Source organism: Rhinoraja longicauda, chromosome 40, assembly GCF_053455715.1.
Source record: "Rhinoraja longicauda isolate Sanriku21f chromosome 40, sRhiLon1.1, whole genome shotgun sequence".
Lineage (NCBI taxonomy): Eukaryota > Metazoa > Chordata > Chondrichthyes > Rajiformes > Arhynchobatidae > Rhinoraja > Rhinoraja longicauda.
Genome location: NC_135992.1, coordinates 11,255,230 through 11,398,920, shown reverse-complemented (window position 1 = coordinate 11,398,920; position 143,691 = coordinate 11,255,230). Strand labels below are relative to the sequence as shown.

The window sequence follows — 143,691 nt, the reverse complement described above, 5'->3', positions numbered from 1 at the left end:
TGTTGTAGCATTTCAAGTGCCCATCCAAATGGCTCTTAAACGTTGTGAGTGCTCCCGCCTCCACCACCACCCCAGGCAGGGAATTCCAGACTCCAACTACCCTCTGGGTGAAAAAGTTATTTCTCACATCCCCCCGAAACCTCCCTCCCCTTACCCTGTATCTACGTCCCCTCATTGTTGAACCTTCCACCAGTGGAAGAAGTTCCCCGCCATCTACCTTATCTATGCCCCTCATGATCTTGTACACCTCGATCATGTCCCCTCTCAGCCTTCTCTGCTCCAGGGAAAACAACCCCAGTCTGCTCAGTCTCTCCTCATAGCCGAGGCCCTTCATCCCTGGCAGCATCCTGGTGATCTCCTCTGCACCCTCTCCAAAGCTATCACATCCTTTCTATAATGTGGTGACCAGAACTGTACACAATACTCCAGCTGTGGCCTCACCAGTGTTCTGTACAATTCCATCATTACCGCCCTACTTTTATATTCGATGCCCCGGCTAATGAAGGCCAGTAACCCATATGCCTTTTTGACCACCCTGTCCACCTGTCCTGCTGCCTTCAAGGACTTGTGTACCTGTACTCCAAGGTCCCTCTGTACCCCTGTCTTCCCTAGGGTCCTTCCATTCATGGTGTACTCCCTCTCCAAGTTATTCCTGCCAAAGTGCATCACCTCGCACTTTTCAGGATTAAATTCCATCTGCCACTGCTCCGCCCATCTGACCATCTGATCTATATCTTCCTGCAGCTTGCAGATCCCTTCCTCGCTATTCACCACCCCCCCTAACTTTGTGTCATCTGCAAACTTGCTGATCATGCCCTGTACGTTGCCGCTTAGATCCCTGCGGCACCCCACTGGACACCGGCCTCCAGTCACAGAAGCAACCTTCTACCATCACCCTCTGCCTTCTGTCACTAAGCCAGTTTTTTATCCATTTTGCCAAGGTGCCCTGGATCCCATGGGCTCTTACCTTCTTGACTAGTCTCCTGTGTGGGACCTTGTCAAAAGCCTTACTGAAACCCATGTATACCACATCCACTACACTACCCCCATCTACCTCCTTGGTCACCCCTTCAAAAAATTCAATCAAGTTAGTCAGACACGACCTTCCCTTAACAAAGCCATGTTGACTATCCTTCATTAACCCTCGATCCTCCAAGTGAAGACTGATTCTGTCCCTCAGAATCTTTTCTAGCAGCTTCCCCACCACCGATGTCAGACTCACCGGCCTGTAGTTCCCAGGTTTATCCCTACTGCCCTTTTTAAATAATGGCACCACATTAGCTGTCCTCCGGTACATCCCCTGTTGCAAGAGAGGCTCTGAAAATTTGTGCCAGAGCCCCCGCAATCTCCTCCCTTGCCTCTCTCAGCATCCTGGGATACATCTCGTCAGGGCCCGGAGACTTATCCACTTTTAAGCCTGCCAGAGCCTCCAGCACCGCCTCCCTGTCAATAGCAATATGCTCAAGAACATCACAACCCTCCTGCTCCATTTCTAAGTCCGCATCGCCCTCCTCCCTCGTAAAAACAGATGCAAAAAATTCATTTAAAACATCTCCTACATCCTCTGGCTCCACACACAGCTTTCCACTATGATCCCTGATGGGCCCCACTCTTTCCCTCGTTATCCTCTTACCCGTGATATACTTATAGAACACTTTGGGATTTTCTTTTATTTTGCCCGCTAGTGCTATCTCATGGCCCCTTTTTGCTCTCCTAATTTATTTTTTAAGAACCGCCCTACACCTTCTGTATTCCTCTAATGATGCCTGTGCCTTAAGTTCTTTATGCCTTCCAAAAGCCCCCCTTTTTTTTCGAATCAATCCTACTATATCGTTTGACATCCAAGGTTCTTTGGACTTGTTTGTCCCACCCTTAAACTTTAGGGGAACATGCTTCCTCTGTACTTTTTCAATTATTCCTTTGAATGACTCCCACTGTTCTGATGCGGTCCTCCCCACGAGAAGCTGATCCCACTCCACCAGGGCCAACTTCTGCCTTATCAGATTAAAATCGGCCTTGCCCCAATTTAGAAATTTTCCCTCTGGTCCCTCTTTATCCTTTTCCATTACCACCTTAAATATCACTGAATTGTGATCACTGTCACCAAAGCGCTCTGCTACTGACACTTCAGCCACCTGTCCGGCCTCATTTCCCAAGATTAAGTCCAATACCGCCCCCTCCCTTGTTGGACTTTCAACATATTGGCTCAAAATGCCCTCCTGGATGACCCTTAGGAACTCTGCACCCTCTGGGCCCTTGACACTTTGGCTGTCGCAATCAATATTCGGGAAGTTGTAAACCCCAACTATTACTACCCTGTTGTTTTCAACCTCCCCCCCCAGATTTGCCTACAAATATGTTCTTCTATTTCCCTCTGACTGTTTGGGGGTCTGTAGTATACACCCAGTAAGGTGCATGCCCCTTTTCTATTTCTCAATTCCACCCAAATAGCCTCATTTGAGGAACCCGCAAATATGTCATCCCTTCTTACAGCAGAAATAGATTATTTGATTAATACTGCAACACCCCCTCCCCTTTTCCCCTGCTCTCTGTCTCTCCTGAAGATTCTATATCCTGGAATATTGAGCTGCCAGTCCTGCCCTTCCTTCAACCATGTTTCCGTAATGGCAACAATGTCGTACTCCCATGTGTTCAGTAACACCTTCAATTCATCCCCTTGCTTCCAATACTCCTTGCATTAAAATAAATGCCGTTCAGACTTGCCCTACCCCATTGTGCTGGGGCATTCTTGTTCTGCCTCCCAATCTGACCAGTTTTTTCCTCTATATTTTCCTTCTCACCCCCTATACTAGCTCCATGCTGTACCCCAACCCCCTGCCAAATTAGTTTAAACCCTCCCCAACAGTGCTAGCAAACCTCCCCGCCATCTTTCATTTAAATTCAGAGTTGGTGGTTTTATTAAAAAAATATGGAAAAGAGTGGCACATCTAGGATTATCACAGCCTCACAGCACCAGGGACCCAGGTTCAATCCTGACCTCAGATGCCATCTGTGTGGACTTCATACTTTTTTCCTCCGTGATTGGGTTTCTTCCAGATGTTCTGGTTTCCTCTCATTTATTGGTTGCTGTAAATTGCCCCAGCATGTAGTCAGGTAAAAAAATCATACGGTCATAAGTGACAGGAGCAGAATTATGCCATTCGGCCCATCAATTCAACCATGGCTGATCTATCTCTTCCTCCTAACCCCGTTCTTCTGCCTTCTCCCCATAACCTCTGACACCCGTACTAATCAATCAGAAATAGTTGATGAAATGTGGGGAGAGTAATAAATGGGATTAAAGTAGAATTAGTGTAAATGAGAATTAGTGTAAATGGCCCTAGCAGCTGCGGCTCGCCTGCAGTCCGTTTGTATTTTGTGTTTTTTTGTTGTTTTTTGTCTTAATTGTAGTGTTTAGATGTGATATAGTGTATTTTTGTGGTTGTGTGTTATGTGTGGGGGGGGGGGGGGGGGGGGGGACTGTAAAACTGTCTCTTCCGAACAGAGACCCGACTTTTGTTTTCTGGGTCGTGTCTCCGTTCCCGCTGCGGCCTACCATCGGCCTAACAACAGGAGCTGGCGGCCTCCTGCTGGGACCACCTGGGCTCTGGTTCGCAGAGTCCGCGGACCGGACTTACCATCTGCGGAGCTGGCTGCCTTCGGAGGCTGTGGTGGCGCTGCAGGAGGCTCGAAGGGCCGAATGGCCTACTCCTGCACCTATTTTCTATGTCTATGACCCGTTGTCTTGTCAAATACATTTGATTATATCATTGACCCTGTGCCAACCTACATATGACAACAATTTTTTTAAATTATTATTATTAAATTGGCTTGGTAAATGTAAACATTGCCCCTAGTGTGAGTAGAGTAGTGTTAGTGTGCGGGGCGTCGCTGGTCGGCACGGACCCGGTGGGCCGAAGGGCCTGTTTCCCTGTGTCTGATGGTTGGAGGGTCACCAGTCTCCGTGGAGTGTTGGGGCCGGGGGGGAGGGGAGGTGGGGGGAGTGGTGACTGAGCTCACCTCGATATCCTGCAGCTGGACCCGACCCTCCCGCTGGGTCTGGAGGTCGATGAGTTTGTCCGCCTGCCGCCGCTCGGCCACGGACTCCTCGCGGAAAGACTTGGCGAAGTTCTCCAGCCCCACGTCGTCCCGCTCGAAGTAGAACGACTGCAAAAACACAACAACATATCTTCCCTTTCAGGAGCGGCGGACCCCTTCAACCCGAACCTGGGAAAGGACAGGCAGCAGAGACCAACGAACCGCAGACGCTGGGTTACAAACAAAGGCACAAAGTGCTGGAGGAACTCGGAGGGTCGGGCAGGATCTCCGTAAATGCACACACTGGCGCAGCGGTAGAGTTGCTGCCTCACAACACCCTGTCCACCCACACAACAGTACATTAAACAAAACTATTAACACGCACACACCCACGTGCACACGCACCCACGCACACATGCAACCACATGCACACACACCCGCATGCACATGCACGCACACACACGCACGCATGTACACGCACACACATGCACACACCTACACCATCCACACACATTCACACGCACACACATAAACACATGCACACACACAAACACACGCACTTGCACGCATGCACACACACACACACACACCTACACCCATCCACACATTCACACGCACACACACACACACACACAAACACACGCACACACAAGCACTCATAGAAATTGGAAGGAACTGCAGATGCTGATTTACACCGAAGATAGACACGAAATGCTGGAGTAACTCAGCGGGTCAGGCATCTCTGGAGAGTAGGAATGGGTGACGTTTCGGGTTGAGACCCTTCTTCAGACTGTTGGTCTTGGTTCATTCAGACAATAGAAAAACCTTCCCTCAGTAGCAAATTCCCGGCAGACTTGCACTGAGCCCAAAACAGACACAGCCTTCTCCTGAAAGAAAATTGTACATTAGCAGCTATACTCTACAACGGGCAACCACAGATTTTAAAGCCATCACTGGACAATTTCACACTTTAAATTGAAACTGTAGTCAGGTTTAGCTTAGTTTAGTTTAGAGGTAAAACACGGAAACAGGCCCTTCGGCCCACCGAGTCCACACCGACCAGCGATCCCCGCACACTAACACCATCCCACACACAGTAGGGACAATTTACATTTAAACCAAGCCAATTAACCTACAAACCTGTACGTCTTTGGAGTGTGGGAGGAAACCCATATTACTGATATTCCGATCGCTCAACACTCTTAAACCTCTATTCCTACGGCAACATTTCTTACTTTAACTACGCTGGCTTTACCTTGCACTAACCGTTATTCCCTTATCACCTGTCTGTACACTGTAAATGGTTCGGTTGCAACCACGTATTGTCTTTCTGCTGACTGGATAGCACTCAGCGTAACAAGCAGCATCTCTGGAGAGAATTTATTCACAAAATGCTGGAGTAACTCAGTAGGTCAGGCAGCATCTCTGGAGAGAAGGAATGGGTGACAGTCCGTAGAAGAGTCTCGACCTGAAACGTCACCCATTCCTTCTTCCCCAGAGATGCTGCCTGTCCCACTGAGTTGCTCCAGCTTTTTGTGTCCAGCACATAACAAAAAGCTTTTCGCTGTACCTCGGCACACGTGACAATAGTAAACTAAACCCGAACACCCCGAACTGAGCATCTGCAGTTCCTTCCCATTTCTATATGAGTGCTTGTGTGTGCATGTGTTTATGTGTGTGTGTGTGGATGGGTGTTGGTGTGTGCGTGTGTGTGTGCATGCGTGCTTGCATGTGTGTGCATGCATGTGTGAGTGTGTTTGTGTATGCGTGCAAGTGGGTGCGTGTGCATGTGCGTGTTAATAGTTGTGTTTAATGTACTGTTGTGTGGGTGGACAGGGTGTTGTGAGGCAGCAACTCTACCGCTGCGCCAGTGCGTGCATTTGCGGAGATGCTGCCTGACCCTCCGAGTTCCTCCAGCACTTTGTGTCTTTGTTTGTAAACCAGCGTCTGCGGTTCCTTGGTCTCTGCTGCCTGGCCTTTCTTTCCCAGGTTCGGGTTGAAGGGGTCCGCCGCTCCTGAAAGGGAAGATGTATTGTTGTGTTTTTGCAGTCGTTCTACTTCGAGCGACACGACGTGGGACTGGAGAACTTCGCCAAGTCTTTCCGCGAGGCGTCCGCAGCCGACAAATTACCTGAACCCTAGAGAGAGCATTCACCGTCGATGGGCTATCTGGTCTAGACCGTACAATGATCAGTCTGAAGGGCTAACGGAATCAAGGCATATGGGGAGAATGCAGGAACAGGGTACTGATTCTAAATGATCAGCCATGATCATATTGATTGCTGGTGGTGGCTCGAAGGGCCGAATGGCCTACTCCTGCACCTATTTTGTTTCTAGAGCGTTATAATATCTCTTAAGGGGGAATGAATACGGTACAACAGGAAAACCATGCTTCAGTTTCAATGGACATTGGTGAGACCTTATTTGGAGTAGTCTACAATATAGGCCTCTTTTTTTAAAAGAAAGGATGTTAATGCATTGGAAACATTTCAAAGAAGATTTATTAGACCAATATCTGGAATGTCCAATGTCTTGTCATGAAAAAATGTTGAATAGCCTAAGCTAAGTTTAGTTTAGAGACACAGTGCGGAAACAGGCCCATCGAGTCCACACTGACCAGCGATCCCCGCACTCTAACGCTATCCGACACACTGGAGACCATTTTACATTTATACCAAGTCAATTAACCTCCAAACCTGGACGTCTTTGGAGAGCGGGAGGAAACTGGAGATCTCGGAGAAAACCCACGCGGTCACTGGGAAGAACGTACAAACTCCGTACAGACAGCGTCCGTAGTCGGGATCGAACCCGGGTCTCTGGCGCTGTAAGGCAGGAGCTCTACGGCTGCGCCACCGTGCCGCCATGCATGGGAGTACAAAGATGTCCCATGCAGACAGGAATGCAGAGTTGCAGTTACTCTCAGATCAGCCATGATCTTATTGAATGACAGGGCAGGCTAGGTGGGCTGAATGGCCTACTCCTGTTATGTATCTAACAGATGCACCACTGATCTGTTGACCTTCGCAGATACTGCTCATATGATAGGAGCAGAATTAGGCCATTCGGCCCATCAAGTGTATACCGCCATTCAATCGTGGCTGATCTATCTCTCCCTCCCAACCCCATTCTCCTGCCATTCTCCCCATAACATCCGCACTAACGAAGAATCTATCTATCTCTGACGTAAAAATATCCATTGACTTGGCCTCCACACCTTCTGTGGCAATGAATTCCACAGATTCACCACCCTCTGACTAAAGAAATCCCCTCATCTCCTTCCTGGAGAAACGTCCTTTTATTCTGAGGCTGTGCCCTCTGGTCCTCGACTCTCTCCCACTGGTGGAAACACCCTCCAAAGAGCAGTCCACATCACCTGGTAATTTTGTTGCATGAAGTGAATCCTATTTTTTTTCCCAGCTGTGCAATTTCCTGGAGTCCAATTTCTTGAACATCAATGTGGAATTCATGAAGACACTGGGAGACCACATCACGAGCCTGAAGGGACTGAGTGCGGACCAGACCGGTGGAATGGGCGAGTACCTGTTTGACCAGCACAGCCTTGAATGAAGGGTCTTGACTGTGGAAAGCAAGCCATCACCTTCCACACCTCTCACCACCACCCCAACATGCTGTCTGTAAAATACCAAAGTATCTCACACTGAATGTTAAGACGTCTGTCTCAGAAAACAAGGCTACTTTTATTGATGTAATAAATGTTTCCAGAAAAACAAAATGGCCAATTGATGGTGTTTGATAAGGTCAACATCTCCGAACACCTTGACTAAGAACATCAATAACTATGATAGATCTCCCCACTTCACCAGTTTCTTTTCCATATACATAAGTTCGTAAGCTCATTAGCACGGTGGTGCAGCGGTGGAGTTGCTGCCTTTCAAGTGCGAGGGACCCGGGTTCGATTCTGACCACTTTTTTTTTTTTTTTCAATTCCACTTTTTAATATTCCCACTTTTTGCAAAGACAATTTCGTACAAAACATGTGTGTGTTCAGCTTTCAAAACAAGTTGCCCAAAATTAAAGGAGCCCCCCTCCCACCCCGCGCCCGAATTTTCAGCATCAGGAGACCCTGCAGGATCACGCGCCCACCCAACCCGCACCACCCCACCCCCACCGGCCTCCACCCGCTCGATCCAAAGTAAGGGGGTTCGATTCTGACCACTTTTTTTTTTCTTTCAATTCCACTTTTTAATATTCCCACTTTTTGCAGACATTTTCGTACAAAACATGTGTGTTGGGGGGGGGGGGGGGGGGGCGGGACGAGGGAGGGGGAGGCGGGCGGTCGCCGCAGTGGACAGTCCGTCAGAGGGAGGGAGGCCTTTATCTAACAGACCTCGTGGACCGGGACTCTGCGCCTCCCCGCTCCCCCTGCAGGGGAATGACTAGGGAGAGGAAATGGGGCCTCGGAGACGAGGCCGGGCACAGTCACAGCTTCGGTCATTGGTACGTGTTGCGGCCTTGGTAGCCGCCGCCGCCTCGGGACTGAGAGTAGCCGCCGCCTCTGCCCCGGTCGTAGTCCCGCCGGTAGCCGCCGCCTCCGCCCTGAGAGTAGCCGCCGCCTCCGCCCTGAGAGTAGCCGCCGCCTCCGCCGCCGCCCGTTTTCCTGTCGGCGTGATCCACGCGGATGTCGCGGCCGTCCAGGGACTTGCCGTTCATGGCCTCCATGGCGCCGCGGGCATCGCGCGGGTTCTCGAAGGTGATGAAGCCGAAACCTCGGGACATGTTGGTATCTCGGTCCTTGATGACGCGGACCTCGGAGATCTGCCCGTACTTGCAGAACGCCTGTTCCAGGGTCTGCTCGTCCGTCTCAAAATTGAGGCCGCCGACGAATAACTTTCCTTCATCCGACATCTTAGATGTTCGCGGCCTGTCTTCCCTCTGCTGTTAACTCGGCGGCTGCTGCTCGATTCTGACCACGTGTGCCGTCTGTACGCCGTTTGTACGTGACCAGCGTGGGTTGTTTCCGGTTACCTCCCACACTCCAAAGACGTGCAGGTTTATTGGTTAATTTTTTTCCAATATAATTGTAAATTGTCGCTGGGTGTGTGCAGGATAGTGTTACCGTGCGGGGATCGCTGGATTGCGCGGACTCGATGGGCCGAAGGGCCTGTTTCCGCGCTGTATCTCTAAACTAAACTAAAATTTGTTCGAGCAACAGAATTGGGCCATTTGACCCATCAGGTCTACACCGCCACAAAAAATCTCCTAAACTCAGCAATACAGGCTGAAAAAGTTACCCTCAGATTCCTATTACATCTTTTCCCCTTCACCTTGAACCTATGTCCTCTGGTCCTCGATTCCCCTGCTCTGGGCAAGAGCCTTGAATGAAGGGTCTTGACTGTGGAAAGCAAGCATCACCTTCCACACCTCTCACCACCACCCCAACATGCTGTCTGTAAAATACCAAAGTATCTCACACTGAATGTTAAGACGTCTGTCTCAGAAAACAAGGCTACTTTTATTGATGTAATAAATGTTCCCAGAAAAAGAAAATGACCAAAAGAGGGGAGGAAAAAGAGTGGAAGGGCTATAATGATTGGGGATTCAATTGTAAGGGGAATAGATAGGCGTTTCTGCGGCCGCAAACGAGATTCCAGGATGGTATGTTGCCTCCCTGGTTCAAGGGTCAGGGATATCTCTGAGCGGCTGCAGGACATTCTGGAGGGGGAGGGTGAGCTGCCAGTTGTCGTGGTGCACATTGGCACCAACGATTTAGGTAAAAAACGGGATGAGGTCCTACAAGGTGAATTTAGAGAGCTAGGAGATAAACTTAAAAGTAGGACCTCAAAGGTAATAATCTCTGGATTACTACCAGTGCCACGTGCTAGTCAGAGTAGGAATAGGAGGATATTTCAGATGAATACGTGGCTTGAAAAATGGTGCAAGGGGGAGGGATTCAAATTTTTAGGACATTGGAACCAGTTCTGGGAGAGGTGGGACCAGTACAAACAGGACGGTCTGCACCTGAGCTGGAATGGAACCAATGTCCTAGGGGGAGTGTTTGCTAGTGCTGTCGGGGAGGATTTAAACTAATGTGGCAGGGGGATGGGAGGAGGAGCAGAGAGACAGAGGGGTAGAAAATGAGGGTAGAAGCAACAGATAGCAAGGTGAAAAGTAAAAGTGGCAGGCAGACAAATCCAGGGCAAAAATCAAAAAGGGACACTTTTCAACATAATTGTATAAGGGGTAAGAGAGTTGTAAAAACAAGCCTGAAGGCTTTGTGTCTCAATGCAAGGAGTATACGTAATAAGGTGGATGAATTAAATGTGGAGATAGTTATTAATGATTATGATATAGTTGGGATTACGGAGACATGGCTCCAGGGTGACCAAGGCTGGGAGCTCAACATCCAGGGATATTCTATATTCAGGCGGGATAGACAGAAAGGAAAAGGAGGTGGGGTAGCGTTACTGGTTAGAGAGGAGATTAAAGCAGTGGAAAGGAAGGACATTAGCTTGGAGGAAGTGGAATCGATATGGGTAGAGCTACGAAACACTATGGGGCAGAAAACGCTAGTGGGAGTTGTGTACAGGCCACCTAACAGCAGTAGTGAGGTTGGGGTTGGCATCAAGCAGGAAATTAGAAATGCATGCACTAAAGGTGCAGCAGTTATAATGGGTGACTTCAATCTACATATAGATTGGGTGAACCAAACTGGCAGGGGTGCTGAGGAAGAGGATTTCTTGGAATGTTTGAGAGATGGTTTTCTAAACCAACATGTCGAGGAACCAACGAGAGAACAGGCCATTCTAGACTGGGTATTGAGTAATGAGGAAGGGTTAGTTAGCAGTCTTGTTGTGCGAGGCCCCTTGGGCAAGAGTGATCATAATATGGCAGAGTTCTTCATTAGGATGGAGAGTGACAAAGTCAATACAGAAACAAGTGTTCTGAACTTAAAGAAAGGTAACTTTGAGGGTATGAGGCGTGAATTGTCCAAGATAGACTGGCGATTGATGCTGAAAGGGTTGACGGTGGACATGCAATGGAAGGCATTTAAAGGTCGCATGGATGAACTACAACAAGTGTTCATCCCAGTTTGGCAAAAGAACAAACCAGGAAAGGTAGTGCATCCGTGGCTAACAAGGGAAATCAAGGATAGTATTAAAACAAAAGATGAAGCATACAGATTAGCCAGAAAAAGTAGCATATCAGAGGACTGGGAGAAATTCAGAGTCCAGCAGAGGAGGACAAAGGGCTTAATTAGGAAAGGGAAAATAGATTATGAAGGAAAACTGGCAAGGAACATAAAAACTGACTGCAAAAGCTTTTATAGATATGTCAAGAGAAAAAGATTAGTTAAGACAAATGAAGGTCCCTTGCAGTCGGAAACAGGTGAATTGATCATAGGGAACAAGGAGATGGCAGACCAATTGAACAAATACTTTGGTTCTGCCTTCACTAAGGAAGACATAAACCGTCTGCAGGAAATAGCGGGGGACCGGGGGTCTAATGAGATGGAGGAACTGAGGGAAATCCAGGTTAGTCGGGAAGTGGTGTTAGGTAAATTAAATGGATTAAAGGCAGATAAATCCCCAGGGCCAGATAGGCTGCATCCCAGAGTGCTTAAGGAAGTAGCCTCAGAAATAGTGGATGCATTAGTGATAATTTTTCAAAACTCTTTAGATTCTGGAGTAGTTCCTGAGGACTGGAGGGTAGGTAATGTAACCCCACTTTTTAAAAAGGGAGGGAGAGAGAAAACGGGGAATTATAGACCAGTTAGCCTAACATCGGTAGTGGGGACAATGCTAGAGTCAGTTATTAAAGATGTGATAGCATCACATTTGGAAAGTGGTGAAATCATCGGACAAAGTCAGCATGGATTTACCAAAGGCAAATCATGTCTGACGAATCTTATAGAATTTTTCGAGGATGTAACTAGTAGAGTGGATAAGGGAGAACCAGTCGATGTGTTATATCTGGACTTTCAGAAGGCCTTCGACAAGGTCCCACATAGGAGATTGGTGTACAAACTTAAAGCACATGGTATTGAGGGTTCAGTGTTGAGGTGGATAGAAAATTGGTTGGCGGACAGGAAGCAAAGAGTAGGAATAAACGGGTCCTTTTCGGAATGGCAGGCAGTGACTAGTGGGGTACCGCAAAGGCTGTGCTGGGACCCCAGTTATTTACAGTGTATATTAATGATTTGGACGAGGGAATTGAATGCAACATCTCTAAGTTTGCGGATGACACGAAGCTGGGTGGCAGTGTTAGCTGCGAGGAGGATGCTAGGAGGCTGCAGAGTGACTTGGATAGATTAGGCGAGTGGGCAAATGCATGGCAGATGCAATATAATGTGGATAAATGTGAGGTTATCCACTTTGGCGGCAAGAACAGGAAAGCAGAGTATTACCTGAATGGTGACCGATTGGGAGAAGGGGAGAAGCAACGTGACCTGGGTGTCATGGTGCACCAGTCATTGAAAGCAAGCATGCAGGTGCAGCAGGCAGTGAAGAAAGCGAATGGTATGTTGGCATTCATAGCAAGAGGATTTGAGTTTAGGAGCAGGGAGGTTCTGCTGCAGTTGTACAGGGCCTTGGTGAGACCGCACCTGGAGTATTGTGTGCAGTTTTGGTCTCCTAACCTGAGGAAAGACGTTCTTGCCTTAGAGGGAGTACAGAGAAAGTTCACCAGATTGATCCTTGGGATGGCGGGACTTTCATATGAGGAAAGACTGGATAGACTGGGTTGTACTCCCTGGAATTTAGAAGACTGAGGGGGGATCTTATAGAAACATATAAAATTCTTAAGGGGTTGGAGAGGCTAGATGCAGGAAGATTGTTCCCGATGTTGGGGGAGTCCAGAACCAGGGGTCACAGCTTAAGGATAAGGGGGAAGTCTTTTAGGACAGAGATGAGAAAAAAATTCTTCACAGAGTGGTGAGTCTGTGGAATTCTCTGCCACAGAAGGTAGTTGAGGCCAGTTCATTGGCTATATTTAAGAGGGAGTTAGATGTGGCTCTTTTTGCTAAAGGGACCAGGGGGTATGGAGAGAAGGCAGGTACAGGCTACTGAGCTGGATGATCAGCCATGATCATATTGAATGGCGGTGCAGGCTCGAAGGGCCGAATGGCCTACTATTGCACCTATTTTTTATGTTTCTATGACCAATTGATGGCGTTTGATAAGATCAACATCACCGAACACCTTGACTAAGAACATCAATAACTATGATACATTCAGAATAGCTTTATTTGTCATTCGTTTTACTGAACGATCACCCCACTTCACCAGTTTCTTTTCCATATACATAAGTTCGTAAGCTCATTAGCACGGTGGCGCAGCGGTGGAGTTGCTGCCTTTCAGTGCCAGGGACCCGGGTTCGATTCTGACCACTTTTTTTTCCCAATTCCACTTTTTAATATTCCCACTTTTTGCAAAGACAGTTTCGTACAAAACATGAGTGTGTTCAGCTTTCCGTCAAAACAAGTTGCCCAAAATTAAAGGAGACGCCCTCCCACCCCGCGCCCGAATTTTCAGCATCGGGAGAGACCCCGCAGGATCACTGCGCCCACCCAACCCACCCCCCAACCCACCGCCGGCCGGCGGCCTCCACCCGCTCGATCCAAAGTAAGGGGGTTCGATTCTGACCACTTTTTTTTTTCAATTCCACTTTTTAATATTCCCACTTTTTGCAGACAGTTTCGTACAAAACATGTGTGTTGGGGGGGGGGGGGGAGGGAGGGGGCGGTCGCCGCCGGGGACAGTCCGTCAGAGGGAGGGAGGGAGGCCTTTATCTAACAGACCTCGTGGACCGGGTCTCTGCGCCTCCCCGCTCCCCCTGCAGGGCAATGACTAGGGAGAGGAAATGGGGCCTCGGAGACGAGGCCGGGCACAGTCACAGCTTCGGTCATTGGTACGTGTTGCGGCCTTGGTAGCCGCCGCCGCCTCGGGACTGAGAGTAGCCGCCGCCTCTGCCCCGGTCGTAGTCCCGCCGGTAGCCGCCGCCTCCGCCCTGAGAGTAGCCGCCGCCTCCGCCCTGAGAGTAGCCGCCGCCTCCGCCCTGAGAGTAGCCGCCGCCTCCGCCGCCGCCGCCCGTTTTCCTGTCGGCGTGATCCACGCGGATGTCGCGGCCGTCCAGGGACTTGCCGTTCATGGCTTTCATGGCGCCGCGGGCATCGCCCGTGTTCTCGAAGGTGATGAAGCCGAAACCTCGGGACATGTTGGTATCTCGGTCCTTGATGACGCGGACCTCGGAGATCTGCCCGTACTTGCAGAACGCCTCTTCCAGGGTCTGCTCGTCCGTCTCAAAATTGAGGCCGCCGACGAATAACTTTCCTTCATCAGACATCTTAGATGTTCGCGGCCTGTCTTCCCTCTGCTGTTAACTCGGCGGCTGCTGATCGATTCTGACCACGTGTGCCGTCTGTACGCCGTTTGTACGTGACCAGCGTGGGTTGTTTCCGGTTACCTCCCACATTCCAAAGACGTGCGGGTTTATTGGTTAATTTTTTTTCACTATAATTGTAAATTGTCGCTGGATGTGTGCAGGATAGTGTTACCGTGCGGGGATCGCTGGATAGCGCAGACTCGATGGGCCGAAGGGCCTGTTTCCGCGCTGTATCTCTAAACTAAACTAAAAGTTCATATGTTCGAGCAACAGAATTGGGCCATTTAACCAGAACAAGGGGCCACAGTTTAAGAATAAGGGGTAGGCCATTTAGAACTGAGATGAGGAAAAACTTTTTCAGTCAGAGAGTTGTGAATCTGTGGAATTCTCTGTCTCAGAAGGCAGTGGAGGCCAATTCTCTGAATGCATTCAAGAGAGAGCTAGATAGAGCTCTTAAGGATAGCGGAGTCAGGGGGTATGGGCAGGGCCGTCTTTACAGCATTATGGGCCCCGGGCAAAGCAGTGTACTGGGGCCCCTACGACAACTACTCACAGGAATAAAAATGTAAATGGTCGATGAAATTAAACATATATTTATTTTATTGGCACTTCCAACAAAATCGGTGTTGAAACATTAAAAACATGCTGTACAGCAACAACTAATCAACATGATAAACATTTGAACAATACACGAGGCTTGAAAAACACCATAATACTCAGTAAGCCATACAGATTAGATGTCACAGTATGAAATTACTACGAATTTCTTATTATAACAAGCATTTGAGGCATTTCTTTGCAGAGAATTGCTTTATTAGTGGCTTGAAGTCAATGGTCTTTAGGATGTCATTTTCCATGCACATGAGTGAAAGCCAGTTCAAACGATGCTGCCCCATTGTGCTACGAAGCTGATTTTTTACGTTTCAGTCTTGAAAAAGAACGTTCTCCTGTACAGTTGGTCACCATCATGCACATGAACACTCTGAGTGCAATTTCAACATTCGGGAATACAGATCTCAAATTGTCGGAAATTATTTTTCTGTACAATGCAGGTAGAGTCTCACAATTTTCATCAAGAGCCATGTAGTGCTTGAGATGCTCACATTCATTTAAAAGGTCATCATAATTAAGGTCTTTGTGATACATATTAGCCAGATGTTCACACTTTTTCTTTAGTGCATTAGAAGCAATAGTTTTCAATTCACTGAAGAAAGAAAACAGATTTCCAATCTGTGAATAAGCTTCTGCCCGTTTTGTCAGTTCAAAGATTAGAGTGTCCAGAATAGGGAGGAAAGTTTCTACCTTGAACTTTCCGCTTTTACTGAGAAGTACCTCTGCTGATGATAATAATAATAATAATAATACATTTATTTTATATAGCGCCTTATCACATGCTCAAAGCGCTTTACAAAAACAATTAACATAGAAACAAACAGACAAACTATCCTGACGGAAAAGCGGCGAATACTCAACGCCAGCGTCCTCTCACGTCAGGGTCCGGCAGTATAAAAAGCACAAGACACACAGATATAATTTTTTACACAAACAGCCATCACAGTGATTGCTCTAGGCATACCCTCACTGTGATGGAAGGCAAAGTCTTATCTCCTCCTCATTCTTCTCCCGTGGTGCCACGAGGTGATCGAGGCTCCCAACTTTTTGAAGCCCCCACCGGGCGATGGAAAGTCCCAGGACCGAGCCGAGCAGGCCGATGAAAGTCCTGAGCCCCCACCGGGCGATGGAAAGTCCCAGAGCCGAGTCGAGCAGGCCGATGAAAGTCCTGAGCCCCCACCGGGCGATGGAAAGTGCTGCGGCCGAGCCACGCAGGGCGATGAAGGGCCTGCGGGCGGGTTGATCAAACCTCGCGCTTCAGGGCGGTCGAAGCTGCTACGGCTGGAGCTCCCAAAAGCCGGTCACCAGCCAGGGACCTGCGAACTCCCGATGTTGCGGTCTGCAGGGCCCACGGCCGAAGCCTCCGAGATGGTAAGTCCAGGCCCTGCGACCGGAGTCTTTGAGGTCGATCCCAGCTGGAGGCCGCCGACTCCACGATGTTAGGCCGTTGCGCGAACGGAGATACGACACGGTAAAGGTCGCATCTCCGTTGAGGAGGAGATTTGAAAAAAAGGTTTCCCCCAACCCCCCCACCACCCCCCTACATACACAGAATTAAAAATAAAACAAAACGTACATTTAACAACGACAATGACAAAAAAAACAACAAAAAAACAGAGAGACTGCCGGTGAGCCGCAGCTGCAGAACACAGCTATCATATCTAGTAAGACGCACACTTCGTTTTCGTTCCCGTTTTTTCTCATCACTGTAATCTGTATCTGGGCACATACTCCTGACTTTGAATTCATATTCACTAAATTTATCTCTAGTTTCCTGAAGATAGGTTTTCATAGACTCAAGAAGATTTGTGGGAACAAGGATGTTCACATCCTTTGACTGCAGGACCTTGCTTGTTTTGTTCATTCTTTCTAGCATGTCATTCCAAAGAATTATGAGAAAGATTGTTTCCAGGTTTTCCATTTTCTTGCTCAATCCTTCTGCCTCTCGCCTTGTATTCACTTCCTGTTCATTGTCAGCTGATACAGAATCCAGCGCATGTTTTATTTTCTCGAAACCCCCATACAGAGCATGAACAGCATCAAAATGTGCTGACCATCGTGTGTCAGATAGACGCTTGACCACAAAATCTTTTCCTAAAGATGATGGGAATGGAGTGCATGAGTGGGGCTCTGAAGAAAAATCCTAAACACAATTTCATGACCCCTGTTGTCCCCCTCCAGTGTCCATTCTCAGACCCCCCATTCTCTCTCCCCCAGACCAACTGTTACTCTCCGCCACTCCCCTTTCCCCAGCACCCCCATTTCCCCCACTCTCTTCCCCCCACCACCAACCCCCACCCTTGCTGTCCCCCTCCCCAGTCCCACTCTCTCCTCCTCCCACCCTCCCCGTCTCCCCCACCTCCCTTTCCCTACCAGCCCCCCCCCTGTCGTGCCGGCGAAAAGCACTTAGCGATGGACTTAGGGTGCTACATTGTTGCGAAAAGCACTTACAGATCGCTGTGAGAAGCACTTAGGGATGGAAAAGCAAAGCACTTAGGGGGCTAATTGTTGCGAAACAGATCGCTGTGAGAAGCACTTAGGGATGGAAAATGTTGCGAAAAAAGCACTTATTGAACCTACAATTTTAAAATAGTATTTATTTATTGCAAGTCACTTAACAGACACAGATCAGCATGGGGCCCCAGGCAAGTGCCCATCAGGCCCATGCGTTAAGACGGCCCTGGGTATGGGGAGAAGGCAGGAACGGGGTACTGATTGAGAATGATCAGCCATGATCACATTGAATGGTGGTGCTGGCTCGAAGGGCCTCCTGCACCTATTGTGGTCTTGTGTTCAGTTTTTGTTGTCTTGTGTTGTGTGAAGAATGTTGTTAAACTGGGAAAAGCACACACACAAGATTTTTGAGGATGTTGCCAGGACCTGAGAGGTTATATAGATAGAAAATAGGTGCAGGAGGAGGCCATTCGGCCCTTCGAGCCTGCATGCACCGCCATTCACTGTGATCGCGGCTGACCGTCCACAATCGGTAACCCGTGCCTGCCTTCTCCCCATACCCCTTGATTCCACTAGCCCCTAGAGCTCTGTTTGTCCTTTGTCCTTATTGTTTGTGTGTTGGTGGTGGGGTGTTTTGTTTTGGTTGTGTATGTGGGGGGGGGGGTGGGGTGGTGAGGGTGGGTGGGTATGTGGGGGGGTGGGGGAAATCTTTCCTTTTTAAAAAAATTTTTTAGGTCTCCTTCCATCGCCCGGCACGGCTCGGCCGCGGGACTGAACAGCGCCCGGTGCGGCTCGGCCGCTGGGCCTTCCATCGCCCGGCGCGGCCGCGGGACATCATTCTGCTTTAGTTAAACATTTTGTTCAAGATGGCCGCGCCGTTGTGTTTGGCTGCCTGCCACTGTATGTTTCTTTTTTTTTTTCCTAATCAGATGTGCAGCACTTTGGTCAACGTGGGTTGTTTTTAAATATGCTATACAAATAAAATTGACTTGACTAGTCAAGTCAAATTTATTTGTCACATACACATACACGATGTGCAGTGAAATGAAAGTGGCAATGCCTGCGGGTTGTGCACAAAAAGAATTACAGTTACAGCATATAAATAAAGTTAATAAGTTACTATTAGTGTCGACAAAAATTTAGTCTCTGGGGTTATAAAAGTTGACAGTCCTGATGGCCTGTGGGAAGAAGCTCCGTCTCATCCTCTCCGTTTTCACAGCGTGACAGCGGAGGCGTTTGCCTGATCGTAGCATCTGGAACAGTCCGTTACTGCGGTGGCTATTGTCTATAACCCATCAAGTCTACTCCGCCATTCAATCATGGCTGATCTATCTTTCCCTCTCATCCCTATTCTCCTGTCTTCGCCCCATAAGCCCGGATCTCCTAAACTCAGCAATACAGGGTGATAAAGTTACCCCTCAGATTCCTATTAAATCTTTGCCCCTTCACCTTGAAATTATGTCCTCTGGTCCTCGATTCCCCTGCTCTGGGCAAGAGCCTTGAATGAAGGGTCTTGACTGTGGAAAGCAAGCCATCACCTTCCACACTTCTCACCACCACCCCAACATGCTGTCTGTAAAATACCAAAGTATCTCACACTGAATGTTAAGACGTCTGTCTCAGAAAACAAGGCTACTTTTATTGATGTAATAAATGTTCCCAGAAAAACAAAATGACCAATTGATGGCGTTTGATAAGGTCAACATCACTGAACACCTTGACTAAGAACATCAATAACTATGATACATAAAGAATAGCTTTATTTGTCATTCGTTTTACTGAACGATCACCCCACTTCACCAGTTTCTTTTCCATATACATAAGTTCGTAAGCTCATTAGCACGGTGGCGCAGCGGTGGAGTTGCTGCCTTTCAGTGCCAGGGACCCGGGTTCAATTCTGACCACTTTTTTTCATTTTTTTTTCAATTCCACTTTTTAATATTCCCACTTTTTGCAAAGACAATTTCGTACAAAACATGTGTGTGTTCAGCTTTCCGTCAAAACAAGTTGCCCAAAATTAAAGGAGCCGCCCTCCCACGCCGCGCCCGAATTTTCAGCATCGGGAGACACCCCGCAGGATCACTGCGCCACCCAACCAGCACCACCCCACCCAACCCAACACCCCACCTAACCAACCCCACCGCCGGCCTCCACCCGCTCGATCCAAAGTAAGATTCTGACCACTTTTTTTTTTTCAATTCCACTTTTTAATATTACCAATTTTTGCAGACAGTTTCGTACACAACATGTGTGTTGGGGGGGAGAGAGGGGGGGGGAGGAAAGGAAGAGGGGGGAAGAAGGGGCAGGAGGCGGACGTTTGCCGCCGGGAACAGTCAGTCAGAGGGAGGGAGGCCTTTATCTAACAGGCCTCGTGGACCGGGACTCCGCCTCCCCGCTCCCCCTGCAGGGGAATGACGAGGGAGAGGAAATGGGGCCTCGGAGACGAGGCCGGGCACAGTCACAGCTTCGGTCATCGGTTCGTGTTGCGGCCTTGGTAGCCGCCGCCGCCTCGGCCCTGATTGTAGCCGCCTCCGCCCTGAGAGTAGCCGCCGCCGCCGCCGTATCCGCCCTGAGAGTAGCCGCCGCCGCCTCTGCCGCCGCCCGATTTCCTGTCGGCGTTATCCACGCGGATGTCGCGGCCGTCCAGGGACTTGCCGTCCATGGCCTTCAAGGCGTCGCGGGCATCGCCCGGGTTCTCGAAGGTGATGAAGCCGAAACCTCGGGACAGGTTGGTATCTCGGTCCTTGATGACGCGGACCTCGGAGATCTGCCCGTACTTGCAGAACGCCTGTTCCAGGGTCTGCTCGTCCGTCTCAAAATTGAGGCCGCCGACGAATAACTTTCCTTCCTCAGACATTTTAGATGTTCGCGGCCTGTCTTCCCTCTGCTGTTAACTCGGCGGCTGCTGCTCGATTCTGACCACGAGTGCCGTCTGTACGGAGTTTATACGTGACCTGCGTGGGTTGTTTCCGGTTACCTCCCACACTCCAAAGACGTGCAGGTTTATTGGCTCATTTTTTTCAATATAATTGTAAATTGTCGCTGGGTGTGTGCAGGATAGTGTTACCGTGCGGGGATCGCTGCATTGCGCGGACTCGATGGGCCGAAGGGCCTGTTTCCGCGCTGTATCTCTAAACTAAACGTTCATATGTTCGAGAAACAGAATTGGGCCATTTAACCAGAACAAGGGGCCACAGTTTAAGAATAAGGGGTAGGCCATTTAAAACTGAGATGAGGAAAAACTTTTAGAGTCAGAGAGTTGGGAATCTGTGGAATTCTCTGTCTCAGAAGGCAGTGGGGGCCAATTCTCTGAATGCATTCAAGAGAGAGCTAGATAGAGCTCTTAAGGATAGCTGAGTCAGGGGGTATGGGCAGGGCCGTCTTTACAGCATTATGGGCCCCGGGCAAAGCAGTGTACTGGGGCCCCTACGACAACTACTCACAGGAATAAAAATGTAATTGGGGTACTGATTGAGAATGATCAGCCATGATCACATTGAATGGTGGTGCTGGCTCGAAGGGCCGAATGGCCTCCTCCTGCACCTATTGTTTATAACCCATCAAGTCTACTCCGCCAATCAATCATGGCTGATCTATCTTTCCCTCTCATCCCTATTCTCCTGTCTTCGCCCCAAAAGCCCGGACACCTGTACTAATCAAGAATCTGCCTGTAATCCTCAAAACAAAAATTCTCCTAAACTCAGCAATACAGGGTGATAAAGTTACCCCTCAGATTCCTATTAAATCTTTTCCTCTTCACCTTGAACCTATGTCCTCTGGTCCTCGATTCCCCTGCTCTGGGCAAGAGCCTTGAATGAAGGGTCTTGACTGTGGAAAGCAAGCCATCACCTTCCACACCTCTCACCACCACCCCAACATGCTGTCTGTAAAATACCAAAGTATCTCACACTGAATGTTAAGACGTCTGGGGTAAGACCTGTGTGATCTCCCGGACAAGTTTCGATCGCCTAGCTTGGGGTCGGAGAGGAATTTCCCGGATTTTTTTTCTCCCAAATTGGCCTGGTTTTTAAATCCGGTTTTTCGCCTCTCCCAGGAGATCACTCAGTTCTTTTGGGTGGGCGGTTGGAGCGGTTGGAGCAGCGGCCGGGCGGTAGGTTTAGTAAACCGAGCACGGGGCTTTGTTTGGGGAGTATGAGTGCCAGGGCAGTTTATTGTTCTGGGTGTCGGATGTGGGGAATCTGGGAGTCTGATAGTCTTCCAGACATCCACATCTGCGCCAGGTGTGACGAGATGGGGCTCCTAAGGGACCGTATTAGGAACCTGGAGCGGCAGATTGATGACCTCCGTCTGGTCAGGGAGAGTGAGGAGGTTATAGATAGGAGTTACAGAGAGGTGGTCACTCCAAGACCACGGTAGGTAGACAAGTGGGTCACGGTTAGGGGGGGGCAAGGAGCAGAGGCAGGGACTAGGGAGTACCCCGGTGGCTGTACCCCATGGAAATAAGTACTCCTGTTTAAGTACTGTTGGGGGGGACAGCCTACCTGGGGGCAGCGACGGTGCCCGGGCCTCTGGCAAGGAGTCCGACCCTGTTGCTCAGAAGGGTAGGGAAAGGAAGAGGAGAGCGATAGTAATAGGGGACTCTATAGTGAGGGGGTCAGATAGGCGATTCTGTGGACGCAGTCGGGAGACCCGGATGGTGGTTTGCCTCCCTGGTGCCAGTGTCCGGGATGTGTCTGAGCTTGTCCAGCATATCCTGAAAGGGGAGGGAGAGGAGCCAGAGGTCGTGGTACATATAGGTACCAACAATATAGGTAGGATAAGGGAAGAGGTCCTGAAAGGAGAATTTAGGGGGCTAGGAAGAGAGTTAAAAAAAAGGACTTCCAAAGCAATAATCTCAGGCTTACTGCCTGTGCCACGCGATAATGAGAATAGGAATGGAGTGAGGTGGAGGATAAATACGTGGCTGAGGAACTGGTGCAGGGAGCAGGGTTTCAAGTTTCTGGATCATTGGGACCTCTTCTGGGGGAAGTATGACCTGTACAAAAAGGACGGGTTTCATCTGAACCTGAGGGGAACCAATATCCTGGCGGGGAGATTTGCTAAGGTAATTGCGGAGACTTTAAACTAGTACGGTTGGGGGGAGGGACTCAAACACAGATAGCTAATAGGCAGTGTGTGAGGCAGGAGGCAGAAAAGGGAAACACTCAGACCCAATATGTAGGAGAGAAAGAAGGGAAAATAAATAAACTGAGAATAAGAAATGATGCGTCCCTTAAATGTGTATATTTTAATGCTAGGAGCATTGTAAGAAAGGTGGATGAGCTTAGAGCCTGGATTGACATCTGGAAGTATGATGTTGTGGCGATCAGTGAAACATGGTTGCAGGAGGGTTGCGATTGGTAATTAAATATTCCAGGATTTCATTGTTTCAGATGTGATAGAATCGGAGGGGCAAGAGGTGGGGGTGTTGCATTGCTTGTCAGGGAGGGTATCACAGCAGTGCTTTGGCAGGACAGACTAGAAGGCTCGATTAGGGAGGCTGTTTGGGTGGAACTCAGAAATGAGAAAGGTTTAGCAACACTTATAGGGGTGTATTATAGACCGCCAAATAGGGAACGAGAATTGGAAGAGCAAATATGTAAGGAGATAGCAGATATTAGTAGTAAGCACAGAGTAGTGATTGTGGGTGATTTCAATTTTCCGTATATAGACTGGGAATCACATTCTGTTAAAGGGCTGGATGGTTTGGAGTTTGTAAAATGTGTGCAGGATAGTTTTTTGCAGCAATACGTAGAGGTGCCTACCAGAGAAGGGGCAGTGTTGGACCTCCTGTTAGGAAATGAGATGGGTCAGGTGACGGAGGTATGTGTTGAGGAGCACTTTGGGTCTAGTGATCACAATGCAATTAGTTTCAATATCATTATGGAGAAGGTCAAATCTGGACCAAGGGTTGAGATTTTGGATTGGGGAAAGGCTAATTTTGAGGAGATGAGAAAGGATTTAAAAGGAGTGAAATGGAACTTTTTGTTTTATGAAAAGGATATAATAGAGAAATGGAGGATATTTAAAGGTGACATTTTGAGAGTACAGAGTCTTTATGTCCCTGTTCGGTGGAAAAGAATGATAATTTGAAAGAGCGGTGGTTTTCCAGGGAAATTGGACACGGTTCGGAAAAAGAGGGAGATATACAATAAATATAAGCGGCAGGGAGTAAAGGAGGTTCTTGAGGTATATAAAGAATGTAAAAGGAATCTTAAGAAGGAAATTAGAAAAGCGAAAAAAAGATATGAGGCTGCTTTGGCAAGTAATGTAAAAGTAAACCCCAAGGGGTTCTACAGATATGTCAATAGCAAAAGGATAGTGAGGGATAAAATTGGTCCATTAGAGAGTCAGAGTGGACAACTATGTGCTGAGCCGGAAGAAATGGGGGAGATATTAAACAATTTCTTTTCTTCGGTATTCACCGAGGAGAAGGATATTGAATTATGTGAGGTAAGCGAAACAAGTAGAGTAGTGATGGAAATTATGAGGATTAAAGAAGAGGAGGTACGGACACTTTTGAAAAATATAAAAGTGGATAAGTCTCCAGGTCCTGATAGGATATTCCCTAGGACATTGAGGGAAGTTAGTGCAGAAATAGCAGGGGCTATGACGGAAATATTTCAAACGTCATTAGAAACGGGGATGGTGCCGGAAGATTGGCGCATTGCGCATGTTGTGCCTTTGTTTAAAAAAGGTTCTAAAAGTAAACCTAGCAATTATAGACCTGTTAGTTTGACGTCTGTGGTGGGAAAATTAATGGAAAAGATATTTAGGGACAATATATATAATTATTTGGATAAACAAGGCCTGATTAGAAACAGTCAACATGGATTTGTGCCTGGAAGGTCATGTTTGACTAATCTTGAATTTTTTGAAGAGGTTGATATGGCAAGGCTGTGGATGTTGTCTATATGGACTTCAGTAAGGCATTTGACAAGGTTCCACATGGAAGGTTGATTAAGAAGGTTAAATCGTTGGGTATTAATAGTGAGGTTGCAAGATGGATTCAACAATGGCTGAATGGGAGATACCAGAGGGTAATGGTTGACAATTGTATGTCAGGTTGGAGGCCAGTGTCTAGTGGAGTACCCCAAGGATCTGTGTTGGGTCCACTGTTGTTTGTCATTTACATTAATGATCTGGATGATGGTGTGGCAAATTGGATTAGTAAATATGCAGATGATACTAAGATAGGTGGTGTAGTTAATAATGAAGTAGAGTTTCAAAGTCTACAGAGAGACTTGGGCCTTTTGGAAGGGTGGGCTGAAAGATGGCAGATGGAGTTTAATGCTGATAAGTGTGAGGTGCTGCATTTTGGTAGGACAAATCAAAATAGGACGTACAGGGTAAATGGTAGGGAATTGAGGAATGCAGTGGAACAGAGGGATCTGGGAATAACTGTGCATTGTTCCCTGAAGGTGGAATCTCATGTGGATAGGGTGGTGAAGAAGGCGTTTGGTATGCTTGCCTTTATAAATCAGAGCATCGAGTATAGAAGTTGGGATGTAATGTTAAAATTGTACAGGGCATTGGTGAGGCCGAATCTGGAGTATGGTGTGCAGTTCTGGTCGCCAAATTATAGGAAGGATGTCGACAAAATGGAGAGGGTACAGAGGAGATTTACTAGAATGTTGCCTGGGTTTCAGCACTTAGGCTACAGAGAGAGGTTGAACAGGTTGGGTCTTTATTCTTTGGAGCGTAGAAGGTTGAGGGGGGACTTGATAGAGGTTTTAAAAATTTTGAGAGGGACGGACAGAGTTGACGTGGGTAGGCTTTTCCCTTTGAGAGTGGGGAAGATTCCAACAAGGGGACATAGCTTCAGAATTGAGGGACAAAAGTTTAGGGGTAACATGAGGGGTGACTTCTTTACTCAGAGGGTGGTGGCTGTATGGAATGGGCTTCCGGTGGAAGTGGTGGAGGCTGGCTCGATTTTATTATTTAAGAGTAAATTGGATAGGTATATGGATAAGAGGGGATTAGAGGGTTATGGTCTGAGTGCAGGTAGATGAGACTAGGTCAGGGAGAGTGGTCGGCGTGGACTGGTAGGGCCGGACAGGCCTGTTTCCATGCTGTAGTTGTTGTATGGTTATATGGTCTCAGAAAACAAGGCTACTTTTATTGATGTAATAAATGTTCCCAGAAAAACAAAATAACCAATTGATGGCGTTTGATAAGGTCAACATCTCCGAACACCTTGACTAAGAACATCAATAACTATGATACATACAGAATAGCTTTACTTGTCATTCGTTTTACCGAACGATCTCCCCACTTCACCAGTTTCTTTTCCATATACGTAAGTTCGTAAGCTCATTAGCACGGTGGCGCAGCGGTGGAGTTGCTGCATTTCAGTGCCAGGGCCCCGGGTTCGATTCTGACCACTTTTTTTAAACTTTTTTTTCAAATTCCACTTTTTAATATTCCCACTTTTTGCAAAGACAATTTCGTACAAAACATGTGTGTGTTCAGCTTTCAAAACAAGTTGCCCAAAATTAAAGGAGCCGCCCTCCCACCCCGCGCCCGAATTTTCAGCATCGGGAGAGACCCCGCAGGATCACCGCGCCCACCCCACCCCCCACCCAACCCAACACCCCCCACCCCACCGCCGGCCTCCACCCGCTCGATCCAAAGTAAGGGGGTTCGATTCTGACCATTTTTTTTTTCAATTCCACTTTTTAATATTCCCACTTTTTGCAGACAGTTTCGTACAAAACATGTGTGTTGGGGAGGGAGGGGGGAGGAAGCAAGGGGGGGGGGGGGGGAGGGGAAACAAGGGGGGAGGGGGAGGCGGGCGTTTGTCGCCGGGAACAGTCCGTCAGAGGGAGGGAGGGAGGCCTTTATCTAACAGGCCTCGTGGACCGGGACTCTCCGCCTCCCCCTGCAGGGGAATGACTAGGGAGAGGAAATGGGGCCTTGGAGACGAGGCCGGGCACAGTCACAGCTTCGGTCATCGGTTCGTGTTGCGGCCTTGGTAGCCGCCGCCTCGGCCCTGAGAGTAGCCGCCGCCTCCGCCCTGAGAGTAGCCGCCTCCGCCCTGAGAGTAGCCGCCGCTTCGGCCCTGAGAGTAGCCGCCGCCGCCTCCGCCGCCGCCCGTTTTCCTGTCGGCGTGATCCACGCGGATGTCGCGGCCGTCCAGGGACTTGCCGTTCATGGCCTCCAAGGCGCCGCGGGCATCGCGCGGGTTCTCGAAGGTGATGAAGCCGAAACCTCGGGACAGGTTGGTATCTCGGTCCTTGATGACGCGGACCTCGGAGATCTGCCCGTACTTGCAGAACGCCTGTTCCAGGGTCTGCTCGTCCGTCTCAAAATTGAGGCCGCCGACGAATAACTTTCCTTCATCCGACATCTTAGATGTTCGTGGCCTGTCTTCCCTCTACTGTTAACTCGGCGGCTGCTGCTCGATTCTGACCACGGGCGTTGTCTGTACGCCGTTTGTACGTTCCCCCCGTGACCTGCGTGGGTTGTTTCCGGTTACCTCCCACACTCCAAAGACGTGCAGGTTTATTGGTTCATTTTTTTTCAATATAATTGTAAATTGTCGCTGGGTGTGTGCAGGATAGTGTTACCGTGCGGGGATCGCTGGATAGCGCGGACTCGATGGGCCGAAGGGCCTGTTTCCGCGCTGTATCTCTAAACTAAACTAAAATAAAAGTTCATTTGTTCGAGCAACAGAATTGGGCCATTTGACCCATCAGGTCTACTCCGCCACAAAAATTCTCCTAAACTCAGCAATACAGGGTGAAGAAGTTACCCCTCAGATTCCTATTAGATCTTTTCCCCTTCACCTTGAACCAATGTCCTCTGGTCCTCGATTCCCCTGCTCTGGGCAAGAGCCTTGAATGAAGGGTCTTGACTGTGGAAAGCAAGCCATCACCTTCCACACCTCTCACCACCACCCCAACATGCTGTCTGTAAAATACCAAAGTATCTCACACTGAATGTTAAGACGTCTGTCTCAGAAAACAAGGCTACTTTTATTGATGTAATAAATGTTCCCAGAAAAGCAAAATGACCAATTGATGGTGTTTGATAAGGTCAACATCACCGAACACCTTGACTAAGAACATCAATAACTATGATACATCTCCCCACTTCACCAGTTTCTTTTCCATATACATGTTCGTAATCTCATTAGCACGGTGGCGCAGCGGTGGAGTTGCTGCCTTTCAGTGCCAGGGACCCGGGTTCGATTCTGACCACGGGTGCTGTTTGTACGTTCTCCCCGTGACCTGCGTAGGTTTTCTCCGGGATCTCCGGTTACCTCCCACACTCCAAAGACTTCCCGATTACTTGGTTAATTGGCTTCAATATAATTGTAAATTGTCGCTGGTGTGTGCAGGATAGTGTTACCGTGCGGGGATCGCTGGTCAGCGCGGACTCGATGGGCCGAAGGGCCTGTTTCCGCGCTGTATCTCTAAACTAAACTAGAAGTTCATATGTTCGAGCAACAGAATTAGGCCATTTGACCCATCAAGTCTACTCCGCCATTCAATCATGGCTGATCTATCTTTCCCTCTCATCCCTATTCTCCTGTCTTCGCCCCATAAGCCCGGACACCTGTACTAATCAAGAATCTGCCTGTAATCCTCAAAACCAAAATTCTCCTAAACTCAGCAATACAGGGTGAAAAAGTTACCCCTCAGATTCCTATTAAATCTTTCCCCCTTCACCTTGAACCTAAGTCCTTTGGTCCTCGATTCCCCTACTCTGGGCAAGAGACTGTGCATCTACCCGATCTATTCCTCTCGTGAGTTACTCCAGCTTTTCATGTCGATCATTGGTTTATTCCGGCACCTGCAGTTCCTTCCCACACACTAGTATTCGGCTATTCTCTGCCACCTCCTGTGTGAAGGTTGAGTTATTTGCCAATTCCTGGCTCCCGCACTCCCGCCACCAGATGGCGATGTGGGCTGCCATCCCATTGATTCCAATGGAGATGGAATGAGCAGCCGTATGAGTGGGCAGAAGGTGGTGCTGTCCACTGCCCCAAACACACTCCCCCCTCTCCTCCAAACACACTCCCCCCTCTCTTAGAACAGCTTGTACTGGAGCCTACCAGGGAGAAGGCAATTCTGGATTTAGTGTTATGTAATGCACATGACCTGATAAGGGGACTTGAGGTAAAAGAGCCATTAGGAGGCAGTGACCACAATATGATAAGTTTTACTCTACAAATTGAGAGGGAGAAGGGAAAATCGGAGGTGTCAGTATTACAGTATAGCAAAGGGGATTACAGAGGCACGAGGCAGGAGCTGGCCAAAATTGACTGGAAGGAGGCCCTAGCAGGGAAGACTGTGGAACAGCAATGGCAGGTATTCCTGGGAATAATGCAGAAGTTGCAGGATCAATTTATCCCAAAGAGGAGGAAAGATTCCAAGGGGAGTAAGAGGCACCCATGGCTGACAAGGGAAGTCAAGGACAGCATAAAAATAAAAGGGAAGAAGTATAACATAGCAAAGAAGAGCGGGAAGCCAGAGGATTGGGACTCTTTTAAAGAGCAACAGAAGATAACTAAAAAGGCAATACGGGGAGAAAAGATGAGGTACGAGGGTAAACTAGCCAATAATATAAAGGAGGATAGTAAAAGCTTTTTTAGGTATGTAAAGAGGAAAAAAATAGTCAAGGCAAATGTGGGTCCCTTGAAGACAGTAGCAGGGGAATTTATTATGGGGAACAAGGAAATGGCAGACGAGTTGAACCGGTACTTTGGATCTGTCTTCACTGAGGAGGATACAAACAATCTCCCAGATGTTCCAGTGGCCAGAGATCCTAGGGTGACAGAGGAACTGGAGGAAATCCACATTAGGCAGGAAAAAGTTTTGGGTAGACTGATGGGACAAGGCTGATAAATCCCCAGGGCCTGATGGTCTGCATCCCAGGGTGCTTAAGGAGGTGGCTCTAGAAATTGTGGACGCATTAGTGATTATTTTCCAATGTTCTATAGATTCCGGGTCAGTTCCTGTGGATTGGAGGGTAGCTAATGTTATCCCACTTTTCAAGAAAGGAGGGAGAGAGAAAACGGGAAATTATAGACCAGTTAGTCTGACATCAGTGGTGGGGAAGATGCTGGAGTCAATTATAAAAGACGAAATTGCGGAGCATTTGGATCGCAGTAACAGGATCGTTCCGAGTCAGCATGGATTTACGAAGGGGAAATCGTGCTTGACTAATCTACTGGAATTTTTTGAGGATGTAACTAGGAAAATTGACAGGGGAGAGCCGGTGGATGTGGTGTACCTCGACTTTCAGAAAGCCTTCGACAAGGTCCCACATAGGAGGTTGGTGGGCAAAATTAGAGCACATGGCATTGGAGGTAGGGTACTGACATGGATAGAAAGTTGGTTGACAGACAGAAAGCAAAGAGTGGGGATAAATGAGTCCCTTTCAGAATGGCAGGCAGTGACTAGTGGGGTACCGCAAGGCTCGGTGTTGGGACCGCAGCTATTTACAATATACATCAATGACTTGGATGAAGGGGTTAAAAGTACCATTAGCAAATTTGCCGATGATACAAAGCTAGGTGGCAGTGTGAACTGTGAGGATGATGCTATGAGGTTGCAGGGTGACTTGGACAGGTTGTGTGAGTGGGCAGATGCATGGCAGATGCAGTTTAATGTAGATAAGTGTGAGGTTATCCACTTTGGTGGTAAGAATAGGAAGGCAGATTATTATCTGAATGGTGTCAAGTTAGGAAAAGGGGACGTACAACGTGATCTGGGTGTCTTAGTGCATCAGTCACTGAAAGGAAGCATGCAGGTACAGCAGGCAGTGAAGAAAGCCAATGGAATGTTGGCCTTCATAACAAGAGGAGTTGAGTATAGGAGCAAGGAGGTCCTTCTGCAGTTGTACAGGGCCCTAGTGAGACCGCACCTGGAGTACTGTGTGCAGTTTTGGTCTCCAAATTTGAGGAAGGATATTCTTGCTATTGAGGGTGTGCAGCGTAGGTTTACTAGGTTAATTCCCGGAATGGCGGGACTGTCATATGTTGAAAGACTGGAGCGACTAGGTTTGTACACACTGGAATTTAGAAGGATGAGAGGGGATCTTATCGAAACGTATAAAATTATTAAGGGGTTGGACACGTTAGAGGCAGGAAACATGTTCCCAATGTTGGGGGAGTCCAGAACCAGGGGCCACAGTTTAAGAATAAGGGGTAGGCCATTTAGAACAGAGATGAGGAAAAACTTTTTTAGTCAGAGTTGTGAATCTGTGGAATTCTCTGCCTCAGAAGGCAGTGGAGGCCAATTCTCTGAATACATTCAAGAGAGAGCTAGATAGAGCGCTTAAGGATAGCGGAGTCAGGGGTATGGGGAGAAGGCAGGAACGGGGTACTGATTGAGAATGATCAGCCATGATCACATTGAATGGCGGTGCTGGCTCGAAGGGCCGAATGGCCTTCTCCTGCACCTATTTTCTATTGTCTATTGTCCACCTTCCCTTCGAGCCCTCACACACCCTCGGTCATGTTGCACCGCCGGGAACAAAGGAGGACCACCAGAGAAACATAGACAACAGGATCAGGAGTCGGCCATTCGGCCATCCGAGCCAGCACCGCCATTCAATATGATTACGGCTGATCATCCAATATCAGTACCCCGTTCCTGCTTTCTCCCCATATCCCTTGATTCCATTAGCCCTAAGAGCTAAATCTAACTTTCTCTTGAAAACAATGGGGGCGGGGGGGGGGGTGGGGGGGGCGGAGGGGGGAAGACCAAATGGGGACCAAAGTACTTTGTAACTTTGTCAGTGCCCTTTATGTGGCGACTATTTGCATACCTTGGGAATGCAAGGAAAGAATTTCACTGTGCCTTGTCAAATGTGACATTAAAAATATTCATTCGTTCATTCATTCGTTCTTCATTCGTTCATTCATTCATTCGTTCATTCATTCGTTCATTCATTCATTCATTTGTTCGTTCATTCATTCATTCATTCATTTGTTCGTTCATTCATTCATTCATTCATTCATCCATTCGTTCGTTCATTCATTCGTTTATTCGTTCATTCATTCATTCATCCATTCATTCATTCATCCATTCACTCATTCCCTGAAGCTCTGATTTCTCCACCCCACCCCCACTCTCCAACCTCTGCCCCCCCTCTGGCCCTCTCTCTCTCTCAAGGGCAACCCACCTTTCCCAGCCAACCTTTAGATCTCACCGAAGGTAGACACAAGATGCTGGAGTAACTCAGGGGGACTGGCGGCTTATCTGGAGAGAAGGGATGGGTGATGTGCAAAGATACTAGAGGAACAAGATGGACCACTCCATCGAAATCGCCTATACTGAAATGTAGTGCGCAAAGGAGCGTAACGTCCGCCATTTTAGTAAGCAAAACCCGCCATTCGTTCTGCCTCTCGCAGTGTAATCAGTGTTTTGGGGGAACAGTATGTGTGATGATGCCATAAAAATGCAGAATATATCTCATCTATCAATTCAAGGATTTTTGTTATTTTTCTTTTTAAATGTTTCTGCAAGTTTCTGCCTACTAAAATGGCGCCGTGACGTACTACGGTTTTTAGGGTCGAGTGGTCTATCTTGCTCTGCTCTATTATCTTTGGTGATGTGTCGGGTCGGGTCGCAGCCCTTCTCCAGACTGAGAGTCAGGGGGGAGGGGGGGGGGGACTAGAGACATGGAAGGGTAAGGTGTGAATACGACAGATCAAAGCGGAAGAAAAATGTAGAGTGGTTCAGTGTTGGCTGAGGAGGAAGTGTCAACGAGGCATACAAACAGTAGAATTAATCAAGAGGACAAATTAATCCATGATAGATGGCCTGGGTGACACCTATAACCTTGAATGCAATACATAAGTGAGCAGATATAATGGGAGTGCAAACCTATATCTGCATATTTTTACATAGAAACATAGGAAATAGGTGCAGGAGGAGGCCATTTGGCCCTTCGAGCCAGCACCAGCATTCATTGTGATCATGGCTGATCGTCCACAATCAGTAACCCGTGCCTGCCTTCTCCCCATATCCCTTGATTCCACTAGCCCCTAGAGCTCTATCTAACTCTCTCTTAAATCCATCCAGTGATTTGGCCTCCACTGCCTTCTGTGGCAGTGAATTCCACAAATTCACAATTCTCTGGGTGAAAAAGTTTCTTCTCACCTCAGTTTTAAATGGCCACCCCTTTATTCTCAGACTGTGGTCCCTGGTTCTGGAGTTGCCCAACATTGGGAACATTTTTCCTGCATCTAGCTTGTCCAGTCCTTTTATATACTTTTTCTATACTTTTTGCCTCCTTCTGTGCAGCGGAATGCGTTTTTATGAATTTCTTAATATCCTGACTTTTGAATCTTCTTTCTTGAATATTCCAAAACACTTGGCAGCCATGAAATATTTCTGATGTGTAATTTGGGTGTGCCCGTATGTGTGCGTATGTATACGTGTGTTTGTATGCATTTATGGGAGAGGGTTGGTTGACCCGTGCGGCCTTGTCATTGTCATTGTTTCGGGTGGGAACGCCTGTTTATCAGTGAACGGCCCAATTTGCTGCACATTGGTCTCCGTTTATACGTAGGAAGGAGTGACTGAAAGGGTTAACCTGCTGCCTAAAAAAGAGCTTGCAGTCGCTACGTGGAGAAGATTCGAGTTAAAGGGTTATATTGCTGGGAAACTGACAGTCTGAAGAAGGGTCTCGACCTGAAATGTCACCCGTTCCTTCTCTCCAGAGATGCTGCCTGTCCCCGCCGAGTTACTTCAGCATTTTGTGTCTATCTTCCGTTTAAACCAGCATCTGCACTTCCTTCCCACACAGTTCAGTAATGAGTGAGTGAACAGGTTACTCTGAAGATAGACACAAATTTCTGGAGTAACTCGGCGGGACAGGCAGCATCTCAGGAGGAAAGGAATGGGTGACGTTTTGGGTCGAGACCCTTCTTCAGACCAACCCGAAACATCACCTATTCCTTTTTCTCCACAAGAGATGCTGCCTGAACCGCTGAGTTACTCCAGCTTTTTGCGTCTATCTTCTATGCTGTTAATACCGGCGTTTCCAGGATAAAAGTTCATTTGTTGGGGTGGCTGCTGTTGTGTCTCTGGCAACGTGTGAAAGGTGGGGCTGTGAATCCAGGCCGCCCTGAACCAGTTTCCCTGTGGGAAGAGTTGTTTATGAACTGGCTCATTGTAAACAGAGGGAACAGGAGTGCAAGCGCAAGAGAGGCGGTGGGAAAACACACCTGCACACATTACAACCACCTCCCTTGTGACTGACAATGGAACACCAGAAAACACTTCAAATGGAGTCTCTCTCTTTCTCTCTCTCTCTCTCCCCCTCTCTCTCCCCCTCTCTCTCTCCCCTCTCTCTCTCCCCCTCTCTCTCTCCCCCTCTCTCTCTCCCCCTCTCTCTCTCTCCCCCTCTCTCTCTCTCCCCCTCTCTCTCTCTCTCTCTCCCCCTCTCTCTCTCCCCCTCTCTCTCCTCCTCTCTCTCCCCCTCTCTCTCCCCCTCTCTCTCCCCCTCTCTCTCCCCCTCTCTCTCCCCCTCTCTCTCCCCCCCTCGCTCCCTCTCTCTCAATGGCAGTGCTGGCTCGAAGGGCCAAATGGCCTCCTCCTGCACCTATTTTTTATGTTTCTATGTTTAATTCTGCTCCTAACACTTATGAACTTGCAAAATCACAGCTAGTGATACACTGCTGGGTCGAGCTCTCTGCCACCTCTGTGCATGGAGGAACACACCTGAGACCCAAAGATAATTTGCTGAGACCGGCATGCAGTGGTTCCTTAAACAGAATACTTGTTCGCAGGCTGCAGGTAAAGCAAACCAGTCGGTGAACTGACTCTCGCTTTCACTTCCTCAGTGGGATGGGCCACACACACACAAAGCCAAAGTCACGATCACGTTATTGTGGGCTCAATCATTAAGCGGAGATTGTGAAACAGAATGAGATGATTGACAACCAAAAAGGCCAGAGGGAAGTTGATGGCGACTGCCGGCAGAGTTCACCAGGTGGCTGATGCTTTGATGCGGTGGTCTTGAATGGAAGCTGGCATGATGAGTCCCTTTAAACGCTGGCTGCTGGTGTCTCTGTTACTGATCTCCACTTTGGTGAGACCTGCCATCTCTTGTCACGTTATTGAGAGCTGTGGTGTAATGTAACCTTCTCTTGTGGGTGACGGCACTTTGTTCTATTTTAGATAATTACTAGACCAAGTGGACCCGATGGGCCCAAACCTGCATTGGTGCAGCACCCTCTCCCCCCCCCCCCACCCCCTCCCCCTCCCCTCCCCCCTTCCCCCCACCTCCCACCCCTCTCCTCCCACCACTCCCCCTTCCCCCCACCCCTTCCCCCCCACTCGATCCCCTTCAAGCCCCCTTCCCCCCAACTCCAACCCCCTCAACCCCCCTTATCCTCCCTCCTCCCGCCTCTCTCCACCCCCTCCCTCCCTCCCTCCCTCCCCAGGAGATAGATTTAAACTTTAAAATGTGAATAACTTAAAAAATATAACACCGATTTCAATGAAACTTCTTCCATTCGTACCAAAGGGACGACGGTGAGCAAGGTGGGCCGAAAATTGTTGCGCTATCGTGTACCGTTCAGGAACAAACAAACAAACGAGTGTTTTAATATATAGATTATTTTAGGGGGGGGGGGGGGAGATGAAATTAATGTTTTTTTTATTCCCCAGAAAAGAGATGGTGTGAGTGTAGCACCACAGAGAGGGAGCAAAGACAAGATGGTGTGATAGTGTATGGTGAGGGTTACAGAGAAGGTGGTGTAGAGGGGATAGCGTTACAGTGAGTGAATGGTAACAGTGAGCTGGAGTTACGGTGAAGGATGTTTTAACCAAAGGAGAGATTACAGTAGGTTGGGAGGGAGTTGACAGGGACCTGGGTGGCACGGTGGCGCAGCGGTAGAGTTGCTGCCTTACAGCGAATGCCGCGCCGGAGACTCAGGTTCGATCCTGACTACGGGCGCCGTCTGTACGGAGTTTGTACGTTCTCCCCGTGACCTGCGTGGGTTTTCTCCGAGATCTTCGGTTTCCTCCCACACTCCAAAGACGTACAGGTATGTAGGTTAATTGGCTGGGCAAATGTAAAAAAAAAAAATGTCCCTAGTGTGTGTAGGATAGTGTTAATGTGCGGGGATCGCTGGGCGGCACGGACCCGGTGGGCCGAAGGGCCTGTTTCCGCGCTGAGTGTTAGAGTGTGCAGGAGGGAACCACAGAGGCTGGTTTATACTGAAGACAGAGCCTCAAAGATAAACACAAAATGCTGGAGTCACTCAGCGGGTCAGGCAGCATTCACTGGAGAGAAGGAATGGGTGACGTTTTGGGTCGAGACCCTTCTTCAGACTGATGTCAGGGAGATGCGTAGATAAGGAAGTGTAAGGTGTGAAAACAGGACAAAGGGAACGGGATCAAGGGACATGTAGAATAGGTCATTGTTAGCTGGGAGAAGGTAACAACAACAACACAAACAGAGATAAAATGTAAATGTCAATGCAAAGCAGCGATACAATGTAGTCAGAGACAGTAAGACTGGTCAGGGAACTGGGAAAGGGGAGGGATGGAGAGGGAGGGAAAGCAAGTGTTACTTGAAGTTAGAGAAGTCAATGTTCATACCGCTGGGGTGTAAGCTGCCCAAGCGAAATATGAGGTGCTGTTCCTCCAATTTGCGCTGGGCCTCACTCTGACATTGGAGGAGGCCCAGGACGGAAAGGTCAGTGTGGGAATGGGAGGGGGAGTTGAAGTGCTGAGCCACCGGGAGATCAGGCAGGTCTAGGCGGACTGAGCGGAGGTGTTCAGCGAAACGATCGCCGAGCCTGCGCTTGGTCTCGCCGATGTACGGGAGTCCACACCTGGAACAGCGGATACAGTAGATGAGGTTGGAGGAGGTGCAAGTGTTACAGTGATGGGGCTGTTAAAATGCAAGTGTCAGGAGAGGGGGTATGTAGAGTGAGGCCTTGCCTCACTGAGGGGGTTTCTTACATCGACGGAGGGGTGGGGGGGAACAGAGTGAGGGAGTGATAAGGTAAAACAAGTGTCACCTCATGCAGTGCACAGAATGCAGAGAGCTGTGGAGAGATCATGCTGTGGGCGGCACGGTGGTGCAGTGGTAGAGTTGCTGTGTGTGCTGCCTCACAGCGCCAGGGACCCGGGTTCCATCCCGACTCTGGGTGCCGTCTGTACGGAGTCTGTACCTTCTCCCCGTGACCTGCGTGGGTTTCCTCCCACACTCCAAAGACGTGCAGGTTTGTAGGTTAATTGGCTTGGTATAAATGTAAATTATCCCTAGTGTGTGTAGGATAGTGTTAGTGTGCGGGGATCGCTGGTCGGTAGGGTGGAAAATAGGAGAGGGGGTGAAAATAATGAAGGAAGTTTCTGTGATAAGATGGAGTCCAAAGTTAATCTCTTTAGGCACTGCGGGAGAGAAGGAATTGAACGCTAGTTAATCATTCCCGATCTGCCTGAAGAAATGTAAATAGAGGATATTTCTATGTCTGAGGGAGGGTCTTGACCCGAAACGTCACCCATTCCTTCTCCCCAGAGATGCTGCCTGTCCCGCTGAGTTACTCCAGCATTTTGTGTCTACCTTCGAGGAAAAAAAGACATATTTTTGTTGCAAATCGCAGGACATTCCAATGAAGATTTTATTGTTTTTAATGTTGTCCCGATTGCAAAGGGGAAAATGAAACAGACACTGGGACACACACACACAGCAGGAACCCAGAGAATGCAATGTGATTCCCCCCCCTACATCAAAAATCTTCTCACCCACCTCTCTAACTCCAGGTCCCTCAGGTCGGCCAACTTGGGGCTACTCACTATCCTGCGGTCTAGGCTTAAGTTCAGGGGTGACCGCGCTTTTGCGGTTGCAGCTCCTAGACTGTGGAACGGCATCCCTCTCCCCATCAGAACTGCCCCCTCCATCGACTCCTTTAAGTCCAGGCTCAAAACCTATTTCTACTCCCTAGCGTTTGAGGCTCATTGAGGAGGCGCTGTGAACTGTTTTGTATGTGCTGTTATGTTTGTGTGCTACTGTATGTTTCATTTTTTTTCCTTAGTACCTAATCAGATGTACAGCACTTTGGTCAACGTGGGTTGTTTTTAAATGTGCTATACAAATAAAATTGACTTGACTTGACTTGATAACAAGCAGCAAATCTGTTTTGTGTGGGAAGGAACTGCAGATGCTGGTTTATACCGAAGATAAGACACAAAGTGCTGGAGTAGCTCAGCGGGTCAGGCAGCATCTCTGGAGAAAGAAAGATGGGTGGCAATTGGGATCGGAACCCTTCTTCAAGCTAATCTGTTTTGGCTTGGCTGAGCGAGCCGGGATGCAGGCAGAATCACCCAACGCAACTTTAAGATTGCACCAAGGGATCTACAACGTCCAACGACCAGAGGTGTCAGGGGTTACAGGGAGAAGGCAGACGGGGTCTCAAGTCAATTTCTCATCTGAGAGAGAGAGAGAGAGAGAGCAGAAATTAGCAGAAGATAGACACAAAAAGCTGGAGTAACTCAGCAGGGTAGGCAGCATCTCTGGAGAGAAGGAATGGGTGACGTTTCGGGTCAAGACCCTTCTTCAGAATGGATTTAGCGGTCAACCTTCTGTGGTGGGACCAACTTGATGTCCTCCTGAAAAGGTAACAACCTGCTGGAGTCATCACTCAGCAGAGCACTCAAGCACTTTAGCCACGGAGTTACTCCAGAGCTTTGTGTCTTTTTAAAATATAAACCAGCACTTACAGTTCCTTGTTTCACCTGGGGGAATTTGGAGTCGGGAGGGTGGGAGATGAGTGGAAGGACGAGGGAAAGGTTCAGTGTGAGGGGACAGTGGGTGATTTTTGGGCTGCAATGTTCATTATCGTCTTCAGGTCATAAGTGATGGGAGCAGAATGAGGCCTTTCGGCCCATCGAGTCTACTCCGCCATTCAATCATGGCTGATCTATCTCTCCCTCCTAACCCCATTCTCCTGCCTTCTCCCCACAGGTTTGTAGATTAATTGGCTTCGGCAAAATTGTAAATTGTCCCGTGTGTGTGTGTGTGTAGGATAGTGTTAGTGTGCGGGGATCGCAGGTCAGGGCGGACTCAGTGGGCCGAAGGGCCTGTTTCCACGCTGTATCTCTAAACTAAACTAAAATACTCCGTTGATATGATATCAAGGATCATTATGGAATTTTCTCACAAATTATGTTTCTTTCTTCAACAGGAAATTGCTTGCAGTCAAAATGGCACAGGTAGGAACCACAGTTCTTAAATCCAATGAATTCTTATGAATCCAATTCCATGTGCTGGACTGTGCAGCTGAATTGAAAATAGAAATTGTAGGAAGGGAAATAGAGTCAACATTTCAGGCATTTGGGCTGCACGGTGGCGCAGCGGTAGAGTTGTTGCCTTACAGCGCCAGAGACCCGGGTTCGATCCTGACTACGGGCGCTGTCTGTACGGAGTTTGTACGTTCTCCCTGTGACCTGCGTGGGTTTTCTCCGAGATCTCCAGTTTCTTTCCCACACTCCAAAGACGTCCAGGTTTTGTAGGTTAATTGGCTTGGTATAAATGTAAAACGATTGTCTCGAGTGTGTGTAGGATAGTGTTAGTGTGCGGGGATCGCTGGTCGGCGCGGACTCGGTGGGCCTGTTTCCTCGCGGCATCTCTAAACTAAACAAAAGTCTAAACTAAAAGAAGGTGAGGAAAATTATTTCCCGACCAAAGGGAGGCAGGGCTCCAGAATTCATGACTAGAAAGGGTGGTAGAGGCAACAAGCCATTGCCATATCTAAAAAGCTACAAATAACAAATGTCCAGCTCTAACCTACAAGGCACTGGAGTTTAGGAATAGATCGGGTAGACGCACAGAGTCTCTTGCCCAGAGTAGGGGAATCGAGGACATAGGTTCAAGGTGAAGGGGAAAAGATGTAATAGGTTTAATAAGCACACCTGGAGTACTGTGTGCAGTTTTAGTCTCCAAATTTGAGGAAGGACATTCTTGCTATTGAGGAAGTGCAGCGTAGGTTCACCAGGTTAATTCCCGGAATGGCGGGATTGTCGTATGTTGAAAGACTGGAGCGACTGGGCTTGAATACACTGGAATTTAGAAGGATGAGAGGGGATCTTATAGAAACATATAAGATTATTAACGGATTGGACACGCTAGAGGCAGGAAACATGTTCCCAATGTTGGGGGAGTCCAGAACCTGGGGCCACAGTTTAAGAATAAGGGGTAGGCCATTTAGAATGGAGATGAGGAAAACCTTTTTCAGTCAGAGAGTTGTAAATCTGTGGAATTTTCTGCCTCAGAAGGCAGTGGAGGCCAATTCTGTGGATGCATTCAAGAGAGAGTTGGATAGAGCTCTTAATGATAGCAGAGGCAGGGGGTATGGGGAGAGGGCAGGAACGGGGTACTGATTGTGGATGATCAGCCATGATCACATTGAATGGCGGTGCTGGCTCGAAGGGCCGAATGGCGTACTCCTGCACCTATAGTCTATTGTCTATTGAATCTGTGCGGGTAACTTGTTCACACAGGGGTTGGTGGGTGTTTATGGAACAAGCTGCCAGAGGAGGTAGTTGAGGCTGGGACTATCCCAACGTTTAGACAGGTACATGGATAGGACAGGTTTGGAGGGATATGGGCCAAACGCAGGCAGGTGGGACTAGTGTAGCTGGGACATGTTGGCCGGTGTGGGCAAGTTGGGCCGCAGGGCCGGTCTCCACACTGTATCACTCTATGACTCTAAGATGGGGGGGGGTTGGTAATCTAAACACCCATTTTAGGAAGTGTGGATAAGATGGATCACGTGACCCACTTCTCGTCCATAAATCTCTACAGACCCATGATCTACGAAAGAGTAAACAAAGAGCAGGAAGAACAGTGACTAAAAAAAACACTTGTTGGAAAGGAAGGGATTTTTTTCAATGCATCGACCTTCGACTGCTAAGCTGATAATTATGTAAATATGAGTGTGCTGGGGGAAATCATAACATTTGAAATGCGGCCAACTCACCTTTGTCCCTTTACCACGTTCCACAGATCTGCCCTTCAGTTGTCCTTCCCTCATTGCACCACTAAAGGCCATGTCGCGAACGTTTGATCTCTCAGCCACACAGTCCCAGCACTCCATTTCCCCCTGGGCTCCTGCAATCTATGCTTCCCCACAAGCACATCAACATTCCCCTTCCACTTACCCAGGTTGAGGAGTCATGTGCCGTGACCGGTTGACATTCCAACGCATCTTAAGGTTGCTCCGCCAAATTAGAGTACCAAGCGGAGATTTCGTCACAGAAGGTCATAAGGTCATGAGTGATAGGGGCAGAATTAGGCCATTTGGCCCATCGAGGCTACTCCGCCATTCCATCATGGCTGATCTATCTCTCCCTCCCAACCCCTTCCCCCTGCCTTCTCCCCGTAACCCCTGACACCCGTACTAATCAAAAGAATCTATCTACCTCTGCCTTAAAATATATCCACTGACTTGGCCTCCACAGCCTTCTGTGGCAAAGAATTCCACAGATTCGCCACCCTCTGACTAAAGAAGTTCCTCCTCACCTCCTTCCTAAAAGAACGTCCTTTAATTCTGAGGCTGTGACCTCTAGTCCCAGACTCTGCCACTAGTGGAAACATCCTCTCCACATCCACTCTATCCAGGCCTTTCGCTATTTCCCCAATGCTCCTGCAATGTATGCTTCCTCAAAAGCCCATCAACATTCCCGTTCCGTTCTTTAGCCACTTATCCAGGTTAAGGAGTAACGTACAGTTAGGGTTGACAACTGTCCCGTATTAGCCGGGACATTCTGTATTTTGGGCTACGTTTGTTTGTCCTGTAGGGGACTGCCCATGTCCCGTATTTGTAGGGTTGCCAACTTCCTCACTCCCAAATAAGGGACAAAGCGTGACGTCGCCGCCCCGCGCCCCACGTGACCTCACCCAGCCAATGGCCACGTGCTCCCGCTCCACCAATGGCGGCCGCCCGGGCCGGGAGCACGTGGCCGCTGGCTGGGTGAGGTCACGTGGGGGCGCGGGGTGGCGACGTCACCCTCTGTCCCGTATTTGGGAGTGAGGAAGTTGGCAACCCTACGTACAGTAACCAGCTGACATTCCAACCTATCTGCAGGTTGTGGCAGGAAATCAGAGCACCAAGCGGAAACCTACCCAGTCACAGAGAGAAAGTGTACACAGACAGAACCTGAGATCAGGAATGAATTGTTTGAGAGGCAATGTCACTAACTCCTTGATTTTTAGTTTCATTCAGAGATACAGCGCGGAAGCAGCACATCATTTTTTATATAAACTAGACCAAGTGGACCCAAAGCACTCCTGCATTGGTGTAGCACCCTCTCCTCCCTCCCGGTGGGCCGAAGGGCCTGTTTCCGCCCCGTATCTCTAAGCTAAGCTGAACTGAAATTGTCGCAGTGTTCTGTACCCCACGCCCCTGTGGGGATGAAGGGGGTTTCACTTGGCCTATCCCTTGAACTCTCTTTCCATGGCCATTGAAGTGAACCCATAATGCAAGCAGCCCCCCACTAACTAACCCCCTCCCCTTCCCCCTCTGCCTCTCTCGTAACAGACCTCTCTCCAGTGACTGGACTGTCTGTGGTGAACAGGACAACACGGTCGTTGTGGATTGAATGGACGCCACCGACTGACCGAAGAGCCTCTAATTACACCTACAACGTCACAGTCACTAATGTTGCCGGCGGTGCTGGTTGGACCAATATCACGAGTAAAGACGAGACAGCGTTCACAGCGACAGGGCTGCATCCTGGGGATCAATACCAGCTGTCGGTGCAGTCAGTCACACCTGAGGACACACTGAGCACACCTGAGGAGGTGACAAACACCACAAGTAAGTATAAGAAAATAACTGCAGATGCTGGTACAAATCGAAGGTATTTACTCACAAAATGCTGGAGTAACTCAGCAGGTCAGACAGCATCACAGGAGAGAAGGAATGGGTGACGTTTCGGGTCGAGACCCTTCTTCAGACTGATGTCAGAGGGGCGGGACAAAGGAAGAATATAGGTGGAGACAGGAAGATAGAGGGAGATCTGGGAAGGAGGAGGGGAAGAGAGGGACAGAGGAACTATCTAAAGTTGAAGAAGTCGATGTTCATACCGCCGGGCTGCAAGCTGCCCAAGAGAAATATGAGGTGCTGCTCCTCCAATTTCCGGTGGGCCTCACTATGGCACTGGAGGAGGCCCATGACAGAAAGGTCAGGCTGGGAATGGGAGGGGGAGTTGGTGCTCGGCCACCGGGAGACCAGTTTGGCCAACGCGGACCGAGCGCAGGTGTTGAGCGAAGCGATCACCGAGCCTGCGCTTGGTTTCGCCGATGTAAATAAGTTGACATTTGGAGCAGCGGATGCAATAGATGAGGTTGGAGGAGGTGCAGGTGAACCTCTGTCTCACCTGGAAAGTAACTCCTGAAGTAACTCCACAAGTAAGTAACTCCTGAAGAGACAGTAACTGCTCCAATGCCCCCCTCAGTTCCACGTCCATTGCAGAAGATATTTGCATCAACCTGACTGTAGTAGTTTGCAATTCCCAGGCAGCACTTTGACGGTTCCGAATGAAACCAGCATTTTATTCAGCATTAAGATCCAGAGCCATCTTTAACAGAGTCTACATTTAAAAGCACACTCACACAGAGCTGCAGTCACCCAATGCACCCAGTTGTTTTTAGACACACAATGCTGGAGTAACTCAGCGGCTCAGGCAGCATAGAAACACAGAAAAATAGAAAATAGGTGCTGGAGGAGGCTATTTGGCCCTTCGTGCCAGCACCGCCATTCATTGTGATCACGGCTGATCATCCACAATCAATAACCTGTGCCTGCCTTCTCCCCATATCCCTTGATTCCACTAGCCCCTAGAGCTCTATCTAACTCTCTTTTAAATTCATCCAGTGAATTGGCCTCCACCGCCTTCTACATAGAAACATATAAAATAGGTGCAGGAGTAGGCCATTCGGTCATTCGAGCCTGCACCGCCATTCAATATGATCATGGCTGATCATCAAACTCAGTATCCCGTACCTGCCTTCTCTCCATACCCCCTGATCCCTTTAGCCACAAAAGGCCACATCTAACTCCCTCTTAAATATAGCCAATGAACTGGCCTCAACTACCTTCTGTGGCAGAGAATTCCACAGATTCACCACTCTCTGTGTGAAAAAAAACTTTCTCATCTCGGTCCTAAAAGACTTCCCCCTTATCCTTAAACTGTGACCCCTTGTTCTGGACTTCCCCAACATCGAGAACAATCTTCCTGCATCTAGACTGTCCAACCCCTTAACCTCACATTTATCCACATTATAGTGCATTTGCCATGCATTTGCCCACTCACCTAACCTATCCAAGTCACGTTGCAGCCTCCTAGCATCCTCCTCACAGCTAACACTGCCCCCCAGCTTCGTGTCATACACAAACTTGGAGATGTTGCATTCAATTCCCTTGTCCAAATCATTAATATATATCTGTGGCAGAGAATTCCACAAATTCACAACTCTCTGGGTCAAAAACTTTCTTCTCACCTTCTCACCTCAGTTTCTTATCACTTCAGTTTTAAATGGACAGCATCTCTGAAGAAAAATAACAGGTGACGTTTCGAGTCGAGACCGTTCTTCCTTCATCCATTTAGATTTCGATTTTTTAGATTTAGATTTAGAGATACAGCTTTGGTAAAATTGTGAATTGTCCTTAGTGTGTAGAATAGCGTTAGTGTGCTGGGATTGCTGGTCAGCATGGACTCAGTGGGCTGAAGGGCCTGTTTCTGTGAAGTATCTCTTGAACTCTAAAACATCTAAAGCTGCAGATGTTGGAATCCAGAGCAAAATACAGAGTGCTGGAGGAACTCAATGGGTGAGGGAGCTTCTGTGGAGGGAATGGACAATCAATGTTATGGGTCTGGATCCTTCTTCAAACATTAATCGGAAGAAGAATCCCCACCTTAAATATTGTGTGTCCATTTCCTCTCCGCAGATGCTGCCTGACCCATTGGGTTCTTCCAGCAGGAGATAGACACAAAAAGGTGGAGTAACTCAGCGAGTCAGACAGCACCTCTGGAGAAAAGGAATAGGTGACATTTCGGGTCGAGACCCAACCTGAAACGTCACCTATTCCTTCTCCCCAGAGATGCTGCCTGACCCACTGAGTTACTCCAGCACTTTGTGTCTATCTTCGCTTTAAACCAGCACCTGCAGTTCCTTCCTACACATGTTGCTTTGAATTGTCTTCATTGTTTTTTAATAAGGTGGTAAGTTTTTTTCCCACTGATGGCGGAGTCACTGATAATCCAGACCAGTCAGCCAATGTTCACCACACGTGTTGTGCTGGACACACGGCTCAAGGGCACTCGAGATTCATGGGTGCCTCACACAATCTAACCCTCCCTCTGCCTCTCTCGTAACAGACCCCTCTCCAGTGACTGGACTGTCTGTGGTGAACAGGACAACACGGTCGTTGAGGATTGAATGGACGCCACCGACTGACACAAGATTCTCGGATTACACCTACAAGATTACAGTCACTAATGTTACCGGCGGTGCTGGTTGGACCAATATCACGAGTAAAGGCGAGATAACGTTCACAGTGACAGGGCTGAATCCTGGGGATCAATACCATCTGTCGGTGCAGTCTGTCACACCTGAGGACACACTGAGCACACCTGAGGAGGTGACAAACACCACAAGTAAGTAACTGCTGAAGTGACAGTAACTGCTCCAATGCCCCCCTCAGTAATTGGGTCCATGACCAGAAGGTACAGAAGTGTGAAAACGCACACCTCCAGATTCAGGAACAGTTTCTTCCCAGCTGTTACCAGGCAACCGAACCATCCTACCACAACCTGAGAACAGTGCTGAACTACTACCTACCTCTTTGATGCCCCTCGGACTATCCTTGATCGGACTTTGCTGGCTTTACCTTGCACTGAACGCTATTCCCTTATCATGTATCTTTACACTGTAAATGGATCGATTGTAATCATGTGTTGTCTTTCTGCTGACTGGATAGCCCACACGGCAGCATGGTGGTGCAGCGGTAGAGTTGTTGCCTTCCAGCGATTACAGTGACCTGCATGGGTTTTCTCCGAGATCTTCGGTTTCCTCCTGCACTCCAAAGACGTGCAGGTTTCCAGATTAATTGGCTTGGTATCAATGTAAAATTGTCCCTCGTGTGTGTAAGATGGTGTTAGTGTGCGGGGATTGCTAGTCGGTGCAGACTCGGTGGGCCGAAGGGCCTGTTTCCACGCTGTACTTCTAAAACTAAAACAAACATATGCATTTCACTGTACCTCGGTACTCGTGACAATAACTAGACTGAAACTGAAAGAAGAGACATTTGCATTAAGTTGCCTGGAGTAGTTTGTGTTTATCAGGCTGGAGTTTTGTGATTCTGAATGAAACCAGCATTTCACTCTTGGTTTTAGACAATAGACAATAGACAATAGGTGCAGGAGGAGGCCATTCGGCCCTTCGAGCCAGCACCGCCATTCAATGTGATCACGGCTGATTATGTGATCACGGCTGATCATGTGATCGCGGCCGATCATGTGACCGCGGCCGATCATTGTGACCGCGGCCGATCATGCGATCGCGGCCAATCATGCGATCGCGGCTGATCATGTGACCGCGGCTGATCATGTAACCGCGGCTGATCATGTGATCACGGCTGATCATTGTCCTTCTGCTGCTGCACATTGGGTGGGGGCAAGGTGTGGAGGAGACCCCACCCAAATAAGGAAAGGGGGCCACACGAGTGGGAACACCCACGGGTAAAATGTTTGTCGACTCCTCGATACGACGCTAATGACTGAAGGTATCGCCTCCGAGAATGTCGGAAGAATGTTTGCACAGTTCTTGTTTTGTACACATGTTTTTATTCCGAATAGGTTTTTTTTTTGATTTTCAAAAAAAAATGCTGGTCATTTTAAGGCCAACAGGTAAAAACCACCTCTGGACACTCTCCAGAGCCAACACATCCTTCCTCAGATTATGGAGCCCAAAATTGCTCACGATACTCCAAATGCAGCCTGGCCAAGCCTCAGTACGAGACCCCTGCTTTATGTATTCTAGCCCTCTTGAAATAAGGTCATAGCTCATAAGTGATAGGAGTAGAATTAGGCCATTCGGCCCATCAAGTCTACTCCGCCATTCAATCATGGCTGATCTATCTCCCCCTCCTAACCCCATTCTCCCACCTTCTCCCCATAACCCCTGACACCTGTACTAATTAAAAATCTATCTATCTCTGCTTTAAAAATATCCACTGACCTGGCCTCCACAGCCTTCTGTGGCAAAGAATTCCACAGATTCACCACCCTCTGACTAAAGAAATTCCTCCTCGTCTGATTCCCAAAAGAATGTCCTTTAATTCTGAGGCTATGACCTCTGGTCCTGGACTCTCCCACTAGTGGAAACATCCTCTCCACATCCACTGTATCCAAGACTTTCACTATTCTGTAAGTTTCAATGAGGTCCACTCCTTCATTCTTCTAAACCCCATCGAGTACAGGCCCAGTGCCGACAAACCCTCATCATAGGTTAACCTACTTATTCCTGGGATCATTCTTGTAAAATTATTGTCATAAATAAATGCTGGCATTGTGTTTGCCCGAGTGAAATTTCATTCTTGGTTTTCCGCATCAATAATGAACATAAATACGCAACACTTTGAAGGCCAGGCTCCACTCACTGATAATCCAGACCAGTCAGCCAATGTTCACCACACGTGTTGTGCTGGACACACGGCTCAAGGGCACTCGAGATTCATGGGTGCCTCACACAATCTAACCCTCCCTCTGCCTCTCTCGTAACAGACCCCTCTCCAGTGACTGGACTGTATGTGGTGAACAGGACAACACGGTCATTAAGGATTGAATGGACGTCACCGACTGACACAAGAGCCTCTAATTACACCTACAAGATCACAGTCACTAATGTTACCGGCGGTGCTGGTTGGACCAATATCACGAGTAAAGGCGAGACAGCGTTCACAGCGACAGGGCTGCATCCTGGGGATCAATACCAGCTGTCGGTGCAGTCAGTCACACCTGAGGACACACTGAGCACACCTGAGGAGGTGACAAGCACCACAAGTAAGTACCTCCTGAAGAGACAGTAACTGCTCCAATGCCCCCCTCAGTACCGGCTCCTGCACCAGAAACAGGCGGCACTTACAGAATCCTGACCGCAGTAGTTCCTCTTTATCAGGCAGTAGTTTGGCAGTTCTGAATAAAAATAGTATTTCACACTTGGTTTTCTGCATCAATAATGAACATAAACGCATAGCATTTCCAGTTTGTACCTTCTCCCCGTGACCTGCATGGAAGGTTTTCTCTGAGATCTTCGGTTTCCTCCCACACTCCTAAAACATAGAGGTTTTGTAGGTTAATTGACTACTTGGTATAATTGTCCCTGGTGTGTGTAGGATAGTGTTAGTGTGCGGGGATCGCTGGTCGGCGTGGACTCGGTGGGCTGAAGGGCCTGTTTCCGTGCTGTATCTCCAAACTAAAATAACAAGTTAGTAACTTGCTGACGACACAGTAACTGCTCCAATGCCTCCCTCAGTACCGGCTCCACCACCAAAAGGTACAGAAGTTTGCACATTGTTCAACAAAATTGCACAGTCGTACAGTCGCTCAGTTTAGTAGGTTTAACGGGCTTGGTGTAAATGTAAATTGTCCCTTGTGTGTGTGGGATTGTGTTAGTGGGGATCGCTGGTCGGTGCGGACTCGGTGGGCCGAAGGGCCTGTTTCCGTGCTGTATCTCCAAACTAAACTAAAGAGAAATTAAAATAAATGTTTGAGCAATGAAGGAATCATGAAGGTAGGAACGGGTGGGTCAGGTCATAGGTTCACCAGTAACGCTTTAACACGCTGTGCAATTTTTATGGAATCAACAATTAATAGGAACTATCAACACCTCAACAATCTCTCAGTGTATGAAGGAACTGCAGATTCTGCTTTAAACCATAGACACAAAAAGCTGGAGTAACTCAGCGGGACAGGCAGCATCTCTGGAGAGAAGGAATTGGCGACGTTTCGGGTCGAGACCCTTCTTCCTTCATCCATTTAGCTTTGGTAAAACCTGCTGGTAGGAAATGCTGGTTGAAACCGAAGATAGACACAAAAAGCTGGAGTTACTCAGCAGGGACAGGCAGCATCTCTGGAGAGAAGGAATGGGTGACGTTTCAGGTTGAGACCCTTCTTCAGACTGGTTTAGGGATAAGGGATGTGAGAGATATAGACCATGATGTAGAGAGATAAAGAATAATGAATGAAAGTTTAAAAAGTAACGATGATAAAGGAAACAGGCCATTGTAAGCTACCTGACTATGTTTCACTGCGCTCCTGATTAATTTTACTGGACATGCTTTGTTATCATCTTCCCCTCAGTCAACAATGAACCGTTCTACATTTCCTTGACCGTCGTCCGCTTTGATCTGTTGTTTTCACACCTTACCCTTCCACATATCTCGATGTGTCTCCCTCTCCCCTGACTCTCAGTCTGAAGAAAGGTCGCAGTGGTATGAATATTGATTTTTCTAACTTCCAATAACCCCAGCATTCCCTCTCTCTCCATCCCTCCCCCCACCCAAGTCGCACCAGCTTCTCGTTCTCACCCAGCAAACAGCGAACAATGGCCTGTTTCCTTTATCTTGTTACTTTTTTTGCGTATCTTTCATTCATTTGTTCCAATTAATTCTGCATCACCGTCTATACCTCTCGTTTCGCTTTCCCCTGACTCTCAGTCTGAAGAAGGGTCTTGACCCGAAACATCACCCATTCCTTCTCTCCAGAGATGCTGCCCGTCCCGCTGAGTTACTCCAGCACTTTGTGTCCAACCACACAATTTGAGTTGGACACACAGCCCAAGAGCACTCAGGAAACAGGGTGCCTCACACAATCTCTGCCTCTCTCGTAACAGACCCCTCTCCAGTGACTGGACTGTCTGTGGTGAACAGGACGGCACAGTCGTTGTGGATTGAATGGACGCCACCGACTGACAGAAGAGCCTCTAATTACACCTACAACATCACAGTCACTAATATTGCCGGCGGTGCTGGTTGGACCAAGAACACGAGTAAAGGCGAGACAACGTTCACAGCGACAGGGCTGCATCCTGGGGATCAATACCAGCTGTCGGTGCAGTCAGTCACACCTGAGGACACACTGAGCACACCTGAGCAGGTGACAAACACCACAAGTAAGTAACTCCTGAAGAGACAGTAACTGCTCCAATGCCCCCCTCAGTACCGGCTCCAGCACCAGAAACAGGCGGCACTTACAGAATCCTGACCGCAGTAGTTCCTGTTTATCAGGCAGACACGCAATGCTGCAGTAACTCAGCGGGTCAGGCAGCATCTCGGGAGAGAAGGAATGGGTGACGTTTCGGGTCGCGACCCATTCCCTTCTCTCCCGAGATGCTGCGTGACCCGCTGAGTTACTCCAGCACTTTGTGTCTACCTTCGCCATTGGTGGAGCGGGAGCACATGGCCGCTGGCTGGGTGAGGTCACGTGGGGCGCGGGGCGGTGACGTCACTGCCCCGCGCCCAGCGGCCGCCATTGGTGGAGCGGGAGCACGTGGCCGCTGGCTGGGTGAGGTCACATGGGGCGCGGGGCGGTGACGTCACCTTGTCCCGTATTTGGGAGTGAGGAAGTTGGCAGCCCTAGTCCCAATACCAGAACCAGCTGGTACTCTCATAATCCTGTCACGTTTATCAGGCAGTAGATTAGTTTCGTGTAGAGATACAGCATGGAAACAGGCCCTTCAGCCCACCGAGTCCGCGCTGACCAGTGATCACCCGTACCCTAGTTCTATCCGACACACGGAACAGTTCACGGAAGCCAATTAACCCACCAGCCTGCACATCTTTGGAAACTGGAACACCCGGAGTAAACCCACGTGGTCACGGGGCTCCGTACAGACAGTACCGGTAGACAGGATGGAACCCGTGTCTCTGGCGCTGTGAGGCAGCAGCACTACCGCTGTGCCACCGCGCCGCCCCGTAGTTTGATATTTCTGAATAGAACCAGAATGTCACCCTTGGATTACTCCGTCAATTAGAGTAGGGATCGGCAACCTTGTTCAGCACAGGGGCCAGGACCCATGTCTGTGAGCGATGGCGGGCCACATCAATCGCCATCAATCTATATACTAAAACTCTCGTTTGTTTGTTTGTTTGTTCCTGAACTACAGCTAAAACGGTACACGATAGCGCGACAATTCTAGGCCCACCTCACTCACCGTCGTCCCTTTGGTGCTAATGGAAGAAGTTTCATTGAAATCAGTGTTATATTTTTTAAGTTATTCACATTTTAAAGTTTAAATCTATCTCCTAGGGAGAGAGGGGGGAGGTGGGAGGGAGGGGGGGAGATGGGAGGGAGGGGGAGAGGAAGGAGGGGGGGAGGGGGAGGGGAGGGAGGGGGGAGGGAGCATAAGGGGGGTTGGGGGGCTGGAGTGGGGGGGAGGTGTAGGGGGATGGGGAGGGGAGGTAATGAGGGGGGATGATGGAGGGAGGGGGAGAAGGGAGGATAAGGGGGGGTGTAGTGCGGGGGAGGGGTAGGGGGGAGGGAGATGGAGGGGGGAGGAGGGAGGATAAGGGGGGTTGAGGGGGGCGGACTGGGAGGAGGGGAGGGAGGGGGTGGAGGGTCCACTTGGGTGCAAGAGGTCCACGTGGTCTAGTAGTTAATAAATGGAGGTAATAATAATACATACTAACTAAATTTAGACTTATATTTATATGTGTAACACCGCTGTAACACCGCTGATACAAAAAAAAGTAAGAGAGAGGGAGAGAGTCATTTCCGCCACAGCTAACCGTAGTTGTGCCGCGCTCACGTCTGCGCTTGTTCTAGGATTCTAGACGACGGAAGTCCTAGATGAAGTCTGGATGACGGGAAACAAAATGGCGGAAGTGTACATGGTGGAAAAATAAATACGTCTGCGGGCGGGATGATTTCAGGGTTACGGGCCGGATTCGTGGGCCGTAGGTTGCCGACCTCTGAATTAGAGACTGCAAACGCACAACGTGTGCCAATAGAAACTACTCCCACTTATATCCGCCTATTTGAGACGCTGGGACTCCATTGTGTTTCTGCTGAAGAAGCTTGAGCAGAATCATCTGGACTTAAAGACCAAGTCACTCACATGCTGTAAGCTTTGTAGAGGTGAACCTGGGGACAATTCATCCACTGCCCAGGAAGATTGGCTGGAGGGGCACGCGACTGCAAGAGGGGCCAGATGGGTTGGCACTCAGAACTAGGGTTGCCAACTGTCCCGTATTAGCCAAGACATCCTGTATTTTGGGCTAAATTACTTTGTCCCGCACGGGACTGCCCTTGTCCGGTATTAGTAGGATTGCCAACTTCCTCACTCCCCAAATAAGGGACAAAGGGTGACCTCACCGCCCCACGTGGCCTCAACCAGCCAGCGGCCACGTGCTCCCGCTCCACCAATGGCGGCCGCCCGGGCCGGGAGCACGTGGCCGCTGGCTGGGTGAGGTCATGTAGGGCGCGAGGCAGTGATGTCACCTTGCCCCATATTTGGGAGTGAGGAAGTTGGCGACCCCCTACTTAGAACTGTTAAGGCCACAAGACAGCAGCAGCAGTTTTATAATCTGGGGAAGGTTCACAATTAACGAACTGTGTAGGAAATGCTGGTTGAAACCGAAGATAGACACAAAAAGCTGGAGTTACTCAGCAGGGCAGGCAGCATCTCTGGAGAGAAGGAATGGGTGACGTTTCAGGTTGAGACCCTTCTTCAGACTGGTTTAGGGATAAGGGATGTGAGAGATATAGACCATGATGTAGAGAGATAAAGAATAATGAATGAAAGTTTAAAAAGTAACGATGATAAAGGAAACAGGCCATTGTAAGCTACCTGACTATGTTTCACTGCGCTCCTGATTAATTTTACTGGACATGCTTTGTTATCATCTTCCCCTCAGCCAACAATGAACCGTTCTACATTTCCTTGACCGTCGTCCGCTTTGATCTGTTGTTTTCACACCTTACCCTTCCACATATCTCGATGTGTCTCCCTCTCCCCTGACTCTCAGTCTGAAGAAAGGTCGCAGTGGTATGAATATTGATTTTTCTAACTTCCAATAACCCCAGCATTCCCTCTCTCTCCATCCCTCCCCCCACCCAAGTCGCACCAGCTTCTCGTTCTCACCCAGCAAACAGCGAACAATGGCCTGTTTCCTTTATCTTGTTACTTTTTTTGCGTATCTTTCATTCATTTGTTCCAATTAATTCTGCATCACCGTCTATACCTCTCGTTTCGCTTTCCCCTGACTCTCAGTCTGAAGAAGGGTCTTGACCCGAAACATCACCCATTCCTTCTCTCCAGAGATGCTGCCCGTCCCGCTGAGTTACTCCAGCACTTTGTGTCCAACCACACAATTTGAGTTGGACACACAGCCCAAGAGCACTCAGGAAACAGGGTGCCTCACACAATCTCTGCCTCTCTCGTAACAGACCCCTCTCCAGTGACTGGACTGTCTGTGGTGAACAGGACGGCACAGTCATTGTGGATTGAATGGACGCCACCGACTGACAGAAGAGCCTCTAATTACACCTACAACATCACAGTCACTAATATTGCCGGCGGTGCTGGTTGGACCAAGAACACGAGTAAAGGCGAGACAACGTTCACAGCGACAGGGCTGCATCCTGGGGATCAATACCAGCTGTCGGTGCAGTCAGTCACACCTGAGGACACACTGAGCACACCTGAGCAGGTGACAAACACCACAAGTAAGTAACTCCTGAAGAGACAGTAACTGCTCCAATGCCCCCCTCAGTACCGGCTCCAGCACCAGAAACAGGCGGCACTTACAGAATCCTGACCGCAGTAGTTCCTGTTTATCAGGCAGACACGCAATGCTGCAGTAACTCAGCGGGTCAGGCAGCATCTCGGGAGAGAAGGAATGGGTGACGTTTCGGGTCGCGACCCATTCCCTTCTCTCCCGAGATGCTGCGTGACCCGCTGAGTTACTCCAGCACTTTGTGTCTACCTTCGCCATTGGTGGAGCGGGAGCACATGGCCGCTGGCTGGGTGAGGTCACGTGGGGCGCGGGGCGGTGACGTCACTGCCCCGCGCCCAGCGGCCGCCATTGGTGGAGCGGGAGCACGTGGCCGCTGGCTGGGTGAGGTCACATGGGGCGCGGGGCGGTGACGTCACCTTGTCCCGTATTTGGGAGTGAGGAAGTTGGCAGCCCTAGTCCCAATACCAGAACCAGCTGGTACTCTCATAATCCTGTCACGTTTATCAGGCAGTAGATTAGTTTCGTGTAGAGATACAGCATGGAAACAGGCCCTTCAGCCCACCGAGTCCGCGCTGACCAGTGATCACCCGTACCCTAGTTCTATCCGACACACGGAACAGTTCACGGAAGCCAATTAACCCACCAGCCTGCACATCTTTGGAAACTGGAACACCCGGAGTAAACCCACGTGGTCACGGGGCTCCGTACAGACAGTACCGGTAGACAGGATGGAACCCGTGTCTCTGGCGCTGTGAGGCAGCAGCACTACCGCTGTGCCACCGCGCCGCCCCGTAGTTTGATATTTCTGAATAGAACCAGAATGTCACCCTTGGATTACTCCGTCAATTAGAGTAGGGATCGGCAACCTTGTTCAGCACAGGGGCCAGGACCCATGTCTGTGAGCGATGGCGGGCCACATCAATCGCCATCAATCTATATAATAAAACTCTCGTTTGTTTGTTTGTTTGTTCCTGAACTACAGCTAAAACGGTACACGATAGCGCGACAATTCTAGGCCCACCTCACTCACCGTCGTCCCTTTGGTGCTAATGGAAGAAGTTTCATTGAAATCAGTGTTATATTTTTTAAGTTATTCACATTTTAAAGTTTAAATCTATCTCCTAGGGAGAGAGGGGGGAGGTGGGAGGGAGGGGGGGAGATGGGAGGGAGGGGGAGAGGAAGGAGGGGGGGAGGGGGAGGGGAGGGAGGGGGGAGGGAGCATAAGGGGGGTTGGGGGGCTGGAGTGGGGGGGAGGTGTAGGGGGATGGGGAGGGGAGGTAATGAGGGGGGATGATGGAGGGAGGGGGAGAAGGGAGGATAAGGGGGGGTGTAGTGCGGGGGAGGGGTAGGGGGGAGGGAGATGGAGGGGGGAGGAGGGAGGATAAGGGGGGTTGAGGGGGGCGGACTGGGAGGAGGGGAGGGAGGGGGTGGAGGGTCCACTTGGGTGCAAGAGGTCCACGTGGTCTAGTAGTTAATAAATGGAGGTAATAATAATACATACTAACTAAATTTAGACTTATATTTATATGTGTAACACCGCTGTAACACCGCTGATACAAAAAAAAGTAAGAGAGAGGGAGAGAGTCATTTCCGCCACAGCTAACCGTAGTTGTGCCGCGCTCACGTCTGCGCTTGTTCTAGGATTCTAGACGACGGAAGTCCTAGATGAAGTCTGGATGACGGGAAACAAAATGGCGGAAGTGTACATGGTGGAAAAATAAATACGTCTGCGGGCGGGATGATTTCAGGGTTACGGGCCGGATTCGTGGGCCGTAGGTTGCCGACCTCTGAATTAGAGACTGCAAACGCACAACGTGTGCCAATAGAAACTACTCCCACTTATATCCGCCTATTTGAGACGCTGGGACTCCATTGTGTTTCTGCTGAAGAAGCTTGAGCAGAATCATCTGGACTTAAAGACCAAGTCACTCACATGCTGTAAGCTTTGTAGAGGTGAACCTGGGGACAATTCATCCACTGCCCAGGAAGATTGGCTGGAGGGGCACGCGACTGCAAGAGGGGCCAGATGGGTTGGCACTCAGAACTAGGGTTGCCAACTGTCCCGTATTAGCCAAGACATCCTGTATTTTGGGCTAAATTACTTTGTCCCGCACGGGACTGCCCTTGTCCGGTATTAGTAGGATTGCCAACTTCCTCACTCCCCAAATAAGGGACAAAGGGTGACCTCACCGCCCCACGTGGCCTCAACCAGCCAGCGGCCACGTGCTCCCGCTCCACCAATGGCGGCCGCCCGGGCCGGGAGCACGTGGCCGCTGGCTGGGTGAGGTCATGTAGGGCGCGAGGCAGTGATGTCACCTTGCCCCATATTTGGGAGTGAGGAAGTTGGCGACCCCCTACTTAGAACTGTTAAGGCCACAAGACAGCAGCAGCAGTTTTATAATCTGGGGAAGGTTCACAATTAACGAACTGTGTAGGAAATGCTGGTTGAAACCGAAGATAGACACAAAAAGCTGGAGTTACTCAGCAGGGCAGGCAGCATCTCTGGAGAGAAGGAATGGGTGACGTTTCAGGTTGAGACCCTTCTTCAGACTGGTTTAGGGATAAGGGATGTGAGAGATATAGACCATGATGTAGAGAGATAAAGAATAATGAATGAAAGTTTAAAAAGTAACGATGATAAAGGAAACAGGCCATTGTAAGCTACCTGACTATGTTTCACTGCGCTCCTGATTAATTTTACTGGACATGCTTTGTTATCATCTTCCCCTCAGCCAACAATGAACCGTTCTACATTTCCTTGACCGTCGTCCACTTTGATCTTTTGTTTTCACACCTTACCCTTCCACATATCTCGATGTGTCTCCCTCTCCCCTGACTCTCAGTCTGAAGAAAGGTCGCAGTGGTATGAATATTGATTTTTCTAACTTCCAATAACCCCAGCATTCCCTCTCTCTCCATCCCTCCCCCCACCCAAGTCGCACCAGCTTCTCGTTCTCACCCAGCAAACAGCGAACAATGGCCTGTTTCCTTTATCTTGTTACTTTTTTTGCGTATCTTTCATTCATTTGTTCCAATTAATTCTGCATCACCGTCTATACCTCTCGTTTCGCTTTCCCCTGACTCTCAGTCTGAAGAAGGGTCTTGACCCGAAACATCACCCATTCCTTCTCTCCAGAGATGCTGCCCGTCCCGCTGAGTTACTCCAGCACTTTGTGTCCAACCACACAATTTGAGTTGGACACACAGCCCAAGAGCACTCAGGAAACAGGGTGCCTCACACAATCTCTGCCTCTCTCGTAACAGACCCCTCTCCAGTGACTGGACTGTCTGTGGTGAACAGGACGGCACAGTCGTTGTGGATTGAATGGACGCCACCGACTGACAGAAGAGCCTCTAATTACACCTACAACATCACAGTCACTAATGTTGCCGGCGGTGCTGGTTGGACCAAGATCACGAGTAAAGGCGAGACAACGTTCACAGCGACAGGGCTGCATCCTGGGGATCAATACCAGCTGTCGGTGCAGTCAGTCACACCTGAGGACACACTGAGCACACCTGAGCAGGTGACAAACACCACAAGTAAGTAACTCCTGAAGAGACAGTAACTGCTCCAATGCCCCCCTCAGTACCGGCTCCAGCACCAGAAACAGGCGGCACTTACAGAATCCTGACCGCAGTAGTTCCTGTTTATCAGGCAGACACGCAATGCTGCAGTAACTCAGCGGGTCAGGCAGCATCTCGGGAGAGAAGGAATGGGTGACGTTTCGGGTCGGGACCCATTCCCTTCTCTCCCGAGATGCTGCGTGACCCGCTGAGTTACTCCAGCACTTTGTGTCTACCTTCGCCATTGGTGGAGCGGGAGCACATGGCCGCTGGCTGGGTGAGGTCACGTGGGGCGCGGGGGGGGTGACGTCACTGCCCCGCGCCCAGCGGCCGCCATTGGTGGAGCGGGAGCACGTGGCCGCTGGCTGGGTGAGGTCACGTGGGGCGCGGGGCGGTGACGTCACCTTGTCCCGTATTTGGGAGTGAGGAAGTTGGCAACCCTGGTCCCAATACCAGAACCAGCTGGTACTCTCATAATCCTGTCACGTTTATCAGGCAGTAGATTAGTTTCGTGTAGAGATACAGCATGGAAACAGGCCCTTCAGCCCACCGAGTCCGCGCTGACCAGTGATCGCCCGTACCCTAGTTCAACCCTACACACTGGGGACTATTTACAGAAGCCAATTAAGCTACAAACCCGCACGTGGTTGGAGTGTGGGAGGAAACCGGAGCACCCGGAGGAAACCCGCGCGGGTCACGGGGGGGGGACGTACAAACTCCGTGCAGGCAGCACCCGTGGTCAGGATCGAACCGGGGCCTCTGGCGCTGTGAGGCTGCAACTCTACCCCCGTGCCACCCGTTAAAGTCCCAGTAAGCCATTCATCTTTCCCAGCAGGTGCAGGGACAGGTGTTGCATTTCCTACATCAGCGGTTTATGACGATAATGAGGTTCTCTTGGCGTGGTGAACGTGGGGAAAGCTAACACTCCTGCTCTGGGGTTGAGCCAGATGGTGTGGAGATTAAAAGCACATTAGGGGAATCAGTCAGTTAAATATGAATAGAGTGAGGCCCAGTGTGAGTTGCAGGAACACCATCTCATATTTCGATTGGGCATCTTAGACAATAGACAATAGACAATAGGTGCAGGAGGAGGCCATTCAGCCCTTCGAGCCAGCACCACCATTCAATGTGACCATGGCTGATCATTCTCAATCAGTACCCCGTTCCTGCCTTCTCCCCATACCCCCTGACTCCGCTATCCTTAAGAGCTCTATCTAGCTCTCTCTTGAATGCATTCAGAGAATTGACCTCCACTGCCTTCTGAGGCAGAGAATTCCACAGATTCACAACTCTCTGACTGAAAAAGTTTTTCCTCATCTCAGTTCTAAATGGCCTACCCCTTATTCTTAAACTGTGGGCCCTTGTTCTGGACTCCCCCAACATTGGAAACATGTTTCCTGCCTCTAACGTGTCCAACCCCTTAATAATCTTATACGTTTCGATAAGATCTCCTCTCATCCTTCTAAATTCCAGTGCCTAGTCGATCCAGTCTTTCAAGATATGATAGTCCCGCCATTAACCTAGTAAACCTACGCTGCACGCCCTCAATAGCAAGAATATCCTTCCTCAAATTTGGAGACCAAAACTGCACACAGTACTCCAGGTGCGGTCTCACTAGGGCCCTGTACAACTGCAGAACGACCTCTTTGCTCCTATACTCAACTCCTCTTGTTATGAAGGCCAACATTCCATTGGCTTTCTTCACTCCAGCGGTATGAACATTGACTTCTCTAACTTCCAGTTGCCCTTACTTTCCCTCCCTCTCCATCCCCTCCCCCTTCCCAGATCTCCCACCAGTCTGACTGTCTTCGACTACATTTGTCTCTGTCCTGCCCACGTCAGTCTGAAGAAGGGTCTCGAATGTGGAATTCCCTGTGATGGATGTTTACGTTAACTTTTACGTGGTTGTGTGTCTTGTTGCTTTCTTTCACTTAGTATGGCTGTGTGCTACCTCAAATTTCACTGTGCCTTAATTGTTGCACGTGACAATAAACTGACCTTGAATCCTTGAAAATCTTGACCTGAAACGGCACCCGTTCCTTCTCTCCGGAGATGCTGCCTGTCCCGCTGAGTTACTCCAGCATTTTGTGTCTAACCACACAATTTGAGTTGGACACACACAACCTCAGGAAGTATTTTTCCCACTGATGGTGGAGTCACTGATAATCCAGACCAGTCGGCCAATGTTCACCACACGTGTTGTGCTGGACACACGGCTCAAGGGCACTCGAGATTCATGGGTGCCTCACACAATCTAACCCTCCCTCTGCCTCTCTCGTAACAGACCCCTCTCCAGTGACTGGACTGTCTGTGGTGAACAGGACAACACGGTCGTTGTGGATTGAATGGACGTCACCGAATGACACAAGAGCCTCTAATTACACCTACAAGATTACAGTCACTAATGTTGCCGGCGGTGCTGGTTGGACCAATATCACGAGTAAAGGCGAGACAGCGTTCACAGCGACAGGGCTGAATCCTGGGGATCAATACAAGCTGTCGGTGCAGTCAGTCACACCTGAGGACACACTGAGCACACCTGAGGAGGTGACAATCACCACAAGTAAGTAACTCAAAAAAATATAGACACAAAATGCTGGAGTAACTCAGCGGGACAGGCAGCATCTCTGGGGAGAAAGAATGGGTGACGTTTCGGGTCGAGACCCTTCTCCAGTCTCATCTCTCAGATGCTGATTTGTAGTTTTCAACCGACTGAGGTGGATGAAACCAAGGGAACCGTTCGAACGTGTAGGATGGAACTCCAGACGCTGGTTTAAACCAAAGATAGACACAAAAAGCTGGAGTTACTCAGCGGGACAGGCAGCATCTCTGGGGAGAAGGAAGGGGTAAAATCCGCCGTAAGCAGACTGAAACGTCGCCCATTCCTTCTCTCCAGAAATGTCGCCTGTCCCGCTGGGTTACTCCAGCATTTTGTGTCTAGGAGTTCCTGAGGTTTCACCAGTGGGTCGAGTGTTTACGGGACTCTCTGCTGAAGGCCGATTGCTGAGTCAGGGATATTCTTGGTTCGTGCGGTGGTCAGGGGTCTCGGGGAGAAGGCAGGGGAATGGGGTTGCAAGGGAGAGATAGGTCAAGAAATGCTGGATGTTTTCAAGAGAGAGTTGGATGCAGCTCTTCGGGCTAACGGAATCAAGGGATACGGGGAGAAAGCAGGAGCGGACACTAAGTTTGGATGATCAGCCCTGATCATATTGAATGGCAGTGCTGGCTCGAAGGGCCGAATGGCCTACTCCTGCACCTATTTTCTATGTTTCGAGAATGTTATAATTTTTCATAAGGAGGATTGAATAGAACAGGAAAATCATGCTTCAGTTTCAATGGACATTAGTGAGACCTAATCTGGAGTGCATAAACAATAGACAATAGGTGCAGGAGCAGGCCATTCGGCCCTTCAAGCCAGCACCGCCTTTCAACGTGATCATGGCTGATCATCCAGTAGACACTACGATAGCCATGATTAAATGGCGGAGTGGTATTGTTTAGTTTAGAGAGATATAGCGCGGAAACAGGCCCTTCGGCCCACCGGGTCCGCGCCGATCAGCGATCCCCGCACACTAACACCATCCTACACCCACTACCTTTACTAAGCCAATTAACCTACAAACCTGTACGTCTTTGGAGTGTGGGAGGAACCCGAAGATCTCGGAGGAAACCCACGCAGGTCACGGGGAGAACGTGCAAACTCCATACAGACGGCACCCGTAGTCGGGATCGAACGCGGGTCTCCGGCGCTGCATTTGGCCGTAAGGCAGCGACTCTACCCCTGCGCCACCGTGGCCGGGCGGTAGAGCTGAAGCTCTCCGGGTGCTGGATATCTCACCTGAGTTTGCCTCTCTGCCTTTCTCTCCACAGATCCATCTCCGGTCTCCGGTCTGACTGTGATCAACAGGACGACGGTTTCAATGGAAGTAACGTGGACAGCACCGAGCAACGCAAGAGCCTCAGAGTACACGTACAGGATTACAGCCACCAACGTTAGTCGTAGTCGCAGGAGAGATATCTACACAGGTCCAGGCGTGACAACCTTCACGGTGACTGACCTGGTTCCTGGGGTACAATACAATCTGATGCTGGTGTCAGTCACTCCAGAAGGCACTCTGAGTACCCCTGAGAATGTGGTCAGCACCACAAGTAAGTCATTTCTTTCAAGAAACAGTAATGACTCCAATGGTGGACGCAAAACGCCGGAGTAGCTCAGCGGGACAGGCAGCATCCCTGGAGAGAAGGAGCGGGTGACGTTTCGGGACGAGACCCATCTCCAGACTGAGAGTCCGGGACAGGGAGACTGGAGATGTGGAAGAATACTGTGTGAAAACGACAGATCAAAGCAGACGATGATCAAGGATGATCAGATGGTTTCTTTGACCATCGTCTGCTTTGATCTGTCGTTTTCACACCTTACCCGAACACATGACTCTCAGTCTGAAGAAGGGTCTCGAACCGAAACGTCACCCGTTCCTTCTCTCCAGAGATGCTGCCAGTCCCGCTGAGTTACTCCAGAATGTTATGCCCATCTTGGGTGTAAACCAGCATCTGCAGTTGCTTCCTTCTTCAGACTGAGAGCCGGGGGGAGAGGGAGTCTAGGGATATGGAAGAGTGCGGGGAGAATGTAAGGTGTGAAAAGGACAGATCAAAGCAGACGATAGTCAGGGAAACTGTTGGCTGAGGGGAAGGTGACAACGATGCATACAAACAACAAAATTAATCAGGACGGCAGTGAAACTAGTCGGAGAAACAGACTGGGGAAAACAAAGGTTACTTGAAGTTCGAGAAATGGGTGACGTTTCGGGGCGAGACCCAGTATCTTATATTTTTTAGGTAGCATTACAAAGAATATATTTTCAGTACTAAATCTGCACCAAATATTCACTGTCTGCTAACCAAGCATTGAAGATTACAAGGAGATGCAAGAATTCCTTAGAGGTATTGTGGCCATTTTAATTGCCTAAATTAATCAATATTTTCAAGCTCCTCAGATTTCATATTAAATATTTTTTGATGCTGTTAATTATATGTTAAAAGGGTCTCGACTTGAAACGTCCTCCATTCCTTCTCTCCAGAGGTGCTGCCTGTCCCGTTGAGTTACTCCAGTATTTTGTGTCTATCTTTGGTGTTGACACAAACACAATACCTACAATGGCTCAGTCACCTCCAATACCAGGTGCCTGCACGTTTAGTTCAGTTTAGTTCAGTTTAATTTAACTTAATTTAATTTAGTTTATTTGAGTTCATTGTCACGTGAACCGAGGCACAGTGTTGCGCGCTGAGCAGCCAGCGGAAACACAATACGCGATCTCAACCGAGCCATCCACAGTCTACAGATACATGATAGATCAGCCATGTTTGAATGGCGGAGTAGACTTGATGGGCCGAATGGCCTCATTCTGTTATCACTTATGAACCTGTGAAAGTGCTCATCATGAGGTGGAAGGAACTGCAGATGCTGGTTTACACCGAAGAGGGACACAAAATGCTGGAGTAACTCAGCGGGTCAGGCAGCATCTCTGGAGAGAAGGAATGGGTGACGTTTCTGAAGAAGGGTCTCGACCCGAAAAGTCACCTATTCCTTCTCTCCAGAGATGCTGCCTGTCCCGCTGAGTTACTCCAGCTTTTTGTGTCTGTCTGAAGTCCTCATTGTGTGGCAGCTTTGTAACTGAGTCGGGGGTGAAGATATGGAAGGATATCTTCCCCATGTCGGGGGAGTCCAGAACCAGGGGTCACAGTTTAAGAATAAGGGGTCGGCCATTTAGGACTGAGATGAGGAAAAACCTTTTCACCCAGAGAGTTTTGAATCTGTGGAATTCTCTGCCACAGAAGGCAGTGGAGGCCGATTCACTGGATGTTTTTAAGAGAGAGTTAGATTTAGTTCTTCGGGCTAAAGGAATCAAGGGATATGGGGAGAAAGCAGGAACGGGGTACTGATTGTACTCCTGCTCTGGGGTTGAGCCAGATGGTGTGGAGATTAAAAGCACATTAGGGGAATCAGTCAGTTAAATATGAATAGAGTGAGGCCCAGTGTGAGTTGCAGGAACACCATCTCATATTTCGATTGGGCATCTTAGACAATAGACAATAGACAATAGGTGCAGGAGGAGGCCATTCAGCCCTTCGAGCCAGCACCACCATTCAATGTGACCATGGCTGATCATTCTCAATCAGTACCCCGTTCCTGCCTTCTCCCCATACCCCCTGACTCCGCTATCCTTAAGAGCTCTATCTAGCTCTCTCTTGAATGCATTCAGAGAATTGACCTCCACTGCCTTCTGAGGCAGAGAATTCCACAGATTCACAACTCTCTGACTGAAAAAGTTTTTCCTCATCTCAGTTCTAAATGGCCTACCCCTTATTCTTAAATTGTGGGCCCTTGTTCTGGACTCCCCCAACATTGGAAACATGTTTCCTGCCTCTAACGTGTCCAACCCCTTAATAATCTTATACGTTTCGATAAGATCTCCTCTCATCCTTCTAAATTCCAGTGCCTAGTCGATCCAGTCTTTCAAGATATGATAGTCCCGCCATTAACCTAGTAAACCTACGCTGCACGCCCTCAATAGCAAGAATATCCTTCCTCAAATTTGGAGACCAAAACTGCACACAGTACTCCAGGTGCGGTCTCACTAGGGCCCTGTACAACTGCAGAAGGACCTCTTTGCTCCTATACTCAACTCCTCTTGTTATGAAGGCCAACATTCCATTGGCTTTCTTCACTCCAGCGGTATGAACATTGACTTCTCTAACTTCCAGTTGCCCTTACTTTCCCTCCCTCTCCATCCCCTCCCCCTTCCCAGATCTCCCACCAGTCTGACTGTCTTCGACTACATTTGTCTCTGTCCTGCCCACGTCAGTCTGAAGAAGGGTCTCGAATGTGGAATTCCCTGTGATGGATGTTTACGTTAACTTTTACGTGGTTGTGTGTCTTGTTGCTTTCTTTCACTTAGTATGGCTGTGTGCTACCTCAAATTTCACTGTGCCTTAATTGTTACACGTGACAATAAACTGACCTTGAATCCTTGAAAATCTTGACCTGAAACGGCACCCGTTCCTTCTCTCCGGAGATGCTGCCTGTCCCGCTGAGTTACTCCAGCATTTTGTGTCTAACCACACAATTTGAGTTGGACACACACAACCTCAGGAAGTATTTTTCCCACTGATGGTGGAGTCACTGATAATCCAGACCAGTCGGCCAATGTTCACCACACGTGTTGTGCTGGACACACGGCTCAAGGGCACTCGAGATTCATGGGTGCCTCACACAATCTAACCCTCCCTCTGCCTCTCTCGTAACAGACCCCTCTCCAGTGACTGGACTGTCTGTGGTGAACAGGACAACACGGTCGTTGTGGATTGAATGGACGTCACCGAATGACACAAGAGCCTCTAATTACACCTACAAGATTACAGTCACTAATGTTGCCAGCGGTGCTGGTTGGACCAATATCACGAGTAAAGGCGAGACAGCGTTCACAGCGACAGGGCTGAATCCTGGGGATCAATACAAGCTGTCGGTGCAGTCAGTCACACCTGAGGACACACTGAGCACACCTGAGGAGGTGACAATCACCACAAGTAAGTAACTCAAAAAAATATCGACACAAAATGCTGGAGTAACTCAGCGGGACAGGCAGCATCTCTGGGGAGAAAGAATGGGTGACGTTTCGGGTCGAGACCCTTCTCCAGTCTCATCTCTCAGATGCTGATTTGTAGTTTTCAACCGACTGAGGTGGATGAAACCAAGGGAACTGTTCGAACGTGTAGGATGGAACTCCAGACGCTGGTTTAAACCAAAGATAGACACAAAATGCTGGAGTAACTCAGCGGGACAGGCAGCATCTCTGGAGAGAAGGAAGGGGTAAAATCCGCCGTAAGCAGACTGAAACGTCGCCCATTCCTTCTCTCCAGAAATGTCGCCTGTCCCGCTGGGTTACTCCAGCATTTTGTGTCTAGGAGTTCCTGAGGTTTCACCAGTGGGTCGAGTGTTTACGGGACTCTCTGCTGAAGGCCGATTGCTGAGTCAGGGATATTCTTGGTTCGTGCGGTGGTCAGGGGTCTCGGGGAGAAGGCAGGGGAATGGGGTTGCAAGGGAGAGATAGGTCAAGAAATGCTGGATGTTTTCAAGAGAGAGTTGGATGTAGCTCTTCGGGCTAACGGAATCAAGGGATATGGGGAGAAAGCAGGAGCGGACACTAATTTTGGATGATCAGCCCTGATCATATTGAATGGCAGTGCTGGCTCGAAGGGCCGAATGGCCTACTCCTGCACCTATTTTCTATGTTTCGAGAATGTTATAATTTTTCATAAGGAGGATTGAATAGAACAGGAAAATCATGCTTCAGTTTCAATGGACATTAGTGAGACCTAATCTGGAGTGCATAAACAATAGACAATAGGTGCAGGAGCAGGCCATTCGGCCCTTCAAGCCAGCACCGCCTTTCACCGTGATCATGGCTGATCATCCAGTAGACACTACGATAGCCACGATTGAATGGCGGAGTGGTATTGTTTAGTTTAGAGAGATATAGCGCGGAAACAGGCCCTTCGGCCCACCGGGTCCGCGCCGATCAGCGATCCCCGCACACTAACACCATCCTACACCCACTACCTTTACTAAGCCAATTAACCTACAAACCTGTACGTCTTTGGAGTGTGGGAGGAAACCGAAGATCTCGGAGGAAACCCACGCAGGTCACGGGGAGAACGTGCAAACTCCATACAGACGGCACCCGTAGTCGGGATCGAACGCGGGTCTCCGGCGCTGCATTTGGCCGTAAGGCAGCGACTCTACCCCTGCGCCACCGTGGCCGGGCGGTAGAGCTGAAGCTCTCAGGGTGCTGGATATCTCACCTGAGTTTGCCTCTCTGCCTTTCTCTCCACAGATCCATCTCCGGTCTCCGGTCTGACTGTGATCAACAGGACGACGGTTTCAATGGAAGTAACGTGGACAGCACCGAGCAACGCAAGAGCCTCAGAGTACACGTACAGGATTACAGCCACCAACGTTAGTCGTAGTCGCAGGAGAGATATCTACACAGGTCAAGGCGTGACAACCTTCACGGTGACTGACCTGGTTCCTGGGGTACAATACAATCTGATGCTGGTGTCAGTCACTCCAGAAGGCACTCTGAGTACCCCTGAGAATGTGGTCAGCACCACAAGTAAGTCATTTCTTTCAAGAAACAGTAATGACTCCAATGGTGGACGCAAAACGCCGGAGTAGCTCAGCGGGACGGGCAGCATCCCTGGAGAGAAGGAGCGGGTGACGTTTTGGGACGAGACCCATCTCCAGACTGAGAGTCCGGGACAGGGAGACTGGAGATGTGGAAGAATACTGTGTGAAAACGACAGATCAAAGCAGACGATGATCAAGGATGATCAGATGGTTTCTTTGACCATCGTCTGCTTTGATCTGTCGTTTTCACACCTTACCCGAACACATGACTCTCAGTCTGAAGAAGGGTCTCGAACCGAAACGTCACCCGTTCCTTCTCTCCAGAGATGCTGCCAGTCCCGCTGAGTTACTCCAGAATGTTATGCCCATCTTGGGTGTAAACCAGCATCTGCAGTTGCTTCCTTCTTCAGACTGAGAGCCGGGGGGAGAGGGAGTCTAGGGATATGGAAGAGTGCGGGGAGAATGTAAGGTGTGAAAAGGACAGATCAAAGCAGACGATAGTCAGGGAAACTGTTGGCTGAGGGGAAGGTGACAACGATGCATACAAACAACAAAATTAATCAGGAGGGCAGTGAAACTACTCGGAGAAATAGACTGGGGAAAGCAAAGGTTACTTGAAGTTAGAGAAATGGGTGACGTTTCGGGTCGAGACTCGATATCTTATATTTTTTTAGGTAGCATTACAAAGAATATATTTTCAGTACTAAATCTGCACCAAATATTCACTGTCTGCTAACCAAGCATTGAAGATTACAAGGAGATGCAAGAATTCCTTAGAGATATTGTGGCCATTTTAATTGCCTAAATTAATCAATATTTTCAAGCTCCTCAGATTTCATATTAAATATTTTTTGATGCTGTTAATTGTATGTTAAAAGGGTCTCGACCTGAAACGTCATCCATTCCATCTCTCCAGAGATGCTGCCTGTCCCGTTGAGTTACTCCAGTATTTGTGTCTATCTTTGGTGTTGACACAAACACAATACCTACAATGGCTCAGTCACCTCCAACACCAGGTGCCTGCACGTTTAGTTCAGTTTAGTTCAGTTTAATTTAACTTAATTTAATTTAGTTTATTTGAGTTCATTGTCACGTGAACCGAGGCACAGTGTTGCGCGCTGAGCAGCCAGCGGAAACACAATACGCGATCTCAACCGAGCCATCCACAGTCTACAGATACATGATAGATCAGCCATGTTTGAATGGCGGAGTAGACTTGATGGGCCGAATGGCCTCATTCTGCTATCACTTATGAACCTGTGAAAGTGCTCATCATGAGGTGGAAGGAACTGCAGATGCTGGTTTACACCGAAGAGGGACACAAAATGCTGGAGTAACTCAGCGGGTCAGGCAGCATCTCTGGAGAGAAGGAATGGGTGACGTTTCTGAAGAAGGGTCTCGACCCGAAAAGTCACCTATTCCTTCTCTCCAGAGATGCTGCCTGTCCCGCTGAGTTACTCCAGCGTTTTGTGTCTGTCTGAAGACCTCATTGTGTGGCAGCTTTGTAACTGAGTTGGGGGTGAAGATATGGAAGGATATCTTCCCCATGTCGGGGGAGTCCAGAACCAGGGGTCACAGTTTAAGAATAAGGGGTCGGCCATTTAGATGACGAAAAACTTTTTCACCCAGAGACCTGTGAATCTGTGGAATTCTCTGCCACAGAAGGCAGTGGAGGCCGATTCACTGGATGTTTTTAAGAGAGAGTTAGATTTAGCTCTTCGGGCTAAAGGAATCAAGGGATATGGGGAGAAAGCAGGAACGGGGTACTGATTGTGGATGATCAGCCATGATCACATTGAATGGCGGTGCTGGTTGGAAGGGCCGAATGGCCTACTCCAGCACCTGTTTCTTCTATGTTTCTATCTGCTGGAGGGAAGGAGTGGATTTGTGCCTCCAGACTTTAAACGTATCGCACCATCCATTTTCCAGTCCCTGCCGCAATTTCGGACTTCCTCTGCTCCGAAAGGTCAGGGCACACAGTCACGGTGAAGTGGACGCGACCAAGGGGCCAGTTCACCAGGTTCAGAGCCTTGACCTACGACGGCGACCATCTGATTGGGAACCGCACCGTTGGGAAGGAGGAGACAAGTGTGACGGTGAGAGACCTTCAGCCCGGGCGCAAGTATGATCTCGTGGTCTTCACAGAGAACGGGAAGACATCCAGCCAGCAGATGGTCACAAACTGCTGGACCAACTCTCAACGTGAGTATGTTCAATGCAAATGCTTCCCCCCGCCGACGCCAGCCCCTTCTTCGTCTTTCGTGTCCATCGTCCATGTTTCAAATATTGACATCGCTGCCATCGTCCGTCCTGAAAAGGGCACAAGCTTCCGGCGACAATCAGTGGGAGCCGTCACTTGTACAATAGACGGTGGTGGAGGGAGCAGAATGAGCTCAGGACACTTCACGTTTCCTACGGGCGATCAGGACCCCATAGCAGAAGAGGCCACGTGGCAGGGCTGGAAACAGGAAGTGGCCTCAGCTCATTGACTAGTGACTATTGAATAATAGTCATTGACTATTATTGCACTCTTATTGTTTGCGTGTGTACGTATGTGTGTGTGCGTATGTGTGTGTATGTGTGCGTGTGTGTGTACATGTGCGTGTGTACGTATGTGTGTGTACGTGTGTACCTGTGTGTGTGTGTACGTATGTGTGTGTGCGTGTGTATGCGTGTGTACGTGTGTGTATGTGTGCGTGTGTACCTGTGTGTGTGTATACGTATGTGTGTGTGCGTATGCGTGTGTATGTGTGTGTGTATGTGTGTGTGTATGTATGCGTGTGGGCATTTGCCTATGTACGTATGTGTGTGTACGTATGCGTGTGTATGTATGCATGTGTGCGTGTGTACATGTGCGTGTGTACGTGTGTATGGGTGTACATATGCGTGTGTGCGTATGCGTGTGTACGTATGCGTGGGCATTTGCGTATGTACGTATGCGTTTGTACATATGCGTGTGTACATATGTGCGTTTGTGTGTGTACGTGTGCGCGTGTACGTTTGCATGTGGGCATTTGCATATGTACGTATGCGTGTGTACGTTTTGCGTGTGAGCATTTGCATATGTACGTATGTGTGTGTACGTTTGCATGTGGGCATTTGCATATGTACGTATGCGTGTGTACATTTGCGTGTGTGTATTTTTGAGCTTTTTTCTGAAGATAGACACAAAGTGCTGATGTAACTCAGCGGGACAGGCAGCTACTCTGGATAGAAGGAATGGGTAATGTTCTGGGTGGAGACCCTTCTTCAGACTGAACTAAACTAAACTAATGACTCAATGACTAAAACCATCATCTGCTGCCATGCCGGTCCTAGTTTAGTTTAGTTTAGTTTAGAGATACACCTCAGAAACAGGCCCTTCGGCCCACCAAGTCTGCGCCGACCGGCGATCCCCGCGTACTAACACTGCCCTACACACACTAGGGCCAATTAACCTACGAACCTTGTACGTCTTTGGAGTGTGGGAGGATACCGAAGATCTCGGAGAAAACCACGCAGGTCACGGGGAGAACGTACAAACTCTGTTCAGACAGTACCCGCGGTCGGGATGGAACCCGTGTCTCCGGCGCTGTGAGGCAGCAACTCTACCGCTGCCCCACCGCACCGCCCAGGAGATGGGCAAGGTCCTCAATGAGTATTCTTCTTCTGCTTCCTCTCTTTGTGTTAAACATCTATTTTTGTTCTTGGCAGCCATTATCATTGGAGCCACGGTGGGCTCGTTACTGGGCCTGATCCTGATTGGCATCCTGGTGTTCTTCATCATCCATAAAGGCCGGCAACAAAGGTACGATCAAACGTTCACATTCGTATGTGATAGCAGCAGAACTAGGCCATTCGGCCCATCGAGTCTACTCCGCCATTCTATCTCTCCCTCCTAACCCCATTCTCCTGCCTTCTCCCCATAACCCCTGACACCCGTACTAATCAAAGATAGACCAAAAAAAGCTGGAGTAGCTCAGCGGGGCAGGCAGCATCTCTGGACAATAGACAATAGGTGCAGGAGGAGGCCATTCAGCCCTTTGAGCCAGCACCGCCATTCAATGTGATCATGGCTGATCATTCTCAATCAGTACCCCGTTCCTGCCTTCTCCCCATACCCCCTGACTCCGCTATCCTTAAGAGCTCTATCCAGCTCTCTCTTGAATGCATTCAGAGAATTGGCCTCCACTGCCTTCCGAGGCAGAGAATTCCACAGATTCACAACTCTCTGACTGAAAACGTTTTTCCTCATCTCAGTTCTAAATGGCCTACCCCTTATTCTTAAACTGTGGCCCCTTGTTCTGGACTCCCCCAACATTGGGAACATGTTTCCTGCCTCTAACGTGTCCAACCCCTTAATAATCTTATACGTTTCGATAAGATCTCCTCTCATCCTTCTAAATTCCAGTGTATACAAGCCTAGTCGCTCCAGTCTTTCAACATATGATAGTCCCGCCATTCCGGGAATTAACCTAGTAAACCAACGCTGCACGCCCTCGATAGTAAGAATATCCTTCCTCAAATTTGGAGACCAAAACTGCACACAGTACTCCAGGTGCGGTCTCACTAGGGCCCTGTACAACTGCAGAAGGACCTCTTTGCTCCTATACTCAACTCCTCTTGTTATGAAGGCCAACATTCCATTGGCTTTCTTCACTGCCTGCTGTACCTGCATGCTTCCTTTCAGTGACTGATGCACTAGGACACCCAGATCTCGTTGTACGTCCCCTGTTCCTAACTTGAGAGAGAAGGAATGGGTGACATTTCTGGCCGAGACCCTTCTCCAGGCCCGTACTAGTCAAGTCCTTCCTCAATTGGCACTGATGAGGACATCTTGGACAATACAGCTCACCCCCTCCATGACACACCGGTCAACCTGAGGAGCACCTTCAGCAACAGACTGGTCCCACCAAGATGCAGCCCAGAACTCCACAGGAGATCCTTCTTCCCTGGGGCTATCAATCTGTACAACTCCTCCCCCTTCTGTCGTGGGCTAGACTGGTTTAGTGGGATATGGACCAAATGCAGGCAGGTGGGACTAGTGTGGATGGGACACGTTGGCCGGTGTGGGCAAGTTGGGTCAAAGAGGGTGGAGGGTGAATTCTCCACTTATCTCCTTTAGGATCTGCTTTAATATATGGACTGTCAGCATCAATTTCTGTTTAATAATATTGGGTGAAATACTTTAAGGCATTTTAATATATTAAATCTGTGTGAATTTGTGCGTCCTGTTGGTTTTTATTTTCTGACTGGCAAATGAAATTCCTCGTATGTTGCAAAACACACTTGGCTAATAAAGTATGATTGTGATCGTGATTGTTATCTATGCAAATTGATATTTGAAACTTTTATTTAATTGCAGGAAGCAACATGATCCGAAACTTTCCCCAATGTACAGCCTTCCCAAAGCGTTCAAGTAGGTGGTAATATTCCCTGTTCCCCATGATCCTGATATTGTCGCGCTTCACTGACTATATTTGAATCGTTATATAAATGGACAGAACTGCCCCACTAGTGAAAAGTTCTAAATATTGGCAAAGCAAATTTTCATTAGATTGTTAGAGAGAAGTTTTTCGAAGTTTGTGCAAGTACATAGCTCCCTGAAAGTGGTTCCACAAGTAGGACTGGGTAGTGGAGAAGGTGTTTGGCAGGCTGGCCTTCATTAGTAAGGGCGGTGGGTATGGGAGTTGGGACGTTAAGTTGCAGATGTGCAAGTCAGGGGTGGCACGGTGGTGCCAGGGTAGAATCACTGCCTGACAGCATGCGTGAGGCTGCACTTACAACATAGAACAGCTGTTATCAGGCAACTGAACCATCGTACCAACTACTAGAGAGCCGTCCTGAACTACTATCCACCTCAGTGGAGACCCTCGGGCTCTCTTTGATCGGATTTATCGGCTTTATCTCGGACTAAACGTTATTCACGTTATTCCCTTCATCACGTGTCTGTACACTGCGGACGGCTCGATTGTAATCATGTCTTGTCTTTCTGCTGACTGGTTCGCACGCAACAAAAGCTTTTCACTGTACCTCGGCACACGTGACAATAAACTAAACTCGAAGGTCAGCACTGGAGGAGGCCCTTCGCCCACGGTGTCTGTGCCGAACATGATGCCAAGATGAATCCTTATTTCCTTGACCGTAATCCGTATCCCTCCATCCCCTGCATCATCGTGCGCCTTTCAAAGTCTGGTATCTACTTCCACCAACTGCCCTGACGATGTGTTCCAGGCACTCTGCACTCTCTGTGTTGGAACATTTGGAACATTACGTTCAGTTTTAGCTGAAACTAGGGGTAGATGGAGTCAGTGGAAAGGAGGCTGTTTTATAAAAGAGCACAAAATAATTTTTTTGCTCTGTGTTTTGTTCACCAGCCCCATCCCTGTGAGTGACTACAAGAGTTACTACCAGCGTAAGCACGCTGACACAGACATTGGCTTTGCTGAGGAATATCAGGTGGGTACATTTTGTTTAAGTGCTTACTGTGAGCACGTGAGGTCATAAGGTCATAAGTGATAGGAGTAGAATGAGGCCACTCGGCCCATCAAGTCTACACCGCCATTCAATCATGGCTGATCTAACTCTCCCTCCTAACCCCATTCTCCTGCCTTCTCCTCATAACCTCTGACACCTGTACTAATCAAGAATCTATCTATCTCTGCCTGAAAAATATCCATTAACTTGGCCTCCACAGCCTTCTGTGGCAAAGAATTCCACAGATTCACCACCGTCTAAATAAATTTCTCATCTCATTCCTAAATGAGCGTCCTTTAATTCTGAGGCTATGACCTCTAGTTCTTCTCCCCATCACCTCTGACACCTGTACTAATCAAGGTCTTCCTTAACTAGATTTAGTTTTAGAGATACAGCGCGCAAACAGGCCCTTCGGCCCAACGAGTCCGCACCGACCAGCGATCCCCGCACACTAACACTATCCCACACCAGGGAACATTGTTTACATTTATACCAAGACAATCAACCTACAAACCTGAACGTCTTGGGAGTGTGGGAGGAAACCGAAGATCTCGGAGACGACCCACGCAGGTCAAGGGGAGAACGTACAAACTCCGTACAGGCAGCACCCGAGGCCAGGATGGAACCCAGGTCCCTGGCGCTGTGAGCGCTGTAAGGTAGCAACTCTACCGCTGCGCCACCGCGCTAAAAGGAGGCGATACATCGCTGCGGGAGGGAGAAAGTACTATTTTGGACATGGACGCACCATTGCACCGGTGAACAATGCAAGTGCACATCCAGTGAACAAGGACAGACAATAGACAATAGACAATAGGTGCAGGAGGAGGCCATTCGGCCCTTCGAGCCAATTCAATGTGATCATGGCTGATCATTCTCAATCAGTACCCCGTTCCTGCCTTCTCCCCATACCCCCTGACTCCGCTATCCTTAATAATAATAATAATAATATATTTATTTTATATAGCGCCTTAACACATGCACAAAGCGCTTTACAAATACAATTAACATAGAAACAAACAGACAAACAGACAAACTATCCTGACGGAAAAGCGGCGAATACTCAACGCCAGCGTCCTCTCACGTCAGGGTCCGGCAGTAGACATTAAAGAACACAAGACACACAGATACAATTTTTTACACAAAACAGCCATCACAGTGATTGCTCTAGGCATACCCTCACTGTGATGGAAGGCAAAGTCTTATCTCCTCCTCGTTCTTCTCCCGTGGCGCCACGAGGCGATCGAGGCTCCCAACCCCTTGAAGCCCCCACCGGGCGATGGAAAGTCCCAGGGTCGAGCCGAGCAGGCCGAAGAAAGTCCTGAGCCCCCACCGGGCGATGGAAAATGCCGCGGCCGAGCCACGCAGGGCGATGAGAGTCCTGAGCCCCCACCGGGCGATGTAAAGTGCCGCGGCCAGGCCACGCAGGGTGATGAAGGGCCTACGGGCGGGTTGATCGTGCCTCGTGCTTCGGGGCGGTCGAAGCTGCTACGGCTGGAGCTCCCAAAAGCCGGTCGCCAGCCAGGGACCTGCGAACTCCCGATGTTGCGGTCTGCAGGGCCCACGGCCGAAGCCTCCGAGATGGTAAGTCCAGGCCCTGCGACCGGAGTCTTCAAGGTTGATCCCAGCTGGAGGCCGCCGACTCCACGATGTTAGGCCGTTGCGCGAACGGAGATACGACACGGTAAAGGTCGCATCTCCGTTGAGGAGGAGATTTAAAAAAAGGTTTCCCCCAACCCCCCCACCACCCCCCTACATACACAGAATTAAAAATAAAACAAAACGTACATTTAACAACGACAATGACAAAAAAACACAAAAAAAAACGGAGAGACTGCCGGTGAGCCGCAGCTGCAGAACACAGCCACGCCCCTTAAGAGCTCTATCCAGCTCTCTCTTGAATGCATTCAGAGAATTGGCCTCCACTGCCTTCTGAGGCAGAGAATTCCACAGATTCACAACTCTCTGACTGAAAATGTTTTTCCTCATCTCAGTTCTAAATGGCCTACCCCTTATTCTTAAACTGTGGCCCCTTGTTCTGGACTCCCCCAACATTGAGAACATGTTTCCTGCCTCTAACGTGTCCAACCCCTTAATAATCTTATACGTTTCTATGATCTCCTCTCATCCTTCTAAATTCCAGTGTATACAAGCCTAGTCGCTCCAGTCTTTCAACATATGATAGTCCCGCCATTCCGGGAATTAACCTGGACAGCTTGTTCCAGCAGTTTTCTTGGAATTGTTTCATTCTGTAGAATGGAAAAACTAGAATTAAAAAAAAATGTTTTGCAATCTGAAAACAAGTGAGTATTTTGAAGAGGTAACCCAGAAAATTGATGAGGGCAGTGCGGTAGAGATGTTGGACTTCAGCAAAGCCTGAGACAAGGTGTGGGATGCAACGACATTAGTGACAACTTACAGACGCACATTCACCTTCTGACCTGCAAGTCTTCAGGATGAGGGAGGAAACTGGAGCATAGAAACATGGAAACAGAGAAAGTAGGTGCAGGAGGAGGCCATTCGGCCCTTCGAGCCAGCACCGCCATTCAATATACAGCTTTTCACTGCACCTCGGTACACAGGACAATAAACTCAACTGAAGTGAACTGAAACAGGCAGGGTTACGTGATTGGATATTTAAGAACTCATGTTCCAACCAATCCCCAAATTGTCAAGTTTCACCAGAGAACTTGAGCAGGCCTAGTACACGGTTTATCCTGGCACGATGCTGCACACAGTGTTGGGCCTAGAGTGGATTTCTAATAATGTCATGCTGTGCAATAGATCTCCATTCTGTTTTCGTCACTGACGAACGATCTCTCTTCACAGAATGCTGGAGTAACTCAGCGGGTCAGGCAGCATCTCAGGAGAGAAGGAATGGGTGACCTTTCGGGTCGAGACCCTTCTTCAGACTGATGTCAGGGGGGCGGGACAAAGGAAGGATATAGGTGGAGACAGGAAGATAGAGGGAGAACATCATCTGAAGAAGGGTCTCGACCCGAAACGTCACCCATTCCTTCTCTCCTGAGATGCTGCCTGACCTGCTGAGTTACTCCAGCATTTTGTGAATAAATACCTTTGATTTATACCAGCATCTGCAGTTATTTTCTTACACTTCTTAAACAATCTCTCTTCCATTCATTGCAGTGTCTGGCAAATTTGAAGACAGACCAACCAAAAGAAGCTTTCCAACTCGCAGATAACAAAGCCAAGAACCGATACACTAACATCTTCCCATGTGAGTACTGACTTTGCCATTTAGTCTAGTTTAGTTTAGTGTGGAGATACAGCGTGGAAACAGGCCCTTCGGCCCAACACGTCTGCACCGACCAGCGATCCCCGCATATTAACACTATCCTGCACACACTAGAGACAATTCACACTTGTACCAAGTATACAAACCCAAGCCAATTAACCTACAAACCTGCAGGTGTGGGAGGAAACCGCAGATCTGGGTTCGATTCCGACTACGGGCGCTGTCTGTACGGAGTTTGCACGTTCTCCCCGTGACCTGCGTGGGTTTTCTCCGAGATCTTCGGTTTCCTCCCACACTCCAAAGACGTGCAGGTTTGTAGGTTAATTGGCTTGGTAAATGTAAATAGAATTGTCCCTAGTGGGTGTAGGACAGTGTTGTTGTGCGGGGATCGCTGGTCGGCGCGGACCTGGTGGGCCGAAAGGGCCTGTTTCCGCCCTGTATCTCTAAACTAAACTAAACTAAACTATCTCGGAGAAAACCCACGCAGTTCCCGGGGAGAAGGTCCAAACTCCGTACAGACAGCACCCATAGTCGGGGTCGAACAAGGGTCTCTGGTGCTTCAAGCGCCATAAGGCAGCAACTCTACCCCTGCGCCCAACATTTACTAAGTAACTCTGAAGATCTCTGCAATTGCCCTTTTCCTCCCTTCCACCTGCTTCTCTCCTCCCGTGTGGACAGGCCAGCAGGTTTCTACACAGTCATCCCAGTTGCTAAACACTTCTCCTTCCCATTCCCACACTGACCTTTCTGTCCTGGGCCTCCTCCATTGTCAGAGTGAGGCTAAACGCAAATTGGAGGAACAGCATCTCATATTTTGCTTGGGCAGCTTACAGCCCAATGGAACGAGCTTTGATTTCTCTAACTTCAAGTAACCCCGGCATTCCCTCTCTCTCCATCCCTCCCCCACCCAAGTCGCACCAGCTTCTCGTTCTCACCCGACAAACAGCTCACAAAGGCATGTGTCCTTTATCATCGTTACTTTTTTGCATATCTTTCATTCATTGTTCTTTATCTCTCTATATCATTGTCTACATCTCTCGTTTCCCTTTCCCACGACTATCAGTCTGAGGAAGGGTCTCGACCCGAAACGTCACCCATTCCTTCTCTCCAGAGATGCTGCCTGACCCGCTGAGTTACTCCAGCATTTTGTGTCCATCTTCAGACATATTAGCAACCCTCTACACCAGTCTGTGGTTCCTCCTTGCTTTAAGAAGACTACTAACAAGACTAACAATATTAATATTTAAGACAGACAGCACTGGAGGCCAAGTCAGTGGATATTTTTAAGGCAGAGATAGCTAGATTCTTGATTAGTACGGGTGTCAGGGGTTATGGGGAGAAGGCAGGAGAATAGGGTTAGGAGGGAGAGATAGATCAGCCAGGATTGAATGGCGGAGTAGACTTGATGGGCCGAATGGCCTAATTCTGCTCCTAGCACTTTTGAACTTATGAACAAACTCCACACAGACAGCACTGGAGGTCCAGATTGAATCAGGTTGGTTGAAGTTGTGAGGTGGTAGCTCTATGCCACTACACCACCCATTAGATACGGATACATTCAATGGATGTGCACAGAACTGGGAAGGTTAGAATTTATTGTCCATTTTAATTGCTCTTAAACACACTGGTTTGCTGGGGCTATTCCTGAGGGCAGTAAATCATTTGTAGGAAAGAACTGCAGATGCTGGTTTAAATCGAAGATGGACACAAAATGCTGGGGGGAAATGAAGGAATGGGTGACGTTTTGGGTCGAGACCCTTCAGTCTGAAGAAGGATCTCGGCCCGAAACGTCACCCATTCCTTCTCTCCAGAGATGCTGCCTGTCCCGCTGAGTTACTCCAGCATTCTGTGTCTAACAGCAGTAAATCAGGAATCAATTTAGTGAGCAAAATTTAACGTCTTGAAGCATATTCATGAGCCAGGTGGGCCTTTACAGCAATCCAGTGATTTCAAGGTCACAGTTCTTGATATGTATGAAGGAACTGCTGATGCTGGTTGAAACCGATAGACACAAAAAGCTGGAGTAACTCAGTGGCCAGGCAGCATCTCTGGCGAGAAGGAAAAGGTGACGTTTCGGGTCGAGACCCTTCTTCAGACGTGACCTATTCCTTCTCTCCAGAGATGCTGCCTGACCCGCTGAGTTACTCTGGCTTTTTGTGTCTCATCACAATTGTTGATGTTTGCATCTATTCCAGATATATTTAACAGAACTTAAGTTCATCATCTGTGGTAGTTAAGTTCTCTTTTCCAAATCCTGACATCAGGAGGCGAATCGGGTAGAGCAGCTTCTGCTGTTTCCACAGCAAAGATATTATGATATAGAGGAGAAGGAAGGACCATTGACTGGGTCTGAGGGGCTAAATGGCCAACCACTGGTTCTGAGTCCAGTTTAGTTTATTGTCACGTGTACTGAGGTACAGTGAAAAACCTTTGTTGCGTGCTACCCAATACATGATTACAATCGAGCCATTTACAGTGTATTGATACGTGATAAGGGAATAACGTTTAGTGCAAGGTAAAGCCAGCAAAGTCCGATCCAGGATAGTCCGTGGGTCACTGCTCTCTGGTTGTGGTAGGATGGTTCAGTTGCCTGATAACAGCTGGGAAGAAACTGTCCCTGAATCTGGAGCTGTGTGTTTTCGCACTCCTGTACCTTTTGCCCGATGGGAGAGGGGAGAAGAGGGAGTGGCCAGGGTGGCAGGGATAATGTCGCTGTGTTGCGGTTGGCGGGTGACAAAGGTGAGTTCTACCTAGTCGGTGCATAAGACGGCTTCTCGTTCCAATGACGTTATTTTTGCTTCTCTCTTGCCTCTTTCAGACGATGCCACCAGAGTTAAACTTGCTCATCAGCCTGATAGAAGCTCTTCTGACTACATCAATGCAAGCTACATGCCTGTGAGTTTTCACACACAGAAGGCTCTCTTCTGTAATAGTAGAAACCACCACCACAAACATTCATAACAGAAAGATCTGCCATACAGTGTTTACCTGCCCCACCCAAGATGCACCAGCTTCTCGTTTCCACCCAACAAACAACAAACAACTAACCTGTGTCCTTTATCATCGTTACTTTTTTGCATATCTTTCATTCATTGTTCTTTATCTCTCTACATCATCGTCTATATCTCTCACTTCCCTTATCCCTTACTAGTCTGAAAGAAGGAACGGGTGAAGCTTCAGGGTGAGACCCTTCTTCAGAGTCTGAAGAAAGGTCTCGACCCGAAACGTCACCCATTCCTTCTCTCCAGAGATGCTGCCTGTCCCGCTGAGTTACTCCAGCTTTTTGTGTCTGTCTTTGGTTTAACACCTGCACCTGCAGTTCCTTCCTGCACGTAACTACAGCTGAATTCCTTATTTCTATAACCGATTAAATGTGCCGGCACTGGAGCTCGCTTTTCAACTCCCATCTTCAGATCACGTCCAGGCCTTTGGTCACCTGTCAATAACTCAGCTTCTTATTGCGGGCGGTCACGGTGGCGCAGCGGTAGAGTTGCTGCATTGCAGCGAATGCAGCGCTGGAGACCCGGGTTCAATCCCGACTACGGGTGCTGCCTGTACGGAGTTTGCACGTTCTCCCCGTGACCTGCGTGGGTTTTCTCCGAGATCTTCGGTTTCCTCCCACCCTCCAGAGACGTACAAGGTTTGTAGGTTAATTGGCTTGGTAAATGTAAAAATTGTCCCTGGTGGGTGTAGGATCGTGTTAGTGTGCGGGGATGGCTGGTCGGCGCGGACCCGGTGGGCCGAAGGGCCTGTTTCCGCGCTGTATCTCTAAACCTATTCCCATGTATCACAAAATGCTGGAGTAACTCAGCGGGTCAGGCAGCATCTAGGAGAGAAGGAATGGGTGACGTTTCGGGTCGAGACCCTTCTTCAGACTGACTACTAAATTTACACCCAGTTCATTTACAAAAGCAAAACCTTCTTGATGCTGGAAATGCAAACTAAAATGGAAATCAGTGGAAAGTACCAAACTAACCAGGCAACAAATGGTTAAGGTGGTTCTGAATCGGTGAGTCACAGTGACGTACAGCTCTAGTCCTTCAGCACTGCCACCCATTTACAATAATCCGACATGAATCTTCCATTTTATTCTCGCCACATTCTCATCAACTTCCTCCATATTCCACCACTCCCACTCGCTGAGGGACATTTACAGCAGCCAATTAACCTACGGACCCAATTCTGACAAAGAGCCTTTTGCGTGAAAAAAAGTTAACCCTCTCTTGTGTAGGGAAGGAACTGCAGATGCCGTCTCCAACCAAAGATGGACACCAAAAGCTGACGTGACTCAGCAGAGGGACGGGCAGCATCTCAGGAGAGAAGGAATGGGTGACGTTATGGGTCGAGACCTTTCTTCAGCCTCTAAAGAAGGGTCTCGACACGAAACGTCGCCCATTCCTTCTTCAGACCCCGTAAGGGGAAAGGGAAGTGAGAGATATAGACAATGATGTCGAGAGATAAAGAACAAAAGGATGAAAGATTTGCAAAAAAGTGAGGATGATAAAGGAAACAGGCCTTTGTTAGCTGTGTGTTGGGTGGAAACGAGAAGCTGGTGTGACTTGGGTGGGGGAGGGATGGAGAGAGAGAGGGAATGCCGGGGTTAAATCTCTCCTCCTGCACTTGCATCCTGACCTGCTGAGTGTTTCCAGCGTTTTCTGTTTTTGGTTTAACCTGTCATCCTGCATGTTTTGGGATATTAGAGGGAACTGGAGCACTCAGGGGGAAACCTATGGCTTCACTGGAAGAGCAGGGCGGCGCGGTGGCGCAGCGGTAGAGTTGCTGCCTTGCAGCGCCAGAGACCCAGGTTCGATCCCGACTACGGGTGCTGCCTGCACGGAGTTTGCACGTTCTCCCCGTGACCCGCGTGGGGAGTTTTCTCCGGGTGCTCCGGTTTCCTCCCTCACTCCAAAGACGTGCAGGTTTGTAGGTTAACTGGCTTTCTCTTCAGTGTTTCCCTGCTCATTTCTCACAGGGTTACCGTCTCAATAAGGCCTTCATTGCTGCCCAGGGACCCCTGCCCAACACGGTGGAGGACTTCTGGCGCATGGTTTGGGAGCAGAAGACCAAGGTCATCGTCATGCTGACCAACTGTGTGGAACTAAATCGGGTAAGTCATTGATTCTAGCTTTCACAAGCTCACAGGTTTATAAGTGATAGGGGCAGGATTAGGCCATTCGGCCCACCAAGTCTACTCCGCCATTCAATCATGGCTGATCTATTTTCTCTCCCTCCCAACCCCATTCTGGAGCGACTAGGCTTGTATACACTGGAATTTAGAAGGATGAGAGGAGATCTTATCGAAACGTATAAGATGATTAAGGGGTTGGACACGTTAGAGGCAGGAAACATATTCCCAATGTTGGGGGAGTCCAGAACAAGGGGCCACAGTTTAAGAATAAGAGGTAGGCCATTTAGAACTGAGATGAGGAAAACCTTTTTCAGTCAGAGAGTTGTGAATCTGTGGAATTCTCTGCCTCAGAAGGCAGTGGAGGCCAATTCTCTGAATGCATTCATGAGAGAGCTAGATAGAGCTCTTAAGGATAGCGGAGTCAGGGGGTATGGGGAGAAAGCAGGAACGGGGTACTGATTGAGAATGATCAGCCATGATCACATTGAATGGCGGTGCTGGCTCGAAGGGCCGAATGGCCTCCTCCTGCACCTATTGTCTATTTTCTATTGTCTATTCTCCTGCCTTCTCCCATGTAACCCCTGACACCCGTACCAGTCAAGAATCAAACAGGCAGCCAGCATCGTCAGATACCCACACCACCCTGGCCACACTCTCACTTCACTCCTGCCTTCGGGAAGAAGATACAGGAGCCTGAAAACTGTATCGCCCAGGATCCAGGAGCAGCTTCTCCCCTACAGCCATCAGTCTGAAGAAGGGTCTCGACCCGAAACGTCGCCCATTCCTTCTCTCCAGAGATGCTGCCCGTCCCGCTGAGTTACTCCAGCATTTTGTGTCTATCTTCATTTTGAACCAGCATCTGCAGTTATTTTCCTACACATCAAGGAAATGTAGAATGGTTCATTGTTGGCTGAGGGCCAGGAGGCACACAATCAGCAACATTAACCCAGAGGACAGTGAAACCCGTCGGAGAACCAGGGTGGGGAGGGGACGATGAGAGGGAATGCCGGGGTCACTTGAAGTTGGAGAAGTCAGTGTTCATACCGCTGGGGTGTGAGCTGCCCAAGCGAAATATGAGGTGCTGTTCCTCCAGTTCGCTTTGAGCCTCACTCTGAACATGGAGGAGGCCCAGGACAGAAAGGTCATTGTGGGAATGGGAGGGGGAGTTAAAATGTTTAATAACCAGGAGATCGCGTAGGCCCAGGCAGACCGAGCGGGGGTGTTCAGCGAAACGATCGCCGAGCCTGCGCTCGGTCTCGCCGAGATATAAGAATCCACACCTGGATCAGCGGATACAGGGGATAACAATAGACAATAGACAATAGGTGCAGGAGTAGGCCATTCGGCCCTTCGAGCCAGCACCGCCATTCAATGTGATCATGGCTGATCATTCTCAATCAGTACCCCATTCCTGCTTTCTCCCCATACCCCCTGACTCCGCTATCCTTAAGAGCTCTATCTAGCTCTCTCTTGAATGTATTCAGAGAATTGGCCTCCACTGCCCTCTGAGGCAGAGAATTCCACAGATTCACAACTCTCTGACTGAAAAAGTTTTTCCTCATCTCTGTTCTAAATGGCCTACCCCTTATTCATAAACTGTGGCCCCTGGTTCTGGACTCCCCCAACATTGGGAACATGTTTCCTGCCTCTAATGTGTCCAACCCCTTAATAATCTTATACGTTTCGATAAAATCCCCTCTCATCCTTCTAAATTCCAGTTTGGAGGAGGTGCAGGTGAACCTCTGCCTCACCTGGAAGGACTGTGGGGGTCCTTGGGCAGAGTCAAGGGGGGGGAGGTGTGGGTACTTTGTTACTACGTTACTTTTTTCTACAAGTGGTAGTTCTACTCAATAACCAATGTCTGTAGTCTCCTTTTTGCTCTGGTTTATTTTCACCCACACGTTTAGACCGTAATGTTGTATCCTTATTGTTTTGATGTGTTTATACTTTATTCTTAATTGTTAACTGTATGTTTGTGTTGTCATTTGTGAGCGGAGCACCAAGGCACATTCCTTGTATATGCACATACTTGGCCAATAAACTTATTCATTCATTCATATAGAAACATAGAAAATAGGTGCTGAAGGAGGCCATTCGGCCCTTTGAGCCAGCACCGCCATTCATTGTGATCATGGCTGATCGTCCCCAATCAATAACCCGTGCCTGCCTTCTCCCCATATCCCTTGATTCCACTAGCCCCTAGAGCTCTATCTAACTCTCTCTTAAATCCATCCAGTGATTTGGCCTCCACTGCCCTCTGTGGCAGAGAATTCCACACATTCACAACTCTCTGGGTGAAAAAGTTTCTTCTCACCTCAGTTTTAAATGGCCTCCCCTTTATTCCAAGACGGTGTGGCCCCTGGTGCTGGACTCCCCCAACATTGGGAGCATTCATTCATTCATTCATTCTTCGTCTGGGACCCTCGTCAAGCTTGTTGTCATTTGGTTCCAGGTGAAATGTGAACACTACTGGCCAAAGAACCTGGCATCCTGCCTCTATGGGGACTTTGCAGTGAACATCATTTCAGAAGAGATCTTACCTGAGTGGACAGTCAGGAAATTCAACGTCAAAAAGGTGAGCAATGATGTGGACATCAGTGGGGAAGTGGGTGATCAGTGACTCAATACATCATCATTGAATCTAAAACGACTCAGGAACAGCAACAAGAAATATCCCGACATCAGCTCAAGCGGTTACGATCAACGCAATCTTTTACAGGGGTGTCAATCTGCTCAAGCACCGGTTCCCAAAAATGTAATAAACCTGGTTCATATTTACAGGGATCATAACTTCGGGGAACCTCCAGAGATGCTGCCCGTCCCGCTGAGTTACTCCAGCAATTTGTGTCTATCTTCGGTCTAAACCTAGCGAGGGTTGCCAACTTCCACACTCCCAAATACGGGACAAAGGGTGATGTCACCGTCCCCCCCCCCCCCCACGTGACCTCACCCAGCCAGCGGCCACGTGCTCCCGCTCCACCAATGGCGGCCGCCATTGGTGGAGCGGGAGCGCGTGGCCGCCGGCTGGATGAGGTCACGAAGGCGCGGGGGGCGGTGACGTCGCCCGTTGTCCCTTATTTGGGAGTGAGGAAGTTGGCAACCCTACTAATATGGGACAAGGGGCGGTCCCGTATGGGACAAACTAATTCAGCCCAAAATACGGGATGTCCCGGCTGATACGGGACAGGTGGCACTTCCCCAAAACCGGCATCTGCAGTTCCTTCCCACACACTTCGGGGAACCTCCATAGATGCTGCCATTCCCGCTGAGTTACTCCAGCATTTAGTGTCTGTCTTCGGTCTGACCCAGCGTCTCCAGTTCCTTCCTGCACGCACTTCGGGGAACCTGTTCCATTGACTTACCTTTAACACACTCTGCACAGAGGGCGGGTGTGGAGACGGTGTTTCCACTGGCGTGGGACCAGAGGGCACAGCCTCACGATAACAGGACAATAGACAATAGACAATAGGTAATAGGTGCAGGAGTAGGCCATTCGGCCCTTCGAGCCAGCACCGCCATTCAATGTGATCATGGCTGATCATTCTCAATCAGTACCCCGTTCCTGCCTTCTCCCCATACCCCCTGACTCCGCTATCCTTAAGAGCTCTATCCAGCTCTCTCTTGAATGCATTCAGAGAATTGGCCTCCACTGCCTTCTCAGGCAGAAAATTCCACAGATTCACAACTCTGACTGAAAAAGTTTTTCCTCATCTCAGTTCTAAATGGCCTACCCCTTATTCTTAAACTGTGGCCCCTTGTTCTGGACTCCCCCAACATTGGGAACATGTTTCCTGCCTCTAACGTGTCCAACCCCTTAATAATCTTATAACTTTCGATAAGATCTCCTCTCATCCTTCTAAATTCCAGTGTATACAAGCCTAGTCGCTCCAGTCTTTCAACATATGATAGTCCCGCCATTCCGGGAATTAACCTAGTAAACCTATGCTGCATGCCCTCAATAGCAAGAATATCCATCCTCAAATTTGGAGACCAAAACTGCACACAGTACTCCAGGTGCGGTCTCACTAGGACCCTGTACAACTGCAGAAGGACCTCTTTGCTCCTATACTCAACTCCTCTTGTTATGAAGGCCAACATTCCATTGGCTTTCTTCACTGCCTGCTGTACCTGCATGCTTCCTTTCAGTGACTGATGCACTAGGACACCCAGATCTCGTTGTACGTCCCCTGTTCCTAACCTGACACCATTCAGATAATACTCTGCCTTCCTATTCTTACCACCAAAGTGGATAACCTCACACTTATCCACATTAAACTGCATCTGCCATGCATCCGCCCACTCACACAACCTGTCCAAGTCACCCTGCAACCTCATAGCATCTTCCTCACAGTTCACACTACCACCCAGCTTTGTATCATCTGCAAATTTGCTAATGGTACTTTTAATTCCTTCATCCAAGTCATTAATGTATATTGTAAATAGCTGCGGTCCCAGCACCGAACCTTGCGGTACCCCACTAGTTACTGCCTGCCATTCTGAAAGGGACCCATTTATCCCCACTCTTTGCCTTCTGTCTGTCAACCAATTTTCTATCCATGTCAGTACCCTACCCCCAATACCATGTGCTCTAATTTTGCCCACTAATCTCCTATGTGGAACCTTGTCAAATGCTTTCTGAAAGTCAAGGTACACCACATCCACCGGCTCTCCCCTGTCAATTTTCCTGGTTACATCCTCAAAGAATTCCAGAAGATTAGTCAAGCATGATTTCCCCTTCGTAAATCCATGCTGACTCGGAACAATCCTGTTACTACTATCCGAATGCTCCGCAATTTCGTCTTTTATAATTGACTCCAGCATCTTCCCCACCACTGATGTCAGACTAACTGGTCTATAATTTCCCGTTTTCTCTCTCCCTCCTTTCTTAAAAAGTGGGACAACATTAGCTACCCTCCAATCCACAGGAACTGATCCTGAATCTATAGAACATTGGAAAATGATCACCAATGCGTCCACAATTTCTAGCGCCACCTCCTTAAGTACTCTGGGATGCAGACCATCAGGCCCTGGGGATTTATCAACCTTCAGTCCCATCAATCTACCCAAAACTTTTTCCTGCCTAATGTGGATTTCCTCCAGTTCCTCTGTCACCCTAGGATCTCTGGCCACTAGAACATCTGGGAGATTGTTTGTATCTTCCTTAGTGAAGACAGATCCAAAGTACCGGTTCAACTCGTCTGCCATTTCCTTGTTTCCCATAATAAATTCCCCTGCTACTGTCTTCAAGGGACCCACATTTGCCTTGACTATTTTTTTCCTCTTCACATACCTAAAAAAGCTTTTACTATCCTCCTTTATATTATTGGCTAGTTTACCCTCGTACCTCATCTTTTCTCCCCGTATTGCCTTTTTAGTCATCTTCTGTTGCTCTTTAAAAGAGTCCCAATCCTCTGGCTTCCCACTCTTCTTTGCTATGTTATACTTCTTCCCTTTTATTTTTATGCTGTCCTTGACTTCCCTTGTCAGCCACGGGTGCCTCTTACTCCCCTTGGAATCTTTCCTCCTCTTTGGGATAAATTGATCCTGCAACTTCTGCATTATTCCCAGGAATACCTGCCATTGCTGTTCCACCATCTTCCCTGCTAGGGCCTCCTTCCAGTCAATTCTGGCCAGCTCCTGCCTCATGCCTCTGTAATCCCCTTTGCTATACTGTAAATACTGACACTACCGAATTTCCCTTCTCCCTCTCAATTTGTAGAGTAAAACTTATCATATTGTGATCACTGCCTCCTAATGGCTCTTTTACCTCGACGTGCCTTTAGAAAGGAGGAGGAAAATCTTTAGCCACAGAGTGGTGAGTCTGTGGAATTCACTGCCACAGACGGCTGTGGGGCCTTTGGCTATTTTTAAAGATTCTTGATTAGTACGGAGTGTCAGGGGTTATGGGGAGAAGGCAGGAGAATGAGGTTGAGAGGGAGAGATAGATCAGCCATGATTGAATGGCGGAGTGGACGTGATGGGCCGAATGGCCTAATTCTGCCGACAAATGATTGTGTGGATCTTGTTTTTGGATTTATCTAAAGCCTCCACCATTGATGTAGTGAGCAGCGCGCACTTTTTGCAATCTTCTTCGCTTCAGGGCATCCAAGTTGCACAGCCAGGCCAAGGTGCAACCAGTCATGTTCTCTGCTGTACACCCGTGGAGTTTCAAGAGAGCGTGTGGGAAGGAACAAAGGGCCTCGACCCGAAACCTCGCCCATTCCCTTCTCCCCACTGCCCCGCTGAGTTACTCCAGCTTTCTGCGTCTATCTTAGGTTCAAGAGAGTGGCTCTCTGACATCGGGGGACAATAGACAATAGACAATAGGTGCAGGAGGAGGCCATTCGGCCCTTCGAGCCTGTACGCACCGCGATTCAATGTGATCATGGCTGATCATTCTCAATCAGTACCCCGTTCCTGCCTTCTCCCCATACCCCCTGACTCCGCTATCCTTAAGAGCTCTAGCTAGCTCTCTCTTGAATGCATTGGGGGAATCGAGGACCAAAGGACACGGGTTCAAGGTGGAGAGGGAAAGATTTAATTGGAATCTGAGGGGTAGCTTTTCCACACAAAGGGTGGTGGGTGTATGGAACGAGCTGCCAGAGGAGGTAGTTGAGGCTGGGACTATCCCAACGTTTAAGGAACAGTTAGACAGGTATTTATTCACAAAAGCTGGAGTAACTCAGCAGGTCAGGCAGCATCTCGGGAGAGAAGGAATGGGTGACGTTTCGGGTCGAGACCCTTCTTCAGACAGGAGTTAGACAGGTACATGGATAGGACAGGTTTGGAGGGATACGGAGCAAATGCGGGCGGGTGGGACTAGTGTAGCTGGGTCATTGTTGGCCGGTGTGGGCAAGTTGGGCCGAAGGGCCTGTTTCCACGCTGTATCACTCTGTGTCTCCAGGAGTTGTGAATAATGCTCTGCCCCTTTGTTTGTGTTCAGACTAGGTACTCAGAGGCACGGACTGTCACCCAGTTCCACTTCACTTCCTGGCCAGACCACGGAGTGCCGAAGACCACAGAGAAACTGCTGCAGTTCCAGCGGTTAGTGCGAGATCACCTGAACAAAAACCGTGATGGACTCCCTGTGGTACATTGTAGGTAAGGTGCTCAGCATTTCATGCTTGTTCAGCTTCTCATGTTTAACTCTAATACAAGGCTCTGTCTTAATGGGCCATAGACTCATCGAGTGATACAGCGTGGAAGCAGGCCCTTCGGCCCACCGAGTCCGCACCGACCCGCGATCCCCGCACACTAACACCACCCTGCACACACTAGGGACAATTTACATTGATGCCAAGCCAATTGACCTACAAACCTGTACGTCTTTGGAGCGTGGGGGGAAACCGGAGCGCCCGGAGAAAACCCACGCAGGTCATGAGGCGATCGTACAAACTCCGTACAGACAAGCACCCGCGGTCGGGATCGAACCCGGGACCCGGGTCTCTGGCGCTGAGAGGCAGCAACTCTACCGCTGCGCCACCTAGATGGATCATTGTTGGGATGAATAAAAACCTATTGTAAAGGACACAGATTTTTTAAATGACAGGCCATGCTGCCCCAAGTGGTCAGGATGGGGGAACACACATCTAGCTCCCTCACCCTGAACATAGGATCCCCCCAGGCCATGCTGCCTTTGAAATGAAGGGAAGACGATAAGTTCGTCGATTCTGCTTAATGGCGGTGTTTCCGTTTGCTTTCAGTGCAGGGGTTGGGCGCACTGGCACGTTACTAGCCCTTGATTACGTGCTCCAGCGAATGGAAAAGGAGGCAGTGGTCGATGTTTATGGGATTGTCCATAACATGAGGATGAATCGCCCTTGTATGGTGCAGACTGAGGTGAGGATTTGCTTTAGATTTTTTGGCTTTAGAATTGTTATCACTTTCAGTGATTTCCACTCCATCTTGGAAACTTTTAGAAACATAGAAAATAGGTGCAGGAGGAGGCCATTTGGCCCTTCGCGGCCGGCACCGCCATTCATTTTGATCATGGCTGATCATCCACAATCCGTACCCCGTTCCTGCCTTCTCCCCATACCCCTAGCCCCCAGAGCTCTATCTAACACTCTTTTAAATTCATCCAGTGAATCGGCCTCCACTGCCTTCTGTGGCAGAGAATTCCACAAATTCACAACTCTCTGGGTGAAAAAGTTTTTTCTCATCTCAGTTTTAAATGGCCTCGCCATTTACTCTTTAGTTTAGTTTAGTTTGGAGATACAGCGCGGAGACAGGCTTTCAGTGAAAGCCTCGGTCATTTCACAGCCTATTTTCCTCCATTTGTGTGTGTGTGTTTGTGTTTTTTTTTTAGAATCAGTACATCTTCCTGCACCAGTGCATCCTGGACAAGATTCAAGAGAAGTCCATCGACGAGCCGATCTACGAGAATCATACGGACCTCATCTACGAGAACGTCGACGCAATCTCATTCGTAAACAATCACCACGTTTAAAGTCAGAGACGCGCCACTCTTCCCTTCGGTCCTGTTGCCACGGATACAGGGCGCACTAGGCCTGGAACTGTCTTTGTGCCTTTTTCCTTTATTGTGCTGCCATCCCTGATCCAGTGAAGACTGCACTGAGTGCCAACTCTCTCCCAATCTTTCATGGTCCCTCAGGTTCCATTACACCATCGTCCTGTGTGTGAGTGTGTGTGTGTGTGTGTGCGTGTTTGTTTGTTTGTGTGTGTTTGTGTGTGTGTGTGTGTGTGTGTGTATGTGTGTGTGTGTGTGTGTGTGTTTGTGTGTGTGCATGTGTGCGTGTGTGTGTGTGCGTGTTTGTGTGTGTGTGTGTGTGTGTGTGTGTGTGTGTGTGTGTATGTGTGTGTGTGTGTGTGTGTGTGTGTGCATGTGTGCGTGTTTGTGTGTGTGTGTGTGTGTGTGTATGTGTGTGTGTGTGTGTGTGTGTGTGTGTGTATGTGTTTGTGTGTGTGCATGTGTGTTTGTGTGTGCATGTGTGTGTGTGTGCGTGTGTTTGTTTGTTTTTATGTGTGTGTGTGTGTTTGTTTGTGTGTATGTGTGCATGTGTGTGTGTGCGTTTGTTTGTTTGTGTGTGTGCGTGCGTGTGCGTCCAAATTCTCCAGTTCACTGTCTGCCAATTTAGTTTTCCGACCAGTCTGTCTGTCCGCCTGATTAGATTCTACCTCATCCTCACCTTATCCCTCAGTTGACAATGACCTACGTGCAGGAAGGAACTGCAGATGCTGGTTGAAACCAAAGATAGACACAAAAAGCTGGAGTAACTCAGCGGGACAGGCAGCATCTCTGGAGAGAAGGGATGGGTGACGTTTCAGGTCGAGACCCTTCTTCAGACTGATCCATGATCTATTGTACATTTTCCTTGAACTCCGTCCCCTTTGATCTCTTGTTTTTCACACCTTACCCTTCCATATCTCTTGTTTCCCTTTCCCTGGACACTCACTCTGAAGAAGGGTCTCAGCCCGAAACGACACCCATTCCTTTCCGGGGTTTAGTTCAGAGATACCGCGTGGAAAGGGGCCCTTTGGCCCACTAAGTCCGTGCTGACCAGCGATCCCCACACACTAACACTATCCTGCACACACTAGGAACAACATACAATTTTACCGAGCCAATTAACCTACAAACCTCCACGTCGTTGGAGTGTGGGAGGAAATTGGAGCACCCGGGGAAAAACCCCACGCAGGTCACGGGGAGAAGGTACAAACTCTGCACAGACAGCACCCGTAGCCGGGATCAAACCCAGGTCTCAGGCGCTGTGGGCGCTGTAAGGCAGTAACTCTACCGCTGCGCCACCGTGTCGCCTACGTGATGTTTCGGGTCAAGACCTTTCTTCAGACTGAGAGTCAGGGGAGAGGGGAACGGGAGATGAAGACGGTACTTCGTACAAATGAATGGAAGATGGCCAAGAAGCAACAATACTCCGTGAAAGGTGGAGCCCGTAACGGTCACGCATTCCCTGTCTCCAGAGTTGCTGCCCGAGCCCCTGTTACTCCAGCTTTTTGTGACTGTCTTCTGATCTTCAACTCACTCCACTTTCTCATCTCTTTTCACTCCTCACAAATAAGATATCTCGGCCTTTAATATGTTTAAAGCCTCTTCCTTAACAACTCTCTAGGTGGAGAATTATAAGAAGCACTACCATCTGAGAGAAGATATTCATGTCAATAGTCAATAGTCAATAGTCGTTTATTTGTTACATACACATAAATGTGTAGTAAAATGAAACATTACCCACAGTTGAACAATAAGACCAATAAGATTAATCAATAAAAATGCAATAACACATACAATCACAACTAACACCAAACAAAAAGAAACATCCATCACAGTGAGTCTCCTCCAGTCCCTCCTCACTGTGATGGAAGGCCAGAATGTCTTTTTCTCTTCCCTGCCGTCTTGTCCCGCGGTCAGGCTGTTGGAGTTGCCACGTCGGGGCGGTCGGGGCTCCCGACATTGAAGCCCCCGCTGGGCGGTGAAAAAAAATCCCGCGGCCTATTTCAGGCCGCGCCGGACGGTGAAAGGTCCGCGGCGGGCCGACCCAAGCCCCGCGATTCGGGGCGGGCGAACACGTTGCCTCTGCCGCTGCCGGAGCTCCCGATGTCGGCCCCCATCCAGGGGCCTGCGGGCTTCCGACGTCCACGCGGCCCGCGCCGGAGCCTCCGGAGACGAGTCGCAGCCGTTCCCGCAGCATTCGCAGGCAGCCAGCGCCGCAGGTGGTGAGTCCGGACCGCAGGCTCTGCGAACCAGAGACCCAGGTGGTCCCAGGTGCATGGCCGGTGGTAGGCCGCAACGGGAACGGAGACACGGCACAGAAACAAAGGTCGCGTCTCCGTTCTGGAGAGAGAATGTTACAGTTACAGTTCCCGTTCCCTCCCCCCCACCCCCCCCAAAAACATAACATACAACACTACATCATATTAACACTACAATTGAGACAAAAACAACAAAAAACACAAAAGACAGACGGACTGCAGGCAAGCCGCAGCTGAATAGGAGTAGAATTAGGCCATTCGGCCCATCAAGTTTACTCCACCATTCAATCATGGCTGATCGATCTCTCCCTCCTCACCCCATTCTCCTACCTTCTCCCGGTAACCTCTGACACCAAGAATCTATCTACCTCTGCCTTAAAAATATCCACTGATCTGGCCTCCACAGCCTTCTGTGGCAAAGAATTCCACAGATTCACCACCCTCTCTGACTAAAGAAATTCCTCCTGATCTCCTTCCTAAAAGAACGTCCTTTAATTCTGTGGCTATGACCTCTAGTCCTAGACTCTCCCACTAGTGGAAACATCCTCCCCACACCCACTCTATCCAAACCTTTCACTATTCTGTACGTCTCAATGAGGTCCCCCCCCACCCTCTCATTCTTCTAAACTCCAGCGAGTACAGGCCCAGTGCCAACAAACATTCATCATAGGTTAACCTACTCATTCCTGGGATCGTTCTCGTAAACCTCCTCTGGGAAATCTCCACAGGCAGCACATCCTTCCTCAGATATGGTGCCTACAATTGCTCACAATATTCCAAATGCCAGGGCCTCATAGTCCTCCTCGTCTCCATCTTGGATGAGTGGTCCCCCAAAGATACTAGAGGAGCAAGATGGACCACTCCGTCGACATCGCCTACACTGAAGTGTAGTACGCAAAGGAGCGTAACGTCCGCCATTTTAGTAAGCAAACCCCGCCGTTCGCTCTGCCTCTCGCAGTGTAATCAGTGTTTTGGGGGAACAGTATGTGTGATGATACCATTATAATGCAGAATATATCTCATTTATCAACTCACAGATTTTTGTTATTTTTCTTTTTAAATGTTTCTGCAAGTTTCTGCCGACTAAAATGGCGCCGTGACGTGCTACGGTTTTTAGGGTCGAGTGGTCTATCTTGTTCCTCTAGTATCTTTGGTGGTCCCTTATTTCTGAAACCCTGACCCTGGTTCTAAATTCCATCCCCAGAGAAAACATCTTCTCAGCATCTACCCCTGTTAATGAAAAACACCTCGAAAATCACTTGCTGTTGCTCTAAACACTTCAATAGTTCTACGTGAACTGGCTGCCTTTCCATGGAATGGGTTGTTTCAATATGAATCTTGGTAACAATATACTGACCAATCTGAACAAGTGCCAATGACAATGTCTTTCTAGATGTATTGATTGTGGAATTATTCTATGACATTCTAACTCTTGATTAAAACACTGGTTCTAATTTATTGAGGGAGTTGCATTTGGAGTTTAGTTTTAGTTTGGGGGTAGACACAGAATGCTGGAGTAACTCAGCGGGTCAGGCAGCATCTCTGGAGAGAAGGAATGGGGGACGTTTCGGGTCGAGACCCTTCTTCAGACTGAGAGTCAGGGGAGAGGGAGACACAGAGACAAGGAAGTGTAAGGTTTGAAAAAGAGACATCAAAGGGGATGGGAATCAAGGGAAATGTAGAATAGGTCATTGGGAAGGTGACAATGAAGCAAACATAAATAACACTTAATCAGGGGCACAGTCAGACTGGTCGGAGAACTGGGAAGGGGGAGAGATGGAGAGAGAGGGAAAACAAGGGTTACTTGAAATTAGAGAAGTTATTTTTCATACCGAAGATAGACAGAATGCTGGAGTAACTCAGCGGGACAGGCAGCATCTCTGGAGAGAAGGAATGGGTGACGTTTCAGATCGAGACCCTTCTTCAAACTGGACCGGAAATGTCACCCATTCCATCTCTCCAGAGATGCTGCCTGTCCCATTGAGTTATTCTAGCTTTCTGTGTCTCTCTTCGGTTTAAACCAGCATCTGCAGTTCCTGCTTACTTATTTTTCATACCGCTGGGGTGTGAGCTGCCCAAGCGAAATTTGAGGTGCCGTTCCTCCAATTTGTGCTGGGCCTCACTCTGACAATGGAGGAGGCCCAGGACAGAAAGGGCAGTACGGTCCTGCTAACTATGCTGATAATTTAAACCTGCCATCTGTCTGCACCTTGTCTGTAATCCCTCAGATGAAAGGACTGGTGAAGATCTAAACAAATGCATGGAAGAGCTAACGTGTCTGAGTTTGGCTGGATGTCCTGCCCCCTCCCTTGACATCAGTCTGAAGAAGGGTCTCGACCCGAAATGTCACCCATTCCTTCTCTCCTGAGATGCTGCCTGTCCCGCTGAGTTACTCCAGCATTTTGTGTCTTCCTTCGATTTTAACCAGCATCTGCAGTTTTTTTCCTAACCAGTTCCACAGTATGCACCAATCTATCCTTCTAGGGATCACACCATCCCTGGCCAACAACTGGCCTATCTGGGAACCCCCCTGCCCGAGGTAATTTGTTCTGGTCTTCCTTCCAGTTCCCCCCTACACCCCCTACCACCTCCCCCCTCCCCGCCCACAATCAGGGCACGGTGGCGCAGCGGTAGAGTTGCTGCCTCACAGCGCCAGAGACCCGGGTTCCATCCCATCTACGGGTGCTGTCTGTACGGAGTTTGTACGTTCTCCCCGTGGGATTTCTCCGAGATCTTCGGTTTCCTCCCACACTCCAAAGACGTACAGTTCTGTAGTCGAATTATCATATCATATCATATATATACAGCCGGAAACAGGCCTTTTCGGCCCTCCAAGTCCGTGCCGCCCAGTGATCCCCGTACATTAACACTATCCTACACCCACTAGGGACAATTTTTACATTTACCCAGCCAATTAACCTACATACCTGTACGTCTTTGGAGTGTGGGAGGAAACCGAAGATCTCGGAGAAAACCCACGCAGGTCACGGGGAGAACGTACAAACTCCTTACGGTGCAGCACCCGTAGTCAGGATCGAACCTGAGTCTCCGGCGCTGCATTCGCTGTAAAGCAGCAACTCTACCGCTGCGCTACCGTGCCCTGATTGTGGGCGGGGAGGGGGGAGGTGGTAGGGGGTGTAGGGGGGAACTGGAAGGAAGACCAGAACAAATTACCTCGGGCAGGGGGGTTCCCAGATAGGCCAGTTGTTGGCCAGGGATGGTGTGATCCCTAGAAGGATAGATTGGTGCATACTGTGGAACTGGTTAGGTATAAGTATTGGCTTGGTATAAGTACAAGTTGTCCCTAGTGTGTGTAGGATAGTGTTAATGTGCGGGGATCGCTGGTCGGTGCGGACTCGGTGGGCTGAAGGGCCTGTTTCCGCACTGTACCTCTAAACTAAACTAAGCCAAATTCAGGGTCCCTATCCAAAACATCACCTATCCATTTTCTCCAAGGATGCTGCCTTGACCAACTGAGTTACTCCAGTAGTTTGTGTCTGTCCTCTTGTTTGACTTTGTCAATGCAGGGCCACAAACCACTCTCTCCCAGCTGCAGGGATCAGGGTATATACCCTATCAGGGGCCACAGTTTAAGAATAAGGGGTCGGCCATTTAGGACTGAGATGAGGAAAAACATTTTCACCCAGAGAGTTGTGAATCTGTGGAATTCTCTGCCACAGAAGGCAGTGGAGGCCGATTCACTGGATGTTTTCAAGAGAGTTAGATTTCGCTCTTGGGGTTAACGGAATCAAGGGATATGGGGAAAAAGCAGGAACGGGGTACTGATTGTGGATGATCAGCCACGATCACATTGAATGGTGGTGCTGGCTCGAAGGGCTGAATGGCCTACTCCTGCACCTGTTTTCTATGTTTCTATGACCTGAGCCCCTGGAAAACCAGGGAAGATTTCTACTGGACTGAGGTTTAAACAATAGACAATAGGTGCAGGAATAGGCCATTCGGCCCTTTGAGCCAGCACCGCCAGTAACCCATCAAACAAGAGAGAGACCCTCAGCTTACGCTGCCACCCAGTGTCAGAAGGCAGATATTGCATACAGATGAGATATAAAGTTTTAGAGTCAAATTGTTTTTTACATTGACACCAAGCCAATTAACCTACAAAAACCTGTACGTCTTTGGAGTGTAGGAGGAAACCGGAGCAACCGGGGAAAACCCACGCAGGTCACGGGGAGAACGTACAAACTCTGTACAGACAGCTCCCGTGATCAGGATCGAACCCGGGTCTCTGGCGCTGTGAGGCAGCAACTCTACCGCTGCGCCACCGTGCCACCCTTTGCATGCCTTTCTTCGGACTGATTGTGGGTGGGGGGGTGGTAGGGGGGAACTGGAAGCAAGACCAGAACAAATATTCAAGACCAGAACAAATTCCTTCCTACCCATTTTGTCCGCCCAACTGCTCCAGCTTGGTGTAAAATGTGAAAGAAAATTGTCCCTAGTCTGTGTTAATGTGTGGGGATCGCTGGTCGGCACAAAGTCTCCTCACGATATGTCTACTTTGAAGAAGAGGTTATCCTCTCTCCGATGAGAGTTCTGCAACATCCTCTCTCGCTGCTCCCCGTCTGTGATTCATGAGGTCAAAAGTGATAGGAGCAGAATTAGGCCATTCGGCCCATCAAGTCTACACCACCATTCAATCATGGCTGATCTATCTCCTCCTCCTAACCCCATTCTACAACCAACATCAGACCATTGTGGGCTCCACCTGCCCTCCATCTTTGTACGCACATCTTTCATTCAGCGATCATTTCGCTGAACACTTCCGCTCAGTCCATCTTAACCAACCTGATCTCCCGGTGGCTCAGCACTTCAACTCGCCCTCCCATTCCCAATCTGACCCTTCTCTCCAGAGATGCTGCCTGACCCGCTGAGTTACTCCAGCATTTTGTGTCTACCCTCTTTCATTCATGTGATCTAAATCTCTCTCTATCTCTCTCTAAAGCTGCTCACTGTACCTCGCTCGGTACACGTGACAATAAACTAAACTGAATATATCATTGCCTTTATCTCTCGTTTCCCTTTCCCCTGACTCTCAGACTGAAGAAGGGGCTCGAACCCGAAACGTCACCGATTCCTTTCTCTCCAGAGATGCTGCCTGACCGGCTGAGTTACCTCCGGCTTCTTGTGTCTATCTTTGGTGTAAACCAGCATCTTTGGTGTAAAGCTTCCTACTCAATGAAAACTGCCGTGGCTCAGTTGACCTTCTGAACACTGGGGAACTCAGTCCCTGTCCCGCTCGGGACAATACTTCCATTGGAAAGCTCTTCAGGTGAAGTGAACCAGAAACCAGCCAGCCGCCAGCCGACATTCAATTCGCTTTTATTAACGGTTTGCGGGCCACACACAATGGATACGTTGGAGCGGAACAGCGAAGATCAACGGCCGTGAAGTGCCAACCGGCTGACCATCTGAAGCAATGGGCTCACACATACTTGGTGGGCCACTGTGTGTGAAATGAGGAGCGAGAGGGGGGACTGGGAGCAGCCAAAACATTTTGCAGGTTAGATGGGAAAAGCCACAAGCGATCATGCAGAATTCACTATTATCTATAGACTAAAACTCTCGTTTGTTTGTTCGTTTGTTCCTGAACTACAGCCAAATCGGTACACGATAGCGAGACAATTTTAGGCCCACCTTGCTCACCGTCGTCCCTTTGGTGCCAATGGAAGAAGCTTCATTGAAATCGGTGTTATATTTTTTAAGTTATTTACGGTTTTAAAGTTTCAATCTATGTCCTAGGGAGGGAGGGAGGGAGGATAAAGGGGGTTGTGGGGGATGGAGTTGGGGGGGAGGGGAATGGGGGAGGGGTGGTCGGTGCGGACTCGGTGGGCCAAAGGGCCTGTTTCCGCGCTGTATCTCTAAACTAAGTGAGCAGACACAGAGCTCTCAAGCTGCAAGCACTCATTGACAGAGGCCGAGCACGCCACTCAATGGCATGTGTGTCTCTCCGTGCCAACTAGAGACCGCAGATCAGATGATCAAAGGCAGGCCCTGCACCGGTGTTCCCAAGGTTGACCATCAAGGTTGAGGTTAGTTTAGACAATAGACAATAGTTGCAGGAGACAATAGAGGCACCTTCGAGCCAGCACCGCCATTCAATGTGATCGTGGCTGATCACCCACAATCAGTACCCCGTTCCTGCCTTCTCCCCATACCCCCTGACTCCGCGATCCTTAAGAGCTCTATCTAGCTCTCTCTTGAATGCATTCAGAGAATTGGCCTCCACTGCCTTCTGAGGCAGAGAATTCCACAGATTCACAACTCTCTGAGTGAAAAAGTTTTTCCTCATCTCCGTTCTAAATGGCCTACCCCTTATTCTTAAACTGAGATATAGAGCGTAGAAACAGGCCCTTTGGAGTTCCGTGTCAACCGCGCACACTATCGCCACCACACGCACGCACACACACGCACGCACGCACGCACACACACACTAGGGACAATTTACCATTTTACCGAAGCCAATCAACCTACAGACCCGCATGTCTTTGGGGTGTGGGAGGAAACCGGAGCACCCGGAGAAAACCCACGTGGGTCGCAAGGAGAAGGTACAAACTCTGTACAGACAGCGCCTGTAGTCAGGATCCTGGAGCTTTTGTCACCTGTTCTTAGTTCTGTTTAGTTTAGAGATACAGCTTCGGTTTCCTCCCACACTCCAAAAGACGTACAGGTTTGTAGGTTAATTGGCTTGGTAAATGTAAAAATCGTCCCTAGTGTGTGTAGGATAGTGTTAATGTGCGGGGATCGCTGGTCAGTGCCCACCGGGTCCGCGCCGACCAGCGATCCCCGCACACTAACACTATCCTACACCCACACTAGGGGACAATTTACCCCTATACCAAGCCAATTAACCTACAAACCTGCACGTCTTTGGAGTGTGGGAGGAAACCGAAGATCTAGGAGAAAACCCACGCGGGTCACGGGGAGAGCGTGCAAACTCCGTACAGACGGCGCCCGTGGTTGGGATCGAACCTGGGTCTCCGGCGCTGCAAGAGCTGTAAGGCAGCAACTCTACCGCTGCACCGCCCTTTGTCTCTTGTTTCCCAGACCCTCATCAGCCCCCCCCACCCCCTCCATCCCTCATCACTCCACACACGACCTCAATGACCACGAGTCAACCCTTGACCTGCTCATCAACCATCCCACCACGCCTGTTACGTCTTGTGACAAATCATTCAAAGAAAGGGAGAAATATATTTCCTTGCGTCCATTTTCACCGCTGCCCCTTGGATATGGTTCGTGGGGATTGCTTCGTAAATCTCGGGTGCTGTAGACGGCCGATTCCAGACTGGACATTGCCTAGTCCTGTCCCGATGGACATGAGGGCCGGGGAAACAAGGCCTTGCACATCCGACTTCCGCCTGGCAAATACAAGTGCTGGAGTCAAGTCTCTTTCCTCTTTCTGGTGACCTTGCACCTTGTTGGGGGTTGGGTCAGTCATTCTTCCCAATTCCTTTCTTTCTGAGCGGAGAGCCTCCAACTTGCTGGCACATTGAGCACGTTGGGTTAGAGGGCAGGGTTGAGGGAGGTGGGGGGTCCAAGCTGGGACCCTCTGGGACCCTGCTACTTTGAAACACGGAGCCAAATATTCACTATTGGTCCCAACACCGATGTTGCTTAGATGATCAGTTTGGCTTGTAGCCTGCAAGGCGAGAGATAGAAGACAGATAAAAGTTAGTCTCCATAATTCATTGTGAAAGTGAAGTTGGCCATTGTGTCTATGTCAGTGCCCAGACCAATCTTATTCCCTCACTAATATTCCCTGTTACTTCCTCCCATCCTGGCACAGTGGTAGAGCTAACAGCTCCGGGTTCAATCCTGACTACGGGTGCCGTCTGTACGGGGTTTGTACGTTCTCCCCGTGACCTGCGTGGCTTTTCTCCGAGATCTCTGGTTTCATCCCACACTCCAGAGACGCACAGGTGTGTAGGTTAATTGGCTTCGGTAAAAATGCACAAATGTAAAATTGTCCCTGGTGTGTGTAGACAATAGACAATAGACAATAGGGTAGTGTAGGGTAGTGTTAATGTGTGGGGATTGCTGGTTGGCACGGAACCGGTGGGCCGAAGGGCCTGATTCGCGCTGTGTCTCTAAACACAACTAAAATTCTCCGTCCCACCTCCCTGAATCTATAGTGGAAGAAAACAGCTGCAGATGCTGGTACAAATCGAAGGTATTTATTTCACAAAATGCTGGAGTAACTCAGCAGGTCAGGCAGCATCTCAGGAGAGAAGGAACGGGTGACGTTTCGGGTCGAGACCCTTCTTCAGACTGAATCTATAACTCATCCGCACATTTGGGCAATTTGCAATGGCCAATTAAAATAGCGACTCACGTGGATGTGGAAGTAAACTGGAACACTCAGGGGTAGCAGGGAGAAGGTGCAAACACGTTTTGGACAGAGTGGATGTGGAGAAGATGTTTCCACTCGTGGGAGGGTCTAGGACCAGGGGTCACAGCCTCAGAACAACAAAGAGGTATCTTGAGAAAGAAGATGGAGGAGGAGTTTCTTCAGCCAGAGGTTGGTGGTGAATCTGTGGAACTCATTGCCACAGACGGCTGTGGAGGCCAAGTCAATGGATATTTTTAAGGCGGAGATTGACAGATTCTTGATTAGTACTCGTGCCAGGGGTTATGGGGAGAAGGCAGGAGAGTGGGGTTGAGTGGAGAAGATAGGTCAGCCATGATTGAATGGCGGAGTAGACTTGATGGGCCGAATGGCCTAATTCTGCTCCCTGTCGCTTGTGAACTCCGCACAGGTGGTCAGGGTTAAATCTGGGTTGCCGGAGCTCTGTGGCAACAGGTTTACCAGCTGTGCGACTGTGCCAATAACACCGTATCTATATCAAGAACATGCACAGCTCGGCGGCACAGTGGCACAGCGGTAGAGTTGCTGCCTTACAGCGCCAGAGACCCGGGTTCGATCCTGACCACGGGTGCTGTCTGTATGGCGTTTGTACGTTCTCCCCGTGGGCTTTTCTCCGAGATCTTCGGTTTCCTCCCACACTCCAAAGACGTACAGGTTTGTAGGTTAATTGGATTGGTGTGTAAAAGAAAGTAAAATTGTCCCGGGTGGCGTTAATGTGCGGGGATCGCTGGATAGTGTTAATGTGCGGGGATCGCTGGATAGTGTTAATGTGCGGGGATCGCTGGATAGTGTTAATGTGCGGGGATCGCTGGATAGTGTTAATGTGCGGGGATCGCTGGATAGTGTTAATGTGCGGGGATCGCTGGATAGTGTTAATGTGCGGGGATCGCTGGTCGGTGAGGACTCGTTGAGCTGATGGGCCTGTTTCCCCGCTGTGTGGCTAAATTCAACTAAGCTCAGCGCCTGCGCTCATAAAATGTCCCGGGTGTGAAATCGACCGCCCGTCTGACTCCGAGCAATGCGATATCAGAGGAGGCAGCGCTTTTAAGGAGAGCGGAGGGGATTATGGGTGGAATTCCAGAAATTAGGAAGCGATGACAGGCGGTGAAGAGGTTAATGTCAAGGTCGCTCCAGAGTCCGGGATTACTGGAGTGCAGTTGGACGTTTGAGGCGTGGGTGGCAGAGTGGCCCAGCCAGCAGAACAGCTGCCTGGCAGCTCCGGTAACCTTGGTCCAATCTGGACCTCTGGTGCTGCATGTGTGGAGTTTGCACGTGCTCTCAGCGGCTGGAGCTTCTTTCACGTCCCATCGACGTGAGTTGGTAGATTAATCAGTTACTGCAAACTAACTGTCCCCAGTAATGGTGGGAGTGATGAATAGGGTCATAGATTCATGTGGTATATAAAGAGGCCCTTGGACCCATCGTGTTCACCCCTCCCATCATGTACCTATCTGCACAAATTCCATTTAATTTACAGTGCATTCAGAAAGTATTCAGACCCCTTCACTTTTTCCGCATTTTGTTACGTTAACAGCCTTATTTTAAAATGGATTAAATTCTTTTTTTTTTATCATCAATCTACACACAATACCCCAGAATGAAGAAGCAAAAACAGGTGTTTAGAAATTTTTGCAAAGTAATTAAAAATAAATAACTGAAATATCACATTTACATAAGTATTCAGACTCTTTGCTATGACACTCAAAATTGAGCTTATGTTCATCCTGTTTCCATTGATAATCCTTGAAATGTTTCTACATCTTGTTTGGAGTCCATCAGTGGTAAATTAAATTGATTGGACATGATTTGGAAAGGCACCTGTCTATATGAGGTCCCACAGTTGACAGTGCATGTCAGAGCAAAAACCAAGCCATGAAGACAAAGGAATTGTCCGTAGACCTCCGAGACAGGATTGTGTCGAGACACAGATCTGGGGAAGGGTATAAAACAATTTCTGCAGCATTGCAGGCCCCGAAGAGCACAGTGGCCTCCGTCATTCTTAAATGGAAGAACTTTGGAACCACCAGGACTCTTCATAGAGCTGGCTGCCCGGCCAAACTGAGCAATCGGGGGAGAAGGGCCTTGGTCAGGGAGGTGACCAAGAACCCGATGGTCACTCTGACAGAGCTCCAGAGTTCCTCTGTGGAGATGGGAGAACCTTCCAGAAGGACAACTATATCTGCAGCACTCCACCAATCAGGCCTTTATGGTAGAGTGGCCAGACAGAAGCCACTCCTCAGTAAAAGGCACATGACAGTCCACTTGGAGTTTGCCAAAAGGCACCTAAAGGACACTCAGACCATGAGAAACAAGATTCTCTGGTCTGATGAAACCAAGATTGAACTCTTTGGCCTGAATGCCAAGTGGCACCGCTCATCACCTGGCCAATACCATACCTACGGTGAAGCATGGTGGTGGCAGCATCATGCTGTGGGGATGTTTTTCAGCGGCAGGAACTGGGAGACTAGTCAGGATCGAGGGGAAGATGAACGGAGCAAAGTACAGAGATCCTTGATGAAAACCTGCTCCAGAGCGTTCTGGACCTCAGACTGGGACGGAGGTTCACCTTCCAACAGGACAATGACTCTAAGCACACAGCCAAGACAACGCAGGGGTGGCTTTGTGTCAAGTCTGTGAATGTCCTTGAGTGGCCCAGCCAGAGCCCGGACTTGAACCCGATCGAACATCTCTGGAGGGACCTGAAATTCCACTCACTCTGTAGGTGAAAAAGTTTTTCCTCATCTCCGTTCTACATGGCCAACCCCCTTATTCTTAAACTGTGGCCCCTGGTTCTGGACTCCCCCAACATTGGGAACATGTTTCCTGCCTCTAGCGTGTCCAACCCCTTAATAATCTTATATGTTTCAATAAGATCCCCTCTCATCCTTCTAAATTCCAGCGTATACAAGCCTAGTCGCTCCAGTCTTTCAACATATGAGTCTTTCAACATACGACTAGGGAATTAACCTGGTGAACCTACGATGCACGCCCTCAATAGCAAATGATCATTCACAATCAGTACCCCATTCCTGCCCTCTCCCCATACCCCCCCGAAGGGTTTCCTCCCTTCCCTCCCACAAACACACGGCCGGTCGGTGGATGGGTGCGTGGATGGGTGGGTGGATGGGTGGGTGAATGGGTGGGTGGATGGATGGATGGGTGAATGGATGGGTGGGTGGGTGGGTGAGTGGGTGGGTGGATGGATGGGTGGGTGAGTGGGTGGGGGGGTGAGTGGGTGGGTGAGTGGATGGATGGGTGGGTGAATGGGTGGATGAGTAGGTGGGTGAGTGTGTGGTAGGATGGGTGGATGGATGGGTGTGTGGTTGGATGGATGGGTGAGTGGGCGGATGGGTGAGTGGATGGGTGGGTGGGTGAGTGGATGGGTGGGTGGGTGGTAGGATGGGTGAGTGGATGGGTGAGTGGATGGATGGATGGGTGGGTGGGTGGATGGATGGATGGGTGAGTGGATTGGTGCATGGATGTGTGGATGGATGGATGGGTTGGTTGATGGGTGGGTGAGTGGGTGAGTGGGTGAGTGAGTGAGTGGGTGGGTGGGTGGATGGATGGGTGAGTGGGTGGATTGGTGCATGGGTGTGTGGTCGGATGGATGGGTGTGTGGTCGGATGGATGGATGGTTGGGTGGATGGATGGGTGGGTGGGTGGATGGATGGGTGGGTGGGTGAATGGATGGTTGAATGGGTGTGTGGATGGGTGGGTGCATCTCTCTCTCACCTCATGCCGCCCACCCTCTCCACCTGTGTGCAGGTGTGCGGGTGTGTGATTCCCGCACCGCCTGTTGGTTCTTGAAGGCCACCAGGGCCAGGGTGATGGCGGCGTTCCAGCAGCTGTCGGCCGGACACCTGAAGTCGATCTCCCGCCGGTCGCTGGTGACGATGGTGAAGTAGAGGCGGGCGCCCTTGCGCTCCACGCACTCCAGCTTGCGGATGGCGTCGAAGCTCAGGGTCTTGTACCTCCCGCCGCCCCCCGGACCCCCAGAGACCCCCCCGTCCGCCAGCACCAGGCGGTCCCCGGTCAGCGTGCACCTCTTCACCTTCCACAGCTGCAGCAAACTCCCGCTCCGCTTCTCCAGCTCCCCCTCCTTCAGCGCAGCTCCCACTCCCGCACCCGCCCCCGGCAGAGCCCCCTTCAGCGCAGCTCCCACTCCCGCACCCGCCCCCGGCAGAGCCCCCTTCAGCGCAGCTCCCACTCCCGCACCCGCCCCCGGCAGAGCCCCCTTCAGCGCAGCTCCCACTCCCGCACCCGCCCCCGGCAGAGCCCCCTTCAGCGCAGCTCCCACTCCCGCACCCGCCCCCGGCAGAGCCCCCTTCATCTGTAGATGGGTGACGGGATCACCGACTCCCCGGCCCGGCCCGGCCCGACACACGACAAGGGCAGCTTGGCAGCTACCTCACCCACCCACCCACCCACGGATGGTGGAGGCCTCTCTCCTTCCCCCTCTCTCTCCCTCTCTATCTCTCTCTCCCCTCTCTCTCCTTCCCCCTCTCTATCTCTCTCTATCTCTCTCCCCTTCCTTCCCTCCTCTCCCTCTCTCTCTCCCTCTCTCTCTCCCTCTCTCCCTCTCTCTCTCTCTCTCTCTCTCCCTCTCTCTCCCTCTCTCTCTCTCTCTCTCTCTCCCACTCTCCCCTCTCTCTCCCCCTTTCTCCCCTTCCTTCCCCCTCCCTCTCTCTCCTTCCTTCCCTCTCTCCCCGTCCTTCCCTCCTCTCCTCCCTCTCTCTCCCTCTCTCCTTCCCCCCCCCCTCTCTCTCCCCCCCTTCCCTCTCTCTTTCTCCCACTCTCTCTCCTTCCCTCTCCCTCCCCTCCTCTCTCTCTCGCTCTCCTTCCCTCTCTCCCACTCTCTCTCCCCCCTCCTTCTCCCTCTCTCCCTCTCTCTCCTTCCCTCTCTCTCTCTCCTCTCTCTCCCCCCTCCTTCTCCCTCTCTCCCCTCTCTCCTGCCCTCCCCCTCCTCCCCCCTCTCTCTCCCCCTCCCTCTCTCTCCTTCCCTCTCTCTCTCTCTCTCCCCCTCTCTCTCCCCCTCTATCTCTCTCTCTCTCTCTCTCTCTCTCCTCTGATCCCCTTGTCGGAGCCTCTGAATGATTGAAGCTCGCAATGTCTCGCTTTAGTCTCCACCTCCCGCCACCAGCTCTTTTATAAAGTGGTCTCTCTCTCTCTCTCTCTACTTTAACCCCTTCACGCCCGAGTCGTTGCTCCGATGAGTAATAGTTTAGTATTAATCTAAACTAGGAGGGACTCCAGCATTCTGTGTCTACCAAGGAACTGCAGGTGCTGGTTTAAACCAAAGACAGGCACAAAGTGCTGGAGTAACTCAGCGGGTCAGGCAGCATCTCTGGAGAGAAGGAATGGGCGACGTTTCTGGTCGGAGCCCTTCTTCAAACTCAGGGTCTCGACCAGAGAGGTCACCCATTCCTTCGTCTCCAGAGATGCTGCCTGTCCCGCTGAGTTACTCCAGCTTTTAGTGCCCATCTTCAGGATAGCTGGAGACAAAGACAATAGACAATAGGTGCAGGAGGAGGCCATTCGGCCCTTCGAGCCTGTACGCGCCGCCATTCAATGTGATCATGGCTGATCATTCTCATTCCTGCCTTCTCCCCCATACCCCCTGACTCCACTATCCTTAAGAGCTCTATCTAGCTCTCTCTTGAATGCATTCGGAGAATTGGCCTCCACTGCCTTCTGAGGCAGGGAATTCCACTCTGAGGCAGGGAATTCCACTCTGAGGCAGGGAATTCCACTCTGAGGCAGGGAATTCCACTCTGAGGCAGGGAATTCCACTCTGAGGCAGGGAATTCCATAAACAAGGAAAGATCGGACAAAAGTGGAGCAACTAGGGAAGCTTGGAAGAGCTGCAGACACAACAGACAATGCCAACTGCGCACCGATTCCAGATTCGCCGCCTTGGTGGGAGGGTAGGGGATGGCATCAAGTGGCACCAGGTGGCTCCTGAAGAGGAGGAGGTTCAGCCCGTCTTCCCAGGGCTGGCTTTATTCACAAAATGCTGGAGTAACTCAGCAGGTCAGGCAGCATCTCGGGAGAGAAGGAATGGGTGACGTTTCGAGTCGAGACCCTTCTTCAGACTGATGTCAGGGGGGGCGGGACAGAGGAAGGATATAGGTGGAGACAGGAAGATAGAGGGAGATCTGGGAAGGAGGAGGGGAAGAGAGGGACAGAGGAACTATCTAAAGTTGGAGAAGTCGATGTTCATACCACTGGGCTGCAAGCTGCCCAGGCGAAATATGAGGTGCTGTTCTTCCAATTTCTGGCGGGCCTCACTATGGCACTGGAGGAGGCCCATGACAGAAAGGTCAGACTGGGAATGGGAGGGGGAGGTGAAGTGCTCGGCCACCGGGAGATCAGTTTGGTTAATGCGGACCGAGCGCAGGTGTTGAGCGAAGCGATCGCCGAGCCTGCGCTTGGTTTCGCCGGTGTAAATAAGTTGACATCTAGAGCAGCGGATGCAATAGATGAGGTTGGAGGAGGTGCAGGTGAATATTGGGACTTACCAGGGCTGGCATTTGTCACGGGTGTTAAGAGTGGCAACGCTGGTTGAAGTGGGCAGAGAGGACCCATTGAACGGTCAGCCGGCCAAGTGACCCAAGTCCCCAACTATGCGCACTGTGATCTCTCTGCGTCATTTGCACAACAACCATCTGTGGCCGACCCCCCACCCCCCTGCAAATTAATTTGTCTGCACTTTGCGCAGCCTATAATTGACTGGGTTATCCGGACTTTCAACTTTCTCCGTGGGTCGCTGCCTCACCACACAGACAGAAGGTCGCCTGCCACTTTTGCGGGTTGGAAGAGTCTGTGTACCACGTGTACATGGAGTGTGTGAGGTTGCAGCCCCTGTTCCAATATCTAAAGGGGCTGCTCCTTGCTTTTTGGCTGCACTTTACACCCACCACCCTCATCTTTGGACACCCTGTGCGTAGGGGAGAGGGTAGGGCCGAAGATGTCCTTGTTGGGTTGCTCCTGGGCTTGGCCAAACTGGCCATCCGCGACTCACGGCGCCAAGCTGAAGAGGGCTCTGCCCGAGCCGGCTGCCTACCCCTTTTCCGGGGTTACGTCCATCCGCGCCCGGGTGGTGTTGGAGAGAGACCACGCGCTGTCCACGGGCACCCTGGAGGATTTCCGGGACCGCTGGGCACCGCGGGGGATTGGATGTATGCAGGATGGGGATTGTAATATAATTGTATAATAGTTCCAATTGGTATATTTGTTTGTATAGTATTCTGGTGGTGGGTTCTGTTTTGGTTTTATTGTATTGTATATATTATTTTAATATTTGAATAAATATTTTTGATTAAAAAAAAACAAAAAACAGAGACATAAAGTCACGGCTTTGACGCCATGTCCGGAGACCTGAACACAAATCCATCCATTTCAGCAACATCTCTGAACGCTTCTCGGACTTGTTTTTTTTTTGTGTGTTTAAAAGTTTGATAGTCAATAGGCCATTCGGCCCTTTGAGCCAGTACCGCCATTCAATGTGATCATGGCTGATCATTCTCAATCAGTACCCCGTTCCTGCCTTCTCCCCATACCCCCTGACTCCGCTATCCTTAAGAGCTCTATCCAACTCTCTCTTGAAAGCATTCAGAGAATTGGCCTCCACTGCCTTCTGAGGCAGAGAATTCCACAGATTCACAACTCTCTGAGTGAAAACGTTTTTCCTCATCTCAGTTCTAAATGGGCTACCCCTTTTTCTTAAACTGTGGCCCCTGGTTCTGGACTCCCCCAACATTGGGAACATGTTTCCTGCCTCTAGCGTGTCCAATCCCTTAATAATCTTATATGTTTCAATAAGATCCCCTCTCATCCTTCTAAATTCCAGTGTCTACAAGCCCAGTTGCTCCAGTCTTTGAACATACGACAGTCCCGCCATAGAGTGATACAGTGTAGAAATAGGCCCTCCAGCCCAACTTGCCTACACCGGCCAACATGTCCCAGGTACGCTAGTCCCACTTGCCCGCGTTTGGTCCATATCCCTCCAAACCTGACCTATCCATGTATCCATGCATCAGTCTGAAGAAGGGTCTCGACCTGAAACGTCACCCATTCCTTCTCTCCAGAGACGCTGCCTGTCCAGCTGAGTTACTCCAGCATTTTGTGCCTACTATCCATGTACCTGTCTGTTTCTTAAATGTTGGGATAGTCCCAGCCTCAACTATGTCCTCTGGCAGCTTGTTCCATGCATCCACCACCTTTTGTGTGAAAAAGTTACCCTTCAGATCCCTATTAAATCTTTTCCCCTTCACCTTAAACCTATGTCCTCCGGTCTTCCGATTTCCCTACTCTGGGCAAGGGACTCTGTGCATCTACCCGATCTATTCATCTCATGATTTTATACAACTCAATAAGATCACCGTTCATCCTCCTGCGCTCCACAGAATAGAGTCCCAGCCTGCCCCAACCTCTCCCTAGCTCAGAAGCCCTAGCCCTGTCAACATTTCTGTAAATCTTTTCTGTACCATTTCCAGGCTTGACAACATGATCTGTAAATATTTTTGAAATTGAGGCGTGATCCTTTGGCAGGGTAGTCCACCAGTTCAAAAATGTTGGTCAAGTCCATGGGAGTTGTGATGGTTCTCGATTTATGTTGAAAGACTGGAGCAACTCGGCTTGTATATGTTTGTTTCCAAATACACAGGACAAGATGTTAGAAATCCAAAGTGCCAAATGTCAACTTGCTCCCGGTGATAATGGGAGGCTGATGCAATCACCTATGCTCCTCCGATGTTGAGAAAGGCTAGGCAGACACGTCATTGGGGTTACACTGGAGCTTAGAAGGGTGAGAGGGGATCTTATTGAAACATATAAGATTATTAAGGGGTTGGACACATTAGAGGCAGGAAACATGTTCCCAATGTTGGGGGAGTCCAGAACAAGGGGCCACAGTTTAAGAATAAGGGGTAGGCCATTTAGAACAGAGATGAGGAATGACGTTTTCAGTCAGAGTTGTAAATCTGTGGAATTCTCTGCCGCAGAAGGCAGTGGAGGCCAATTCTCTGAATGCATTCAAGAGAGAGCTAGATAGAGCTCTTAACGATAGCGGAGTCAGGGGGTATGGGGAGAGGGCAGGAACGGGGTACTGATTGAGAATGATCAGCCATGATCACATTGAATGGTGGTGCTGGCTCGAAGGGCCGAATGGCCTCCTCCTGCACCTATTGTCTATTGATTTCTAATCAAGAAGTGGTAATCAGCCCCATTTGTACCTTATTTGGTATTTCTTAACAGGTTAAAAATTGAGAAACAATAATCAGAACAAAGAGGCGGATTTAGGAAATTGTGCTATTGGAAATAATGAGTGGTGCCTCATTTACACTTTAGAAGTTAATGTGCGGGGATAGGATAGCATTAATGTGCAGGGATCTCTAAACTAAACTGAAGGGAGGAGGCAGCTGATGCAAAGGTTTTCTTTCTAACCTTCTGTAGCGTCACTCTGAGCACTTTATATCACAAGGGTTTTTCAGAACTTACACTTTTAGCTGTTAGAGGTTGGAGAATATATATATATTTTAAAAAGTTCGAAATGCCCTGCACTGTAAACTAATCAGGTGGTCCATTAACATCACACACCACGTGTAGGAAGGAACTGCAGATGCTGGTTTAAACCATAGACACAAAATGCTGGAGTACCTCAGCTGGACAGGCACAATCTCTGGAGAGAATGATTGGTGACGTTTCGGATCGAGACCCTTCTCCACCCGAAACGTCACCCGTTCCATCTCTCCTGAGATGCTGCCTGTCCCGCTGAGTTACGCCAGATTTTGTCGTCTTACCCTCACACACCAGGCCGCACAGGGAGCGAGAAGAATGGAGAGGATACAATCCCCCATTTGTGTTCCAATTACACGTTGGAGGCTTACAACCTTAAACCACTGGACAAATTAGATGCGGAAAGAACACGAGAAATCGCTTAATCCGGCTGTTACTTATAAACCAGAGTCGTGCAATCATCTCAGATCCTTGGGGGGAGACAGCACTTGGCACCATGTAATCCCCAGGCTCCTCTGCTGTGTGAAACAAGACTGATGATACAGCAAGATTGGCCCTCGGTTAAAAACAAGGCTAGACTTCAGCGTACACAGTTAGGAAGGCAAATCCACCACTAGCACATTAAAAGATTTGTGGTTGCAGATCCCTGGCTGTTCATCAACAATTATTCCACTCAGTAATCCCAGAGGCTGATTCAAGAGCATAATTAGGACCACACTGTTAAAAACGCACCAGCCTTAGAGACAGCTGGTGATCTCAGCAGAGGTTATGTAGGAAAATAATTGCAGATGCTGGTACAAATCGAAGGCATCACAAAATGCTGGAGTAACTCAGCGGGTCAGGCAGCATCTCAGGAGAGAAGGAATGGGTGACGTTTCGGGTCGAGACCCTTCTTCAGACCGATGTCAGAGGGGGGGGGGGACAAAGATAGGATGTAGCTGGAGACAGGAAGGACAGTGGGAGAACTGGGAAACATAGAAAATAGGTGCAGGAGTAGGCCATTCGGCCCTTCGAGCCTGCACCGCCATTCAATATGATCATGGCTAATCATCCAGCTCAGTAACCTGTACCTGCCTTCTCTCCATACCCCCTGATCCCTTTAGCCACAAGGACCACATCTAACTCCCTCTTAAATATAGCCAATGAACTGGCCTCAACTACCTTCTGTGGCAGAGAATTCCACAGATTCACCACTCTCTGTGTGAAGAAATGTTTTCTCATCTCGGTCCTAAAAGACTTCCCCCTTATCCTTAAGCTGTGACCCCTGGTTCTGGACTTCCCCAACATCGGGAACAATCTTCCCGCATCTAGCCTCTCCAACCCCTTAAGAATTTTATATGTTTCTATAAGATCCCCCCTCAGTTTTCTAAATTCCAGCGAGTATAAGCAGGAGGGGAAAGAGAGGGACAGAGGATCTATCGAAAGTTAGAGAAATCAATGTTCATACCACTGGGGTGTAAGCTGCCCAAGCAAAATATGAGATGCTGTTTCTCCAATTTGCAGTGGGCCAAAGGTTGGAGAGGTTGGAAGCTTTTAGTTTCACATTGCACTGCAGACACCCACACTCCACGCTCCTGCGCCCACTGGAACATCAAGCAACTTCTGGGGATTTTAATTGGGGAGCCCTTGTCCACAACTCAAAAGATAGAGGCAGTCACCATGTTAAAAGTGTTCCGCTCCAGTGGATTGTTCACCAACCAAATGGCCCCTACAGTCCAGAGATGGACAAAAACAGCCCGGGGAGGGGGGGGGGGGGGGGGGGGGAGGATCACAGAAACAGCTGTCATGGGAGATAAACAGATGCAGAGGAGAAGCCGGCCATCTCTATGGACCATGCATCACACAACCAGGGACTTGTTTGCAATGTGCAGGAAGGAACTGCAGATGCTGGTTTACACCATAGACACAATAAAGCTAGAGAGAAGGAATGGATGACGTTGCGGGTCGAGACCCTTCTTCAGACCAGTGTTTTGCACTAACATCTCTCTTTTCGCCGCCTTGTTTTACGCGCTCTCTGCAGCTACGTGCCTGTGATGTTGCTACTGCACGCTAGATTTCCATTGTACCTACGCCTCACCGAGCTCGAGCCTTAGACGACAAACTCATTTTGTTACCATTCCTGTTTCAGCAGTATCGCAAAGATCAAATTGGGTTATTTGTCACTACATCAATAAGCCTCGGCTTGCAGGAGCCAGAAACATAGCTGGGTCACAGTTCATGACCTGTGGTCAATCGTGGGCTGCGTGGAGTTTGCACATCATGATGCGATAGGACATTATTTATCCCAGGAGGGAAATTGATTTGCCAACTGTCATAAAACACAAGATACATGAAATTAAAGTGATGAGTGGAAAAGATCGGGGATGTGCAAAGATGGGGATGGGGGGGGGGGGGGGGTGGGAAAGAGAGAGGGGGGAGGGAAAGAGAGAGGGGGGAGGTCTACCTCATGACAGAAGGGGAAGGAGTTGTACAGTTTGATAGCCACTGGGAAAGGGGTCTCTTAGACAATAGGTGCAGGAGGAGGCCATTCGGCCCGTCGAGCCAGCACCACCATTCAGTGATCATGGCTGATCATTCTCAATCAGTACCCCGTTCCTGCCTTCTCCCCATACCCCCTGACTCCGCTATCCTTAAGAGCTCTATCCAGCTCTCTCTTGAATGCATTCAGAGAATTGGCCTCCACTGCCTTCTGAGGCAGAGAATTCCACAGATTTACAACTGTCTGACTGAAAAAGTTTTTCCTCATTTCCATTCTAAATGGCCTACCCCTTATTCTTAAACTGTGGCCCCTAGTTCTGGACTCCCTCAACATTAGGAACTTGTTTCCTGCCTCTAATGTGTCCAACCCCTTAATAATCTTATATGTTTCGATAAGATCCCCTCTCATCCGTCTAAATTCCAGTGTATACAAGCCTCATCTCTTGTGGGGTTCTGTGCTGCATCTTAGAAACATAGAAAATAGGTGCAGGAGGAGGCCATTCGGCCCTTCGAGCCTGCACCACCATTCAATATGATCATGGCTGATCATTCTCAATCAGTACCCCATTCCTGCCTTCTCTCCATACCCCCTGACTCCGCTATCCTTAAGAGCTCTATCTAGCTCTCTCTTGAATGCATTCAGAGAATGCATTCCATCTTGGTGGAACCAGTCTGTTGCTGAAGGAACTCCTCCAGGCTGTGGACATTCTGTGACTACATGGGATTTCCCCCAGAATTCCAGCTTCCTCCCCCATCCCAAAGACATGCATCTCAGGAGGTTAATGAATTAGAGATGTATTCTAGAGAGTTAGATTTTGATCTTGGGGCTAACGGAATCAAGGGATATGGGGAAAAAGCAGGAACAGGGTACTGAATTTTTGATGATCAGCCATGATCATATTGAATGGCGGCGCTGGCTCGAAGGGCCGAATGGCCTACTCCTGCACCTATCTTCTATGTTTCTATGTGTGAACCAGCATCTGCAGTTCCTTCTTACACTGTACCGCTCTGTGTTCTGTGGCTGGGCAGAGGCAAGTCAACACGCGTGGAATACATTATCCCGCAGGTGGTGTTGAAAGAATTACAAGTCACACCTGTAATAATCACTTGACTTTATTCTTTTAAAAAAATTAGCCATATTCTTTTGTCAGTTTCTCACCATTTTCTGTTCACATTTTCAGCAGCAATTGTCTCGTTAGTTAGTTAGTTAAACATCTCCAAAGGCAAAAAAAAATGTTTACTTGGGAGGTCTCTAAAGGTGCGGAGGTCTGCTGTGAACGCATGCATGGCAGTACACCTGCTCAACGACAGATACCTCTGCATTATCCAGTCTCAAGGTGATTTACAATGTCCAGCTTTCCTTTTCAAGAGAACTCCTTCTGAAGGACACTCCAGCTACCAGATGGGGAGGGCAGATGTAGAGAGTGGCACATCCAGAAAAGAGAAGAGCCCAATTGATATCGAGAAAACTTTTGGAAACAGTAGCAATCCTAAATAGGGAAGAGTATTTCTTATTCCTAACTGAAGTTACTTCAAAATAACTCGGGGGAGAGGCAGTCTGAAAATATAGATGGACCAAACATTCGCATCCCAGCTTGCCCCAATTCCTTTAAAACACAGACATTTTAAGCATTTAAAAAGAGAGATTGGCCGGCTGAAAGTGAAACAAAAATACAGAGGGACTTCCACATGTGTGATGGTAACGGAAAGAAGGGCCCAAATCCAGCCAGTGTAAAAACTAACCAAGGACCAGATGTTGAGCATCGGACCAGAGATTAAAAACTAAGCAGAATTCAGAGTCTTTAATTACACAGCACTACAGGGCTTGCAACTGGCAGAGGCAGAGATTTCTCCAACGATAGAAGCTCATTAATTACTGCCTTAAATCTGCGTCCAAGGTAACCCACAGCTCCATTGGAGTGGTGGATCAGCACGGATTAAAATAGGAGCAAGACATTCGGCACTCTTCCAACTTACTTTCTGCCCGCCCAACTCTACGAGGGCAGGATGAGAGGTATCCTTCACTGCCTCTCTCACGGGTAAACTGGTCAGCTGGAGTTAACACTGCAGGAATTCATTCAAAAAAATGGGGCAGAGAGATCACAGTTGAACTTTATTTTTCACCAGGAGCTCAATTGCCAGAGGCCTACGTTTTAAAATAGATTGCCATTTTATATCAACAAACAGGGACTGTGCACAGTGAGCCCCTTTATAGTGTACAGAGCCTTTAGAGCTCAACCCAAATCTGCCCCCCCCCCCCCCCTTCAATGAGAAAAAATATGGATGGAAAGGTGTTTCTCCTTCTAGGTGCTCAATAACAGCCAATTTAATTCTTTTTAAAAAAAATATAAAGCATTTTTTTTTTTTAGGGATTAACCGAATTTTGCGAGAGTTTTCACACAGCTTTTAAACAGAAACTGGGCTTCAAGAGTCACGACTGTGGAGCAAGTCTAGCTGTTCTAGCTGTTCCTTCCCTCCTGCCAACATAACCACGGTACAGCCAGCCCCTACTCCACTCAAGTTTCCACTCGAGTCCGTCGTGCAAGAAACTCTGCGACTCTCCACGGTCCCACTTCACAGCTGGATGGAGCCTGCAGCAGATGTGGGTTCACGAGGCAGGAATCACAGAGGGATTCAAGCTGCAGAACGAAACGGGAAGGCTGCACTAGGCAAAGATGCTCAGTCAGTGGGGACAGGGAGGAAAGTCTTGTGTGAAACAGCATTGCGTAAACCCGTGGAAGCAGCCAGACTCCAATTGTGAAGGCAAATCCCAACTGCATGAATGGCAAGTGTCAGCAACCAGTGCACAGTAACATCAGCCCAGCCCACAGTTCAAAGGCCTCACATTGTGACATCAATGGAACCTGTTTGGGTGACTGCAGGGTGGTACGAAGGATGTGCCAGCTGAACTAGGCCAAGCCTTCCCCATTTCTGCCCAGCATTTTTGTGGAAGGGGGCTCAATCTTTCAAACACACTCTTCCCAATCAGGGCCCTCAAGTCATATTGGGAGATCCATCAGTCACAGTTTACACGTTCCTCTTTGTAAAGGAGGAATGGCCGATATGGAAACACTGAGCACGAACTGCATGGAAAATTGTAACACTGCCACACTCATCTCACAGCCCCCACCTCTCGATTGCCCAGGCAAGAGGCTGGAGGGAAAGCAGCCAAGGTCGAAGAGCTCGGCAAAAATTTGCCGGAATTAAATTTCCTTGGATGCTCTCCCAATGTGGGAAGTGGAATCCAAAGTGATGTGCAGGGACAGCTGCAGTACGTCGACAGTGCGGTGAGTTCATGTGCAACAAGAACTCCATTCAAAATTTGTGCACCCAACTCAAGAGCAGGCCAGTCTTCGGGGAATGTTTTATCAGATGGTTAATTGTTGGATCCGGTGATTTAATAGAAAGGAGAGTCAGACCAACTGTTTGGGACTCATACCAGTGATCTTCAGGTTGAAATTTGTTGGTGCGTTTTTCATTCATCAGTTGCAAACCATCTAAGAGTAAAAAATCCGCCTTCATTGGTGGGAAGAGAGATGTTGACAACACCCAATGCCCTCTGATATGACCATTTAACAAAATTGAAAGGAAAAAAAAAAACTGCAGATGCTGGTTGAAATCGAAGGCAGACACAAAATGATGGAGTAACTCAGCGGGTCAGGCAGCATCTCCGGAGAGAAGGAATGGGTGACGTTTCGGGTCGAGACCCTTCTTCAGTCTGAAGAAGGGTCTCGACCCGAAACGTCACCCATTCCTTCTCTCCCGAGGTGCTGCCGACCCGCAGAGTTACTCCAGCATTTTGGGTCTCCTAACAAAGTTGAAACGCGGTTGTTATTCTTCTGTCCCCAAACGCTTGCACCTGGCGGCCCAGACTTTCTACCCCTGTCTCGAGACGACTGGATGGCAACACGGCTGGTTCTGTGGAAGGCAGAGGTAGTGACAGAATGGGAGGGGGTGAGGCTAACCCAATTTTTGACAACTTTTGCCGATACAAGCCAGCACAATAGCAGCACTGTAGCCAGCCTGAAATGAAACAAGGAGAAGAAAACCCACACAGCAGCTCCCAAACCACAAATAAAAAAGGCATCACACAAACCATTTAGGTTTATAAACAGGTGGCCACAGCACATTGAGTGAGGTTAGCCAACAAGCTAGGCAAACAAAAAGGGAAATCAATTCAACATTTGCATTGCAAAGCCTTTCTTCAGCTGGGAGCAGAAAAACAGTTTTTCTATTTTAAAACAAAAGGATAGGCTGCAGCGACTGTTGGAGGGGTCTGGAGTTGTTTGGAAAGAGGCGAGAGCTTTCTTTATAATTTTAAGACAGGAACAAGCAGCATTCAGTTCCTATGGCAACCTGTTCAATGGCAGCATCTTAAGCAAGCTGGAGCAGGCCCCTCTTACTGCAGTTGACAATTCCCAGCCAAACTGTGCTGGTATTGACCAGCAAGCCAGTCACTTTGATGAGAATCACCGAGGTGCAAGCATCGCCATGCACGATAAAGTCAACAGTTAAAGGCCATAAAATGTCCTCCGTCTTATTTTAAACTCAGGCACAAAAGTGTGCACCATCAATTCAGAGGATTGGGACTTCTTTGGTTTGTGGGACTGTGCTGGTGAGAATGGAGCAGTGCAGTTCCACCGTGCCCATGATATCTGCTGAGAGACACGTCTCAAAAGAAGCTGGGTGGCCTTTTGTATGCACCACAAGGTGGCACAGAATCAATATGGCGGCCTCCAAGGCAAAGGCAGCTGATGGCCTCCATTTGACAAACCCACTTCATGCATACTGCAGTACGTTTTATCAGGTCACCTGAAGGAGGCGCCATCAATAGATGCCGAATGAAGAGGCAAAGAACCGCAAGAGATGTAACAGAAGGAGCATTGGCAAATCAGGACACCAGGAACACATTGATTTACCTCAGATTAACCAGAAGAACAAGTCAGTCTCGCTGCCATGACAAAATTAATCTTATTTCAGGAGTTGCTTGGCTTTTAAGAATCACCGGGGGGAAGTATGTAGTTTAAAAATAAACACTTTAAAAAAAAAAAAAGCATTATCAAGTCGGCAAGGTACTAAATTCCATCATTTCTTCCAGAAATGATCAGATCCTTGAAATGTGGTTTTGAACAATGCCTCCAAGCTGACTCAGTTGCATTCTCAGTTGGCAGCGGAGGCAGCACGCACAAATAAAATGTTTGAAGGATCCTGTTCCTACCTGAACTCATGCAGACTGCTGACTACACGTTTGTCAGCACAGCACAAAGCTGCACTGACAAGGTTAGGGAGGGGGCTATTTGAGGGTGGGGAGGGGGAAGGTCTGCACAGAGAGTGCTTGATATTCCACGCAAGGAGATTATACCCCCTTCAAAAAGGAAAAAAAAAGTTAAAATTCTGGTCTCGATAGAATGAACCACCAAGGTTTCAAATATATCCCCTTGGATAAGTTAGATCTCCAACCTTAACCAGCGGTCAAGATTCTTGCTCCAGCTCAGTGAAGGGAACCAGTTAGGTTGTTTAAAAGCTGCGGGCACACATTGAAAAAGGAGAAAGACCTACAAGTTAGGACAAAGGCAGATTCTTGAAACAATGCTTTTTATCAGAAATATTCTATAAAGTTTATACTTTTCCTTCAGCGCAAAAAAAAAAAGTTACAGAATCAACTCGAACCAGTCATGTCATTCACAACCTTAAATGCTACATGTAGTGCCATGAATTGCAACAGACTTCTGGCCAGTAAGATCTTGCTTCACAGGAAGCATCTCTGTAGTGTCGGGTGGGGTTGAGGCGTTTCGGGGTGACGGGGCAGGGAGGGAGGGATCGAAAAGTGCTTTTAATACTTCCGATAGGGCTTCTGAAAGTCACCAGTGTTGAGCCGAGGTCGAGGCAGGTCGCCAAACATCTCGGTGCCGTCCGTCACGCTCATGGTCAAGGCTTTCATGCTGGCAGCAATCTTGTCCAAGTCCGGCGAAGGCAACTGAAGGCAGGAAGGAAAAAAAGGTGTCAGTCACAAGTCAGTCGTGGCAAGAAAATCAGCCAGGCTCCTCGAAGAATTCTATAAGGAAATAACTGCAGATGCTGGTACAAATCGAAGGCATTTATTCACAAAGTGCTCGAGTAACTCAGCAGGTCAGGCAGCATCTCGGGAGAGAAGGAATGGGTGACGTTTTGGGTCGAGACCCTTCTTCACACTGGGCGGGACAAAGGAAGGATATAGGTGGAGACAGGAAGATAGAGGGAGATCTGGGAAGGAGGAGGGGAAGAGAGGGACAGAGGAACTATCTAAAGTTGGAGAAGTCGATGTTCATACCAAGGGGCTGCAAGCTGCCCAGGTGAAATATGAGTTGTTGTTCCTCCAATTTCCGGTGGGCCTCACTATGGCACTGGAGGAGGCCCATGACAGAAAGGTCAGACTGGGAATGGGAGGGGGAGTTGAAGTGTTCGGCCACCGGGAGATCAGTTTGGTTAATGCGGAGCGAGCGCAGGTGTTCAGCGAAGTGATCGCCGAGCCTGCGCTTGGTCAAAGAATTCTCCTCAAAGAAAGAGCCTGCTCCTCAAAGAATTCACTGCACCCAAACTCAATGAGAATACAAATCCTAGTCATACAGGTTTACACCCCAGCAGTATCAACGTTGACTTCTCCAACTTCAGATAGTCCCTGCTTTCCTTCTCTATCCCCTCCCCCTTCCCAGTTCTCCCACCAGTCTTCCTGTCTCCAACTACATCCTATCTTTGTCCCGCCCCCTCCCCTGACATCAGTCTGAAGGGTCTTGACCCGAAACGTCACCCATTCCATCTCTCCCAAGATGCTGCCTGACCCGCTGAGTTACTCCAGCATTGTCAGCCTCCTAGTCATACAAAATGGTTTCATTGTTTGCACTCAATAGAGACTAACACTACCTTGCAGTGTATTCCACGCCCTTTCCGAAAAGGCCAAACAGCTGACTCAACTGACTCAATTTGGTCAGTTTTATTGACGACATTTAATAAAATAAATCTTCAGTGTACCAGTAAACATCAAGCTTGCTGGAGAGAGAATACATCTTACCCGTTCCTCATTATCCCCATCGTGAAACTTCTTTGGTGTCAGGTCCTTGAATCCCCAGATGGGCACTGACACGGGCAAGGACTTGGCATATTGATGACACATTGTTTGAGATAGAGATTGTGGACGGACTGGAAGTTCCTCACTCAAACTTCCATCTGCAAGCCATGGGGTTGCGGGGGGGGGGAGAGGAAAGGGAGAAAGGAAAGCCATCCATTAGCCACAAGATACTGCATTACTCAGAGCCGCACAACACCACATTCAGGTACACAGTAACCGATGTCCCACGTACGAGTGGTTTAGTTTAGTTTAGAAATACAGCGCGGAAATAGGCCCTTTCGGCCCACCGGGTCCACGCCGCCCAGCGATCCCCGCACATTAACACGAGGGACAATTTTTACATTTACCAAGCCAATCAACCTACAAACCTGTACATCTCGAGTGTGGGAGGAAACCGAAGATCTCGGAGAAAACCCACGCAGGTCAGGGGGAGAACGTAAAAACTCTGTACAGACAGCACCCGTAGTCGGGATCGAACCGGGGTCTCTGGCGATGTAAGGCAGCAGCTCTACCAGCTGCGCCACTGTGCCTTCCTGCTCTCAAAGTAATTTTTGAAGTGCATGGGAGGAGACCAGTGAGCCACTGAAAGCAACATCACTCAGAGTAAACACAGCTCTCCCCTACCCACTTGGCCTTTACTCCATTCTACATGGTTTGCAGTTTACCCTGTGGACTCACCATCTGTGCTCTCACCATCCAAATCAGATTCAAAGAAGGGCTCACAATCCTGACTGGTCGATTCTTCGTCCATCGTGAAAATAGCTGGAGAAGGAGGGGAAAAGAGAAATTAAATTAACACAATGTGACGTAAAGGCAGGCAAGAGCATAGCCTTCAAGTGTATGGACATCAACAAGTTAGGGGTACGACGAACGGAAGAGGGCTCTGGCAAAATACATTTGAACATGAACGACTGACAATTTTAATGCAAGTTTGCAGACAACACCACTGTGGTGAACAAGGATGAGACACAGAGTACAGGAAGGAGATACAGAACTTAGTGACACGGTGTCAGGACAGTCACCTCTCCCCCAATGTCAGCACGATGCAGCTAGTTGTGGACTTCTGGAAATATGGTGGAGTACATGCCCCAGTCAGCATCTGACAGGATGCTGCCCTGGCCTGGATGTCTACCCTTGTCCTGCAACTTTAGGCTGTGCACGCCATACGCAAGAAGAAGAAGCATCAACAGTACAGAAGTGGAAAAGATCGAGAGCTTCAAGTTCCTCGGCATTAATATTACTAATGATTTGTCATGGACCAACCGCATTGAGGTAACAGCCAAGGTAGCACATCAACACCTCAACTTCCCAAGGAGACCGAGAAAATTCAGCATGTGCAGGAAGGAACTGCAGATGCTGGTTTACACTGAAGATGACACAAAATGCTGGAGTAACTCAGCAGGACAAGTAGCATCTCTGGGTGATGTTTCGGGTCGAAAAGAAGGGTCTTGACCCAAAACGTCACCCATTCCTTCTACCCACAGATGCTGCCTGTCCCACTGAGTTACGCCAGCTTTTTGTGTCTATCGTCCGAGAAAAATCAGCACGTTTCCAGCGACTCCTACAAAGTTTTACAGTGGCACCGTAGAAAGCATATTGTCCAGTAACAACATAGCTTGGTTTGAGAACAGTATGGGAATTTTACCCAATTTTGGTGAAGACTTTTCTCTCGACCAATATCAATAAAGCAAAAATTACCTTGCTATTGGTGTTTATAAGCACTACCTGTGTTCAGATTGGTTCCTTACTGTACAGCCGACAAGTTAATGTAACCACTCCTGTAAAGAATGCTCTAGATTTATAAAGGCTACTCACTTCAGACTATAAGATCACGAGGCATAGAGGTAGAATTAAGGCACTTGGCCCAACAAGTCCACTCCACCATGAGATTGCAGTTGATCCATTTTTCCTCAGAATCCTATTTAGCCTCAGATTAAAAGGACGTTCCTTTGGGAATGACATGAGGAGGAATTTCTTTAGTCAGACGGTGGTGAATCTGTGGAATTCTTTGCCACAGAAGGTTGTGGAGGCCGTCAATGGATACTTTTAATGTAGAAATAGATAAGATTCTTGATTAGTACAGGTGTCAGTGGTTATGTCAAGTCAAGTCAATTTTATTTGTATAGCACATTTAAAAACAACCCACGTTGACCAAAGTGCTGCACATCTGATTAGGAAAAAAAAAAAAGAAACATACAGTGGCAGGCAGCCAAACACAACGGCGCGGCCATCTTGAACAAAATGTTTAACTAAAGCAGAATGGTGTCCCGCGGCCGCGCCGCGCCGTTATGTGGTGAAGGCAGGAGAATGGGGTTAGAAGGGAGAGATAGATCAGCCGTGATTGAATGGTGGAGTCGACTTGATGGGCCGAATAGCCTAATTCTACTCCTATGACTTATGAACTTGTAATATGATTAATTTTTTAATTCCATTTCAAAGATTAATTTTAATAAGAGGAATGAAAATGGAAGAAGGACAGTTGGCTAAAGTGGACTGGGCCGAGAAATCAATAGGAGAGTCATAGGCAAATATTTAGGAGGCCATTTTGGCACTCGTGTATTCCAGTAGGGAAAATAACTGAACAAGTTTGAGGTGATTAAGCTGAAAGAGAAAGCTGTACAAGACAAAAGGTTTGTTGTAAGCTTGAAGAGTCAAGAGTAGGATAAGGTCAGAATCCAGGAAAGGATGATAAATGTATTAGAAAATAAACTGAGGGCAACCTCTTCAACAAAAAACAAACAGAGAGAGAGAGAGAGAGAGATCCAAGTAAGCATTCATCACCTTGAGAAGGAGCAGTAATACAAAAGAATTAAAGCATTTTGGATCGGTCTTTAAAATTGAATAACCATCCATTAATACTGAATAACATTGGGATGGCAATCAATACTATACCCAAAGAACTGGTACTGGCAAACTAAATGGGGCTATGGCACAGATGGCTCGCATTAGGGTTAACCTCTCAAACAGTAATGGATGAATAATTATAATCTTTAAGGTGCTGGAGAAGTGGCAGTTTTCTAATGCTCTGGGAATATTAAAACAAAACACAGGCCAAAAAACAAATCAGATCACCCAAACCCACTATCGCTGAGAAAATCCTATTAATTGTTATAGAAATAAAAGCAGCAAACTTGGAAAAATTAAGCTAAATTAAACAAAGAAACAAAGTTTGGTAGGACTTCATGAAGTGAAAATATCGTCTGACAGACTTTAGCAGTAGTTATTAAATTTGAGGAAGCTCGATCAGTGGATAAGGAATCAGGAGATGTATTTGGTTTTCATGAAAGGCATCGAACGAGATGCCTCAAACGTTTGTCAGAAAAGCCCATGGTGTTGGATGTAACAAAAATTGGCACAGACAGGAAGCTGCAAGTTGGTACAAGAGGGTCATTTTCAACTTGGCAATCTGTAAATGCTGGGGGTGCCACAGGGAACAGTATCAGATCCACAACTATCTAATGTTTTAATGACTCAAGAGGAAGGAAGCACCTGTCTGGCATGTCAGATTTATGGAAATATTTATTTCAGATTTATTTACGATAATAAAAATACTTATGGAGATTCAGATGAATAGACAATAGACAATAGGTGCAGGAGGAGGCCATTCGGCCCTTCGAGCCAGCACCGCCATTCAATGCGATCATGGCTGAAGGTAGCTTATGGAAATATTCTAATAGATTATACAAGTGGGCAAAATGTTGTTTAGTGAAGTATAACGTGCAAAAATGTGAAGTTGCTATTCTGGAAAGAACAAAAGTTACAGTATTTTAATGGAAAAATGTTATAGAAAGTTCATCACGAGAGGATTGGGAATGAGGGCAGGGTCTCAGAATAAGTTGGAACCCTCTAAAGACAAGGATGAGGAAGAATCTCTCTCAAAGGGTTGCAGGTCTTTAGAATTCCTTGCCACAGAGCTGTGGATGGAGGAGTCTTTAGGTACACGAGGCTAACAAGAATGAACTTGTAATCATTTGGAAGGAAATATTCAATTCGGGAGCCAAGGATTATTGGGGAAAAAGGGCAGGACAGTGGATGGCGAGAATGTCAGATCATGAATGCAGAACAGGCTCAAAGGGGTTCACAACCAACTCCTGTTCCGGCATTTTATGGTCTATTGGATTTGTATCTAGTACAAGGCCCTTCGTGAGGAAAGACTGCAGTTTTATTAGGAAGTGAACAAGGAATTTATTAATTAGAAAGGATATTCTGGGACATGACCTTGCAGCAAGTTGAGAAGGTTGGGGGCGGTGGGAGAGCAGCAGCCACATGGTTGATCAGGGATCGTTCAATCAGACAGCTTAAAGTGCCTCTATTTAAATCTGGCTCCTGTTAAAAGGGCATGCAAACTGCTGTAGCTTATTCCTGATTAGAGTTCATCAGAGTCTATTGAAAGATGACCCAGTGTTATGCAGCTTGTATCACATCTCTCAGCAGGGAAATCCAATTCAGTACACACACACACAAACACACACTTCAGGAGAAAGAGACCCCGTGGATCAGTTACTGCAAATGACACTGGAAACTGTACTGTGTGTGTGTGTACGTCCTAGCAGTATGATATCATTCTGCTTCTTTGGGGGATTTGCTTTATGAATGGAAAATCTGGATCAAATCTCAATTCACAACTGGTCGGTCCGTTTAACACAGGCAGACACACTACAACACCCAGCTCTGTATAGAAAGAAAGTGAAGGTCGTTAAAATGAAATCAGAAAAGCATTGAGAAATAGGAAGGAGTGGACTAATTCCCAGAAGAATATAGTCTCGACCCGAAACGTCACCCATTCCTTCTATCCAGAGATGCTGCTGAGTTACGCCACCATTTTGTGTCTATCTTTGGACTATTCTGCCCCCAGCTTGATGGACTCTTTTCAGGGCTGTGGCATTTTGAGATTCCGTAATAGTTCTAGCAAGGCAGCTAATCACATATCACCATCAGCTTCTGTTAGGTACATCTGTGGATTCTTAAATTGAGAATCACTAGCAAGGTCATTCTAAAGTAATCCACTGAGCAAGGCCCACATCAGTCTCAAAATCATTTGTAAAACAATGCCTCGATTTTCACTTTCACTGTTCTGTCCAAACCCAATGCCTTGCAAACTCACGGGTGAGATGTTGCTTCACAGCCCACAGACCCTCCCCTCTCAACCATTTTGACATCATCTCCAAACATCTCCCTAAAGGCCAGAACCGTATGGCACTACTAGCGAACACAAAAACACAGCCCAATTCTCTAGTGCAATGCCACAGAAACAGGGCTCGGTTGAGATTTTTCTAGTAACCCATCAAGTCAAGGCTCTGCCAGCACTCAGGGTGACATACAAGATTATTAAGGGGTTGGACACGTTAGAGGCAGGAAACATGTTCCCAATGTTGGGGGAGTCCAGAACCAGGGGCCACCGTTTAAGAATAAGGGGTAGGCCATTTAGAACGGAGATGAGGGAAAACTTTTTTAGTCAGACAGTTGTAAATCTGTGGAATTCTCTGCCTCAGAAGGCAGTGGAGGCCAATTCTCCGAATGCATTCAAGAGAGCTAGATAGAGCTCTTAAGGATAGCGGAGTCAGGGGGTATGGGGAGAAGGCAGGAACGGGGTACTGATTGAGAATGATCAGCCATGATCACATTGAATGGCGGTGCTGGCTCGAAGGGCCGAATGGCCTCCTCCAGCACCTAGGGGTTAACAAATTGTGAATATGAAGATGAGGTAAAAGGGAATACAGGAGATATTGCAAAAGACTCTCAGAAGAATGGGAACAGAAGTTCTAGAGGGGAAAAGAAATTAAGGGCAGGGCCAATTGTGAACGATGTGAGAGGGGAGGTAAATACAGAAGTTAAAGTGTTGTACTTAAATGCGCGTAGTATAAAAAATAAAGTGGATGAGCTTGAGGCTCAGTTAGTCATGGGCAAGTATGATGTTGTAGGGATCACTGAGACGTGGCTACAAGAGGACCAGGGCTGGGAACTGAATATTCAGGGGTACACAACGTATAGAAAAGACAGACAGGTGGGCAGAGGGGGTGGGGTTGCTCTGATGGTAAGGAATGATATTCATTCCCTTGCAAGGGGTGACATAGAATCAGGAGATGTTGAATCAGTATGGATAGAAATGAGAAATTGTAAGGGTAAAAAGACCCTAATGGGAGTTATCTATAGGCCCCCAAACAGTAGCCTCGACATAGGGTGCAAGTTGAATCAGGAGATAAAATTGGCGTGTCACAAATGTAATGCTACGGTGGTTATGGGAGATTTCAACATGCAGGTAGACTGGGAAAATCAGGTTGGAAATGGACCCCAGGAAAGAGAGTTTGTAGAGTGCCTTCGAGATGGATTCTTAGAACAGCTTGTACTGGAGCCTACCAGGGAGAAGGCAATTCTGGATTTAGTGTTGTGTAATGATCCTGATCTGATAAGGGGACTAGAGGTAAAAGAGCCATTAGGAGGCAGTGATCACAACATGATAAGTTTTACTCTGCAAATGGAAAGGCAGAAGGGAAAATCGGAAGTGTCGGTATTACAGTATAGCAAAGGGGATTACAGAGGCATGAGGCAGGAGCTGGCCAAAATTGATTGGAAGGAGACCCTAGCAGGGAAGACGGTAGAACAGCAATGGCAGGTATTCCTGGGAATAATGCAGAGGTTGCAGGATCAATTTATTCCAAAGAGGTGGAAAGACTCTAAGGGGAGTAAGAGACACATGTGGCTGACAAGGGAAGTCAGGGACAGCATAAAAATTAAGGAGAGGAAGTATAACATAGCAAAGAAGAGTGGGAAGACAGAGGATTGGGACTCTTTTAAAGAGCAACAAAAGTTAACTAAAAAGGCAATACGGGGAGAAAAGATGAGGTACGAGGGTAAACTAGCCAATAATATAAAGGAGGATAGCAAAAGTTTTTTTAGGTACGTGAAGAGGAAAAAAATAGTCAAGGCAAATGTGGGTCCCTTGAAGACAGAAGCAGGGGAATTTATTATGGGGAACAAGGAAATGGCAGACGAGTTAAACCGTTACTTTGGATCTGTCTTCACTGAGGAAGATACACGCAATCTCCCAAATGTTCTAGGGGCCGGAGAACCTAGGGTGATGGAGGAACTGAAGGAAATCCACATTAGGCAGGAAATGGTTTTGGGTAGACTGATGGGACTGAAGGCTGATAAATCCCCAGGGCCTGATGGTCTGCATCCCAGAGTACTTAAGGAGGTGGCTCTAGAAATAGTGGAAGCATTGGAGATCATTTTTCAATGTTCTATAGATTCAGGATCAGTTCCTGTGGATTGGAGGATAGCAAATGTTATCCCACTTTTTAAGAAAGGAGGGAGAGAGAAAACGGGTAATTATAGACCAGTTAGTCTGACATCAGTGGTGGAGAAGATGCTGGAGTCAATTATAAAAGACGAAATTGCTGAGCATTTGGATAGCAGTAACGGGATCATTCCGAGTCAGCATGGATTTACGAAGGGGAAATCATGCTCGACAAATCTACTGGAATTTTTTGAGGATGTAACTAGGAAAATTGACAAGGGAGAGTCAGTGGACGTGGTGTACCTCGACTTTCAGAAAGCCTTCGACAAGGTCCCACATAGGAGATTAGTGGGCAAAATTAGGGCACATGGTATTGGGGGTAGGGTACTGACATGGATAGAAAATTGGTTGACAGACAGAAAGCAAAGAGTGGGGATAAATGGGTCCCTTTCGGAATGGCAGGCAGTGACCAGTGGGGTACCGCAAGGTTCGGTGCTGGGACCCCAGCTATTTACGATATACATTAATGACTTAGACGAAGGGATTAAAAGTACCATTAGCAAATTTGCAGATGATACTAAGTTGGGGGGTAGTGTGAATTGTGAGGAAGATGCAATAAGGCTGCAGGGTGACTTGGACAGGTTGTGTGAGTGGGCGGATACATGGCAGATGCAGTTTAATGTAGATAAGTGTGAGGTTATTCACTTTGGAAGTAAGAATAGAAAGGCAGATTATTATCTGAATGGTGTCAAGTTAGGAGGAGGGGGAGTTCAACGAGATCTGGGTGTCCTAGTGCATCAGTCAATGAAAGGAAGCATGCAGGTACAGCAGGCAGTGAAGAAAGCCAATGGAATGTTGGCCTTCATAACAAGAGGAGTTGAGTATAGGAGCAAAGAGGTCCTTCTACAGTTGTACCGGGCCCTGGTGAGACCGCACCTGGAGTACTGTGTGCAGTTTTGGTCTCCAAATTTGAGGAAGGATATTCTTGCTATGGAGGGCGTGCAGCGTAGGTTCACTAGGTTAATTCCCGGAATGGCGGGACTGTCGTATGTTGAAAGGCTGGAGCGATTGGGCTTGTATACACTGGAATTTAGAAGGATGAGGGGGGATCTTATTGAAACATATAAGATAATTAGGGGATTGGACACATTAGAGGCAGATAACATGTTCCCAATGTTGGGGGAGTCCAGAACAAGGGGCCACAGTTTAAGAATAAGGGGTAGGCCATTTAGAACGGAGATGAGGAAGAACTTTTTCAGTCAGAGGGTGGTGAAGGTGTGGAATTCTCTGCCTCAGAAGGCAGTGGAGGCCAGTTCGTTGGATGCTTTCAAGAGAGAGCTGGATAGAGCTCTTAAGGATAGCGGAGTGAGGGGGTATGGGGAGAAGGCAGGAACGGGGTACTGATTGAGAGTGATCAGCCATGATCGCATTGAATGGCGGTGCTGGCTCGAAGGGCTGAATGGCCTACTCCTGCACCTATTGTCTATTGTCTATTGTCTAAGCTCCACTGGTGTCCAGATGCAAATATTTATCAGTCAGTATCCGATTGAGAAGACCATCCTTGCATAAACTATGAATGCATCTCAAACCTCTTTCCTCCCAAAATTCCTTGTCTTTGACTTATCTATTGGCCACAATGAAGCAATGGATTCTTTGCCTGATCATTCTATTTGTTACCTCAAGTTTAGTTTAGAGATACAACATGGCGACAAGCCCTTTGGCCCACCGAGTCCACGGCGACCATCGATTACCCATTTACACTAGTTTTCCCTCTTTCTCTTTCACTCCTTGCACAATACCGGCAATTTTATAGATAGGCCAATTAACCTACAAACTGCATATCATATCATATCATATCATATATATATACAGCGCGGAAACAGGCCTTTTCGGTCCACCAAGTCCGCGCCGCCCAGCGATCCCCGCACACTAATAACACTATCCTACACACACTAGCGACAATTTTTACATTTACCCAGCCAATTTACCTACATACCTGTACCTCTTTGGAGTGTGGGAGGAAACCGAAGATCTCGGAGAAAACCCACGCAGGTCACGGGGAGAACGTACAAACTCCTTACAGTGCAGCACCCGTAGTCAGGATCGAACCTGAGTCTCCGGCGCTGCATTTCGCTGTAAAGCAGCAACTCTACCGCTGCGCTACCATGCCGCCCAATACTCCTTGCACAATACCGGCAATTTTATAGATAGGCCAATTAACCTACAAACTGCATGTGGGAGGAAACTGGAACATCCGGAGGAAATCCATACGATTACAGGGAAAACATGCAAACTCCACACAGTCAGCACCAGAAGTCAGGATCGAGCCAGAGTCTCTGACTCCATGAGGCAGCAGCTCAACCAGCTGCATCAACCTCATGCAGTTTCCTGCAATCCAGAACTAAATCAATGCCCTGCCTAGGGATTAAAATGTGTTTCACAGTTGTCGACACTAACGAAAATCAAAATGAAAAACATCAAGGAAAATTCCTACCTAGTCTTATTGCCCAAAATTTGACCAAAAGAACGACTGATATGTTTCCAACAGAAATTTGCGAGTTGTTCTCATTGAAATAAAAATCACCAAAAAGTTAACATTTATACAAGTATAAATATCTTTCTGTCATGGGCCTCCTCCAGTGCCATAGTGAGGCCCACCGGAAATTGGAGGAACGGCACCCCATATTTCGCCTGGGCAGCTTGCAGCCCAGTGGTATGAACATCGACTTCTCCAACTTTAGATAGTTCCTCTGTCCCTCTCTTCCCCTCCCCCTTCCCAGATCTCCCTCTATCTTCCTGTCTCCCTCTATCTTCCCGTCTCCACCTATATCCTTCCTTTGTCCTGCCCCCCCCTGACATCAGTCTGAAGAAGGGTCTCGACCCGAAACGTCGCCCATTCCTTCTCTCCCGAGATGCTGCCTGACCTGCTGAGTTACTCCAGCATTTTGTGAATAAATATCTTTTGATGTTGCAATACAAACATAACAGTTGATGTCGGTACTGTGGCTGTGGAGTTCTTTACCTGAAGAGTCATTTAAGTTACACCTGTCCACTTCTCTCTCAGTTTCCGAAGCCGTTCTCTCGTCGCTCTCTGCCACTCCAGAGTCGCATTCTGCCTCGGCTCTCAGCTCCATTGGGCTCTGACTGTCGGCGGATAAGCCTCCCTTGCCGTAAATGGACGGGTAGCTCTTGGAGAAGGAGTCCTCGGCGCTGCACGTGTCCTCCTTTGCCGCCTTCCCCGCGCCCCGCTCCAGCACGGTGCTGCTGGTGTAGACGGAGGTCTTGTGGAAAACGGCAATATCGTCCAGGTAGTGCTTGGTGGCGTCCGAGAGGGTGCCCGTCCCGTGGACGGCGTAGGCGAGGTTAGACTGCAGCTTGGGCCGGTAGGCAGTGAGGAGGACGACATCGTTGCCGGTTTGCTTACGGTACTTGTCCACCATGCAGACCAGAGAGTCCCAGCTCTCTTGGTGGTTGTCAAGCATGTCAGTCATCATCTCGAGTGTAGTCGCCTGTGGGAGAGCAGAAACAGTTCATACATTTAGTAGGGTGAGCAGTACATGTCGGGACAATGTTGATGAGGTCTTAGCTGGAGTATCTTGTTTGTTTAATTGTGGCCAACACACATTAGAGGCTACAATAGCAATTTGGTCCTTTTACGATTATGTCAGGAAGAAGGGCTGGTGTTCCCGTTCCCCAAGGCAAATAAAGATGGTCAAAAGCACATCAAGGACTTGGGAATAAAGGAGGAAAAACTGCTTCTTGTGGTATACAGTTAAGAGGACAGGCCTCAACAGCAAAGAACACTTTTACAGAGCCAGTTATTACAATTTACGCCAAAATAGAGGTCTCTAACTTTTTCAAGGAAACTGCCTTATTTTAGGGTGGGGATAGAGAGTGGGATGAGTTATTCAAGGAACCCGCATAGTCAAAATGCGCTGAATCCTCTTTGTGTTTTGATATTTTCTATAACACTTGGCCAATTGTAGAAGGTTAGCAACAGCATTCAGCCGGTGACCATTCAAGGTGTGCAAACATTCATGCTATTGGTGGGGCAGTGGGTAGCACCTTGATTGATTCTGAATTGTTGGTTTAAGACCCAATCTGGAGAATTGAACACCAGCTCCAGACTGACAGCGCAGTATAACAGAGGGAGAGCTGCCGTATCATAGGAGTGAAAAGACTGCGCTTTCATATTAGCATCTTATAAAGGGGTCAATAATTTCAGATTAAAATAAGGACCACAAGAGATTAGAGGTATTTCATGCATTGTCTGGAAGTAATGGCCTGAGATAGCTAGCAAATTGAGACAAGGAACTCCATGAGTAAAATACAAAGTGCAGGAAGAACTCAACAGGTTAGGCAGCATCTGTGGAAGGAATGGACAGATGATATTTCAGGTTAGTTTATTGTCACGCCTACCGAGGTACAGTGAAAAGCTTTTTGTTGCGTACTATTGAGTCAGCATAAATACCATGCACGATTACAATCGAGCCGTTCAGTGTACAGATACAGGATAAGTGGACATAATGCACAGTGCAAGATAAAGTCCAGTAAAGTCTGATCAAAGATAGTCCAAGGGTATCCAATGAGGTAGACAGGACTGCTCTCTAGTTGTTGATACTGTGGCTCAATTGCCCAATGACAGCTGGGACCTTTCCAAAGGAGAATCAGCTTGAAGGATCCAGACTCAAAATGTCAAATGTCCATTCCCTTCACAGATGCTGCCTAACCCGCTGAGTTCCTCCAGAACTTTGTGTACGGCTATCAAATTACTTGTCACGAATGACAGTTACAAGAACAAAATTATAAAAGCCACAAAAGAGAATGATACAGCACCAGTGGTCATCATGCATGCTGTTTGTTACGAGCTACCCCCTTAGTCCCACTCTCAGCTCATGCTCCACACTGTCCAGGTTCAGGAACGCTTCTTCCCTACAGCCACCAGGCTCAAATAAGCTCTGAACTACAACAGACTATTATTATTATTATTAACACTATACTATGTTTACATATTCTGTTGTGCTGCAACAAGTAAGAATTTCATTGTTCTATCATAGGACAATAAAACACTCTTGAATTTCACATTTCTACTATTTATTTAATCCTGCTTGTACATCCATGTTGTATCTGCTTGAACCTCCCCTTCAGTTGAGTGTTTGTGCCGAGTTTACAACAAAAAAAGAGTGGGACACCAACATATTTCTACAATGGAGGGGTGTTAATTTTCTTTTTTAAAAGGATAAAAACAAGGGAAGTAATCAACTTTGCCACCTCCCAGCAAAAGATTCTGATGGGTGCACCCAATGTCAGAATTCAGGAATGGACCAGACTATTGCCCTAGTCGGTGTAGCAAGTGTCAGGTTGATGCAAGGACATATTCGGGAGGGGGTTAAAGCATTAAAAGGTTAGCGCCACATTTGGTCCAAAAGCAATCACCTGGCCTATAAGTAGCACAACCTTTCACGGCATTTTGTTTGGTATGCCAGAAGACACCGTCAACTGAGTGAAAGAAGCAGAAACTGAACTAAACTACAATTTTTTATAAAATTGAAAAAATATTGACTTGCCATTTATTGATTTGTTGGCCTTTTACAAAAAATTGACATCAAAAGGAAATCAGAGCAAACCAATTAATCTACTTATTGCTGTGTCCATATTTAGAAATGTACGGTCATTTGTAAACAGCCAAGCTGTAATTCCATGCCTCCACCAGGGACATTAAATCACTGGGCAGATCATAACTCTGCTCTCGTTATTTGATCCACATGTCCCAAGGCAAACAAACACTGCCATGATACATTGCTCCCTCCAGAGTCAAAACCAGGCACAATCTTCACCGACGAGTATACTTTCAGCAAAGTACACAAGAGTTCTGTCTGGTTTCACGTTGACTAGGCTTGTATACACTGGAATTTAGAAGGATGAGAGGGGATCTTATCGAAACGTACAAGATTATTCAGGGGTTGGACACGTTAGAGGCAGGAAACATGTTCCCAATGTTGGGGGAGTCCAGAACAAGGGGCCACAGTTTAAGAATAAGGGGTAGGCCATTTAGAACGGAGATGAGGAAAAACTTTTTCAGTCAGAGAGTTGTGAATCTGTGGAATTCTCTGCCTCAGAAGGCAGTGGAGGCCAATTCCCTGAATGCATTCAAGAGAGAACTAGATAGAGCTCGTAAGGATAGCGGAGTCAGGGGGTATGGGGAGAAGGCAGGAACGGGGTACTGATTGAGAATGATCAGCCATGATCACATTGAATGGCGGTGCTGGCTCGAAGGGCCGAATGGCCTACTCCTGCACCTATTGCCTATTGAATCTTTCGCAAGCAGCTAAACGTGGAGGGAAGCCAACACACACATTCACAACAAGCAGGACTTCACCGTATTTTCAGGTCAGTGGGGTTGGGTTACAGCAAAGGATCAGATGCAGTAATTTGAACAGATTGCACTGGGCAGCCAAAAGCTTTAGAGATCAGCAACTGCTTTTTTTTCCCTTCTTGTTTTATTTTCAGTCTTGCCAATTGGAAAAGAGCCCAAAAGCAGCAAGTTGAGCAAGAAACTGATAGAAACAGAAAATTCTCCCGCATCTCTACCTCAGGACATCCTAAAACTCTTTAAAACCGAATAAGGACCTGGTCTACATTCACTGCTGTTGGACAGGGAAACACTGCAGCTAATTTGTGCACAGGAATATCACATTTCTGTTGCGATCATGACCAGGTTTTTTTTAAAATTGTAGTCAAGTATTAACTATTGGACAGAGCACTGGAGAGAACACCCCTGCTTCTCGCAGAATCTACTGCTTTTTCATTACCCTCCTACCCACCTCTCCTCAAGGCAAGGCAGGCACAGGGACCGTTATGGGGAGGAAAACAACATCAAGTTTCAAACTAAGATAGGGCCATGTGCTTTAGTTTAGATTAGAGATACAGCATAGAAACAGGCCCTTCCCCCACCGCGTCTGTGACAACCAACAATCACCCTACATTCATTCTATCTTGCACACCAGGGACAATTTACACAAGCCAATTAACCTGCAAACCTTTGGAATGTGGGTGGAAACTTGAGCACCAGAAGAAAACCCATGCAGTCACAGGGAGAACATGCAAACTCCATACAGACAGCACCGGTAGTCAGGAGTGAACCCAGGTATCTGGTGCTGCGAGGCAGCGAATCCACCACTTGGTAATGCGACTTAGCACATCCATAACATTGTAAATTTAGAAGAGTTTCATAGGAATCCTGTCAAGATTTGTTTAAACACAAACATCAAGGTAAATGAAATAAACTGGTCAAAGCAGCAGCATGGAAGAGCATCCAAGACCAGAATCATACAACATAGAAACAAGCCCTTTTGGCCCATCTCACCACTGCCAAATGTGATGTTCATCAAAGCTAATCCCATTTGCCCAAATTAGCCTCATACCCTTCTATGCCTTTGCTATCCAAGTACCTGTCCAAGTGTCTTTTAAATGTAAATGTATCTGCCGTTATCACCTTGTGTGTCGGAAGGAACTGCAGATGCTGGTTTACACCAAAGATAGACACAAAGTGTTGGAGTAACTCAGCAAGTCAGGGAGCATCTCTAGAGAAAAAGGTGGGTGACATTTCGGTCCAGAAACATCACCCATCCTTTTTTCCCCCCCAATGATGCTGCCAGACCTGCTGAGTTACTCCAGCAGTGTCCATCTTCTGCCTCTATCACCTCCTCCGGCAGAACTATCTTCCATGAACTTGAATCTTTTTTAAATGTCTCCCTTCTCAACCTAAACGTGCCCACTAGCACTAGACTCACCTGCCCTGGGTAATAGATTCTGTCTCTCCATGTCCTCAATTTTAGAAACTTCTATAAAGGTAACCCCTCAGCTTCCTATGTTCCAGTGAGAATAAACCCGCTCTATCCAATTCCTTCTCATAGCTACAGGAGTCTAGTCCAGGCAATATCCTAGCAAACTGCTTCTGAGCTATTGCTATCACATGCTCCCCATAGTGTGGCAACTAGAACTGTACACGACGTTCCAAATGCTATCCAGCCAATGTTTTATACAGCTACAGCAAGACAATGCAACACTTACTCTCAATGTCTCAGCCTATGAAGGCAAGCAGACCAAAAGCCTTCTTCACCACCCTATCCCTCTGTGTCATCACTTTCAGGGAGCTTGACCCTGCATCCCCAAGGACTCTCTGTACATCAACACTCCCAAGGCCCCTGCTGTTTACACTACGTCATTCTAGAATGTGACTGCCATGTGCATTGCCACACACTTGCCTGTATTAAATTTGATCTGCCGTTATTCTGCCCAATATTGGTCATCTACAAATTTACTAATCAGCCCACCTACATTCTCATCCAAGCGGTCCCAGCATCATTCCCCGTGGTACACCCCTTTTACAGATCTCCAGTCAGAAAGATACCCGGCTACCACTACACTCTGCCTCCTTTCAGCAAGCCAACTTTGCAGCCATTTTGCAGGGTGCCTCAAATCCTTTCTGCCGATCATGGAGGACTTGTGAAGTGCCTTTCTGAAGCTCATGCAAGGCATTTCTACAGTATTGCCTCGAATTTTAGTACCCACCTCAACAACTGTTGCAAGACATTTCCACCTCACAAACTATTGCAAGTCCATACCCACGCCAACTCCACCCAGTCTGAAGAGTTAGGGTTAATGTCGCCTATCCAAAATCTCCAGAGATGCTACCTGGCCCGCTGAGTTGCTCAACCACTTTGCGTCTCTTTTTGTAAACCAGCATCTGCAGTCCCTTGACGTGTCTACCCAATCAATCCTGCTTTGCAAATAAACCTACATCATATCCCTCAAAATTTAACAACTACTTCCCTATCGCTGATGCAACACTCACTAGCCTGTGATTTCCAGGCTCATCCCAAATGCCCTTTTATATATAAGGTGTCAAGTTTAATTATTCTCTGGTTCAGGAAACTCCCAGAGTCCAAGGCAAATAACGCTGGGTCTGCTCACGAAGCAAAATTAGTGTACAGATGCAAGAAGGGGTTTGAGAAAAATAGGAGCAAAAACATAAAGGGATGTGAAGATAGGAAAGAGACATTCAGATCTGATGAAGCGTCTCAGATCTGAAACAAACCATCTGTTATTCCATAAATGCCATCAGACATGCTGAGTTTGACTAGGTTTTTTTTGCATTTCAGATTACCAGCAATCAGTGAAGCGTTTTAATTTTCACGTGACATTGTTTAACTGGAAGCCAATACAAAAACAAGACAAACAGAAGACGTGGGAACACAACGCGGTGTAAAGAGCCAAGAAACGTTTTGGACAACTTTAGATTCGAATTTTAAAATATACACACACACACAATACAATTATCATGCCACCCCCTCGGAATCTCTCCAGTGCTCTCCCAAAGGAGTCAGCAGTTCAACAAGAACTAGACTAGGCAGGTGACGGTTAAGGATGGCGAAAGAGTGATACGACAGAAAATCCTATTTCTGTAAAGGTGTGGCACTTAGAGCATTTAAGGCCAAATTTCTGACCAAACTATTTTATAGTCTCCTATTTGAATTAGGGATGCCAAGTCTTGTTAAAGCACTCCACAACTTTCTCATTAATTTTCCAAACAGTGCTGAAAAACAATAAAGTGCCCAGGCACAATTATCTAATGACACATTTTCACTCAAATCAGCAGAAACTCAGAATGAAGAATGAGATGAAGTAATTGGCAAGCTTCCACCATTAAACGTCAATGCAGATACATTTTTGTGCACTGACCCAACTGTCAGAAAACTAATTTCATGAGTGACAATTTAAATGCTTGATTGTTAAAGAAACAAGCATCTCATATGACCTCTCCCATATCACATTATTTCCAAAATAACGTACAACGTGTACAGTGCCTCCGATGTAGCAAGCTGCCCATCATTGCCTGGAGGACAGCAATTATATATGGTGACCCAGGACCCATTCAAGCCGAGGAAGATGACGTGGTTACCAGTGTTGATTCCGCAACTGCGTAACGATACATGTAGGGTTACCAACTGTCCTGTATTAGCCGGGACATCCCATATTTTGGGCTAGATTGGTTTGTCCCGTAAGGGACCGCCCTTGTCCCGGCCCGGGCGGCTGCCATTGGTGGAGCGGGAGCACGTGGCCGCTGGCTGGGTGATGCCACCTTGTCCCGTACTTGGCAGTGAGATAGTTGGCACCTCTACATACATGCAACTTTCGGTATCTCAGGCCTTTCAGCATCCTAGCCCAATCCTGCCTGGCACCATTGGTGGGCAAAGAATATTTTGCTCTCGAAAATTTTAAATAGCCTGGGTACAGGGTTTTAAAGATCCACCCCACCTCATTCCCCCAAAGAATGCAGACTGTGTTTCAAATGCAGAATGTGGAGAATTGCTCAATTTGTACCTAACCACTAAGGTTAACCACTATCTCTCTCATTAACAAAGCCAGTCTAAACTATACAGCTCGCTCTTTCAAAAGGAACAAAAAGATCAATGACTTTGACTTGCTCACTGCTGAAATATTTTGCGTCTTAACCCAAGAACAAGCAATGTATGTTGGAAGGAACTGCAGATGCTAGTTTAAACCGAAGGTAGACACAAAAAGCTGGAGTAACTCAGCGGGTCAGACAGCATCTCTGGAGGGAAGGAATAGGTGATGTTTTGAGTCGAGACCCTTCTTCAGATTGAGCTCTGTCTGAAGAAGGGTCTCGACCAGAAACGTCACCTATTCTTTTTCTCCAGAGATGCTCTCTGAGCCGCTGAGTTACTGTGCTTTTTGTGTCTATCAACAAGCAATTTGTGCTGCCTTCTGAGTTGCTCGGAGACCTCTCATTTAAGAATGAAGAAAGAAAGAGGGTTGTCTTCTAGATTTATAGAATCATACAGCAGAGAAACAGGCCACTCACATTTACCTTCCACATTTGTCCACTCTCACTCTACTTCATCTAATGCCGGTGGTATAGGTATTCATAGAACCCTCCACAAGAGGCTATCGACACTGCAATAGTGACGGCATTGGTAACTATACAGGTCAACCTTCACCCTATTTTATTTATTTATGCGCCTGACCACAGATGTTAAAAATGTAAGAAAATAACTGCAGATGCTGGTACAAATCGAAGGTATTTATTCACAAAATGCTGGAGTAACTCAGCAGGTCAGGCAGCATCTCAGCATCTCCTGAGATGCTGCCTGACCTGCTGAGTTACTCCAGCATTTTGTGAATAAATACCACGGATGTTAAAAAGGTCTCTTTCGGATGCAAATGCCTGGGATCTAAAGGACACCCCGTTAGGCCTTAGATCTTACAAAGGAAGGATGTGCAGCTACCATATAGTGTGAAAACCACTTGCCTTAAGCAGTGAAGGAGACTTCTCAAGCCGCTTCTAAACCACCACTCTAATCATAGAAGGCCTCTACCTTGCTTTGGGTTTTGACAAGGTTTGATGCAGCATTCAGCTCACTGGCAGCTCCTCTGTGGGGTCCTTGGTAACCCAGCACGCCCAGCTGGCCGTCTCAGCGTCCTTGCTTACCACTTAATGTTTCTTTGCTGCAGTAGGCTACTCCGTCAGCCCAAAGGTTGGGTTCTGGGCTAGCCAGGTTGGCCAATTCACTGTCCACCTACACGACTTGACGAGCAGTTTCCAGCAGGGACCCATCGAGGAGGTAAAGCCCGCTGTGCGCTAGAACCCTTAGATACATCGCAGCTACGTGTGGTCTACGGCCTCACACTTTGGAAATAGGCCCTTCAGCCCACCATGCCGACCAGCGAACCCCATACACTAGCACTAGGGACAGATCATCATTTTACCGTAGTCAATTAACCTACAAACCCGTACCTCTTTGCAATGTGGGACCACGGAGAAAACCCACACGGTCACAGGGAGAATGTACAAACAACACTCCTAGCCAGGATCAAACCTGGGTCTCTGGTCTCTGCGGCACAGTGCCGCCACACATCAGAGTAGAAGAGACACCTACGTGCATCAGATACCGAAGGTAGACACAAAATGCTGGAGTAACTCAGCAGGTCAGGTGGTATCTCGTGAGAAAAGGAATAGTTGACGTTTCAGACACCTTCGTGGGAGAGAACCGTAGGCTTAGCAGCAGCCCAATTGCTCGTACCTTCACCACCGCGCAGGCACAAGCACTGCCTGTCAAACTTCACTGGTTCCAAATGTTAACCAGGAGATAGCTTCTACAAAGAAAGAACCATGTACACTATCTGTATCAGCACAGACAAAGGAGGCCCTCTTCAGGGGTGATCATTTGCACCAGACTGTACCTTACCCTGCCCATTGTGATCGAATGGGTTTAAAGATTCTTAGCAAAACATCAGCTACTATGTGAAAAATATTAGTACAATGAAGTTAGACAAGAACTCCCTCTTAGCTAAGGCATTAATTCAAAATGCACCATACAAGTTTTTATTTAATATTGTGTCCTTTTGTGATACCTACACTAATGGAAGCATGCAGTCAGACAGATACAGCATAACAGGTCATTCAGCCCATTTATACTAATTCTACATCCCATATTTTATTCCTCCCATGCTCCAACTTTCCAAGATTCTAATACTCACCTACACACTAGGGAACATTTACAGTGGCCAATTAACCTACCAACCCACGTCTTTGGGGTGTGGGAGGAAATTAGAGGTCACAGAGAGAACCCACAAGAGGTCACGATTAAACCAGGTCTCTAGCGCTGCAAGGCCGCACGCTTACTAACTGTGTCACTGTGGTGTCCCAGTCACAGGGATATAAACTGTTTGGCTGCATCAAGTTCCCACAAACACTAATGCATGAAGAATTAGGTAATCCATGATGATATGTGAATGTTCAATAAAGGCAAGGGTAACTCCAATAGACCTTTCCAAAATGGTACCTCGGGATCTTGTGCCCATTTTGGATTGCAGACAAGAACAGGCAGTCCCCAGGTTATGACAGAGTTCCCTTCCCGGGTACGGTTCATAAAATGAGCTGTTCACAAGTCAACGAACAAGGAGTACAGGAGTGGATCACAGAAACTGCTGCAATGGGAGAGCAAGCAGACATGGCAAGAGTAACCGCCAACCAATCATGGACTCACTGAGTGGGCGACACTGCTCAGCTCCACGCAGTCCCGAAGTGGTGCAGAGAGAAAAAGGTTTGGGTGAAAAGGCAAACAAAAATGCTCCATTCCCAAATGGCAGAAGATGGTTATCACACACAGCAGCCAGAAAATTCATCCCGCAGTCTCCCAAGTATTCTTTTATATTCTTTCCCGCAAGTCAGGCATTTGTAACCCAGTGTGTATGAAGGAACTGCAGATGCTGGTTTAAACAGAAGATAGACACAAAATGCCTTTGAAGAAGGGTCTCGACCCAAAACTTCACCTATTCCTTCTCTCTGGAGATTCTGCCTGTCCCACGGAGTTACTCCAGCATTTTGTGTCTATCTTTGTAACCCAGGACTTGGTACTTGTCAAATGGAGACCTACGACAGTGCAGTAACATTTAAAAACTGATAGGGTCAGACAACGTTGAGCTGAAGTTTCTGATTCAAGGCCTGAGGTGTCCTCTTAGCCCAGTTAAAACATAGCCCAGATAACAAAATAGTTCTTAGGTCTACCATTAAAAAACTATTTAGTTTTACCGCAGATAGGAGTACTCAGAAGAACCCACTCTCCTACACATCCTCGAACAAGTGCGTACCATGCAACAGTGACTCCATGAGTGGACCACAAGGCACATGGGACACCATGAGAGGCACTACACAACGCAAATCTTGTATTTTGCAACACTTCCTTGGGCAAATAGAACCTCACTTTGACATATTATTCAAAACATAGCACTCTGACAATTAAGCAGTGCCTCAGATCAGCATAAATAACACACTTGTCTCAGCAAACCCACAATCTTGGCTCACACAAGTCTGTTACGCCACCAGGCCAACAGTTTACAAAAGACACACATCACTCAGATTATTTGATGCTATTGTCTATTGTGCAAGTGGAAAATAGCACACCAGTCAAAGTGTAGAGTTTCAACAGCACAAAATGTGATTTGGTCTGGCAAGTTCACCAGCCCAGTCAATCTCATTTTCTTGCAACAATAATATTAAATGCTCATCCAATTTTTTTTGCGGAAAGAATGGACTGCAGGAAGAACTCAACAAGTCAGGTAACATCTGGGAAAAATAGACAAAATGCTGGATTATTAAGGGGTTGGACACGTTAGAGGCAGGAAACATGTTCCTAATGTTGGGGGTGTCCAGAACCAGGGGCCACTGTTTAAGAATAAGGGGTAGGCCATTTAGAACTGAGATGAGGAAAAACTTTTTCAGTCAGAGAGTTGTGAATCTGTGGAATTCTCTGCCTCAGAAGGCAGTGGAGGCCAATTCTCTGAATGCATTCAAGAGAGAGCTAGATAGAGCTCTTAAGGATAGCGGAGTCAGGGTGTATGGGGAGAAGGCAGGAACGGGGTACTGATTGAGAATGATCAGCAATTATCACATTGAATGGCGGTGCTGGCTCGAAGGGCCGGATGGCCTCCTCCTGCACCTAGTGTCTATTGTAACTCAGTGGATTAGGCAGCATAGATGGAGGGAATGTATAGCTGACATTTCAGGCCAGTACCCTTCTTCAGACCAATTGTAGTAGGGGGGAAAAGAAAGCTCACAAACTCTCCACATCTCAAATTACACTCATACATATTTTCTGTACTCTTATAAACATCCATAGCCTTCCTAAAGTGCAGTAACTAGAACTTGATGTAACTCATTTTATCTATTAGCTTTATATATTTCATACGACTCCCCCCCCCTCCCCTCCCATAAACTACAAATCAGGGTCCCAACCCAAAATTTCACTTATCCATTCCCTCCATAGATGTTATTGCCTTTCTGAGTTACTCCAGCACTGTTTTGTGCAAGATTGGAGCCTCTACAGTTCCTTCTGTATCCAAGGGAAATGGACAGGCAACATTTCGGTCCTGAAGGGCCTAAACCCAAAACACCATCTGTCCATTTCCCTCCACAGATGCTGCCTGACCCACCAAGTTCCTCCAGCAGTTTCTTCTAAGCTCAAGATTCCAGCATCTACATTGTCTGGTCTCTTTTCTGAAAGGCCTGGACGACTGCTTTTACTATCATTACAGTCAGCAAGTTGCTTTTTTAGCCCAGAGTAGGTGAATCGAGAACATGTACAGGTATGTAGGTTAATTGGCTGGGTAAATGTTAAAAAAAATTGTCCCTAGTGGGTGTAGGATAGTGTTAATGTACGGGGATCACTGGGCGGCACGGACTTGGAGGGCCGAAAAGGCCTGTTTCCGGCTGTATATATATGATATGATATGATATGGGATGAGATGAATTGAGAACATCGAGAACAATAAGCTTTTTTAAAAATACAACTAAAATGTGTCTTCACGTGCATTTGGCATCAAGTTTGAGCACCACAAATCCTTCAACCTTCTTCCTATGGAAACAGCCTCCTTCTAGTCACACTTTTTAAAATCATTTTTGTATACACCAAATCTCCCCACACCAATCTTTACTCTGTTGGCAACACATAGCCCAGGCTTAACATTGGAGGCAAAATCCTCAAAACCTCAAATTACTCAAGTAAATATTTTCTGTACTCTCTCAAGAACATTCCTAAAGTGGAGTAACTAGAACTTGATGCAACATCTGACCAATGTTTCAATATAATTCATTTAAAATATATTTTTTGCTACTTTTCTTTGGGGAGCTCCAGATCATTAAACGTTTAACAAACACACTCTAAGCATGTCCTAGTAGACACCCGGGTCCTCATTTTGTCCCACTGAGTTATTCCAGCATTTTGCGTCTATCTTCAGTGTAAAGCAGCATCTGCAGTTCCTTCCTACACATTTAGAATTTGTAGTTTGGACCACATTAAAGTTTAGAGTGATACAGCGTGGAAACAGGCCCTTCGGCCCAACATGCCCACTCCGGCCAACATGCCCCAACTACATTAGTCATACCAGCCCGCATTTGGTCCATATCCCTCCAAACCTGTCCAATCCACGTACCATGTCCAAAACCTGTCCAATCCGTCACCCATTCCTTCTCTCCCGAGATGCTGCCTGACCTGCTGAGTTACTCCAGCATTTTGTGAATAAATCAATCCATGTACCTGTCTGTTTATTAAAAGTAGGGATAGTCCCAGCCTCAACTATCTCCTCTGGCCACTTACTTGTTCCATGCACCCACCACCCTTTGTGTGAAAAAAGTTACCCCACAGGTTCCTATTAAATCTTCTCCCCTTTCACCTTAAACCCACCTACTCTGGGCAAGAGACTCTGTGCATCTACACGAACTGTTCCCCTCCTGATTTTATACACCCCCGTGAGGAAAATGAATGTTTTTTTCCCCCCCCCCCTACAAAATGAAATTTGATCACAGAGAAGGTGCAAATATATTCCATGAAATGCCTCTCATCTGTGCACAGTACAAGACAAGTGGGTGTGGAGGACAGGTAATCCACAACTAACAGCCCTTGTACCAAAAGAGTGGAGGGGAGACAGGAGAGAGGAGGGGGGGGGGGAGAAAGAGGGTGAATAGCTCCACAGGCAGCTGGGAGAGGCGACAGTAGAAGAGGGAATGGAGGTTACAAAGTGGAGGGGGGGGGGGGGACAAGGAAGATTAGGCCTGGTTAGATGCAGAATCACACAGAGAGCCCCCCCCCCCTCCACTTTCTCCCTTACACCCACAGGCAAGCTCCTTACCTGCCGCTCCTCAAACCTTCCCACAGCCAGAGCTTCCGAAGCGCAGCGTCGTCCTCTTTATATCATCACGCAACCGCCAATTACCTCAGACGCTCATGACTTTCCACGCATTTTCCTCTCTCTGCCCCCCTGGAGCGAACTATCATTCTCAACGGCCGAAGGAAACGCGCGAAAGCAACTATACACATTATATATGGAGATATAGATATATAGATATATGTGTGTGTTTATTGGTGAATAAAAGAAGTGTTTGAGGGGCGATCGCCCGGCCATTGCCCCGCACAAACATGGCGTCGCAAATTAAATTTTTTTAAAATGGAGATGTGTTTATCGGGCGGATAATTTGACTCATTCCGATTGCGTTTCCACGACGTTTATCGTGTAGCTCGGCCCAAAATATGAGGTGAACCAGAGTGGTTTGTGTAAACGACAAGCGATCTGAGGGAGAAGAGAGAGTTTTAATTCCTCCCCCCCCCCCCCCCCCACACACATATCATGAAATGGCGGCCGGGCCTAGTCCTGCAGGGCTCCAGCGAGGAAAACCGCGCCGCGGCTTTTTGTTGTGCGGCCTCAGAAAGTGGGATTATATATATTTATATATATTTATAAAACGTTGAATGTCACAGCTAAAAGCAAGGGATTTTGTGTGTGTGTGTGTGTGTGTGACGGACGGCCTCATCTCTCCTCAACATCTATTCCCCTCACAAAAATGGCGACCGTGCGGGGCATTGCCATTGCTGCAAAGCTAAAGCAACATTTAAGAGGCCAGATGAAAACAAACA

General features: G+C 48.4%; 4 protein-coding genes and 4 pseudogenes across 4 annotated transcripts in view; 1 reads left to right on the top strand and 7 right to left on the bottom strand.

Annotated features, from left to right (window-relative positions):
- Window positions 1-6,428, bottom strand: part of LOC144611403 (ferritin heavy chain-like) — a 50,595-nt gene extending 44,167 nt beyond the window's left edge. Inside the window, exons 1-3 of the mRNA XM_078430474.1 lie at window positions 6,410-6,428; window positions 5,980-6,053; window positions 4,021-4,194 (exon numbers count right to left, since the gene is read on the bottom strand). Of these exons, the coding sequence (XP_078286600.1) occupies window positions 4,021-4,194; window positions 5,980-6,053; window positions 6,410-6,428 (267 nt within the window). The remainder of the gene's footprint in view (window positions 1-4,020; window positions 4,195-5,979; window positions 6,054-6,409) is intronic.
- Window positions 6,429-7,715: 1,287 nt separating this feature from the next.
- LOC144611349 (cold-inducible RNA-binding protein B pseudogene) lies at window positions 7,716-8,988 on the bottom strand (annotated as a pseudogene).
- Window positions 8,989-13,578: 4,590 nt separating this feature from the next.
- LOC144611496 (cold-inducible RNA-binding protein A pseudogene) lies at window positions 13,579-14,425 on the bottom strand (annotated as a pseudogene).
- A 5,210-nt stretch (window positions 14,426-19,635) lies between these two features.
- Window positions 19,636-20,384, bottom strand: LOC144611498 (cold-inducible RNA-binding protein B pseudogene; annotated as a pseudogene).
- Window positions 20,385-26,117: 5,733 nt separating this feature from the next.
- Window positions 26,118-26,910, bottom strand: LOC144611302 (cold-inducible RNA-binding protein B pseudogene; annotated as a pseudogene).
- Window positions 26,911-34,369: 7,459 nt separating this feature from the next.
- LOC144611341 (receptor-type tyrosine-protein phosphatase H-like) lies at window positions 34,370-90,961 on the top strand. Its single transcript, XM_078430400.1, has 23 exons — window positions 34,370-34,497; window positions 38,606-38,633; window positions 41,960-42,238; window positions 44,802-45,080; window positions 47,208-47,486; window positions 49,318-49,596; window positions 52,872-53,150; window positions 56,426-56,704; window positions 59,013-59,291; window positions 60,599-60,877; window positions 64,034-64,312; window positions 65,620-65,898; window positions 67,842-68,114; window positions 69,606-69,699; window positions 71,257-71,310; window positions 72,269-72,350; window positions 75,513-75,603; window positions 78,440-78,516; window positions 80,594-80,728; window positions 83,202-83,324; window positions 87,693-87,850; window positions 88,453-88,588; window positions 89,058-90,961. The coding sequence occupies exons 1-23, from the start codon at window positions 34,429-34,431 to the stop codon at window positions 89,196-89,198; spliced, it is 4,251 nt and encodes a 1,416-aa protein (XP_078286526.1). The 5' UTR covers window positions 34,370-34,428; the 3' UTR covers window positions 89,199-90,961.
- Window positions 90,962-96,994: 6,033 nt separating this feature from the next.
- Window positions 96,995-104,190, bottom strand: LOC144611402 (uncharacterized). The gene is made up of 2 exons (XM_078430473.1): window positions 103,651-104,190; window positions 96,995-98,972 (listed from the first exon to the last, which is right to left on the bottom strand). Exons 1-2 carry the CDS (start codon window positions 104,188-104,190, stop codon window positions 98,706-98,708), a joined length of 807 nt encoding a protein of 268 aa, XP_078286599.1. The 3' UTR covers window positions 96,995-98,705.
- An 8,761-nt stretch (window positions 104,191-112,951) lies between these two features.
- akt1s1 (AKT1 substrate 1 (proline-rich)) lies at window positions 112,952-143,174 on the bottom strand. The gene is made up of 5 exons (XM_078430341.1): window positions 142,910-143,174; window positions 129,219-129,705; window positions 119,638-119,721; window positions 118,903-119,057; window positions 112,952-117,831 (listed from the first exon to the last, which is right to left on the bottom strand). The coding sequence occupies exons 2-5, from the start codon at window positions 129,688-129,690 to the stop codon at window positions 117,688-117,690; spliced, it is 855 nt and encodes a 284-aa protein (XP_078286467.1). The 5' UTR covers window positions 129,691-129,705; window positions 142,910-143,174; the 3' UTR covers window positions 112,952-117,687.
- Window positions 143,175-143,691: the final 517 nt, after the last annotated feature.

Coding starts and splice junctions, on each gene's coding strand:
- LOC144611341 (XM_078430400.1), top strand. CDS start 34,429: ATGGAAGCTGGCATGATGAGTCCCTTTAAACGCTGGCTGCTGGTGTCT. Junction 60,878..64,033: donor GAATGTGGTCAGCACCACAA/GTAAGTCATTTC, acceptor CTCTCGTAACAG/ACCCCTCTCCAGTGACTGGA. Junction 71,311..72,268: donor AGCCTTCCCAAAGCGTTCAA/GTAGGTGGTAAT, acceptor TTTGTTCACCAG/CCCCATCCCTGTGAGTGACT.
- LOC144611402 (XM_078430473.1), bottom strand. CDS start 104,190: ATGAAGGGGGCTCTGCCGGGGGCGGGTGCGGGAGTGGGAGCTGCGCTG. Junction 98,973..103,650: donor CCTTCAAGAACCAACAGGCG/GTGCGGGAATCA, acceptor TGTGCCAGCAAG/TTGGAGGCTCTCCGCTCAGA.
- akt1s1 (XM_078430341.1), bottom strand. CDS start 129,690: ATGATGACTGACATGCTTGACAACCACCAAGAGAGCTGGGACTCTCTG. Junction 119,722..129,218: donor TAACTTAAATGACTCTTCAG/GTAAAGAACTCC, acceptor CTCCTTCTCCAG/CTATTTTCACGATGGACGAA. Junction 117,832..118,902: donor ATGGGGATAATGAGGAACGG/GTAAGATGTATT, acceptor TCCTGCCTTCAG/TTGCCTTCGCCGGACTTGGA.